Here is a 114,278-nt window from a genome sequence, read left to right on the forward strand (position 1 = left end):
ACACACAGACACACACACACAGACACACACACACACACACACAGACACAGACACACAGACACACACACACACACACACACACACACACAGAGACACACACACACACAGACACACAGACACACACACACAGACACACACACACACACACAGACACACACACAGACACACACACACACACACAGACACACACACACACACACACAGATTCAGAGTGTGGGCCTCCTCCCGGGTGTGATCACTCAGCCAGGCTGCGTGGGACTGCGGCGCCCCCTGGGGAAACCACGGCTGAAATAGAGGACAGAAATCTCCAAGTGATTCAAAGTAAAAGACTGTATAGGATCAACATTGCAGTGGTGAAGTGGAGGGACAGTAGGAGCCCAAACGTGTTCCTTACTGTAGCACTTGGAACAATGCCTCAATGATGTAGGCTGTATTTGGTTATTGATTTACTTTGACTAACACCTGTATATAATAGGAAACATTTATATAAGTTGTAAATGAGTTCAAACTTGAGTGGAAATGTAGTAGCCCAGAGGAAAGGTGGTCAATAATTGGCCATATTATCACAATAAAACCTTTTGAAGTGACAGAAAACTAAAGGATAATATTACATATGACATAACGGTTAGGGTTAAATAATAACACATAAATCAGAATTCCAGTAAACTCTTTTCAAAATGTATAATATTGTTTAAAAAGATAATCTGCAATAAATAGATAGCAGAATCAAGCACTTTAGTTCTTGATACTAACAATAAGTCGCTATAGTAATTATTAGTGGGAGTGGCACTGGTCATTGTAAAATGGAATTGAAACCACTCAGACAGATGAGTCTCTGTGTCGTGTCCTCCATGATTTGAAACGTAAACTGCCACGTGAGTTCCGATTGTAGATTATTCACGAGCGTCCTTTTCACTTCCTTGTTTCTAATGTGCTGGTAATGATCTTATTTACAGATTACTAATTGCGAGTCATTACAAGAGATGAATCTGTGTGGATGGATATCATATGTGGAAGTGCTTGTTGAACATTAGATTGTATTTTTTCAATCATCAATGAAAATCCATAATAATAAAATAGATAAGTTTCATGCCATATCGTTGAGGACAGGGTGCTAATTATGTTTTTTTTTCTTCTTTTTTTCAGGGGCTGATTTAACAGGAGCTGTGATGCACCACGTTGTCTGGATTGGAAGCTACAGCTACACTGATCATTTCTCGTATTTCTACAGCAAAAACTTCTGATTGACAACTCAACACAAATGACGGACACTGAAACGCCTTCTCCTCAATTTCCAGCACATTTAATTCCTCTTGAAACTATTGTCAACTGATCTCATTTTGAAATCCCAAAAGGGAAGTGAAAAAGAGGGCTTATTTAAGCACTTGAGAGCTCTGACCCACTTAATACGTCCGGACTCACACCAGACGGAAGGTTTGTGTGTCCAGCAGGAGGACTCAGCAAGGTGATGCCCTGCTTTGTATTCACAGCCATTGATCCAGTGACCCTGTGATCCAATTACACACAGACCCATGTTTGTACAGTCAGAGCGGACACACCTGCTGCTGTCACTTTCACACATTTATTTTTGACAAACGAATCAGGAAATTCAACGTACCTGAACCAACGCTGCTGATTGGAACCCATCTGTGATCCATTATCTTCCTGTAGAGAGCAGCAGCCTTGGACACACTCACACACCTGTTTGTCTCAGCAGGAACATTTGTCAGCTCCTGTCCGCCCTGTTCCAAAGTGAAGATGATGCCCGATGAGGCAGTGTGACCCGAATACCCCGAATAACAAGCGCCCCAGGGTCAACCGGCTTCATCAGGCGGTTTCTCGTCTATGTTTAACAACAGGCTGGGGTGAGACTGTCAAGTTGTCAGGGTAGATTAGGACGAGCCTGTCAATTATTGTCATCACAGACCTACATTTGGCGAAACTGAGCATCATCCAAAAGTCAGAGACACTTTAATACACCACATATTGTCCTTTCCTCTTACGAACAACTTCTCTAATTTGGGTTGATAAACTAATTGTATCTCATGAACACATTATCCTTGTTCCCCACACTTTCACCCAACACACCCACACTCCAGTCAGTGTGCAGACCGTGCCTGAGGGCCCCGTGGAGGATGAACCATGCCCCCACGTTGGACTACGAGTTGCTGCTGTCCCCAGCCAGCTCATCTCTGGGGGGCAGCTCTGGAGGGGGCAGCAGCAGCCCGCCTGTGGCCCTGGTCGGAGCGGACAATGAGCAGCGTACGGCCTTGGCCTTCGTGGGCCTTCTCATGCTGTTCCTCATCTTCCTGCTGGTCAGGTGCTTCAGGATCTTGCTGGACCCTTACAGCCGCATGCCCGCATCATCCTGGACTGACCACAAGGAAGGTCCGGAGAGGGGTCAGTTTGATTATGCACTAGTGTAACACCTAAATGTTGCATTGTACATGTACATAGACACATTTACCAGTACTTATATTATGACTCGGGGGGATGGGGGGTTATAGTTTAGGTGTTACTGCAGAGGAATTTATTTATTTACAAAGATACAGGAATCAAAAGAGCCACAGAGTTCTGCAATGGTCAAAGCTCATTGTTGAAGCTGCCTTAACTTGTAACTTTGCAAACATGTAATACACCTAAATGCCACATCAGGGTATCATTCATGGAAACTACAGTGTGTCCTTTTGGCCCTGTCACTACATCCATTTTATTAACATATTTTAATGTAAACTGTCATTATATCATTACCAGTTGCCCCTTTAAATCAATATGACACAAATGTGCTAAATGCTTATTAGAAGCATCAGATGCTCATGTTAATATTATAATTCTTCTTGAACTGATGTGTAGTTTGTTTTAATCAAATCTATGTGTCTAAAGTGAGAAGCCATATTGAACTAACTGTTATCTCTTGTAAAGTCTACATCACATGGTTGTAATCTTTGCTTTATTCAGCCTACCAAGTGTGCTTATGAAGCAAATGGCAACCTTTCGGTAAATCAAAGCTTTATTTTTCTACCCTGAACTCCAGTTTTGGAACCTCTCTTTTGCTATGTCTTGGTCCTTCCTCTTTAAAAGAGTAGGTTTTGGAGTTTGTAATGCAACAAGGCAGGGCCGAATTTACTCTTATTTGTGATTTGTAACTTTTTTTATAATTATTGCTTTTGATAGGCTGATTGGAGTCGGTGTGAATTAAAAAGATCTTTATCATCAGTTTGTTTGTTTGTATTATTGTTACCACTTGTCACCTGCATGGCTGTACCTAAAACTGAGTCAATAGATTTTGACAAAACAGACAGAAAATAACATATTTTTTTTTACCAACAATACTTTATTTTCATTTATGCCGTTGGACAAACATTATTGAATCCTATTTTACAGACGGCTGTCTTTTGGTTAGGTCTAAGCACAGATGAAGGCTGATTATTTTATTGCCTGGGAAGTTGTGCTTTGATGATTGTCACGGAAGCTTTTTGAGACCACATTGTCTTGTGATTAATACAAAATCTGGATATTTGAATGACAACAGAAGTGTTTCAAGTGGCATTGAAGCAGAGCAGAACTGCCTTTTTTAAAACAGTGGCAAATAAAATAAATCATAAAAGATACAAGGATACAAATGTTCTCAGGGCTAGAAGATGGATATAATAAACATGGTCTGTGAAAGGCAGTGAAACAGTGCAGCAAAAGAATTCTGAGAAACAAAGGTCCACGCTGTGGTCAGTCAAGTTTCCTTTTGTAAATGAGAAGTAAAAAAAAACAATAACAGGAATGTAAATAATATAACTGTTTTAAGAAGCAGTGGTTTTACATGAAATGGTGAAAACATAACTTTTTGGTCTGGTAAACGTGAAATCGCTGAGTCAATTTTGGCATCCTCAACATTAAAAACAATTTACATTTTACTTAAAAAATATACAATTTAATTTTCAAAAAGCATTTCTGATATTTGTTTTCAGCAATGAGACAAAACAGACACATAATAACAAAAAGTAACAAAAACACTTTCGCAGTCCAGATTCAAGACTGCACTTTTCTCTGTACAGCGTCAAAGATGGGTTTTATTTAGCACCTTTTTTCTCTTTGAGAGAAGAATCTCAAGAAACCTGACAGATGAGGTTAGGTGTCCACCTGTGCATTTCCTCTACTTGTGTAGTGTAATGCATTACCTGTGGTAGCTGAGGTAATGTTACACGTCATGTACCTTTATGATTGTAGTGTTTGCTGTAAACAAGGACTGTGCCAGTCAGAGCAGCTCAAAGACTTTGGACTTCGTCATAAAACTTCGCCTGGAATCAGTGCATCCTAAATCTTGATCCCCTAAGGGATAAATACAAAATGCGACCTGATGTCAGTCGGATATTTTTAGAACCTAAAAACTATAACCTGCTGATGGCTCTGCTGAGACACACTAGCATCCTCTTCGATTCTGAGTTCACACAGCGTCACGGAGCACACAACATGATTCACACTAATCCCTGCTCACGTCACAGAAGAAAACAGCTTCGAGTTATGAATGGTTGGGTAATGTCCATCTACAAACAGACAAAAATAAAAGTAGAAAACACCTGAATTGTCATGTAAATGTTGCAGTCCTTCGTGTTAACATTTCAACAACACATTCTGCCCAGTGTTAACGATGACATAGAGGCGGACAAGTCCTAGAACCACTGACAGCGAGCCTGGCCCTCAGTACACAACTTTGTACAGGTTTACTGTCATTTACTTTAGTTTAATTTAGTTTGATGTGATGTGTATCACAGCAAACATGGTGTACAACAATAGGTCTGGCCTTGAAGCACTTTGGTGATTTTTTTTGTCATATCTTGGCTTGTACTGGTGGAATGAAAAAACTTTGCAGTGGTGAGCTGGTCCTAGCATTTGGTCGCACTTGGTCATCTCTACAGCTCTTTCAGTGAAGAAGAGCGCTGGGTCAGTTTGTTGTGGAGAGGGTATATTAAAACAATAAACATTATAAATTGCATGAGTGGTGGATGGCTGATTGAATCAGTCTTAGCTAGCCCTCCTGTTGGTGGTAATGGTCCTGAAGACAGTCAGTCCTGGGCGGCACTGCACTCTCAGCCCTCAGTGCAGGTGAATATGGAGCTTGATACGCAGGGCATCTCCAATCTCCCCTTGTAGGTAGTCAGTGTCATGCTGCTCTTCCAGTTGGTGTAGCCTGCGTGGGCCAAAGAGTCGCAGACTGGTGATCTCTAGCCTGTAAGACCCAGCTGGAGGGAGCTTTTTGCCCAATCGGAGCACACTCTTCCCATCGCGGCGTTCCAGCAGACGGAAGTGTTCGTTGGCGTTGCCATGGGTAATAACATAGCGGACGTGATGCTCCAGGGGCTGCAGTGCCGGAAGAAGCTCCAACAGAGGCTCTTTATTCAACAGCGACGCCAAAGAGACATTCATGGGGAGGATATCCTGGGTGTCCACACTGGCCATGCTCACAGAATGCTCCTGAAAAACAAAACATGCTTTGAGAATTATCTAGAAAACAACTGGAACATTTTATTTAAAAACAATAAAAAGCATCATGTTGAACACATACCTGATTCAGCTTATTGCTGTCTGTGTTTCGCTTGTGTCGGCCATTCTTAGCGCCACCATTAATCTTACATTCGTAGCAGGCCTCTGGCGACAGACTGTCATCTTCTTCACCCTCAGCAAGCTGCCCAGGGAATCCTGTGCCTGAGATGCAATGACTGGACAGAACAATAGTAGCAGGTGAATATAACATTAGACAAATGCAGCTGAAATAGTCCAACAACCTAAACCCTCGGCATGCAAATGAATCTTAATGTTTTAGTCCTTACCCTTGCCCAGCTCTGTAGAAACCGCCCGGGCATCCACACAGGTATCCTCCATCAGTATTGGAGCAGCCATAGCTACAAGGGTTGTTACCCATGCTACATTCATTCACGTCCTGGCAGCCACTGCTTTGTTGCTCAAAGTCAAACCCAGAAGGACAGACACACTTGAAGCTGCCCAGTGTGTTATAACAGGAGGCTGAACCACACACGGTTCCTCCCTGGCACTCGTTTTCATCTACGGCCAGAGACAAATATACGTTTCAATTGTAACAGCTACATTAATAACCTTAATCACCTGAACATATTTACTGACCAACACATTGGTTCCACTGGTAGTGTTGTGCATATCCCTGAGGACAGCCACAGCGGAATCCTCCCATCATGTTCTGGCAGCCATGTTGACAGCGGTGGTTGTTGCCGCACTCATCCACATCTGAGCACAATTTCAACAAAGTTACGAAATGCACATGATCCCAAAACAGCTTTCAAGACTTGTTCCTTTGTTTACCTTCACACTCAATTCCTGCGGTATCCAGGGAGAAACCTTTGCCACATTCACAATTGAAACTGCCAGGAGTGTTGACACAAGAAGCACGAGAACCACACGCACTGTTCTGACCAGTGCATTCATTATTGTCTGCAGAGAGAGAATTACGTTAGACTCTGTCACTTTATCAGGCATGGAAATAGTCTTTCTTGTTGCTTCATTCTTTGTATGTGTATTTTATATTATTGTATAACCTTTAAATCTGGGGTACCTCATTTTGACTCCACAAAACACAAAGTAGGTATTCAAATGTCTCTAACTAGATCCTAGCTCTTACAACGTTGTACAATGCTTTAGAACAGCTTTTTCAAGCAGAGAAGTGATACCACCCCAAGCACAGCCAATCAGAGCGCTGTTTCAGCTCTTATTTCCGAGTTTAGGAGACATAAGAGCGGTCTAATTTTCACAAAGTGCCGCTTTTACGATATTATAGTCTTAGGGGCAAAACAAAGCAAAAAAAGACTCAATTACAAAAAAAAAGTCGGGTCCTCCAAAAGAAAAAAAAAGAAAAATAAAATAAAATGCTAATTTCAAATATTTTCAGCTGTCATCTGCTTAGCACCTCCGTTACAATTAGCTTGATACAGGGTAATTAGCACAATTCTCACTGAGTACTCACCGATACAGGCAGTCTGGTGCTGGGTGAAGCCAGGAGGACACTTACAAGTGAAGCCCCCGATAGTATTGACACAGAGAAACTGACAGTTGTGCTGCTTGGTGGAGCACTCATCCAGATCTGAGGCAGGGTCAATGAAAAGTAAATGTATTTAAAAGGAAGCATTTACAAGAGTTTAAGAAAATCAAACACGTTGAATATTAAATAAACCTTTGCATGTCTTTCCATCTGGCTGCAGGCTGTATCCTCTGGGGCAGGAGCACAAATAACTGCCCTCAGTGTTCTTACACAGGAAGTTACAAGGCTTTGGAGACAGAGAGCACTCATCCATATCTGAAAAGGGAAACAGATATTTCACTCAGGCAATACTGGCATTGAAGGTGTAAAACAATCTTCAGATGGGGATGTACCATACCAACACAGGAGGTGGTGGTGAAGTCTGCTTTGTAACCAATATTACAGTGACATCTGAAGGATCCAATGGTGTTTATGCACTGACCATTCTTACACAGGTCTGGGATCACGAGGCACTCATTAATATCTGAGAGTACAAAAGTAAGTTAGAGAATTGTTCTCATATCATTGTGATTAAGTACATAAACAATGTGTGAGTATACCCCGCCCGTCAGTGGTGTAGCCTGGTCCAAGAGGGCACATCTTCTTGTACTGGACAGTGCCTGGGAGTGGGCAGAGCTCACACTGTGTGCCCCATCCTCTGCCAGCGTTACAGCAGCACTCAGACTTGGTGACACTGTTTCTGTTAGTGGATGACTGCTGGCACATGGTATGCAGGGCCTCCATGTAACAGTAGCCTTTCCTGTTGTCTAAAGAACAGAATGATCATTTAGAGTCTTGTTTGTTTTAAGTAGCTGAAACTAATGGTGAAAAGACATGAAGGTTAGAGGCGTATTGCATACACATGTATTAATTCAGTGTTAATTTATACCTTGGGTATAATTGGGGTAATATCTTACCAGTACACTCGGTCCCTGTGGAGCTGGGCTCAAAACCATCGTTGCACTCGCATCGGTAACTTCCCACAGTGTTGACACATCTCCCATTCTTACAGATGCCAGGTTTGGCACGGCACTCGTTCAAATCTGGTGTTGGAACACAAAGTGAGTGTGCATGAGTGAGAAGTAGTAGGTGGCAGTATGTAGGATGTCAATCCACTCACCCATGCAGCCTTCTCCGTCTGGACGCCGCTGCATGCCAGGAGGGCAGATGCACATGAATGTCCCGATCAGGTTCTTACAGATCATTCCCTTTGAGTTACAGTCATCCAAGCCTTCTGCACACTCATCCTGGTCTGCTCAAGATACAACAGTTACAGTTACAGTTAAGTCTTTTCGGTCCAGACAGAATATCAATCTTATAATATGTTGTTGCAGTTAGCTGACCTCTGCACATGCGGTGGTCATCTCTCAGGACGTAGCCGGACGGACACATACATTCATAAGAACCAAATGTGTTGACACAGCGGAAAGCACACAACAGTGGATTCTGGGAGCATTCATTTACATCTGAAACAAGGAAGGAATAAGATTAGACAGATCTAAACTTGAATTAAATTAGTTTGATTTGGATACTTACCTTCACAGGTCATCATAGTGCCCGGTTCAAAGCCCTCATTACAAGCACACTCAAATCCACCAATAACATTAGTGCAGGTCCCGTTTCCACAGGGATTTCCAATAGAGCACTCATCAGTGTCTGTGGAGGGAAAACATGGACAGTTGTAGCAGCTACAATGAAACATTTGTGCTTTTAAGCAGCTATTAGCGGTTTCTGTTTGACCTAAATTACACCAAGATGCAATATATTAAATAAATCTAGGACTATTGATATTGTGTTGGGAAAATGTGCCATACTAATATGCTTTGCTTCACATGACCTGATTTATCATAAGAAGATGTTTTTTTTTAATCTATGGTACTCACCAACACATTTGACTCCAGTGTAATCCAGATTGTATCCAAAAGGACATTCACAGCGGAATGAACCATCAGTGTTGATGCAGATTCCATTCTGGCAGATGCCGGGATTATCTAAACACTCATTCATATCTGTAGATATAAAATATTAGAGAAATAAGTATGACAAGGAAATTGCATTTGTAATGATGTATATGCTTTGAGTGTTCATTTATCATTTTGATTTAGTGCTGACCTTCACGTGTGTTTCCTGGTCCAGGCAAAGCACCATGGCCAAAAGGACAAAGTGTGTTGAAAGCAGCTGGGGATGCAACAATAAAGGTCAGTATTGTTATTTAGTAAATGAGTTGATCTTAATTAACTTATGTTGTGTTTTTACCTTCATTCTCTTGTGGACACAGCTCACAGGGAAGCCCCCAGCCCTCACCAGGCATCTTACTGCAGCAGCATTTAGCCTTAGTTGTGTTGAAGGCTTTGGGCACTGAACATTTTCCAGCTTCAAACTTGGTGAAGCAGAAACTCTCTCTGGTGTCTGACATTTTGGAAACAAAAAATCAGCTCTAATTCTCAAGATCACATTACATCATCTTCCTTAGCCTTTTGTAAACCAAAAGGTCCTCTTACCGTAGCAGCTGCGTTTATTGTCAGAGAGAACAAAGCCCGGCTGGCATGTGCACTGGAAACTGCCCGGAGTGTTGGTGCAGGTGCCAAACTGGCAGATGTTGGGCTCAACATCACACTCGTTAATATCTGCAGACAGAAACCGTTCAAACAGCACTTTTAAGTGAATGCTTCGTTTTAAGGCCCAGAATGTGAGACTTTTTGTAGACTTGGTCTCCCACCTATGCACTGGTCATTCTGCACTTCATAGCCAGGTGGACAGATACATCTGAAAGATCCATCCAGGTTTTGACAGGTTCCTGGAGAGCACGTGCCTGGCAGACTAACACACTCGTTGATATCTGAAAAGAAAAGGCAACTTAATGTCTGTTAAATACATTTTTTTAAACAATTCTTTAAATATTGAATATTCTCTTACCAACACAGTTTTTCCCATCTGGTGTATTTTCATATCCTTCCAAACAGAGACACTGGAAGGAGCCCAGCCCATTGATACAGTGCCCATTCCTGCAAACTTGACCCTGCAGAGCGCTGCACTCATCAATGTCTGCAAAGTCACATGGAAACAATTAGGACTGTCCAGTCATCTCTCAGTCTGAGCTTGATATCAAACAGTCAAAACTATTCAACATTCTGCTAAAAGCATTTTTAGTGTTTAGAGAGGATTCTCTTCCATTTCTTTATGATCCAGCCATAGTTTTATGACGGTTAGATGGATGCTGCAAAATATATCAATCTACCTTGTCATTCTGTTTGATATTTATCCAATAGATTGCACACAGAAAGGGCAAAATGTATTTCCATAATATTTTAACAGTGTTATAACTCTTCAGCAGACGTTGACCTTTTCAAGACACACTAACTGCAGTGGACCTTTGTCAGAAGTGATTGATACATACCCATGCAGTCGTTGTTGTGTGTGAGCTCGAAGCCAAGGAAACACAAACAGTTATAGGATCCCACAGTGTTTTTACAGGTGCCATTGCCACACGGTTGTCTGTCACACTCATCAATGTCTGAAACAACAAGTCAATTCAACACATTTTGCAGATATGTACCGTATATTGTGCATAATTGAGAGTGTCTTACCCATGCACATAGTTTGGTCCAGAGTGGCCTTGAAGCCATTGTGACACAGACAGCGATAGCTTCCCTGAGTGTCAATGCACTCTCCGTGGCTGCAGACATTAGGGATTTCCTGACATTCATTACGATCTGAGTTTTAACAAAGAAATAGCAATGTCAGTTGTGTACTTTATTTGAATGAACATTGCATTGTTTTTTATGTCATATGAGAAATTTAGCAAAATACTGCACATCGTTTGTAACAGTGCTAATGATTGTTTCAGAGGAAACCCCCATTAGAGCTTGTCAGGCAAAGTGGACTCACCGACGCAGGCCCCGCTTGGAGACAGTTTGAATCCTGGAGAGCATTCACAGCGGTAGCTGCCTGGGATGTTGATACAGTTGGCGTTTCGCTGGCACAGGTTGTCCCCACTGTTACACTCATCAATATCTGCACAGGCGGAAGAGAGAGGAAGCAGAGCGAATCAATCATAGGCCCTAAAACTGTCGGCAGTGAGCGGGCCATCAGCTTGAGGCCAGTGGGAGGCAAAACATAACGTGGTCATTTTGGCTGTGCTACAGCTAGGACAGTAACTAGCACTTTCACAGTGATTGAAGATCCTGGCAGCAGCTCCAAATTGGAGCCACAACACTGATCTTTACAAGGACATAACTTGTGTAGGGAAAGGCAACATTGGCTCTACTGAGTGGACACTTTGTATAACTGCCTCTGAACACGTACAATGATTTTCAGTGACAGGTGTATAATATCACAAGTGTGAGTTTCTTTGTTGATGAAATGCACAATTTCTGACCTTCACAGATGAGCAGGATGTTGTTGTAGCTGAAGCCCATGGGACATTCACAACGGAAGCTGCCGATCTGGTTGATACAGACACCATTGGCACAGATCCCAGGGATCTCTCTGCACTCATCAATATCTGCACAAAACAATTAAGTTGTAAAAAGAAAACAGAAAGAAAATTGAAAAAATTGGACATTAGTCAAGTGTTTACCGATAGGTTTGCCAGTGTGGATGTCAATGATGAAGCCTGGAGCCTGGTTTCCACACAACAGTTGGTATTCATCTGAAAGGAACAGAAGCAGTGTCAATGCGACTGAATGACTTTTGTTTGGTGATAATGTGATGGACACATACTGGTGGCAGGAGTTGGACATGCTTCACAGGGTTTGTTCCAGGCTTTGCCCACATTGTACGCACAGCAGCACATCTTTTTGGTCATGTTAAAGGACAGTTCATTTTCACATGTGTCATTGAAGTTACGGTAACAGACACTCTTCCTCATGTCTGCAACAGAAAGGCAAAACATAGTAAGATAAATATGGAAAATAAACATGTCCTCAACCATAGCACACTTACCCATGCAGTTGTTTCCTCCGTTGACCTGCATGTATTCTGGAGGACACACACAGGTGTAGTTGCCCAAAGTGTTGTAGCAGGTACCAGGCCCACAGATGCCAATGTGAGTGGTACATTCATCAATATCTGTAAAGAAAATTCATTAATAACAAATGATTCAATATATTTCACATTTCTAATTCTGTTATTTCACATGAACGCCTCTTACCCTCGCAGATACGAGTCTCTTCATTGAGGTAGTAACCTGCAGGACATTCGCACTGGAAGCTGCCAAACGTGTTCACACAGTTCCCTCCCTGACACAGACCAGGCAGCTCCTGGCACTCATCAATATCTACACGGGTCAAAAGTTCGTCAAAAACACATTTTGAAGTTGAGGCTGATCAAGGTGGCTAAATAATAAAGATAAAATACCTTCAAGAATGACAGTAATAGGGTTTGGTCGGAAACCCTCTCCACCGGGACAGAGAGTTTTATATTCAGCTATAGAAAGACAAAAGGCATAAGTTTACAACAACAACAACCACAACGACGACGACAACGACAACAACAACAACAACAACGACGACAACAACAACAACCAGATTTTGGTATATTTAGAGAATTTACAGGAGTTGGAGGCAGGGCAAAGTTCACAGGGATTTCCCCAGGCTCCTCCCAAAGAGCAGCAGCAGGACGCTCTGGTCACTCCCACACCGATCTCTGCACTGCAGGAGATTCCTCCATCTCCTCGACCCAGGACGTCAAGGAAGCAGTTACCAACACGAGTATCTGTGAATATTTACCGGATTAGGGATTCAGCACTAACAGCAACAAATGGTGTAATTATACTAAGAATACACTTGGACAATGTCTCATGAATGTAATCTTTAGGCGAGTAAAAGTAAAGTGACTCACCCACACAGCCAACTCCAGTAGGGTTAAGCTCAAAGTCGGCAGGACAGTTACACAGGTAGTTGCCTGGAGTGTTCACGCACAGTCCATTGATGCAGTTCACAGGATCAGCACACTCATTGATGTCTGCAGACAGAAAATATTTCATCAGATATCATTTCTATTCAATGGTCAAAATACTAATGATAACAACAATGCACTAGAGACGCTGGACCAGAAAATCTGTTTAATATAAGAGCTGTGATTACACAGTCTGACACTCACCAGTGCAGTTTCCTCCACTCCGATCCAGCTCATAACCGTCATCACAGACGCACCGGAACATCCCTGGGAGATTCTGGCACGTCCCAAACACACAGATGTTCTGGAAATTACACTCGTCGATATCTGAGGAGGTGAACAGGAGGATACATGGCAGCACATGTACTACATATTGTAGGCGTATCAAACAAGTGAGTGTGTCCAGTACCTTGGCAGGCCTTGTTGTCCTCTGTCGGGGTGAAGCCCATCTCACACTCACAGCGGTATCCGCCCGGAGCGTTCAGGCACTGGCCGTTTTCACACAAGTTCACATTATCAGCACACTCGTCCATGTCTGAAACAGAATTTAATAATAATTTTAAGAAGAAACAAACAATCTGGTGGGATTCATAGAGAAATAAATCAAATTGTTTTTGAACATATGAAAAAAATACAAATGAATACAAATCTTTACCGGAGCATGAGAATCCGTCTCCATTGAAGCCCTCTTTGCATGTGCACCTGTAGGAGCCTGGGGTGTTGACACAGTCTGCGTTGATGTTACAGCTGTGGTCCTCTGCAAAGCACTCGTCCTGGTCTACATAGAGTAAGATATACATGAGCTCAAAAACTAAAAGGAGAAAACAGTGATTCTCACTTACCAATACACTTGATGCCATCTCCAATCCAGCCATCTCTGCAGCGACATTTGAAGCTTCCAGGGACATTGATACAGGCAGCGTGCATGTCACAATTATGGGCCCCAATCTCACACTCATCAACGTCTGTTGATTGAACATGGTGCAATGATTATTTTTTTGCACAATACCATAATAAGACATGTTGTTTTTTAACATTTGACTAAAGTTTCATGCACACACTGTATCTCACTCTCTCTGTGTAAGTTCCACTCTCTGATGAGAGAGTGGAACTTTCTTTGCACCAAAACAAGCTGACCTGGTCTTCGGATTCATCAATAAATGATAACTGTCTCTATAAATACTGTATGCATGAATTCACCTGCTCAACTCTCAACTTCAGACTCACCATGTAATACATGCAACACTGAAGACCTAAATGTACCTGTGCAGCCAGTGGATCCCTTCTTGACAAAGTATCCCAGCTGACAGTGGCAGATGAAAGAGCCTTTGGTGTTCTCACAGTCTCCGTGAAGACAGATGTTTGGGTTCAGGTCACACTCATTCACATCTATTGAAAGGTACAATCATTGTTTAAAAAAAATTGTGGAAACATATAAAAGTAAAACTTAACAGCTGTTCTTACCGATGCAAGTCTTCATGTCCGTTGAAGCCATGAAGCCATCATAACACAAACACCGATATTCACCGGGAATATTTGTACACTGGCCTCCATCACAAATGTCAGGTGACTCTTCGCATTCATCAATATCTAACACAAGAGAAAATGGATTATGTCAAGTCATGATACACAATATGATACACAAATGTAACCTGTGTTTAAAGAGCTCATTCATCACCTGCACAGGTCCTGAGGTCCGGCATCAAAGCGTAGCCCTCGCTGCAGCTGCACTCATAGCTTCCCTCTGAGTTTGTACAGTGAGTTTCACAGCCTCCGTTCATAATAGTGCACTCATCAATATCTGTAAGAAATATTCAAATTAAACCAAGGAAAAAGTCTTTGAGGTGTTAAAAACTAATCATAAAATGAACTCACCGACACAGCTTTGTCTGTCGGGTGTGGCCTGGTAACCAGTCTCACATGAACACTGGTATGTACCTGGTAAGTTCACACACTGCCCATTTCTGCACAAGTTCTCACTAAGTTCACATTCATTTAAATCTGCAAAAGTGAAATTTAAATGTTATTGAATGAGTAGAAAACCTGTTATGACCTATTGAAATGTTACAAACCTTCACAGGCAGAGCCATCGCTGCTCAGTGTGTATCCAGAGGGACATTCACACTCATAACTTCCATCTGTGTTGAGGCAGTTTCCTCCACGACACAGAAGAGGATTCCTCTCACACTCATCAATGTCTGCAGGCAAAGCAAAGGTAGTCAGAAAATCAATAGAAAATCCATCAAGAAAATAATCTCCTCAGACCTCTGACTCACCCATGCAGTTTTTCATCATCATGAATCCACTCTCGTAGCCCTCAAAACATTCACACTCAAAACTGCCAGGTGTGTTGACACATGTTCCATGGCCACACAGGTCAGGAGAGATGCGACACTCATCAATGTCTGACAAACAAAAGTGTCTGTTATATTTGTTTGACTTTAACCTGTGACGTTGTATGTTGTATGTTCTTTCAGATTTTACCTGTGCAGTTCCTTTCCTCTGCTGTCAGTGCAAAACCACTGTTGCAGCGACATTTAAAACTGCCAATGGTGTTACGGCAAGTCCCATGAGTACAGATGCCATTGAACACCTTACACTCATTCACATCTAAAGATAGGAGATAAACACACATATTATATTAGATGTGGTAACTATAAAACACTGTATTTTTCGTAGTACGAATTCAAAGTCAAATACCTTTGTAGAAGGATCTGCCGGTCAGAATGTCTCCTCTGTTGGCAAAGCCGCGACCTCTGGGGCAGATGGTTTTGAACTCGGGTGTGTCCTCTTTGGGACACTCCTCACAGTCGATTCCCCAGGCAGAACCCACCAAACAGCAGCACATGTCGATGCGGTACCTTCCCGGCAGCGGGGCCCCACATTCATCCTCATGCCACTTCATATAGCACTGCTCAGAACGCATGTCTGAAAGTGAACACAACAAAGTTTACTGAGTTCCTTAAACGTTTTAGTACATTTGTAATTTTGTAGGTGCCTTACCCACACAGGTGCGTCCTGTACCGTCAAGGGTGCGGCCCTCGGGACACTCACAGCGGAACGAGCCCTGGGTGTTCACACAGCGGCCATTTGTGCACACTCCAGGGAATACCTCACACTCATTAATGTCTAAAAGGAGTAAGACATTTCAATCACAAGGTGAAACATACACATTTTCAGAGTGGTTTAAATTGGCTATGTGCCTGTGTTGTATAGTGTTGTATAGTATATAAAGTATGAAGGGCAGAAAGTTCATCACTTACCTTCACAAATAACACCTTTCATACGAGCAAATCCACGAGAGCAGGCTGTGTCTGTAAGGTTAATAAAAGTAACTAGTAATTAATTAAAAAAAAACATTTTCTTAGTGACACATGCATTTAATGTCAGATATGAATTCATTGCAATATAAAATACAATAAATCATTGTGTCATGCAAACTGACCGATTTCACAGGGTTCACAGGGACTGCCCCAGGCGGCTCCCAGAGTAGAACAGCACTCAGACTTTAGCGTGGCTCCGTTGATGTTGACTTCGCAGCGATTGTCCTGAATGGTCAGCCAGCAGGTGCTCTTCATACTGTCTGTATGTGTCAGAAATAATGCACATTTAAATGATGAAACCAATGGCCTTTTCTTTGGCCTGAGTTACACTTGACAGAGAGAGTAAACTATTTTGAGTTTGGAGATTCCCTGAAAGAACTTCTTGTCCAAAAACAAATCACATCAAAAGCCAAATGAGCCAAACCAGAATTGTTTGTTGACCCCCACTTGGATTGAGTAACCTCAGGATCCAAGGAAACTGTGCCAAACACAAGTGGAATTTGTGACTCACTCTTTATCTGAATGAATTTGTACTAGATCACAATTTTTCCTCTTTGAATTTTTCCTCTATGTATTCAAATCAAATTACATGCTAATCCAGTGATACTGTAGACCAACTACTTCCAATTACAACACCCTTTACAAACTCAATCATCCCAAAGAAGTGTGTACGTGAGCCTTCTGCACACTAACATTTTAAAATCTGATATTGCCTCTCAATGAGATCGAGGAGGCGTGGCCCGAGCAGCGATTCTCGTAAGCAATTATTCAAGGTGGCACTCTGTTATGATCATTTGTCCAGTCGCAACTTTCAAACCTAAAATTGTGAAGTTCCAACAACTTTACAGCAGCCAATCAGAGCAGCCAGATAGTGCCAGGCTCCGTTGCCTCGTGATGTCTCTTAAAGTTTAGAAACACCACAAATAAAACCAATACGACATTCGTCCAGACCTTTTCCTTCTTCATCAGCGCCACAGTGACTGTAACAGGCTCCTGACCTCCAGTGACTACAGCGCTCTCCTTTGTCCTTTAGAAGCAGATTTAATCCACACACAGTTCTTTTTATTTTATTTTAGCTCTAAATAAGAACGCATGGAAAGGCAGCACATGCTCACCCCGTATTCATGTCTATCGTGTCTACCTCTGCTTGTGACAAATATGTCCTGAAATCTGCAAGTGTGTGGTGTGGTTGTGCTTCATGTGTATGTGGGACAAATAAGCATTGCAAAATTCACTCATGTCTGTGGTCTGCAAACTTTTAACACAATCTGCATCTTAAAATCACAGACAATGTTGAAATCCTCTTGTGTGCAGCCGGTTCAAAATTATTCTAAGATTGAATCCAAGTTATGACACTTACCCACGCAGATGGTATTAGTGGAGTCCAGTTTGCTGCCGTGAGAGCACTCGCAGTTGAAGGACCCGGCCACATTACGACACACGCCATTGATACATGGGCTGGACTCGCACTCATTGATGTCTGAAACACACGTAAGGTTCGGGTTGATAATTATCTTCAACCTCTGGCAGTGATGAGGACATGTCTTTTCTTTCTCTGTGGGGGAATTCTCTTTACTTTGAATTCAACCGAACACATCTGGCGCTAAGGACCCTGCAACGGCCTTGATTGAGGCTAAAATGACATAACGCAGAGATTGTTTTGTCCATGATCCACGGTGTCGAACTCACCCTCGCAGGTCTCAGAGTCGGGTTTGAAGACAAAGCCTTTGGGACAGGAGCAGGTGTACGAGCCAGGAGTGTTTCTGCACAGCCCGTTGTCACACAGGAGCCGGTTCACCAGACACTCATTAATATCTGAAGGAAACAACATTCTCAGGTCAAAACTGCTTTTTATTACAAATGACAGAGTAAAATTTATAAGAGTGAATTTGTCTTTTTTTACATGCTTTGAACCACCAGCACAAACATGTAATGTGATCTCACTGTAATTGCTGCACAGAGACGTTTAAACTTACCAACACAGTTTTTGCCACTAGTATCAGACTCATAACCAATGTTGCAGTTGCAGCGATAACTTCCTCTCAGATTCTCACACATCCCATTTTGACAAATATCTGGATCCAGTGCACACTCATTGATGTCTAATAAAAATACAGAATATTATTAAGTTAAAAACACAGAATTAACACATGAATTGTTGATTTTTACTCCCTATAATTTCAAAACAGCAGCTCACCTCTGCCATCAGCAGTTATACCAATGCCACTGCTACAAACAGCCTGGAATTCAGCTATGAAACAACAATGAGAGAAAGGTTATAATCATTATTACAAATCGGCATGTCTGTTACAACAGTCTGTACCTGAGTTTCTAGAGGGACAGGGATGGCATGGTTCACCAAATCCGTGTTCAGCGTTGGCGCAGCAGCATTCGGACTTGGTCACAGCTCCAGGAAAAGGCCGAGAACAGGTTCCCATTTTAATGGCGCCGTAGCAGGTGGTCCTCATGTGAGTGTCCACACAAACCCTGCCGTCCACATCGATGGCCAAACCGGGCGGGCACTCACAGCGGAACGAGCCATCAGAGTTAATACAGCGGCCATTCATACAGATGCCCGGAGTCTGACATTCATCAATATCTGTAAAGAATAAACATTGCTTTTATTGTCCCTTAAACCTAATGTTGGTGTTTGAACACAATCTGCTGTATACATTTGCCGCTTTTACAACTTAAAACTGTCTAACATACCAGTGCAGTAGCGTCCATTAGATGCCAGGGCAAAACCAGGTTTACAAATACATTTAAAGCTTCCATCTTCATTAATGCACATTCCATTGAGACACATGTTGGTGGTTGCACATTCATCATGATCTGAAAAAGAGGTCAAACCACATCATGAGTTAAGAGGCTTCATTAAAAGTTATCATTCATTTTGCATTAGTTATCAACTGTTATGGTTGTTTTTCTTTTCTTACCAATGCAGTTCTTTCCGTCAGGAGTCAGCTCGAAGCCGGCGTTGCAGATGCACTGAAAACTTCCCTCGGTGTTGACACAGCGACCATTGCGGCACATTACTCCGTTCACAATACATTCATCAATGTCTACAGGCAAAGGAAGAACCAAGGAGACAATTAAGATTGTTTATAGTCTTTAGGTCAAATAAACACTAGGAACAGACCAAATTAAATGTCAGTCATTAAGATGAATTCAATTAATTTATATCAAAAGAGCATGGGATTACATTACAGCAATAATGGCTTGTAAAAGTAAAGTCAGACATACCAATGCAGGCTTGTTTGGTGGGGGTCCCCTGGTAACCTTCATGACACTTGCAGTGATAAGACCCGGGGGTGTTGGCGCAGTCTCCGTTGATACAAGGATTGCTCACACATTCATCCACATCTGGTCAAGTTTCACAATATTAGTCTTATAATCTCTCATAACTGTGCAGATTTCCTCTGAACAGCCAAAAGGTGGCAGTGTAATGCATGAAATCAAAGGTGAATTTACCCAGCTCTCTTCTACACTGTGAACTAGAGAATCAATACTTGATAATAAGAGAGAGATAAAAACTAGACTCAAAATGAGACACTCTTTGAACTAGTATGAATACTGATCTAAGAAAGAACGGTAGACCTTTGCTAAATGGCTTTAGAGTGGACTTCATCAACATTAAAGAGACTACATACCAGTAATTGTGTAAAAATTGTAGGTCACACAAGGCCCAAATAAAGCTAAAGTGATGCCACTTCAGGAGATCTTAATAGAACACACTTTTCATCAAAACACTTTCTTTTACAATTACCGCTTTGTCTGAGTTATAAAGCCTTTTCTCTCTGCACATTTGTTGAGTCTGCGTATAGACTATGATTTAGCCCAAGTTTCATCAAACCTTTTCATTAGCATCAAAATCGAGTTAGTATTGTGTCCAAAACAATGAACATTAAAATAACTTCAGTCAATGATAACTCACTTCTTCAATTAGTCAACCAATATTAGTTGTTTGACTTTTCTAATTTATCCAAATATTGGGCAAATAAATATAGCTCATATTAGTTCTCTGTAGAAAGTGCGTCTTACCAATACACTCTCCGCGTATGTCCTGTTTGTATCCCATGTTACATTCACATCGATAGCTGTTCAGGGTGGGGATGCAGCGTCCGTTCAAACACAGATTTGTAAAGTGCTTGCATACGTCGACCGTGTCATTCACAGACACAGTGCCTGCAAATGGAGACTCAATTTAACCGCAAAATAAACTCTGAATTGTGGTTTAATTATTCACTCAGGCAGCGAAGACGAACCAATTTGCTGGTGGTTTAGACCTCCTCCGTTGCCTCCATTCCCATTGAAACCACCTCCGTTCCCTCCGAAGCCCCCTCCTCCGCCGTTGCCCCCATTGCCGTTACCGTTGGGGAGGCTGGGGAACTTGTAACCATAGTGAAAGCCATTGCCGTTTCCATTGCCGTTGCCATTGGGGAAGTGCCCATTGGGGTAGACGTGAGGGAGACCGTGGCCTTGAGGGACGCCCACAATGCACAGGCGCCTGAACTCATCTGCACAAGACCAACATAAAGAAACACATGTGACTGTAATTACTCTATGACTAAGCTACGTATAATGTTATAGTCGCATCATGCACATAAGACTGTACTTTTGTAGAGACCAAATTTACAACAGCAGTCGCAGTTGGTTAAATGCCAAGCCACTGACCAACATAGTCATATAATTTCATTGAAAGTTAGATAATTAAATAGATGGATAGATATTTTAAAAAGATCTGAAGGAAATTCAAATTTAGTTGAGGTCTCATATATAATCATAGTAAAAAGAGCAAAATAATACGGTACAATATTCATATTCTTCAGTGTGGACACAATGGCAGCATTTGGTTCTGTGTCTATGATTTAATTCATGCACTTCTGTCACTGTCAAACACATGGCGTAACCAAATGACATCACTCCTGAAGCTTTGCATTTGTGTTACATTTTCGTGGAACGTCCATTTATACTGGCTTTATTTACTGCCAAATCCCATGTCAACTGTTAACCAGCGTGTTTATTACAACAAAGAGGATTGTAGCTAAAAAATGCAATCCCTGTCATTTGGGGTGATTCTTCACAGATGCTGTTGGTCGTTAGACAGCGGGTTTTGGCTCCGTAGCACATTCTTCTGTATTCATTTCACTCACCAGAGCCCCGGACAGGACACATCTCTGGGATCACGCCCAAAGCCCAACAGCGTCCCGTGTCACAGCAGCACTGCATTTTGGTGTACTGTCCCGTCAACTCAGCAGCACAACGGCCATTTGCCAGCGCGGAGAAACAGGTGCCCACGCGCTGATCTGCGAAACAAATGTGAGAAAGCACAGTTGGTCATTTGTGTCTCTTCTTTTGTATTTGAAGTCTTTGGGTGTGAGCAAGTTTACACTGGACAAAGGTTATTAGAGATGCACCGATAGACACTGATATCACAATCAATATCGGTGCTGGTCTGACACCCCGATTACGACAAATGAATTTGTACTAATTTTGACTTGGTAAATATGGACGTGCAACACCTCATTTTGAAGCTCAAAATGTCCAGAATTTATTCACTTTTCTTTTTTATTACAACCCACATATTAAAAAAAAAAAGAATTGCTGTTGTAAACCGACTGTAAAGTGCATTAACAATATTATCAGCCTTTTTTCACAATAAGAACTCCTAGCATTATAGGAAGAGTTTTGATACCATGTTAGGATCATCTCCAATAATCGTTTGGTATTGGGTATCGGCATTTATTCAAAGCCCAGGTATCAATATCGGTACTGGAACCAAAAAAAACAATATCAGTTTCTTGTTATTACCAGAGCTGACATATATAGACATATATTTGAGTCTTGTAGTTACCCTTTGGAGAATAGTCAGTTAGTCACATTGTTAACCACTGCAGATTTTCATTGAACTTCCGTAACTATTTTACAGGGAGTCCTGGTCACTATTCGACTTGTTTTTAGCTTGCGTGACTGACTGCTACCATGCGCTTTATGGTGTCAAAAGTACTGTAACACCATACTTTGAGGAAACAACTGTTCTCATGTCAATGTGTGTAAAGGTGCAGGCCTCACGTGTGTGTTAAAAGGTCGCTAACACACAGGAAGTTGCTTTATGGGAGTGAGAAAGGTTACATGCGGTCTCGGCTCACTGTAAGTATCTGAGGGCTTCCAAAATGGGCTCTTGTTTGCTCCAGTTTTCTGGGCAGAGGTCAATGGGTCAGGAGCTGGGGGTGGCCTTCAAAGAGAGTGTGTAAGGAGTCAATGGAAGAAGGAGGAGGAGAGCTCATGTGTGCTGGTTGAAGCCACAATCCAAAAGTATATAATAAAAAAAAAAAAAAAAAAAGAAAATAGAAATGAAATAGGCTGCTGGGGGGTGTACAAGTCGATTATCTTACTAATGAGCAAGCAGTCTGGAATTAATCAGTTCCATCTGGAGCAATTCCTGCCAATTAGATACAACACGAGGGCTTTCACTACGTCTGGGAACAAATACCGTACAAAACACACATAGCTTTTCTACACACTTTCTACACGGGGAGTGCAGCCTACAGTAAATACATCCCATAGGAACAAGCTGGGCTGGAGGCACGGGGGGGCCGAGGAGGGCGGTGGGGAGGAGGGTGGCTGCTGATGAGAATGATGATGACTTAAATTAGATCCAGACGTGGGCTCGGGTGCTAGTGTTGCTTCAGTTTCGCAGCATATGCTTTCATTTGGGTAGGTGTTTTTACAGACTAACTCACTGGACAGGTCCGAGTTTCACAGTGTGACGAGGCATTATGCTCCTATTACCGTGACAACCCCCAACAACTGCTGTCTCTGTTCACACCGGCGGAGCTCCAAGATTCGATCATTCATGCTTTTTGCTAAATCTGGTTCTGCATGGCCTTCCTTTTGCAAAATGGAACTTGCGATAAGAAAGATAAAAAATGTGGATATTCTGACCAACTTGGAACCACATTTGACAAAGTGGAAAGGGAAGATCCAGATGGGAAAATGACAGAACTGATGATGCACAAAAATGCACAACTGAACCAGATGTGACAACAAACTGAGTGGAAAGAGTCGAGTTTTTAAGCAATGATACATTTTCGAAGAATAGCACTTAATATAAAAGATATTCCATTCGGGTTTGATGTAAAAAGACAGACACTATATCATCTAAAATGGACAAATGCCAAGCCAACATGTTTTTTACTTTGGACTTTGGAGTAAATCCATCATTTCTTTCACTCAACTCCACATGGGTCCATGAAGACAAAATAGGCCAAAACTTTCATCAGGCCAAATAATTGACTTTACATGAGATTTACAAGTGAGTGTTTAGGCACTAGTATGATCATCTTTTTTACATTTTATCACAGTCTCCAAGAAAATTATTCCGTTATAAGTTTCCAACAAATATGTAACAAAAGTTTGATGTATATATTTTACTGAGTATGTGTAAAATGTACAATAAAAAACATGATTTAAGAAACTACTATCTAGTGGACAGTGAAATGAAAACATTAGCTCAATGTAGGTAGCTAAAACTGAAAAGATGTTTATGATTGTTCTAACTTCACTGAGGGCTGCACTTTGAAGCATACAGAGCGGAGGGCCACAAATGGCATTAGATGTAGATTTGATGTGCTTCCACACCTTTAATAAGACTTGGAACATTAATACTAGGTCTGTACAACTTTTGGTTGTTTAGGCCAATTTAGCAGGATGGATTTTGGACACCCCTGTTCTAATATACCACTGTTCTAATATAAAGGTGTCCAAAAGACAACTGCACATGTAGGGCAGTTTAGTAATGATGTGGCCACGTTTCTTTGACTTGTATAGGTGTACGTGTAGTTTATTTCCACCAAATATCAGTACATTTGTGGCAACAGAAAAGCACACTTATTCCTTGCTAAGGGGGTGTTCCACATGGGATCACCTTGGCTTCATCTTTTGTTTTTGTCTTGCCTCCCCTTGCTCTGTGCTTCTTCTTAAGCAGCTCCATGTGTGTGACTTGAAGCTAAACAAGCGACCACATGACATGCTTGCACACAGACTACCTGAGGTCACACAACTGGCTGTTTGTGTACAACATGTGTAGCTGATACAATTAACTTTGACTTGTTGTGATGTGTTTTCACAATGAGTGTATTTGGGGTATTTTTTATTCCATTGCTCATTTTCCAAAACACAGAAACCCCATTGTGGCTCACAACTGAATGTATCATTTAAATAATATGGTAAGCAGACAGTCTCCCAGAGGTCCAGGGGAAAGTACTGGGGGTCTTAAATGGCCACATGGGCAACAACAGTGACACCTGGAGAGGAGTGATCGGGAGGAACGGCCTCCCCGATCTGAACCCGGGCGGTGTTCAGTTATTGGACTTCTGTCCTAGTCATGGATCGTCCATAACGAACACCATGTTCAAGCGTGTCCATCAGTGCACGTGGCACCAGGACTAAGCCGGAGATCAATGATCGACTTTGTCGTTGTGTCATCGGACCTCCGGTGAAGAGAGGGGAAGAGCTGTCAACCGATCACCACCTGTTGGTGAGTTGGATCCGCTGGTAGAGGAGGAAGCCGGACAGACTTGGCAGACCCAAGCGTATTGTGAGGGTCTGTTGGGAACCCCGGTGGCAACTAAGAGTCAGGAGGAGCAGAGTTGTTTTCATCCTGGTCATGCAACACTGGACCAGCTCTTTACTCTCCATCGGGTGCTCAAGGGTTCATGGGAGTTTGCCCAACCAGTCCACATGTGCTTTGTGGATCTGGAGAAGGCTTTCGACCGTGTCCCTTGGGGTGTCCTTTGGGGGTTGCTCCGGGAGTACGGGGTCCCTTTGCTCCCTGTATGACCGGAGCAGGAGCTGTGTAAGTCAGACCTGGGGAGGGGTTTTCGGGTATGTCCAACTAGGAAGAGGCCCTGGGGAAGACCCAGGACACGCTAGAGAGTATGTCTCTCGGCTGGCCTGGGAACGCCTCGGGATCCCCCCGGTGTAGTTGGAGGAAGTGTCTGGGGAGAGGGAAGTCTGGGAGTCCCTGCTCATACTGTCCCCATGACCTGGCCCCGGAGAAAAGGGAAGAAGATGGATGGATGGATGGATGGATAGTGAGCAGATATTGTAACTTTCCCATCAACAACCACCTTAGAAGAGCATTGGCTTTGGAAGTGAGGAAGGTCAATATGGCAAAAAGAACATAAAAACACATTATATGTCATGCTATGTTCGTTCATATTCAAGAGGTTGGTTATAGAAATTAATTATATTTGTTTTGACCTGTAACTCATTTAGCATCACACAGCTTGACCAAAAGAAGGCAGATGGTTACAGTATTCTACATTATTCAACATATTAAATGAGCAAGGACAAAACTTCGACACGTCTGGATTTAAAACTTCACAAAAGGAATTCTTGGTGGAGTAAAGATACGTTTTGTGCATCAATCAATAAAAAGGTGATCTGACCATGCATCAGTCGCGAACTGCATTTACAAGACGTGATAACATTATGCAAACAGTGTCACGATTCACTCCTAACACTCAAACTAACTACCTTCTAACCTTCTCATTTCTGCTGTTATTCCAATAAAAAGTATTAGCTGACTAGTCAAAATGGTCAAATCGACTAATAAACCTTTGACTGATTAATCGACTTACTGTCTTAACAGAACTACACAACTAGTCTAGAAGAGGTTTTGTGATGATCAATACAACTGGAAACATTCGAGACTTCCATTTTGAAACATATCATATCGACACCTGGAAGCATTTGAGTGCGGATTGGTCAGATGCACGTGGAAGTGTTTAATGTCATGCACTGGGGCAGCAGCGTTGGCGCAGCTTAATCTTGTCAAGGCCTACTCCAGTGCGTGAGCGTGTGTTTGCTGCACATGGCGACCACAGGCAGCTTGACTCATCCGAACATAACTCAGAGGAAGCCGTGATGAAGGAGAATGTGTAGCTCTCCAGATGTAGGCTGTTTAGTTGGCCGGCAGCAGAGGAAACGCACTAATGAAGGGCACGGTGAGGCGTCTGTGTGGCACTCACCGACACATCTGGAGCCGTCGGTGCTGGTGATGTAGCCTCGTGGACAGGTGCACACGTAGCTCCCAGCTGTGTTCGTGCACTCGCCTCCGTCGCACACTCCGGGGATGCTGCTGCACTCGTCAATATCTGAAATACAAGACATAAATACGCCATAACATACATACATCTGTTGCGCATTGTATAGTCTATCATATAAAGTCTTTAACATTAGCCGTATCAACAAATAGTTTGATTGATCTTGAGTCCAGACCTTTTGAATGCCCAGATATTGAATACCCGGCATGTTGAAACGTAAAAGATTTGCCTCCAAACTTGGGCTGGGCTTAACTGCATTTCTGTAGAGATATTTTTTATATACAAGGATGATATGAAATTTATTGCTACAGAAAATATCACGATAAACAATATTAAACTACATACCTCTGAAACGATAACCCCAAAGCAGGATAATCCCGAAAGACCCATTTTTAAATGTACAATATTGTTTAAAAACATTGCCAGTAGTTTAGGAATCTTATAAAAAAAATTACCGGTGCAACAATTTCCCACCTATTGCAACAAAAAATTATACACAATTGAACCCCCAAAAATATTCTTCCATCTATCATTTATTGAACAATAAGTCGTTTAATTAATTATCATAAAGGCCTATAGTATTGTTATATAATTGATTGTACACTGCAGCTGATTTAGCAACAAAAGCACTGACGGTGGAAGCTCTGCAGAGAATTAAATTAAGATAAGACGCCAATAACTATATATAGCCCGAAACAAGTAAGTTATTATGAAAAGCCACCATTAAGCAGCCGCGGATATATCTTCATTTATATCGTTATCGCAAGCGTTCTCTTTTCCATCATGATCGGCCAGTCCTACTCCAGGCACACAATGACCTGCATCATTTCTATTATTCAACACCGGCCTGAAGAGCAATGGTAAAATGTAAAAGGAGTTTTCCCAACATTTGTTAAGTAAAAGTCTAATGCTGCGTTGCCTCTCTCTCTCTGTTAGTAATAATGACTGAAATTCCCAATAAAATCAAACATTGCTGTAGCATACGCAGTCCTTGACAGTTTTCTGGGCGGTATCCAGGCTGGTGGGAGCCTCACGTTACCTAGACATGGGGTTTGGCTGTGTGGCAAACTTTATGGCGGCACTTAAACGCGTTATTGGGGCCCCTTTTCTCCATGACGAGGCTTACCCAAAGACCTGCTCCAAAAAGTAATGGGGTTTACGATGTGTCACCCTTTATTTTGGCATTACTGTTCCACTGTGGGGCGTAATTACGGTTCTTAGAGCTGACGTTGTTCATACATTATTGGCCCTTTAAAAGAAAATAAGGCATGTCCATTTCTCATGACAATTTGTTGATGAAGGGAAATTGGTCATCTAATTGAAATGTATACAGCAGACTCCTACAAACAGCAGCATTAAATTAAGAAGATTTCTGCTAATGTTTTTAGGTAAATATTTAGTGTGTTTGTGCAGACTCTGTGAGGTCCACGCTCTAATAGGAAAGTCTCCAACGTGCCATAAGCATTTTTCTGTGCAACACTAACAACTGCTATTCAGCCAAAACACTGTACTTAAAGAGGGCAAATAAGGAGAAGCAGAAAGAAGAAAGGCGGGGGCAGGGCAGGACTGTTAAGCTGATCCTGAAGCTAAGAGCAGGTCATAAAACTAGTCGCAACCCATGACCGTTCTTTATCTCCACTGGTTTCAATGTGAATTAACTAAAAGATACTATTTCTCTAAAACGAACCCAAAGGAACTACATTTGCAGATTTGTTTGTCAGATTTCGGTCTCCTGCCGGCGTTTTGGCTTTATAAACAGAGGACTATTCTGCTCTCACTCAGTGTTAGTCACGGATGGAGACTAGATGTCAACAAATGATAGCCATTGAGTTCCTACGAGTCAGAAAGACGAGCTTAAAAACGGCGCCGGCTGATTCAACATAGAGAATACTGCATTGTGTCATGACAAATTCTACATGTACTGTGTATTATTGTAATGTAATTCACCGTTTATACTGGTATAACATGTATTTGTTCTCTCTTTAACGTCTATTCATTAATGTTGAATCTTTTCCTGTCTGTTATTTATAATGTGAATATGCAAAGACAGATATCTCCATGTTTGTTTTCATTTTGATCCACATATGTTATTAAAAAACAGTATAGTTGAAGGGATTTGCTCAAGAATGTAAGGAATAATATTTTTATAGCACTAAAATAGATCTTCTGAAAACACGGCTAAAGATCAAATTGTAAGCCTTCCACATTCTTTTTTTTTAATACAAATGTCTCAAATGAACATTTATTGTGATTGAATCTGACAAATGCAATTGAGCAATGCATAAAGGCAATGATGTGAGTATAAACTTAAACACAGCGATCAGACCCGTGTGTGTTTTGAGTCGTAATATCCTGAGTATGAATCACAAGCTGCTCGTAGTTCACGGTTTCAAGGTCATTTGTCTTGGTGATGGTTAGATGACTCAAAGTGGCTACACATGCTTTCAGTAAATTCTGCTTTATTTCTACAGTTTTACCGAAAAAATGGCACATTCTTGAGACGTTCTCTTTACCGTAAGTCCTGGGGCATTTACCCAAACCACAACTGAAAGTGTTTCCAATGAATACAGTGAATTTGGTGAAGTCATTGTCTGAATTTCCTGTTTTAATGGCTCTAACATAAATCGCTGGTGTCACAGTCAACACTACTATTGAATCTGAGGTAGTTCTATGAGTTATGAGTTTTAATGAGTTATTGTTCCTGTAAAGTAAATATACAGAATTACAAGTGAAATCTGTTACTACATAAAACCTCCTATCAGGAGTACCGGTAACTAAAACCTGTCCCAAAATACCTATTTGGAAATGCTCTCTTTATTGAGCAATAAAGGTTCTCCTTAGTAGAATTTTGGATGTAAAAAACGAATTAATATCTCAGAATTTTAAAGAATCCAGTGAGTACAGTGAGCTGTACTGTACGTCTATTGGCAGTCTTCTCTTGCACAGTGCTGCTCCCTAAAGACCATGAAATCATCGGCTTTGGGCCAAAAGACACAACTTCTGCGTGTGTAACTTTCACACTGTTTGGCCGGGGCATTGTTAAAATTCCAGCACGTCACCACATTATGATGGAGGTCTTCTCTGCTGCACGCGTGGCCTCAGGAGGGTCTTTTTTCTTCTACACGCTTTAAGACATTGTCATATCTTATATGGCCCTCATATGCTTTCCCTTTATTATCCAATAATAAAATGTGGGATCTTAGCTTTTTCTCTGTTGGTTTAATGATCTCAATTTAACTGTGTCATTTTACAACAGTTCTCTGAGCTCTTGGCTGTAAATAGTCAAGATCAAAGATAGAATCAGTAATGATGGAGTTCCTCTGCAGTGTGACTGGTCACTCCCTCAGGGATAGTAAAGTCACCTTGAAGGAGCTCAAAGAAGGGCCACTGCTCCTCCATATCGGGAGGAGTCAGATGAGATCACTCAGTTATTGGTTCTGAATTCCCCTTGAACGCCTCCCAGATGCTCTGGACCTGTCCTGTCAGGAGCCCTGGGAAACACTGGGACACTAGAGGGACAACGTTTTACAGCTGAGCTTGTGTTTGTCTGGGCCTCTTTGCCCAGATGCTTCCTCTGGGCACAGATAAGTGATATAAGATGGATGAGTGAATCTAATCTAATTCAACAGTACAGTACAAAAGGCAAGGCAAGAGCTGACTAAATTAATTTAGTTATTTCATAGTTTCTGCTATGTAGTAAGCCTTGTCTTACAACGGTTTTGATACAATGCCCTGACTAAGACTAGTCCAAACCTCACACCTCACTTCTTGTGTAACTGTTAATAATGAAACTAACACTAAAACCAATCAGAAAAACAGAAAAAGGGCATCTGGACATTGTTCTGGACCCGCACACGTCATTTTGATCTTGTAAATACACAAACAGCATTCACTGCTGAAGTTCAAATTCAATTGACTGTGACTTACAGCAAATTGATGTCATTATCCCTAAACCGGACAAATTGCTGCCTCATATAATATTATGTGGCCAGACGTGACTCACCTTCACACTTATGGCTGGTTTCGCTCTGCCGGTGGCCAGCGGGACATTTGCACTCGTACGAGCCCACAGTGTTGATGCAGTTCCCTCCGGCACACAGCCCTGGTACGGCCTGGCACTCGTCCACATCTGTCAACGAGAAAGAGACAAAACATGCAACACAGGTCACAACATTCTTTGAATCTTCATTTTGCTCTGACTAGAAGAAAACTGACCAATGGCTTCTAATCTGTTGCCACATCTAGAAAAAGGTTCAGGAAATGACTATGTTAGTCACAATCTAAATGACCAAAACTGCTTCTGAGTCACAGTCTTCTGTATTCACCTTATTCCAGAAGCCCGCTTGGGCCATATAACGGAATCCGTCTTCTGGTTGTATTAGTTAACATAGGGCTGCCGTCCTCCAGAGAAAATAAATTCTACACAAACTAAAAAGTCCTTTTCTGTTTATTGTTGACTTGTTGCACAAGAACATTAAATATTTTACACAAGAAATCTACTTTATAGCACATTTTAGCGGCGAGACTTTCATTCTACACTTAAGTGAATAGAGTTCCATAAGTGCGATTAAAACTGAAGTGCTGATCTGTGGCAAAAAGAGGGAGAAGTGGGCGGGGCGGAATAAGGTCAATAGGAAGACAGTGAAAATCTGGAAATCCTGGTTACTGTAAATTTCAGATTGTAAATTTTATTACACTCCAATGTCTGTTTCAGGAATGACAGTTCAGTCCAAAGTGAAAGTCACATTAAACTCTCTATGTCAAAGGTTAGTGGTGAAAATAAGCAGAGAGCGAGGAGCGCGGTGCAGCCGGCTTCCTGATGTGAGGCCTGGACAGCAATCCTCTACATTTGGATTCATGGTCATGTGTGCTTTGTACTGCTGCCAATGAGACACTGCTTGAGGCTCTCCAGCTCTGAGATAGATTTAGTGTGAGAGAGAAAAAGACGAGCCCCGGAAAAACTATGTCTTAAAGTTAGGAAAGGAGTGAAAGAGCAATTCTACTTTTCTCAACAGTGAAATGTGACAGAAAAACTTCTAGAAAACATCTCAAATCAAAAAGTATAATGACAAATAATAAGATAATTCAATTAGACATCAACATATGTAACTGTTAATGGTCAAATATATAACCTAATAATTGTAAAGTAACTACTTGGACAACATAAAGCAAAAGGTATTGTATTTTTATAGATTTAGTTAATTTGGGGAAAAAATGTAGTTCAGTGGTAAATGATCTGTCACTTGAGCCATAAAATCTAACCAGAGCATGTAAATAATATACATTATTATGATTTTAAAAGGGTTATCAAATATCTGATTTTGATTAAATTACAACCTTGTATTAATAGTTTACCCTTATTTCCCACATAGCCCTAAATATGAATAATGTCATCTGCGTGTTATATCAACCATCTCAAACAGGGGGATATTAAAGATAGTAAAGTAGATTTCATTTACATTTTTAGTCTTGCCATTGTCATCTAACGCAGTGTTTCTCAACTGGGGGTAAGGAAAATGTGAACAGCATTTCAACACAATATCGATATCTCAATACCGATATTCAGATATACTATATTTTAATGCATCCGGAATGAGCTAAAATTTTTCTGTAAATGTCTCAAGTATCGCACAAAACATTAGTGAACCATAAAATGAAACACAAAAGCGCAAAAGGTTGAGGTCATTTTTAGTCATTTTACTCGCAACAATTGATAACAAACTATTAAATCACCATTACCAGAATCAAGATCACCATCATTTTCTTCAAAAAACAGCCAACACAACCACTTACTGAGACGAAGAGACCACATAGACTGCTGTTGTGCTTACGATTACTGCTAAGAGAACAAGCGACTGCACCCTGTGTCCTCATACAAGCGTGCCCAGTGCTGTCAGTACAAGTTGGAGGATGTTGTGGTCGTAGCTGCAGCTGACACGATGACGGCTAAAGTAATACTTGTGATCGTGTGTGGCTCTCTCAGAACGTGCTGCGGTGGTGTCGCGGTGGTGTTTGGAGGTGTAGTTGGTGTCGTGGCGCTGACCTTGACACGCTCCAGTGCGAATGTTGGGGATGAAGCCTCTCCTGCACGGGTGTGGCTGGGCGGGACACTGCTCGCACGGATGGCCCCAGGCACGGCCGATGGTGGCACAGCACAGCGTTTTGGTGCACACGATGCCACTGAGCTGCCCCTGACACATCTGATTGTTGACCTGAGTGAAGCAGGGGCCCGTCCTGTAGTCTGCAGCAACAAAATAAGCCAAAGGTTAGACATTGTTTATTTGCTGACATTGTTTTTATCGTCTTTTGTCTTTGTTTGCAATGAAGATAATCTGATTCGGTTTGGAAACTTGGTTGGTTAATCGATCATTTTCAGGTCTTAATATACGTAATACAATGAAATAAATACAAATTGTGACCAGTTTAATTCAATAAATAGTCTCAAAAATACATTAAAAGGTAAATAACTTTTTATCTGGCTGTTTTTGTCACATTAATTTTATTTTTATCATTCAGAAAGTTTGATGTTGCAAAGAAAGATGTATTTGTTGTTTGTTGTTTCGCAGTAATCGTGGTATTTTTCCACAATAATCGCAACTCTAAAATGTTATATAGTGACATCCCTATTTGTGACTGATAAACGTTCCACATCCCTTATGCTTTATTATTAATTTAAATTCCAATAATCCAATATGGCCAGTAGTTTTACTCGGATGAAACAAAGAACAGAACAATAAAACGCAAACGAGTACGGATGTGGAAGAAAACTGGCAGAGAAACGCAATGATTTAGTACAATGAGTAATGACTCATTGTACTTTTAAACACATCACTTTAATTATATCAACTGCAGGTCCAAAACCAGGAAATAAAGAACAGCGTTTACAAGCAGATACTTTTTTACAAGGAAAGCATCTGTGAGGAGACGAGGCGCTGGTAGCACGACTAAATTGGCACATTATGCTTTTCGGTTTGGTTTTGAAGTGCAGGTCCTTTATGAATACATCTGAGACAATTAAAGCAATTGAAGTCTTAGCGGTAGTTCTCGAGGCACGTTGAGTCGGCACTAACTCTTTAACTCCCCTCCAAAGCCATTGCAGAAACAAAAGAACGTAATTGCATGATGGCGCTGCCAGTGCGGCGCTTGTGTTTGATGGTAAATAATCATGTTACACACACTTGAGCAATCGCACACAATGATTTCACTCCGAAATCATTTGGATGTTCCTACTTTTAAACACATCGGGCTCAAAAGTGGTGGAAGTCTTATTTTACAACCCCAGTCCCAATATAGTCCTCAATAAAAAGTCTATAATATTTTGTTTCCTTGAGACAAATTCATAGTCGACGTGTTCCTATAATGGGGAGTAGGGAGTTGTTTCTAGTTGTTCATATGAGTTTCTTTCTTGAGCAGTGTAAAATTGTTTGGTAGGATTTAAAAGAAGGTCAACGTGAGCATGAAAAACATGGCTGGTTTTGCGCCTGCTCATCTGCCTTTGCTTCTTTCTGCCCACTAAATGACCCCCAGGTGTTGATCTCATATCCGTATGGAGTCTGGTTGGCAGAGACACAGAGCGCGGAGCTGGATCAGAAAGATGAGAAAAAGGATTGTGGTAAAACAGTCTGCCAGTCGTCCAAGCACCTGCACGTAAAAGTGAAAGGATACTGCGTGACAAAATATAGATTTAACACACCGAATTCTCAAGATAATAGCACATTATTGAGAAACAAAACCTTGATTTCCCACAGATCAAGCCTTTCACTGGCCCTTAGTGGCTGAGTTTATTATCTTTGGCTTTGTCCTACAACCACACACATTCTCAAGTTATTTGCATTTGCTCACAGAACCATATTGCAGTTACCATAGATTGAAGGAAATCTAAAATAACAAATAATGTGCCCTAATATCTGACCACTAGAGCCTGTGGAAAAGCAGCTCATACTCAATGTCTCAACAGCACATGTAGGGGTTATTATTACACAGAAGCCACGCGGTGCACATTAAAACATACATACAATAAACAGTGGATAGTACAGATTTAAAAACAAAAATCAAATAAAAAACGTTGCATCGGCCAAACTAAAGTCTGAATGATGTGTGTTTTTAGAGCCACACAAACGGAGGTCCTCTGCAGGCCTTGTGTGTGTAAGTCTGTAAATCTATGGGCCATGTGAGATCGGGGACACAGACCGACAGGGACAGGAGGACTGTTCAACATCCTGCTGACCGCATTCGGAAACAATTTGGACCAATTAGTGTCCAAATTGGCCAACAGATCAAAGGAATCCTCTTTCCGCTCTTCATCCAAAAAACTACTGAGACAAGAACCGAAACAAACTCATTTGAACAGGTAACAATACTGATGAAACGACGCACAAATATCTAAATTTGTCCTTTACTGAGTTTTGCAATGATCTTGTTTATCAGAACTAGTATAAGACCACACAGTGAAGTACTACAGGGATTTTATTTTGTTCTAAGTTTATCAAAATGATATGTAAACAGCTGAATCATCTCCTTTCTTTCTGATCATGATCCCTCTGATTACGCACATAATTTAAAGGCAGAATATGTAACATTCTGGAGGTGGAAAGTCACCTACATAAGTCCACGGAAATAGACGGTGAGAACCATAATTCAGAACATTCTTCAGGGAGATGGATCAGTTTAATGCCTCACAGTGGAACTAAAGAAACAGCATTTATTGCCATATAAGATAAGATAAGATAAGATGAGATAAGATAAGATATTCCTTTATTGTCCTCACATGGGGAAATTTCATTGATGCAACGCAGGTAGATACAGAGGTAGATACAGAAGAAAAGAACAGATCACTTAAAGGAAGTTTGAAAAACACTCTCAGTAGAAGATCTCCTATAAACAAAAACTCCCATAGACAAAACCTCCCATTACCCAACAAGGGATGGAGGGGAAAAATAATAAAGATAAAAATAAATAAATACTTTTCAAGGACAAAGGTTTTTCAAATGTAGATTTTAGTGCAATTAAAAAAAAACAAAGCAAATAATATATATTTTTTGGTTAAAAGTTACTCATTGTGCCATTAATTCATCTTTAAGTTCCTTAAAACAGATAATAATCAGATTTTGGTCTATTGGCATGTACACATTGTATTGTACAAACACCTTTATAAAAATAATCAATTATTAATATCAAAATCAAGTCTGAATTCTTAATATCATGACAACACTGGTTCATTCACAAACACTGACATGTCCATATTTTTCATGCTTTTTTACGCAGTGTGTTCCAGGAATAGTCTCATGACCTTTGCCCCAGACCAGTTTACATCACATTAAACACACAGACCCTTTTATTGGGAACAGCCCTTTTCACATATTATGTTTTTGCAGCTTGGCCAGTCCCATAAACTGCTTAAACATCATCAAAGCTGGTTAAGCCTTCTCCTGTCATGAAGTCACTTTGAAGAAGATGGAATGTGGTGGAGTTCATGATGAAAATGCCTAAATCTCGTTGGAATGGGAAGATTTTTAAGTGGAATTGTCAACATTCCATTAGTGTTTTATTGCTTCGGTCACACTTGCTCATACAGTATAAGTCGGGGTTTGTAAGATGAGTCCGAACCCACGAAAATCTCTCCAAAGAATACATAAATAACCACACCAGTATTTTACGACGTGCGAAAGGGAGAGCTGCAAGATATGGGCTGTGAAATATGAGTTGATTACATGAAGATGAAACCATTATCATTTATATGGCTTTTCACTGACAAAAAGTAACATAAACAGGGGAAATTATTGCCGTCTGTGGCTTTCTTCAGCTTTTACATTTCCCTGTTGGTCGCCAGTGAAGCAATAGCCAAATATAACTGGATTTGTGGCCTGGTCACGTCACATGGTTGGACTCGTGCTTTGCTTGTTTGTGCGTTCTTTGTTGGGTTTGCGCTGATCTAAATAAATAATTCAAACGTGTGGGCCCTCTCTGTTAGAAAGCATGTGTACGTGTGGGAAGTTTATCGCTGCCAAGCAAAGCAAACCCTGTCAGTCTTATCGAAACCATTATCAAGAGCCTTGAAATATCCTTTTTCCTCTTTCCTCGATGGGCTTGTGTCCTTTTGTTTACACCAAAGAGTAAAGTGGCTAAAAACACACAAAGACTATGGGAGAATGGCGAGATAAGGCCGTTGCAATATCACAAAATCTCCCATTAACAGTCGGGTTGAACGTGAGCATACAAACCTGGCATTTTTTAAATAACTTTCAGCACAATGTCTGCAAACTCTCTGTCACTACTTTTCCCATTTCATTGTTTTGGAAAGGTTATCTTGACTTGTGCAGCTCTTTGGTCCTGGGAAACGTCCACTTCTAAGCAACAGAACAATAATGTGCACTAAACCAGACACAGAGTACAAGTAAGTGGGCTCCAGGCTCCGTCAACAAGCCCTGCACTCAAGGGACGCGCTTTGTAGTGTTGTTTTAAACGTGCCACAAATCATGGCATTTCTAATCAGATCAAAGCCAACTTGTTCCACATTTTCACAAAAGTCACATTTCAAATCGCAGCAGCTACAGTTGTTGTTTAGTCAGGAAAATAGTGCCGGTTATTAATGCAGGCTCCTAATCCGGGACATGAATTGTGACGTTACTAATTACGCCTCATATGGAAGTTTCATTTGGCGCTTGTAGCAAAAGGGTGCATTGTGTTAGCAAAGCCTTTCCAGACGAGGATTAAAACGTGTGGCTTTGCGCAGTTCAATGTAGGTCTCGCAAACCAGTGGAACATATGGAAAACACACGTACAGCCTGAGAAAATCCCAGCATACATTAAGATTTAATTGATGGGTTTTCTGTGCGTCAAATATAGCTTTAGATGGATTACACGTCAAGCCAAAGTCACAGGGGCCAGATTTGTCATGTTGCGAGTTTTGTCTAGCCTACAAAAAACATACTGCTTGTTAAAATGAATAGAATCAGCCAGGTTTTTTCACATCGTTGCCCTTTCCAGACACAAACCAACCCTTTTTTACCCAGGCTTGGTAGATACAACTACAACTTTGACTGTGAACAGAACTCTTGACCTCCACACGCAGAATGTGTATTGTTTCTTCTGTAAACTCTTGACATTTTCTAGCATAATGATGAATATTCATAATTTTATATTCCCCTCAGCTCTACAATACATCTGTCCCGTCTTTCTCCGTTGCCGCTACAATCAATGGGCCACAAATAGCACCACTTCCTTCGCTTTCACAATATCAACATGCCCTTGACGTCAGCTGGCCGTGGGGCAAATCTGTTCCTCTGCTGGTTTTATTTGGTCTGGACTAAACCACAGCTTGCCTTTGGGACTGACCACAGTGGGATAGCAGAGCGCCACAGAACGGCCCAAGCAGCATTTGAACAGGGTAGAGCAAAGACAACACATGTTCAACTACACTGTGAAAGTGCAATGGAGTGAATACAGAGACATTTGCACTTGTAATAGGGCATAGAGATGGAAGAGGCTTGTTGTACACGAAAGGTTAGCTAACAGCAGTGGGACATTTTATAGAACAATAGTACAGAATACTCTTGTTTTCTGTGAACTGGTTTCATACTGCTCATACTGTATATTCTGGGGCCACATACACACCCAGTTTAACTGTAGATGGTGACAGCGTTATGGAAGTATTCCGTGATCCGCCTTCATCAGCACTTTTCTCACCAGATCACATTGTAAATCTATTAACTTAATGGCTTTTCTTACACTAACGCTCAAACCCCAAGTGTTTAGACAAAGTACAAATATTTATTTACTTTTGGTTAGTTTTTGTAGTAATTACAACATGAAATAGGAGTAAGAAGTAGTGCTAAATAGTTGTACTAAGACCATTAATACAACTATTACAAATAATACTTCAACTCAGTCACTTAACTCACTTAATCATAATCTTTGATGGGAGAGTCCTGGCCCAAAGAGGACCAAATTATGCAGATTTTTTAACTTACATTTCCCAATATTATGAGAAAGGATTGTTCACTTTTACTTGAGAAATAATGTATTTGTAGTTACAGTACTTTACTTAACATTCACTGTTAGTACCTCGCTGCCTCACAAATCCCTGCAAATGTAGCGTTTACAATGTTTTCCCATTGTATTTACACAGCTGCAAGTCCTTTTTTAGTTTCAGTCTCCTCAGACCCTCCTCATCAGGAAACGTCCTTCACACTGTCTCTTCTATCAGTGGAGTCCTGTGTGTTTTTTAGAATCGTGTCTTCTCTCCAACAACTCAAACCAAGAAAAACAGCACTACACTGTTCCTAGAGGATGAGTGATGGAGAAGGGGAAGGCGGACATACAGTTACAATAAATTGAGTGTTACAATAAGGGGTTTTCACACTGTGGGAAATAGGCTTGGGGAAAACTGATGATATGTACTTAGAAAGAGTGCAAGAGAGAAAAAGTAGGTGAAATTACAGGCTTGGAATGGCTGTTTCAGAGCAGTTTTTTTAAGACACAAAACAGGAAAAATGTGAGAGGTTTAGGTTAAGAAAAGGTGATGAACTATATTCCCACTTCTGGTACAGATTTAATTTCATCTCATCATATGCAAATCGTTTGGATTAAGGTTGATATAATTAACTGGGACTGACAGTAGTGAACGTAACAAAGATAAAGGCAAATGTGTTGAAAACATTGCATTTGAAGTGGAGACAGAATAGAAGAATGGCTCTCACCTCTCTCGCACTGCGGGCCAGTGAAACCATAGACACAGGCACATCTGCTGGGTCCGATGCAGCGCCCACCGTTCTGGCAGCCGTTCTCACAGACGGCTATAAGAGATGACAACTGAACTTTGAAGTCTTCCGGCACAAGTGAGTCTAGTGAAAAGAGTTCCCGAAAGATGTACTTACGTTGTCCACAGTGGTTCCCGGTGTAGCCCTTCGCACACGCGCAGGAGTCCTCCGCACAGCTGCCTCCGTTCATACAGCGGATGTTACACGACTGAACTGGACAAAACAAGAGAAACTAAATAGTTAATAAGGTTAAAGCAAACTGTTAAAGGCAAAAGGGGTTAAGTATGTTTGTAGCGGTATACACAGCTAACCACTATTCTAGTCAAATAACCCTGCACAACAGACATGTGCTTGTGTTACTCTGTTTTCTACTTTTGGTTTGCAGTTTTCAGAGTTCATTGCAGTTTGTTACGCCAACAAACAGAAGATGAGCCGAAGATGGTGTTTATTGTGATAGTCTTTCCAAAGTTTGACAGTGGGATCAGAGTTGGCAGGCGCCCTAAAGAGCAGCAGGACTGAGGTGGTGTGAATGTGGAACAGGAGCACCTGGACAACAGACTTTGGGGCCAAAGTACGGGGGCCAAACTGACGGCATGGAGCGCAGACTTTAAGAGGAAATGGACTGGGCTTTTTAGCTAAGACATTATTTCTGACCACAAAAGGAGAATGACACATCCATATGAGAAGAGGCACATGAGAGAGAATAAGAGAGAAATCCAGAGCAGTGTTTTTCAACCTTCTTTTGAGTCATGACACGCTTTTTGTGTTGATAAGATTCCGTGGCTCACCATCCACTAAAATATGAAAGAATAACACCAGTTCATATTTGATTGTTCATGCCACTGTGTCTGGTTCTCTGGATTTGGATTTCTCGTACAAAAGGTTCATTCGCTGTAGTTCACTTCAGGCATCTGGGCCTTTTTTTTAAGTAATTAACTAAGCTGCCAAATAAGATGCCAAGCAACTTTCAATCTATCTAATTCTGATATTGTCAGTCATTTAAAAACATTCCCTCATGCTATTGCTCAGCTGACCAGCAGGACTAACACTACAGTGAAGGACAGACAGGCTGTACAGTCACCTGTCAGTCAGCTGGATTATTCATTCTTTTTTCTTCTTTTTTCACCAAATGACTCCTTTCTGTTCAAATAATACCACAAGAATAATTGAGAGGAGATGTCTTGCTGCATTTGAGAGACACATGTTACAAATAAGCTGTGATTGGATCGTCTGATGTGTGTTCTTGTCCCAGACATTCAAAGAGAAAGTAGGAGAGACTGGCACGCAAGACAAGGTAAGGCTATTGAGCTACAGCAGCCTCATGTACTGTATGTATTATCCGAATTTAGTTAAGGCATAAAGTAATGTGATCCAGATTCCAGGTGAGTGAAGCATTAGAGCATTAAGGGTCTTTTCTCTGGTCTTTCAGAGTTATCTCCTTGCGACCTCGCTCCGCTTTGCAGGAGACGTTTTCTTTTTCTCCCCTGCCTTTCATGCTCTGTCATAATCTCAAGTTCAACATTCATTTCCTCTGATATTCTCCATTTTCCTCTGTTCGTGTGTGTGTTTGTGTGTCTTAGTCCCTATGACATTTGCGGCATGCAGGGTTCAGTTGCACAAGGGAAATGACTGAGCCTCTCGGACTTTGTCTAATGAGATTTAGTGTGTGAATATGTGAGTGCACAGTTGCCCAATGTCGTACAATAGTGTTTCATTCATTAAGTTTGTGAAATAATTGTCAAAAAAGAATGCATGGATGACACTTGCCACTGGCTCTGGCCTCCTATAAACAATCAAGAACTTCAACTCTAACATTTCAGCAATAAAACAATATATTCAATGAAAATAATTACAACTTTTTAGCTTTTCATTCTTAATCTCAAACAGAAAATAGAACAAGCCTAAACTGGATGTCAAAATTAATCTGTGACAGTAATAAAACAGAATTCCACAGCAGAAAATGTAATTGTGATCAAATTAACAGAAAAATCCACATAAATTGTAAATAGTTTTATAGAGTATACTGACACTTGCTCGACTAGACACATTTTGATTGTGGTATTGTTAGCTGTTAAAGTTAATAGCTTTTCCCTTTGCTCCATTTGTAACACAAAATACTACGATTCTGCAATGGCCTCTCACATGAGCGATTTGGCAGGAGCCGGAGTCGGTCTCGTAGCAACATGCAGTGATAAATTATATTCTCTAGCAGTCCTCGTTGGCTTTTACTGCACGCTGGCTCTTCTCTGTCTCCTCATTTGCTCCCATGAGACACTCCAGTCTTTCGTTCAGCGTTCAGCCCTTACAGAGCTGGAGAATCTCCTGCTAAACTGTATCCAGTCCTTCATGCCAACGACGCAGCCATGTGAAACATGAAGAACGATTGCATTGAATGATTACATTTATTTTTCTTCATCGTTATCGAGGAACAGGCCGTGCAGAAATGAGTGCAATGAGACAGAGGGCAGCTTGGGTAAACCTGCTTGCAAATTGCTAGATAGGCCAAGGAACATTTGTTGAAAAGCAGAGTTTTGCGAAGTGGTTTAGATAGTTCTTTTGATCACTTCAAGAAATGTTTACTTTGGTAGATTGTGTTTTCAACATTGTGGGTTTGTTGGCCTCTTTGTTTGTCTATTAAGAGCACTCAAATCCTTTCTGCATGCTAAAGGCTGAAAAACAATGCAGGAAAGAGCCAAGAACTTGGATTAGATCAGGAATCTGAGGAGAGTTGGACAATATATCAAAATTTAGATAATGATGTTTTGAAGATGTGCAACATTTGTCATTCATTTACAGACATTTCACACAGTCTGATCATTAAATCTCAACCAACACATTTAAAGACAACTTTGACACATTTCTATTGGACATAATATCGTCGTTATCGGGATACTCCAAATAAATATTGAGATGATTACTTTTGTCACACATAGCACTGTGCAGTATCTGAATATATATTAGTGTTTTCACAATACTAAAACTGGAATAGATTCATATCCTCAATTATTTCAATACTACAATGAATATTTTAGGCAATAACATTTTCAAAAAACACAATAGTGCTTCTTAGTTCTTAGTTCATAAATTTTGTTTTTAAAAAGCAGGTAAGATTTAACCATTGAGATCCAAACCCCTTTTTCAAGACTAAGACCATTGAAACTATGGCATCAAAACTAGATTCTCATTTGATTAAGCAACGATACGGAAAAAAAAACATTTAACCACATTTAACCTTTCCCGAATAGTTTTAAAAAAATTTAAACTATTTAGGAAAGGTTAAATGTGGTTAAATGATTTTTTTTCCGTATCGTTGCTTAATCAAATGAGAATCTAGTTTTGATACTATAGTTTCAGCATCGATTATCTTCTGGATATTGATTTTTTGACAACCTCGTCTTTGCTTCTGGGTCATTCTGTGTGTGTTTGTACCGTCTTGATCGCACGGGCATTTTGTTTACTGGTGATTGCTCAATTTCGGTGGTATGACTTGGAGCAATAAACCCCAAACTGTTATCCAGCAGTCTGTCTTTCTACGTGTTGATAATACTCATTATAGCTTGTTTGGTTTCTATGGTAAATTGTAAATAAACTGAACCAAGCTGAGAAGACAATGACAGCAGCACTAAAGATGCTTATTTAAAGCCTTGAGTCGGTGCCACATGTTTTCTCAGCGGGGAAATCATAGAGGAAGTAATTGTGCATATTTTGGAGATGGAGCAGGAGATGATCTCACTGAATAATACTTTGTTCTTCTCGTGCCATTTCGGTCGCACCAGGTGAGCGAGCGCTGTCCCGTCCTGTGACCCGTGCCTGGAAAGCACATGAGCGAAGAGCGCAGACACGCGGGGAGGGTGAACCTCTTGCTGCCCCACAATGCACCTCTGTTTTCTGTCTGTGTCGCTGGTGAGCCGCTAACATCTGGGTGTTTTTTACGAGAGACTGAGAAACAGGAAGTGGGTCTGATGGAAAATGGTCTTTATGGCACTTTTTTTGTCTGGGATTACACATACGAATAGAGATAAAGTAAGAAGTACTTGAGATGTTATCTGCGGTAGTATTCATATTTCTTTTGCATTGTCAGCAACACTTTAAACTGTTGGAGTGCCCTAGTTTATAATTACTAAAGTCTGTTCTCACCGGTCCCCAGCCACTGCCCAATAGAAGCCTGTCCATTTTACACAGCTGTTTCTGGGCATTAGAGCTCAAATGTTCACGGTAATGATTTTGTAATTATGGTTATGGCAAGACCAGGTTCATAAAGTTGAGCCTATATACTCATGTGCACAGCTGCTCTGCACTGAGTGCTGCGTAACTTTATTAGAAGGGCGACTTACAGCTTCAACCCCTGTCATTGTGTCTGGGAACGCCAGTGTCTCCGGGTCAAATGGGAGCCAAATCAGAAGTCACTTCATATTTTAGTTGAAACGTACAAAATAAAGTTTGAATTTGAGCAATAAAATTGCCAATAACAGATCTATTATTTAGGGCTTCAGGACACAGTGGTGTATAAAGCTAAATTTATTTTCCAAAATATCTCAAGAGAGCGGTTTCCTCCAACTGCACAAAATAGAGTCCAAAATGCAGATTTGAGGAGTTAGCACAAAAGGGATTACACTGAATTATTGATGTGACATGGCTTGGTAATAAATAGTATTTATGGGACAGTAGAAATTTGTATAAAAAGTTTGAAGGAAATAAATAGTGTTTCAGAGTTGTCATTATTGCTGATCACTTTTCAAACAAAGTAGTTTCTTTTAACCAAGCAGGGAGACCTATGAGCTCACGTGGAGGTCAGAATGGGTCAAGTCCTGTGTTTTACTTCTGTGATAGACGTGTATTCAAACAAGGTCAAAGAGCAGTTTGACCTATGACATTTAACAAAGCAGCTTAAAAGTTTATCTGTAAATGTTATCTCAGCGTAGATGCTTGAAAAAGCATGAGCTTAGCACTTTACTGATGCGGCTGGACAGTGAACATCCTGCTTCAGAAGCTCATGTCCAAGAACTTCCTCTCTGCGTTGTCATTGCCTGTTGCTGGAGCAGACTCAGGTTTGCTTTTCTAAAGTCAACGTTTTAACGAACTATTCTGTAAATATTCCAGTGGCATGAGGAAAAGCTCTGGCAGGAGCTCAGACAAACTCTGCACTACTAAATGCTTGAGATTAGGGATGGGACACGATGTCATGCCACAAGATCTCAAGATAAAATTGTCACAAGATATGAATGTGAAAAATTTGACATTTGGCTTGGACACAAAATGGCTTAAGGCTGGAAAGCTTCACCTAGAGAAGCTGAAGTTCCAAAAAGCAGAGCAATGAAAAAATACAAAATCAATAAACAATTGTGAATCAAAAACTTAAAAACGGAAATGCAAACTTCCCTCGAAGCTCAAGGCTTTCAATATTTCCTGCACAGACTGATCTTACCATGAACATACATAAATAACATACATTGCATTAACCCCTGCTTTGCACTAGTTTCACATAAACTCTGCGTCTGGCCTGCTTTAATCCAGACAAACTCTTTGACCTGAATTCTGCACTCTGTACTTGTTACACTGGCTCCACAACTGTTCTTGCTCCCGGGAGAGGAAATGCAGGATCGTTACATATGGACACGAGCCAGGAAATGGATGAGTGGTCTCAAACTGCTGCTGTGCAAAACATTTTTTTAAATGTTTGGTCTGGAGAGTTTAACCAGGTAATGCACCAAGTCAATTACAATGACTGTTATTAGTGATAAAGCCGATACAAGTTGTTGATTAATATTCTCTATGGCCAGGACTACATAGCCAGCATAATGTCCCTTCATCTCATTTTGCAAGGAGAATCAAAAATGGATGTTGATGTTGCTTATTGTCACACTTAAAACTCTTCAGATTTACATGAAGAAGAGCACTCTTAAACCCAAAGCCCTTAACTTTGTCCTTCCTTCCTCCACACTGTGTTTTTCATGGGATTGAACGGATTATCTACGTAAGAGCTACTCACTTCCAGCTCCGGCTCCACAGCTGGGGGAGAGCTGACCGTTGGAGCAGGTACACATGTTTGGTCTGGAGCAGAAGCCATCGCCACATGAATTCCTGCAGATTGCTGAAAGGGAGACAAGAACGCGCACATCAAATCTTGAGCCAAGCCTCCCATTCTCCAAGTCATTATTATCTTCAGTTGTTTGTTATTTGGTGGGATTGTACTTACGGACGATGCACTGGTTCCCTCCGGGCAGAGTCTTCCAGCCGGGACAGCAGTAGGAGTGGAAACGGGAGCCACACACATTGGGTCTATGAGGCAGAATCAGAAATTACAGTTATATATTGAAAATAGGGAGGTTAAGATTATTCACTTAATCAATAATTAATCATGTCACAATATAATTATATAGTTATAGGAACAACTCAATAGACACTGAAAATTAAAGAAAAGGATTGTATGTGTTTGGTCATATATTTTGAGTAATGGTTAAATTATAATGGTTATAGGGGTGGGAAATATTGATATCTCAATATTTTTGGGAGTACATATGATGACATCATTCAGACAATATGTCAATCCAACAGAAATGTGTTCAAACATGTTTATTAGTTGACGTTTAAGAATCAGACAAATATGAGATTAAATTAAAGAAAAATGATCAATTTAAAAGCAGAAACATCCCTTTATACCCTAATTTACAAGCTTACAACATATATTACCAGTATTGCTATTTTCATTTTCATTCAGCTCTTTTCGCAGCGATATACTGAATATATCTTCAAATCATTCATTTTGATAATCTACCCTCTAGGTTTACTGTCACAATAATTGTAAATTTGATCATCTTTGATTCCTTGACAGAGATTTTCATTGGGAACAGGCGAAACCCTCTGAATTTTTGTATAATGAATAATTTTAAGCTAAACATAAAAAATAAACAATTCTTCACATCTCTAAATGAAAGATAATGTAAGCGTAAGTGTTTTATAATCATTTGAGATCCTATTTTCTGTAAAGCATGACCTACAGGCCGTCCCTTGTTCTTTGACCTGGTGTGACAGATGTAAGAGTCATCAATGTTTAAGTTGAACCTGACTGGACCACAGACTGGACCACAGACAGGACCACAGACTGGACCACAGACTGGACCACAGACAGGACCACAGACTGGACCACAGACAGGACCACAGACTGGACCACAGACTGGACCACAGACAGGACCACAGACTGGACCACAGACAGGACCACAGACTGGACTACAGACGGGACCACAGACTGGACCACAGACTGGACCACAGACTGGACCACAGACTGGACCACAGACAGGACCACAGACAGGACCACAGACTGGACTACAGACAGGACCACAGACTGGACCACAGACTGGACCACAGACTGGACCACAGACTGGACCACAGACAGGACCACAGACAGGACCACAGACTGGACCACAGACTGGACCACAGACTGGACCACAGACAGGACCACAGACTGGACCACAGACAGGACCACAGACTGGACCACAGACTGGACCACAGACTGGACCACAGACAGGACCACAGACTGGACCACAGACAGGACCACAGACTGGACTACAGACAGGACCACAGACTGGACCACAGACTGGACCACAGACTGGACCACAGACTGGACCACAGACAGGACCACAGACAGGACCACAGACAGGACCACAGACAGGACCACAGACTGGACCACAGACTGGACCACAGACTGGACCACAGACAGGACCACAGACTGGACCACAGACAGGACCACAGACTGGACTACAGACAGGACCACAGACTGGACCACAGACTGGACCACAGACTGGACCACAGACTGGACCACAGACTGGACCACAGACAGGACCACAGACTGGACCACAGACAGGACCACAGACTGGACTACAGACAGGACCACAGACTGGACCACAGACTGGACCACAGACTGGACCACAGACTGGACCACAGACAGGACCACAGACAGGACCACAGACAGGACCACAGACTGGACCACAGACTGGACCACAGACTGGACCACAGACTGGACTGGACCACATACTGGACCACATACTGGACCACAGACTGGATCACAGACTGGACCACAGACTGGACCACAGACTGGACCACAGACTGGACCACATACTGGATCACATACTGGATCACAGACTGGACCACAGACTGGACCACAGACTGGACCACAGACTGGACCACAGACAGGACCACAGACAGGACCACAGACAGGACCACAGACAGGACCACAGACTGGACCACAGACTGGACCACAGACTGGACCACAGACTGGACCACAGAGCTCTCCTCAGAGGAAATGGCTAAATCACATCAGGAGAAAGATGTCTGCTCTGCCCGCTCATGGCACTGGCACAGCACACTTTATCCTCCATGGATACTTACACACTCAGTTCTAACTTTGTCATCTATAAAATACCCAGCACGCATCACTCTTGGTGTGTGTTATTCCTGAATACAAGCCCATTGCATCACAAGTATAAGGCACAGTGGTGTGTCTTTCAACTTATCAACAATAAAACACAAAACGGTGATTCAGTTTCCTTAATTCATGGCATTTACACTCGTGTTAAATAATCATACAGTTGTTTTCTTGTGCAAACCCTTTAGATGAGGAATCAGACATAAGAAAAAACATCTCTATTATCTCTATCACATCATTATTATTAATATGTGTCAATAAAAAGGGGGTTTTCAGGGAAGTATTGAGAAACTGGACGACCCATAATGATGTGGCAGGGAAATCCAAAACATTTATTTAGATATACTGTAATCCATTAATTACAACATGTGGGGAAACTATTCATTACTTGTCAAACCAAACCAATACTCTAGTCATCTAATAATCACAAATTGATGCCCTTTCTGCCACAAGGCTTTTTATCCGGGCCTGGGACATGCACAAAGAGGGGTCAGGCTGTTCTCCATTGTATATCACCACTACGTCACATCCAGTGTCAAATACAAAAACATGTTTAAAATACTGAAAACAAAGTAACCTCATTGTGAAATTGGTAAATGTTAGGTTTAGTGTTTAGTGCAGCCAGACTCAGATTACAGTTGCTGGAGTAAACAGTCTGCAGCATGATCACAGCACAGGAACATTTGTGAATGAACTTCCTGCTACGCAAATGCTCTGACCCCTCTGTCCTCCTCAGCGGGTCATCTCCATAGTGACCCGGGGTCGTCACCTAGGAGACCACATCTGGGCTTTGACTTTGAAAGACAGGGGAGCACAAAGTAAACCTTAACCACATTCACAGATGGCACAGGAGGGACGACAAGTGGAGAGCAGACGTTTACTCAGGTAGCAGAAGCACATCAAACTACAAGAGGACAGCGGGACAGTGTGAGGGGAGAGGGAGGGAGACAGCGCTGGGAGGGGGAGGAAAAACAGGTTTATGTTGGAGGAAACCGCAGCAGAGTGGAAAACACAGATAGTGCCTTACCACCTCCGAGTAGTGAATGACTTCAGTGTAACACTTTGAAAGGCTTGTGTATGGCATTATTATTATGATATATTATGTTGGAAGACAGCTTTGGCGGGGGTACACTTTAATTAAAGTTCTAAGATGAAAATGTCCAAAAGAAGTATAAATTGCAATACAGTGTATAGAATATATTTAATGTATACTTATATTTAAGTTAAGATCCATTAGTCTGTGCCAATGACATTTTTGCACTTAAAATAGAGGCTAAAGCAGCAACTTTTGCCTCCTAAAATATTTTAGTTTAGTTTTTTCCAAGTAGAAGTGCTTTCCAGCAACTATAAAATAACTAAGGACCTACTGTAGTTTCAATTGCTGGTTGTAAAAAATGACTTTACCAAAGGTTTGCATCAAAATCCTGTGACTGACTAATGAGAGATAAACTGTATGAAACTGACAAGACAAACCAGGCTGATTTAATGCATGAGCAGCACACTTAATGTGTATTGTATGAAGTCTTCATGGTTGGAGACTCAATATATAAAGGATTATGAGGTCGACCCAGAGCTACTTTGCTCTGTTATTCTTCCTCTCCCAGTTTCAGGCTCAAATCACAAAATGAGGCAGAAAAAAGTAATTTAAGCCCCAGGGGTTTTCCTCCACATTTTGTGCCCTACTGTTTCAGGCTAAGTCTAAAGCAGGTTAACTCTTCCACGGCCGAGGTGGCAGCTTTGAAGTCCATGGCTCATTAACTGCTATTAATGTAATACAAGTAACATGGCTGCCACGGCATCAGAGAGAGGGTAAAGAATGTACAGAATATCACCTTTATAAGGGCCAAAGGGACACAACGAAAGCCTCAAGACAATGAGGAGTTAGGGGCCACTTCTATGTGGAAAGACGTAGAATGTGAAATAAGTGAAAACTGTACATTTAGTTGATGAAGATATTTGTTTGTAATTACATTTAATTACTGTGTGGGCAAAAGTGCTTTGAAGCACTATGATCTAACAAGCCTCAGGGCCGAGGCTCAATGCTGGAATCCAGGGTCAGAGTTCAAACCAGGCTTTTACACTGACCAATGAGAAACCACAACAAACACAGTGTTTCCATGACAATGAAACCAGACTGTAAATCCAAGAACTTTAGAGGTAAAGCCACCTAACCTTTGAAATCTGGTCAACCAGCCAGAGACATGAGCATCTAACCCATGGATCTATTAAAATATCTTAATGTCTATGGTATTGCTGGATTAAAGCTGTGGTGAGTCGGCCCCAGTGGCCAGTCCTTTTTTCCAGTGCCTTTTTTCAGATCATTTGCCTTTTTCTGGTTCAAAATCCTTCAGTTTTATTCGGTCACGTGTCACGCTAGTTCCGGGCCAAACAACTACCCATGGGTGTATTACATTAACAACTTTAGCAACTACCAGATGTAGCTAGAAATACATCCATGGCCGCTAGGCGCTAGCGAGCACGCCCCATTGACTTGAATGGACCGCCATCTTACTCCCGGGGGGCTTGATATTACCTAAGTAAGACTGCAATGAGAGGCAAACACAAGTTCCTGTCTGAAAAACTGAAAATACGGGAATCCTTCTGTAAAATATGGATCACATTAGCTCTGTGCATGAGGTGGCAGTTAGCTGTTTATTTTTAAACAACAGTAGAATTAACGTTGGCATTGAGACACAAACACATTCTTTTATGAACACAAGTGTCCTTTGGTGAAGTATTCACCTCTTTGTAAACTCTTCTATATGTTGTCAAAGACATCCACATAAAACTGTTCACTGCCTGATCCAATAGTATTTATTAATTTTAGACCAACTTGGCAAAAACCCTTTAGAAATTAATTAGACAGGACGTACTGACGCTAACTTGACCTAGCAAGCTGAAAAATAAAAGGACCAACTGCCACAGTGTGCCCTGAGCTAATACAGTATATTAGGTATAATTGTATTCAGGTCACAATATAATTGCAAGAACCAAAATTTATAGTCCAAAAAATAGACCTAAATGTAAATTTCGTGAAGCCGGTCACAAACTTGAGGAATAGTAACATGTTAGATCACAGGAATGAAAGAAAATGAAAGATTTCAGTTTGATCATGGTCTCAGTAAAAGTAAAATGTGATATTGTGATATTCCTACTGTCTATACATTTCATCTCCACTATCATTTTGTGGAAATAACAGAAATATGTTTGATGCAAAGCTACAAACGAGGGGCTTACAATGTGGACTAGTTTGCCTTGGTAATAAGAACTAATGAAAAGCAGTGCATTTGTGGAGCACGTGCCAATCAGCTGTCATAGATAATCCTGTCGTAATGACCGAGGCAGAGCTGCACGTGAGTGAACTGTAGCGGACAAATAAACCCCTGAAATGGAATCACAGATGAAACTTGAATCTGGCATTACGTGTCACATTTGCCATATGCTAAAGTAAATGTCCAAAGTTGTGGTGGTATTCACATTAACCTGGACTTATTAGTACAATTTATTGCTCTTGACAACACATGCAGCTTAGTGACTTCCACTAAGCCCACCAGGCAAAAATGAAACAAGCAAGTGACGTAAGCAACAGTGAATGCAACTGACTACCTTTAATCTATAGATGTAATCGTGTTGTGTAAGAGTTGTGACATTTGACATAAACTGGAACTGAGGCAAAGTCTGAGCAAACTGAGCAAAAGTTTCATCCACAAAAGTAAGTAAATGGATGGCTTCCAGTAGATGCTAACAAACTGTTAGCTCTTCATTGTTTATGGTAATAAGTACTTAATCCAGCACATACAAAGTTAATGTTCAGTGTGAGTTCAAGTCAGTGTGGTGTAATGGTCAGATCGCCAGTAGCCAAGACGTCTGAGCTAACTTTTGCCAAGTTTGGCCCCATGAGGTATGAAGTAGCAGCTGAAGAGGGAAAAAAAAGAAAAAAATAGTTGGATTCACAAACAAATCGTCTTATTAAAGCACACATTTTCCAATAAAACATGTCAATTGGTCAGTCTCACACTTTGTTCCATTGCAGACTAATCAGTCAATCACAGAGCCAGGCAGCCTGCCTCAGTCTGATCAGCTACGCCCTAAAGTGGAGTCATGCCAGTGTTTTGTGAGAGCCAATAAATCAGAGTCAGTCGGCATCAGGGGCAGTGCAGCAGAGACAGAGCAGGGGATCTGGAGCGAGAGCCAGCAAATAAACAGAGCACCCCAGCCCAAGGCCAACGTAATGACCATCATTAAACTCACACTCCTACACAGACAATCCAGGCACGCCAAGTCACCGATAGCCCGATAGCAGTTAAACATTTAGATTGGATTTACATGTAAAACAAAGTGTCTGAGGTGGGGGGCCCTTCACTTCAACAACTGCTGATTCAAAGAGTTAGTTATTTGGTTTCCACAGTAGACGTCTAATAAAACCAAAAATATATGACTTAAGCCAAAACTGTTTTTTAAAAAGAGCGCAAGGAAAGACTAAAAGTAAATACAGCCCATTTCACGTTTGCCCACACACAAGTAAAAAGTACACCTCAAATAAAACAATCAAATGAAATCTGTGAAGCATTGCAGCTTGTCAAACAAGTCAAGCTTTGTTACTGATGCTGACTTGGATAATCTCATCACCCAGTTCATTTCTGGCTCACTAATGCTTCCAGGAGTTAACAATGTAATGGAAAAAGTCTGCAGGCCTTTGCAATGCTCATGAGAACAGTTTGATAGAAATAATATGGCATTCTGAAAGCATTAATGTTTCCACAATCTTCTCACTTAGTTTGTGGGACAAACAAAAGTTATTTCAGGGTTTATATTGCGTTAAATCAAAAAATAAAATACTTTTGATGTCCAGATGATGTTCTTTTGTCATTATCATCTTGCCTTACATTATTTCATCGCCTAAAGCACTGAAACAAATGCCCCTTTCTGTACAACCCTCGGGTCCAACGAATACCTCATTTCCTGTGGTTTGGTGCTCACAGAGCCATAAGCTGGGACAGATGGGTGCTTGATTGAAACAACTGATCCTGACTCAAAATTATTGGTTCCATAGAACATCCATTGTTTTTGGAAGAAGTGGAAAAATATACTCTGAAGTACACATGACATACGTCTCCACACCCATGCTGTTAACTTTGGGGTAACAGAAAGTGAAGGGAGGGTGGGCTGCAGCTGGTGAGAGGTGATCCCACTATAGTTCATACTGACTGCATATACCCCCCACTCAAGCAAACAGCACCTAAATACACATTACATACAGTACATGTATGTTCATGAACCACATCTGTCGCCCCAACACCAGTGAGGAGCCTACAACCCTCCAACACTCTCCCAGCTGAACTAATGCACACTGGGGAATTTGGGTCATGTTTTTCACTCATCATTCCCTCGTGAGGTGTTTGCACAGAGTACTGTTTTGCCCCTCTCCCTTTCCCATGTTAAAGCTGACTTACAGTAAAAAGCATTTTTGCAGTAAGCAGAACTTGTGCTGTTTGGAGAAATCAATGTGGTAGAATTTCACAGTTTAATTTGGTAAACGGCTCTGGCCTCGGCCCAGGAGGCACAGCCATGTGAAGAGCACTGCCAGGAAAGCAGAACAAGACACTTTCCCCAGATACAACTGTTTTGTGTTGCTTGTAAACCCAAACACAGTGTTGAATGTCCTTTTATTCAAACAGACTATTCTCTATAGTCTTCCATAAAACAATAGTGGGGATCTTACCCTCTAAGTGTCTCCTGGCCTCTGCGGCGAACCCGCTGCACTTCCCTCTGCTCGGCTGTTCCGGTGAAGCGGCTCGCTTGGTACGCTCCAGTCCCTGTTTCTGACCCCGTCACCTGGACCGCACTGACACACACCCATCCCAGCAGCGCCTGGGCCAGCAGCATGGATGCCATTGGTCAGTCTGCCTTCCCACCCTCTCAGACACCGGGTTTAACTAATAGACCCAGGCCACACAGGGATTCAGACTTGGATCCACACCAAGTCCCTTGGTGCACTCCACAGCCGGGCTAGACAGAACAAAAAGAAGGATTAAAACCACATCAAATACTGATTACAGTAAGCTTCAGATTTTATTCTAATACTGCCCAAATCAAGATCAATCAAGATCCATTGTATTTCAAACTTTGGACATTTCATGATCTGTAATATCCTCAAGATGGTAACTTTGATCAGACAAAATGCATTTGTGAGTAAAACCAACCAGAGCAGACTGGGTTTGGAGTACGGGAAATGTCCTCCAATATCATAAAATATAGGAATAGGAGGTCAAATAAATTAAGACTTTGTTTTAACTTGATCAATGCACTTCATAAATTATAAAACGGTAATATAGTGTTGTCATGATACTAAAATATAAAACTCAATTAAGGATTTTATTCAATTTTGACACTGCAATGATTTAGAAATGCTCTTTTTTAATTCAAGATAGACAAGGTAGACAATTGACATTTTCAACACAAAATAACTCCTTTCTTAATTAACCATTTGGTCTTATGTTGGTTCTGAAAAAGAGATACAAAACAAGATAACTGTTCAGGAAAGACCACACAAAAAATAAAATCTTAAAAAGCAAGAGGTCCAGTTATAATTTAATGATGTCAAAGGGTAAATGAACTTGTAACACGTGAGTCATTGGGCGCAAGAGGGTAATGAATAGTCAACAAAAATGAATTACATATCCAAATAAGAACAATGTAAGCCATGGGAAGGTGTATATGCATTATTATGATATCCACATTCTCAACAGAGCTGGCCCGGCTTAGTCTTACAAGACTGTTAAAGTCTATTATATTGAAAAACACCCAAGTGGGCTGGATACACATGAGGTTTATTTTCTTTGCTCCGTCTCATTATAAAGTCCAGGTTTAGGAGAGCTCTGAGCCTCAAGTGATATATAACCTCAGCAGAGACTTGCAAAAGGGAATGGCCCCTGAGCCGCCTGACTGGAATTTATTTTAAAAGACTTTACATATACATGTTACATCTAGAATTGGCAAAATACGTGTATACAGACTGATAAACTAAGAAATAGTGACTGAATTCATCTTGTATGGTATTGAACTTCACAAACGGGTGAATGAAACAAAGAAACGCTAATGGACCATTTCAAAATAAAAGTCGCATTGCACAGTTTTCTCTCAAACGCAATCAAAGAAATTAAACAAGGTTCGACTGCTTGTATGAGGCAAGAAGATACATTTCTATTTGCAAAAAAAGAAATAAAATAAAATCAAAGATGAAACGTGACCTGAAACCGTCATCAGTCATTTAGCACAAGCGCATATTTTTACACAATTAGCGCATCACTGCATGTCACCACAACTTTATGAATGGAGAAAAGCGCTGCATCAGCTATTGCCCCAAGTAACACTCACTGCTCAGCTTCATGTTTTATTCAGGGGGAAGTTTATACTGTATAAACGAGATCATCAAGTACAAGTTTGGCAAATAAAGTGTGCCAAAGAACGCTCCAATGTGGCTGAGCGATGGTTCTTTTTTCTGTATCCATCATATACACAACAAAACACACACAAACACACAAGCTGCACTTAAAACAGGGACAGTATGTGAAGCTAAAGTCAGTATAAACGCGTAAAGAGAGCGCGCACATTACCTCGCAGCAGTTGGAGTCCCTCAAAAGGAAGCGAAGACAGGATCCGTGCCCCACACTGCAATATTGAACTATAGCCGTGCGAGGAAAAGTGAAAAGTTGGAGAATTGTCCTGTTTGAGGGAGAGGGGAGGGGACACGCGGAGAGACAGGCTGCGAGTGGGAGAGAGGGGGTAGTAACGGACTGCAGGACAAACCCACATTCCTCAAGGCTCCTCGAGTTGTGCCGCGCAGGGGCCACGCACCGGGCTGGCGCACGCGGGGGGCTCGCGTCTCCTGCCCCGGGACCCGCTGGTCTGATAAGAGCCACAAAGACAAGACTTATTGAAGAAATTAGCACTAGATTGCGAGAAGATGTTTATAATAGACATTTGAATGCATTGCCCCCTGAGAAGGTGAAGAACTCATCACGATCCACACACTTTCACAGAAATGTGAAAAAAGCATTTGACAGAACTAGTGATGGCGTTTAATGAAGACAGTATTGCTCTGCTCTCCTTAAACTACAGCAGCATCAATGTTTACAGTCTGTGATTGACACATGCGTGTGTTTGGCCCCTGATAGGAAGTCACCTTGGCAGGGCCTGCTGCATGGGTGGTATATGGAAGAGGACAGCTGTGCACACCTCAGATGCTGCTGTCCTCTGTGAGTTCAGCACCCGCTGCAAAAACGCCTGCCCCAAAATACCCCATCTAGTCTCAAGAAAAGGGGTTTACTAGTCAAAAGGTTAACAGGTGAGCCAAGTGTGAGAGAGGTTAAAGGAGACATATGCTAACTCACCTTGAATGTTGCTGTTACCCTTATTACAGCGGCGTTTTCTTAATCAAAGTTGTATTTTGATTGATTCACACATGTTTGACTGATCCTGAACTGCCTTGAAACTGAGAGTCAAGAGCTCAGAAAATTCCTGTTTTCACCTGCCCCCTATCTACGCTCCCATCCCTGTACTTAATTGAAATTATTTGAAAAATCTAGACTCATTTCAAAATATCGCAAATGTAAATATCAATCCACTGCTTTTAATGGTGAAATGCCACTATTAAAGACGAGTCCTCTCAGCTCTGCAGTTTTGAACAGTCAATGGGCCTGTTTCTGTAGCTAAGCTGTTTCGGATCAACATTGCGGTTCACAAGTACCTGAAAAAAGCACAATACGTCTCCTTTAAAGTCTGATGAGTCAATGCCGTTGTGTTTTGAAGTACAACTATATCCAAACACTAACCAACGACACAGTAGAAAGTGAAAAGAGGCTCAGCTAACTGACCATAACCATCCACTCAGTCCTTAATAACCATTTGAGTGTTTGTGGGGAAAGACTTCTATCCTCAGGCTTTCACGGAGTCATAAATACTTAGGACACAATGGAAGAGGACTTCACTTTGCGGCCTCTCGCAGGAATCGGATTCTTCTTTCAGAATGGCGTGCTTGTGTCCACATTTACTGTCATTTTGAAAGTATTTTGTCAAATTAGCATGCTTCAATTGGCCGTGGTTGTAGAGCGCGGAGCCTCAACGGTCAAGACTCTGTCCTTACATGCCTATCTGTGGAGTCTTTCCTCCTTCCTCTGTGCTTTGCTATGGTTTCCTCCCATCAAATGAGTAAAGTGCAGTGCATTTCTGTGGGATCTGTTAGAATCATCCACGCAATCAAAGCGAGAACGAGAAAAAGAAAGTCCATGACAAAGCTGGATCCGCCCCTACGACTCTGACGCACGCATGTTTAAACAATAGTAAGCACAAGCATTCCCCTTCAATCGGATTTTAGCGTGTCTACATTTTTGTGCCGTCCCAGACACACACTCTCTCACACAGAAAACACATGGTGGCTTCATTGTGTTGAACGTGTTATTTGGTTCTAATGGGGAACGTGCAGTTTTCTGTTGGATCTGCCTCTCCCAGACAAGCAGATGATCTTTACTGCCGCGTTTGGGCCTCTCACTCTGGCATAGAAAACATAATTTACTATACACTTCGTTAACATTGCCTGAATAATTAGCGACTGCACAGTGAAATGCAAAGATTGACCAATACTATTAGTGTGCTTTCATCGGTTTTTTTACCCATTGCACACACTTATATTGACTTAGTTTGAGTGAAAAAGATCCATTGTGTCAGTGTCAATTCTGTTTTTCAGCACAAGAAAGAGGTGTTTGTTTTGAGGCTTTTGGGCAACTTAGTTGTGTCTGTCACAAAGAAAAGCCTTTTGTTTTACATTGTTCAGACAAGTTTAGTCTCCAGGCGCAATGCCACTGCTTCATTTGAAATAAAAGTTGAGAATCAAGACCAAATACAATTCTTTTAACGGTCCAGCTGCACCACATTGACCTAAAGCTCTCAAATCAAAGTCACCGTGAACATTGTTTTAATTCTGTTCCCTTGCATCATGGTTGAGCAAACCGAAGAGAAGATCAAATTTTGACCTATTGTTGGATGCATTCTTGACATGAAGCCGAGTTTATGCTGAAACATCAAACCAGGAGAGACCACCAGAGCTCGTGAGATCTCCGCATTTCTAAATCACTTCCATGACACTGTGAGCGAAAAAACATGAGGTGCCAGAATTAGTCATGACTCATACTGTAGTGCTGCCCACAGGGGTGATCAAGTGCACACACAGGTCACAAAGGCCCCAGACGACATCGGATACACCAGGAATGTTATTACAAACGAGTAACATGACAACAGTGTACAAATGCGTGCTCTTTTATGAGGATACAGTGCACTAAAATCCCTTGCCTCGGGTCTAAATAAATTGAAATATATATATACATAGTAGTATAATGCAACTAATGTACATGATTTATTGGCGACAGTAAAATACAAGCCTAGGGTGAGCCGTGAGTACATTTAACAACACAGAGAAAGTATGACATGTACATGAGAACATACAGCACATGTTTGAATTGGCAGCGTTGAAAGTTAATGACAGTCAGTCCTGAGCAAAAGCAATAGGCTCGTTACTGATTGCTTTCAAATCAAGGCAATCAAGGAGGAGACTAATATTCCAAGGTTTTGAAATATCAGCTTTTGTCATACATCAAGAGAGCAAGAGGCCAATACAAACAAACAAGCCCATGTCTGAACTAATGCGTTTGGGATAATAGTACTGCTAATGAGCATAATTCATGGACTTGTAGCTATTTTAGTAGCAGTGGTAGAAACGGTAAAAGTGGATGTTGAGGATTTCTAATGGGAGTTGTGGAAATAGCAGCAAGAACAATAGACAATGTTGTTGCGGTAGAAATCCAATAAAGACGACATATTTTGTGTCACTGATTATGGCGACATTTGCTAGTGGGAGTTTCAGACGTTTGTAGTAGATGAAATCTGGAACAGTCTTCCTGAAGATGTGAGACAGGCTTCTACTCTGACAATGTTCAAATCTAAGCTAAAAACAGTTTTGTTTAGCTGCGCATATGACTGAAAGGATTTTTTCTTTGCACTCTTCTCTTTTGTTTGTGATTTTATTAGTTTAGAAAATCAGTTGGATTGATAATTTTTAATTTAGTTAATTTTATTGTATTTCTGTTTCTGTAATTTCTTTGTGATTTGAATGCATTTTTCCTGCTGTGAAGCACTTTGAATTGCCTTGTGTATGAAATGTGCTCTACAAATAAACTTGCCTTGCCTTGCCATGATTGTCTCATCCATTTGTACTTTTGGACATTGGAAACTTTTGCTCTGGTTGAATCACCGTGTACAAGTGTGCCTTGCCCAATCCTACCCAGTCTGCCACTCAGCTGCACTCCTTATAACAACCTGCCTCTTCACAGCTGTGCAGTGATGCAGCACCAGAGGAATGCACTACTTCAAAGTACTTCACGAGCGGAGACAACGAATGACCGTGTTCAGAGAATCGAAATATGTGATCTCATAAAACAGTGCACGAACACATTGGTCTGTTTAGTGGCCACGACGAGGGAAGCCTTCTGCTGTTTTTGTGGGAAGCACTGGGAGAAGACGCGGCCGATTGCACATTATGTTGCTCCCAAGAGGTACGGCATACTTTACCCAGCCATGGCTAAACGACTGTTAAAACATACAGTGTGGACAGAATTGTGAGTCTGACACCGGAGTTCAAGCTTAGCCTTCTTTTGTTGACTTTCCGGACGGGAGAGACTTGAGATTCCTTGTAACTGGACTGGAGAATAGAAAGAAATGAAAAAAGTCAAACAAAAGGTTGCAGCATGATGCCAAGAGAGTGGAAAGAATCCTGCTTTCTAACAGTGCGAGGGGATAATGGCTTTCAGATGTGAACGTTCTTTGTATTCTAAAAGAAGCATAAAACATTCCCTCTTAAAGGAATCTAAAATACGTCAGGAATTCCCGCAGAAAATCAGGCTTAAAATCTGCGACAGAAATGGGGCAGCAAAGGTTTATCTTGTGTTTGCTTGTGTGCGGGACAATCGTGTTTTGAAGTGAAATATACAAATACATACAGTGCGTCTGGGAGTTTGGATGATGTGGACATAGAGGCGGCATACCTCTGCGCCACAGTGATGTTTTCTCTTCAAGGGAACGTAGCGGGTGGGGGTGCAGCGGCACTCTCTATTTCCTGTTCAAACCTTGGGGGAGCTGAGGTGAGGTCATTCCTCCCTAAAACTGTTAAGTCCACAGCTCACAACCAGGAGCAGCACAATGTGGTTCCCATAAAAGATGTCAACATGAATGCTTCAGGTTTTGCATTTGAGAGTTGGTGGTAACCAGGAGACAGGTATTAAATAAAGTTATGTGTCATGTTAATTTTAAGCACAGTGTGGTGGTATTGGTAGTAGTAGTGGACTGTTGAAAGACTGAAACGTTTATTAAACTTCATAGAAATGACACAATGTTATTTTAGGCTGGGTGCTGTATTATGTAGGTAACTAAGAGCTCTGGCTTTGTTTAAAAGTGAGGTGTGGTTTTACATTGGAAAGTCAAAGGTTAAGAAACGTAGCCCAAACCTCTCTGAAGGAGTCGCCGCAGAGGAAATAGGTTTAGCGTACTTCATTTAAGAACCTAAATGTATTACAACGTTGATGTTTCATTTCCTCTCTGTTAAAACGTTTGCACTTAAGTTTGCCATAAAATGTCATGACTATTTGACTTTGCTATAATTTCCACATGTTAAATAAACTGACATGACCTAAAGAGTTAACCAAACACGTGGCATATTTCCTGTCTTATTTTTCAGAAAACATCTTTTATGATTCATTTCTTTCTTTATTGTTCGCTTCATATTGTATGTAACCTTTGGTTATCCAGAGCGTTGCAAACATTACACAATGTTATGATCATACACCAGCATTTAACTTCTGAGCTTTGCCTTATACCCACCGTTTACAGACCAATGACTAATTTCCTGTCTTTACCCAAACCCCCAGAGAACATCTCCTCATAGTCCAGTAACACACTCAAAGAGCAGGTGAAAAGAACTGTTTTAACGGTCAGGAAACATGAGAAGTGTTTGAATATCTGTGTAAATCATCTCTGTGAGTTCATTAACAATGTGTCCAGCTGGAGAAAATCTAATGTACACTTTTAGTTCAGTTTTAGTTTGTGTTCTGCCTTGTTGTCATTACAGGAATGAAACACACTTTGAGTGACTTTACCTTGAAAGCAGCTGTTTTCACCTTGGATGAGTGGTCTTCCTGTAAAAGAAATGACGGCAAATAACTGTAATTACTGTACTGTAAAATAAAGATATCTGAATATAAAACAGAGCTATAGTGACACCAGCTGAAAGTTAAATTGTCAAATACAGAATAAAAGGCAGATAAATAAATAGACTCTAGGACCATATGGAAAAGCACTCGCTACATATACATAAGTAGTTCATTTGTTTTTCTGGAAAAGTCATTCACAGTATTGTACACAGTACAAATAGCAAAGAATCATATGGAATCACACTTTAGTTCATGGAATACATTCTGTAATTCTTTCCCATTATGACGTCCATTTTGTTGGATAACATTTAGCATCGATCACTGAGTGGAAGTTCGATGTCCAAACATCTGTGCTGTGTATGGACAGTGCAAACCAATCGCATGAGATGAAACAAGCCACGTGATGAGGTCCACGAGAACGGAATGAGACACGATTAAGTATTTTGAGTAAAGCTATGGAAGCACACACATTTAACACAACGATTACATCAGTCTATGTATGTTTTTCAACCAGGATGAGAAATGGTATAGCATTTAGCAGACACAAAATGATTTGGCAGAAAAGCCCTGAATAATTATTCCTCCATGCAACGCAAAAATATATCCTCTCCAAACACTGGGGGCCTTCTCTTCATAAACACAAACAGCGTGTGTGCCACATTTGTTTAGGCTATCAGCTCTTTTCTGGCGAGGAGTGCGTATGTTCTGAGCCCTATTAAAGCCATGTATCAATGGACCACCCAGACCTTTTACACAAACCAAAAGACAACACCAAACAGGGAGGGGTTTAGTCTAAAGAGCTCTCAAAAGTGACAAGAGGAAGATCTGAAGAACTCTCCAGTCTATTTTCACGCGAATCGCTAATGTTTACAACGGTTCTGACACATATGTTAGCTTAGGCCCTGGTGACCGCGGCCTCGGTGTCTCTCAAGGTCAGATCTGGTGGAGTGCAGTGAACCAGCTGTTTGTACCAGCGCATCGCCACATATCTGTCTCCATCACATCCTCCTCGCAGCATGGACAATACTTTTCCACTAATTTAATTGAAAACTAGGTCAGAGCTGCATCCACAGACACAGGACCTCATGCGATTTCACAAAAGAGTTCGCTGGTATATGGAAAGATTTTAATCGCATGTCCCCTGGCTTTGTGCACGAGGTAATCGCATGTCCCCTGGCTTTGTGCACGAGGTAATCGCATGTCCCCTGGCTTTGTGCACGAGGTAATCGCATGTCCCCTGGCTTTGTGCACGAGGTAATCGCATGTCCCCTGGCTTTGTGCACAAGGTAATTGCATGTCCCCTGGCTTTGTGCACGAGGTAATCGCATGTCCCCTGGCTTTGTGCACAAGGTAATCGCATGTCCCCTGGCTTTGTGCACGAGGTAATCGCATGTCCCCTGGCTTTGTGCACAAGGTAATCGCATGTCCCCTGGCTTTGTGCACGAGGTAATCGCATGTCCCCTGGCTTTGTGCACAAGGTAATCGCATGTCCCCTGGCTTTGTGCACGAGGTAATCGCATGTCCCCTGGCTTTGTGCACGAGGTAATCGCATGTCCCCTGGCTTTGTGCACGAGGTAATCGCATGTCCCCTGGCTTTGTGCACGAGGTAATCGCATGTCCCCTGGCTTTGTGCACAAGGTAATTGCATGTCCCCTGGCTTTGTGCACGAGGTAATCGCATGTCCCCTGGCTTTGTGCACAAGGTAATCGCATGTCCCCTGGCTTTGTGCACGAGGTAATCGCATGTCCCCTGGCTTTGTGCACAAGGTAATCGCATGTCCCCTGGCTTTGTGCACGAGGTAATCGCATGTCCCCTGGCTTTGTGCACAAGGTAATCGCATGTCCCCTGGCTTTGTGCACGAGGTAATTGCATGTCCCCTGGCTTTGTGCACGAGGTAATAAAATATTGTCTTGCATATATTTGAGGAAAAACTCTAACAATTTTACATTTTGACAGTCTGCGTTGTTGCTTACAAAATAGAGCTCCTCCATGTAGAAATAGATGACTAAGTAAGAATAAGTAGTGAGTATAATAGTATAGTTTGTACCTTCCATTGCTCAGGTCTTTGAAGTGCCAGCCCCCCACACACAGGGTTTGGTGGGGGGTGTTTCAGGATTAAAGGCCGTGCTGCAGCAGCCCAGCTGTTTGCACTGCCAGCCCAACTCCTGAGCGACACCTTAGACCTGCAAGAGTCAATATTTGTGTGTGTGTGTGTGTTCTAATAGACCCAGTGAACCCCAGAGGCTTGAGGTTGTGGAGCTGCCACTTCATCATTCTTGTGGTTCAGTAAATACTTGTATGCGTACACTATGGCACTTAAAGGAGCTGTTCTAAACTACAGTCTAATTAGGGTGAAGTGATTTCCTGTAACTTGGAAAAGGAAGAGTCGTCAGAGTGACACTGCACCCGTGTGTGTGGTCTGTTTGAGTTTAAGATAATAAAAAAAAACACCAAATACTGCGATATGGTTCTGGTATTTTTTTTATTTTTAAAGATCTGGCCATATTTGATGGACAGCTGTAGAGTGAAATGGGGGGAGAGAGGGAAGAGACATTTGGCATATTGTCAAGGCCAGAGGTGAACTAATCTTCACATATGTGCCACTCCTTAAATCACTAAATGGTAAATGTTCACGGAACCACTCACACACACTAAGGGCGAAGAGGGTGAAGTGTCCTGCCCAAAGACACGACAACAGCATTCATCTGGAATTGAAGCTGGAATTGAACTGCAAACCTTTGGGCCAGTGGATCTTCCCACACTACAAACAATGTTTTTATGCCAACTCTCCAATCAGAGGATGAGAGCTACTGAGACACACGACAGCGCTGGAAAAAATGGTAATCAAGTACTTTACTCTGAGTGAGAACAATCCCTGCTGCTTTTTGAATAATATCACAAATGCGACTGTAATTACGGCAAACTGCAATATCTCTATGACCCTATCAGTCCAAACAAGCTACCACACTCCTCTATTTGCTTGCTTTATTGTGCTGGAGTCAAACACACATGAGTTTGACTGTTGTGATTCCTGTAATGGTGGAAGTATAGTTTGAGGAATGCAGCTCTCACTGTTCAGCTCCAACAGCAGCGCGTCCATCTTCATTACGGCCATTCCCACAAACTGGTCATGTGATTTACAGCCCCGGGCCCCAGCACCAGTGATATAGGGCAAATTCCTGGCCAAGATCAGCCAAGTTCCACACAGACAGATGGAGTCTGGAATCCGGAACAACCAGCAAAGTTAGAAGAGAAGATGAGGGGCGCACAGTGCAATCTGATTTAGAGACATTAAGTGTATGTTCTGATGTCAGTAAAATACTGGGGAAGGGACAATACGATAAAGAATAGCGTAATGTCTTTAAATGCAATGCTGCGTGAGTCCAATACTATATGTTTTAAGTGTATTCATTTTTAGTTCATTGAGCAATTTTGTTTTATTTTTAGATTTTAATCACAGAATAGTTTCCATCTGTAGTGCCAGATAACGGTTACACATGGTACCATTAAAGGTTACATTTAATGGGTTAATATAAAACACGCCAACAGTACAATAAATATCGCACAATACATCAGGTCCACGGACAATGACTCCACAGAGAACACACATGACCAACAGAAGACACATTACAGGGAAGGGCAGGAGCACAAAGTCAGGAGACAGAGAGGAATGTTCACACAATAGTTTACAACATACATACCACATACTATATTCATTTCAGTATACAATAGTGTATTGCACATACCCTAAATTGCTGTATATATTACACATACCGTGAAGTGCTAAAATGTCCTCTTATGAATTGTGCACACAGGTTTATGTTGACCTGAGCCACTCCTTTAAGTGTCTTTGTAAAGTGTGAAGTTTATGAGTTTTCGGTTGAGTAAAACAACTTGATGGACACATTTCTTTACATAAAACAAAATCTATCGAAGCCACAGTTTATTGCACCAACCCTTGTTACGGTTTTTTTCTTTTTTTTTTAACAGATTACAGAAATGCATAATTACATTTCTTAAGTATGTCTATCAGGTGCTGCCCGGTGCTCGGCTCCGGGTGCGACTGGCCGCGGTGTCGTGGGTTCGAGTCCCGACTCGGACGGTGTGCTGCATGTTCTCCCTTCTCTTTCATCCCCCATGTCATGCTCACCTTTCCTGTCTATAGAGCTTTTGGGCTTTTCTTTTTTATTATAATTATTACATTATTGTTTTATTGTTTCATTGTTTTATTGTTTTGTGTTGCATTGAATCACCAAGACAAGTTCCTATGTTTGTGACTTTTGTTTATTGACAATGGCAATAAACCTTATTCTGATTCTGATTCTGATTCTGACTTTATTTCTAACCAATTGTTAGATCATATTTAGCGTCCTTGATTTCAAACAAACACAATATTTGTGCAGGAACAATTTGTTTTCTAACTTTAAACATGAACAATGCTGTATTAAAATTGACTAGATCAAATTTCCGTGCTGTAATTTTGAGAAATATCTGTTTTGTCGATGCATTATATGAAGGTGGAGCCTGTTTCACAAAGCACACAGCCCTTGAGGTAGAACATTTTGACCGAAAGCATTTTTTTCTCACACAAGCCTCACAGTCACTCGTGCTGCTAGTTTACTTATAGCCAATCCTTTTATTGTCACTTTCTAATTTATTGTGGCCAATTCCAAATTCACATTTTTCAAGAAATATTAAAACAACACATTTCAATGTCTGGATGTGTAGTTTATACTGTTTAAATCTGACTTGTAGACACAAAACCTCAACACAGACATTGCATTTTACCACAAGAGGCCTGAAGTCACAAGAAACCTTCAACATGTCATCCTTCAATAAACACCGTGCACAGGCCGACCTTAAGCATGTTTTGTGTCACACAGGAAACATATACATTAGCACAAAGTTTAAGATTCATCATTGCATTGAAATAAACCTGGGGGCCAACAGTAAAGTAAAAGATCAGGTATCTCAAGTATGGAAATGTGGGTCAGAACATGGACGTGTAAATGAAACTAACAAATACAAAATATGTGTGATGACTGTTAACACGAGGAACCAGTCCAGATGCTTCAATCAATCACTGGATGTTTTCTCAGAGGAAGTGAGCTAACAGCAATGCTAGTGTCCAAAAATATGTTTGCACCCCACCAGCGTATTCCAGTTTCCCTCACATCTTCTGTTGCCTCATGTCTGGAACCGGAGGAGGCCAGATATGATGCAGTCGCAGAAAGCTAATGGTGCAGGGCTAATGACAATGATTAGAGAGATGATGGTAGAAGATGTGGAGTGTTGAATAATTGGCTGATGTCACTGGAAGACAATGAGGAGCTGCACGTTCAAACCTGTAGAAGAGCAGGACCAGAAACACACGGATGAGACAGAGGTGAAAAAGTGCAGCTGGGTTATTATGAATTATGTCAAGCTGAAGGACGAAAATGGTCTCGTTATTGTAACTTTTGACCTGACATTCCTGACAGATTATGGATATCATTATACCATAATAAAGGTCATCTTATGGCTTCCTTTTTTAAATTAAAATGAATATGGACAAGACAGACTTTTAAATAAAACCCGAATGTTGTCATTTACCACTAAGAAAAACATAATTTAGTTCAAACTGCTGCTCCCAACAACCCGCTTTGAGACTTATCATTGACAGTTTAAACAATTCAATCAAGGTCTGATTAAAAAGGAATGAATTGGCTAAACTAAATTATACCTGTGTATTCTTGAGGATATAGTGTGATGTTTTTGTGTGTCACTAGTTTGGTTGTTGTGCTGGTTGTATGGAAATTCCATCCATTTGACCTTTAATTAACGTTTTAAATTGCACAGAACATATTTTGGTTTCCCTAAACTTTTATAGTTTAGTTAATAATGCCCTTTATGCTTGTTGAGTTTTATCCAGATTCCAGAATGATGGAGTCTGTTGATTTCATCCAAATTAAACAGCACATCCGCAAATAAAAAGTGAATACCGGTAGATGTTTTATACATAATAGAGTCTAATTGTGTGTTTTTACCTTTTGAAGTACAAATTGTTGTACTGACACGTAAATACTTTCAATATGTGGTTGCTGTGATTTGTTCTTTGTTTTGCTCATGTCATGGAATACATTTTTAATTCAGATTAACAATCTTTGTAACCAGACTTTGTAACTCATTGACATCTTGTACAAAATGAGCCTGTGCCCTCCTTTGCAAACACACTGACCTGTATAACAGTGATGCTGAGATATCTGCTGCCCTCTGTTGGTCAGAAGCACCTTTTTTCCCTCTTTTTTCCTAAAGCATGAAGAATTTGTCAGATTCTTTTTTGGACTCTTTCAGTGATTGTCCGATTAATCTAACTCAGATTTACTTTGAGTTTAGACTGGGTGGAATTCCTCAAGCATTTTTATTGCAACACGACTAAAAGTGCCAAATGCAAGTCAGAAAAAGGGGACATAAAACAGCAGAATGCAACAGCAGGTTTCCAAGAGCCGAGAACAGAGGCTTAGTTGTTTTGGAGGCTCTGGCCCTGGCACATGGTGAATGATACAGTCTGAGAGACAAAAGGACACAAGATCTGTGCACTCATGAGTAATACTACATTTATATAAATAAAGAAAACACATATATATGTTATTTCTGTTTGATAATAATAAAAATCATTAGTAACTAGTTTAGTCCTTGTTTTGATCTAGTGGTACTTGGATGGCTTAAAGCTAAAAATTAAAAAAACAAGGGGAATAAATGTAGAAAGTTACAGTCCACCTCTTAAGTACCTTGCCCAAGGACACAACAAGAGCATGCAGTGATGTTGCTTATTAAACACTAAGAGCTATAGAATACGGTTAGTACGGTTACAATCCACTATGTTATCATCACTGCTAAAATATAGGCCTTATCCATTGTTTTTATACATATTTGCATTTATATTTTTTGTGTAATTTTATTTTTTGCTCTCTCTTGCTGTTCTGTGTTTTATGTATTCCAAGACAAATTAAATACATTACTTATTTAAACAAGAAGAAAGTATTGGCAGCTTTAAGTAACTCTGCATTCAACCCATTATTCCAAACTGCTGATATACTCTGTCAGGAGCTTTGACATTGTTATTCTATTTTATTATTCTGAGCAAAGATCTCGGTCAAGATATGGAATGACGAGGCCTAACGCAATGCTGCTGTCACAGTTCATAATCTTCAACGCTTTTTGAAGATTCTTCTCAAAACTTATATACAGTGAATGTAGACAACAACATGTTCAGATCATACGCCCTACTTCAATTTATGTATTTATTATTATCATTTGTTCCATCTGGAGCACACCCGTTGCTTATCGTACAGTCTGGTGCTTATTTGTTGGCCCATGAATGTCTCAGGAACAGGATCAACTAAAATTAAATCTTATGGCGCTTGGCTGTGAATGAGGAACTAACCTCACACGTTCCACTCCACTACAAACTAATTCCACCCGGATGGACAATATCAGTATAATGACTACTTCAGCAGTAACTATAGCACTTACTTCACTGTTTTCCAAATTACACCTGAAAGTTAAATAAAGCACATCATATTAAATACACACTGTGTCGCTCTCTTCATGGACATATTTCATGCCTGTGTAAAGGCTTTCTGTTGCAATCAAAGAATGATTAATAATATGATGTAATTGTTCATTTTTTTATTTAAATTAAATCTCATATTTGATGCAATGGAACAAGTCCTTTTGTAATAAGTTACCAACTGGTTTTCTTGTATGATTTTACAATTATTCTATAAAGTCATTCAGGCTACACCGATTGGGACTTTCAAGTGTTTCTGAATATATAACTGTGATCGAAAGAAATAAAACTAATATATATATATATATATATATATATATATATATATATATATATATATATATATATATATATATATATATATATATATTTATATAATTTAGTTTGTGACAAGACCATTTGACCTGAACTTGACACTAGTGACTCCTCCCACATCACAAGACACTGTCAGTCTAAATATTCTGAGAACTGTGTTGCAATCAGTCTGTGTATCTGAGCCACTATGAATGTGGAGAGAACTGTACAATTCTATATTTAATAATATTTATATAAACAAGACAATTTTTGCAAATGGACAGGAAAAAGTGGATCTAATCTATGCAAACTGTTGTGGAACTGTATTTCCTGTAAGTGGATGTGGCTGATATGAAAAGCAGCAACATGTCAAGGCTCAAAATCTAATCTGATTTTGCTGATTGACACACTGTACGTCTGTCACAAAAGCAAGTATGAATTCTATGCACTAGTCTTACAGTGTTGTCACCTCAGGCTCAGTAGGTCTGGCCAAACGTCACAATAACTAAGCCATTCAAAAGACAATGGGCTGGCTAACTTTTTTGGTGTCCAAAAGTTGTTTTTAAAACTATTATTATGTTCCTTGTGCTTTTCAAGCCTTTCTGGAAGTTAAATCCTTTAAAGATTTGTTCAAGTCCTCTCAAATATAAAAATAAAAGTCACTTGAAAAGTTAAGAAGTTGATTCAAATGGCGACTGTTGACCAACGATAAATATAATTCATTACCAAAATCAGTTAATTTAATACAGCTATAATCTGTGTGAATACATTTTTAAACAGGTACTTCAAAACTTTTACTTCAGTAGATTTGTTTATATGTGCTTCTTGTTCATTATTCAGTATTTGCTTAGTTAAATGTTGCTCCTGTACGAGTACTTTTACTTAATTAACACAACTGAGTGCATTTTCCACAAGGCAGATCCATCAGATTTTGGCTCTGTGGGGGTCGACCTGGATCTATGGTGTTCCGTCCTCGCGCTTCCATTTGCCTTTGCTGTACGTAACCACGCCCACTAGCGCATCATCACGCGCCCCTGCCCCGCCCCTGCCCCGCCCCTGCCCCGCCCCGCCCCTGCCCCGCTCCTGCTCACCCTCTCTCCTCCTCATCACAGCAGCGCGGACAGGCACCTGCTTTTTCGGATTATATCGTTTGACTTTTCGGATCATATCGTTTTGGACTCACGAGGCTGCAACTTTTTCTGTGTAAGGACTCGTGCATGAGTTGTTTTTGACGCTGTCTCTGATTATGATGATTTATGACTTTCTTGTTTTAGCAGACCTAATCTCTTTATCAGCCTTCTTAAAGTGTGTTAACTTTAGTGTTTGCTGTGATCTGCTGCTCTGTCTGCGTCGATTTCAGAATAATAACCTGTCTCTTGGTGGAATAACGTAGTTCTCTCTCTAAAATGCAGCGCAGGCATGATGATCTTTTTAATTTGTTTTTGTGGGACTCCTCCTTCTTCTTTATTCCTAGTTTGGCTTTTCTTTACTTTATTGATACAGAAATCTCTTAATTAATTTAGGTCTATTCAAAATGTGCAATGCGTGAAACAAACTCTAAACTTCACGTTGCATTTCTTTAAAAGTTTAAACCATTCATAATCGTGACTCTTGAAATGTTTATCAGCTCATCAGGGCTGCACCTTTAAACTGTCGGTGCCATCAAGGCTTTTGTTGCACGTAATTCAGGAATGGAGTAAGAGATAACATCACTCACTTATAATTGAAGCTCTTCAGTTGTATAAGACGTCCAGACCTTTGCCACTTGACTGTTTGTTTCTACAGATTTGACCCTGTATAATTAAGAATGTATTAGTGTTATTTTAATATTATTTTCCTCCCTGTCCAGAAAACTGCAGATAGAGCTTTGCTGGCTGTCATCATTCAACTGATCTCCTTGGAGCAATTGAGGAAAGCACTGTATAAATTAAGAGGTGACACTTGTTTCTTTTTAATTTCAGAAGTAGCCTAAGGGATAGAGCACAAAACATGACATAATGAGGTTATGGATATTTCTCTTCATGGGTTTCAGAATGTTGAGGGATTAGGAGATGAAAAAGTCCCCAAAAAAGTAGCATTTAACAGCTGAAAACCCCTGAAATGATTTGATATTCCCAGGATGGCTGCTGTGTTCAATGAGTGGATTTGGCGGGACATGCTCTGGCTTCCTCCCGGGACCCGCTGGGAGGACGCCGAGATAGACCCGGCTCAAGGGCACATTCCTCGACCGTGGGACCTCACCTTCGCTGTTCCTCTGGCTCTTGTCTTCATTGCCTGCAGATATGTCTTTGAGAGGTGAGCACTGACAGCTTCACTGCGCAAAAGGAATGATGACAGATGTAATGAAGAATAACTTTAAGTGGTTTTGTTTTTTTTTACTTGACTGTGAATGTGACTGCAATAAGTCATGCACTCAAAATCATGTGCCCTCCTTGTAAATTCCTGTAAATTGTAAGAAAAAAACATTTCTGACACATTATGTATACTGAATGTTGCAGAGTTATGTTGTACATCTATATTTAAGGTTTAATAATAATATATTAATGTGAACCTGTAATGCAGTAAACAGTCACACACTCACATACTCACATACTCACATACTCACATACTCACATACTCACACACTCACATACTCACATACTCACACACTCACATACTCACATACTCACACACTCACATACTCACATACTCACACACTCACATACTCACATACTCACATACTCACATACTCACACACTCACATACTCACATACTCACACACTCACATACTCACATACTCACACACTCACATACTCACATACTCACACACTCACATACTCACATACTCACACACTCACATACTCACATACTCACACACTCACATACTCACATACTCACACACTCACATACTCACATACTCACATACTCACATACTCACACACTCACATACTCACATACTCACATACTCACACACTCACACACTCACATACTCACATACTCACACACTCATATACTCACATACTCACATACACATGAGGACACAGTGTCTCGTGGAGAGCTCTTTTGGGTTTGTGAGTGAGGACCTCAAAGTGAGGACCTCAGTCAGTTTTCTGAGTGAATGGCTTGACAACCAAACCCAAGAAACACAAACAACTTTTTGTCATTAAATCAACATTATAATTGCTTTCAGTCAAATATTTATTGCATAGAAACATTGCTATTGTACTTCATAAGTAGCCATAGCTGTGAACTCTATATTTAAGAAAAAAAACTCAAACTCAAAACAATATTTACATATTCATGAGCTGCCTGTTGTATAATCCGCAAAGATATTAACTGCTTAGTTTTACAGGGAACATGGGTCATGACAATAGAGAAACAAACTAGAGACAACAACATCTTATTATATATAGTACATGCCCTAAATATGTATAAAAGCCATTTCATAAAGTTTTATCTTAATAATTGTGATCTAAATTGGTCATGAAAAAAGCTTTAGCTTTGGTAAACCTCCTTTATGTTACATGTCTGCATGCTGAAATATTAATCTTGTTGTTGTTGTTGTAAATGAGGAACTGATGTCTAGGTAGTAGCTTTTGTTTTGCAATATAATACCTCTCCTTTAATGAATGTCACGTGTTGTCTCCGGAGACGTAGTAGCAGGAGACGTGTTTCTCTATCCGTCGTACTTGTTGTTGTTGTTGTTGTATGCAAATGAACTTGAAAGGATTGTTTACATGTATAGTCAGGCAGCAGGCGGGCGTGTCCCACAGCGCTTCTGCCCGGTTCATAGAGAGTCTAGTCTCATAACCTGACACTGTTGCCCTGGGCCATGGCGCTGTGTCGTCTCTTTGTCTGTGATGCCAGCCCACATCAGCTGGATCATCTGTGAGATCGAGTTACACACAGCGGCGTGCAGGTGTCATACTCCCGTTTATCATTATTCCATCTCTGCGATCTGTCTGCCTCCATATCACAACAGCGCACAGATAGATCAGGTTCCTCTTGGTCATCCAACACCAAAGCCGTCCGTCACCAAAGGCCCATGGGAGTGTTTTGGCAAATACCCATTGACCGCTGTTTTATGATGTTATTATTTATTCATATACATCCAAATAACCGCATATTGACTTTGTCTTTCAGGGTTGTTGCCATCCCATTAAGCAGGCTTTTCCGTGTAAAGGACCGGGTTCGAATTCAAGCATTCTCTGATCCAAAGCTGGAGGCGTACTACAAAGACCGCTCTCTTCAACCATCACAAGTCAGTGCTTTCTTCATCTTCACTGCTGAACTTATTTGTTTGTCCATCAAGTAGTTTATGGGGGGGTGTTGTGTTGTTTTGCTCTTACTCTTACTGGTTTAAATAAGTTGCAACGGTCATAACTTCAGCTCAGAACCTCCAGAATTCCCTCCCTGAGCAGATTCATGATTCAACATTTAGCATACTTTAGTCCAACGCTTTTGTAATTTAGGAATAAATGACAGTTGTTATCAGCAAAAGCAATATTTTATCTTGTGTCTGGGGACGCAGTTGGGTCATGTTTATGAATTCTGAAATAACAATTGTACATATTCCTTAAAGATAACAACTTAATGTCAAAAAGGCTACTTGTTACATTCACACATAGAACCTGATACTTTAGAGAGCCATAAACGTGTGGCTCAAGTGTTCGTTACAGGTGATTCCCTCAGTTACGCTCTCCTCTTCTCGCTGTATTTCACCGAGTTCACCACGTTCCTCTCACTCTCTTCAGTTTGTCTGTCTAGTGATGTCATTATTACAAGATGCCGTGTTTGAAGTACTCGGAAACCGCAAGAATCAGACAGAGAAGTGATACATTTCTGCCGTTGTTCATAAAATACTTCATGTACTTTTTCAGAATGAGGTATTGGACTTGTCAGAGCAGTGTGGACTATCGCCAAGAAAAATACAGACGTGGTTCAGAAACAGAAGGAATCAGGACCGACCCACAAACACAAAGAAGTTCTGTGAGGCCGCGTGAGTATTTTCACCTAAGAATGTCGGATTAAAGTAATTTTTTTGACTTGTGTAATCTTTTTTTTTGGGGTAGTTGGCGTTTTGTTTTCTACCTTGTCGCATTCATTGGCGGCCTCAGCACCTTAATTGAAGTGAGCAAAATCATTTTCTTTGCCATTATAAACAGCACATGTATGATATATGTACGATATATGTATGTATGATATATGTATGTATGATATATGTATGTATGATATATGTGTGATATATGTATGCATCTTATCCAGCTCACTTTTCTCTTCAGGCTCCGTGGTTCTGGGATCAGAGGGAATGTTGGAGAGGTTACCCGAAACAGGTGAGCACGTTGTGTATTTATATTGAAGTGGTGGGCGATGTATCAAATAATATGAATCATATATTCTGTGACTTTTGATTTGAAGATTTGCATTATCAGTCATTCATCAGACAGTAAATCTCAAAATGTTGTCAAAAATGAAAGAGCAGATTAGAAATAAAATATGGAAAACAATCATACAAGTTTATAAAGTTATATTTCTGGATGTTTGTGGGCAAATGTACTGTCCTCTCACGTTTGTCTCATAATCGAACCTCAACTAATTCATTTAAAAACACATTTCATCCCATTTCTTACCAAATTATCTTCTGATTATTGTGATCAAGACACTCCAAAAACATATCCAGCTATACATTTTTGTCACTATTGCTCTCCTACAAATACAAACGTCTGTCTATAACCGTACATGGTGTGCACCTAATACGCAGTGTGCTGTCAAACATTATTAATGACACAGACGCACAATACAGCAGCTCTGAATATCGCTTCTACAGTTTATGTCTAGACTGTGGCTGTATGAGAGGAAAGTTGGGTGTACAGCCCCTCGCACAGCACACTTCCTCTCCACTCACGCTGTTTCTGAGGTTTTTGTGCTAACTAAACTCAATCTGTGCCGATGACAGTTGGGTGCCTGCAAGTCGGCATTCCAACAGGGAAAGCAGCCATTCCTTTGTCGGTCATGACCTAAAAAGAACATTACAGACTTAGAAATCCATTAATAATACTTTGTACATGCACTATTAACACGTGATCTGATTTTTTTTTAAAGTGATGGTTAATATTCAGCGTTATTTCCCCCCTGACCCTAATCCTACACTGACACTAACCTGAGTGACTGGCAGAAATCTGTTGTGTGGTTGTTGTGTGACGTAACTGTGAGGGAAATGTATTATTGCCGCCTTTGAAAGCACAATATATATATGGTATAAAAATATTGTATACCTTTACATTTTTCTGTTTCATAATCAATATTTATCCACATTAAGGTTGTCAAGAGAAACAACTTACCAGTAATCAAAAACAGAATAATATGTAATAATAACTGAACTCTCGCTCTAAAATTGTCTTTGTGCAGTGATTTTTACAATATTCAAAATAAATAAATACCGGTACATGTTTTTTTTATTTTGATTACGGTTTCTCTGTTCATAAAATAATTCCCTTTTAGAAGTGAATAAAAGTCACATTAGCGTTCCCATTTCAGTTTGATTTCATGAAGTGAAGTAATTTTAAGTACATTTTACCTATGGAGTTTGCTGTGTATCACTATGAACATCCTGTTTTTCCTTTTGCAGCCCGTGTCTGACGCTCATTATTGGTATTACTTCTTAGAGCTGGGATTTTATTTATCGCTGCTTCTGTCCATCTCTGTGGACATCAAGAGGAAAGTGAGTCTGAGCTGTATTTAGTTTCCTAATGAATGTTCAACCCACACATCATTTGCCTTCTGGATTAACCTCTTTATACTGGATTGTTTTGTGACCTTTCACACATGTGTTTTGTTTTGTCAGGACTTCAAGGAGCAGGTTATCCATCACATCGCCACTATATTTCTTCTTGGGTTCTCTTACTGTTCCAACTACGTAAGAGTGGGCACACTGGTGATGTTAGTGCACGACTCCTCTGACTTCCTCCTGGAGGTGAGACTCTGCCCTCGGGAAACCAGTTTGACAGCTACGCACATTACACTTTACCCAGGGGAAATGAGAACATATCATTGACTGTAAAAGGCCAATGCCATTATGTGATTTTGCTGAATGCTTATCCCTCTCCACTCCGCTGGCACAAAGATCAAGGAGCTGTGAAGAGTATCACAATGTCCAGTGAAAATCATTATCCTGCTGCTGTAGTGGAGAGGGCACAGCAGCAGCACAGATGCCTGGCTCTGTGCCACTCTCAGATTGTGAGAGTCATTTCCAGCTCCAATTTGCTGAATGTACACCATCCTCTTCTCTCCCATTTGACCTTACACCATCAATCAAAAGACGTCGTTATCATTTTTCTGAAATCAAAAGTCAGACCTGCAACTGCTTAGTTACACAATAGCCTCATTGTTCTAGTTTATATGACACAGACACAATCAGACAATCAGACCATGTGACCAAAGTACACGTGTACTATGTACTACAACTATGAAAGCACCTAAGTGTGACACCAAAATCCTTGTTGCTTGACACTGTAAATACATAACCAAACTAGCACAAATATCTGTTACTGTTTGAGAATGTATTTTATCTAGTCTATTTAAACTCTATGTTCTCAGAAAATACTTGCAAATGCATTCAAGTCAAAGAAGCCTTAATGTTCACTTTTGTTTTTCCAGTCTGGCAAAATGCTCCACTACGCTGGGTTGATTTATATATGTGACCCTTTGTTTGTCGTCTTTGCTGTGGTATTCCTGTTCACAAGACTGGTTGTTTTCCCTTTCAGGTCAGCGCACATATTTTAATGTTTTTCCTAGTTTTGATTGATTCTTCTGGTGCCTCAAAGAGCCCACATTAAACATGCTCCTTTTCAGGGTGGTCCACACGACCCTTATCGTGTCTATGGATTTCTTTGAGCCATTCTTTGGTTACTACTTCTTCAATGCTTTACTGTTAGTTCTGCAAGCCCTGCATATCTTCTGGGCCTATATTATACTACGAATGGTCTTCAAGTTTGCGTTTTCGGGCAAGGTAAGAGTACAAGCCTTAAGAGGTTGTCACTTTAGCTTTACAAACGTGTACGTGTTCTTGTAATCATTTTTTCCTCTACTACAGGTGGGGAAAGATGAACGCAGTGATGAGGAGAGCGAAGGGGAGGATGAAGAAGAGCTCGAAGATGGAGGAAACTGGAAGCAAAGACAAGATTCAGTCAGGCCCAAAATTGCATCCCTGGCCAATAACTGTGTCCTAAATAACCTTACCACCCAGAGGAACATCAACAACAGACTTCCCAAAGCCAGATAATGAACCACGTAGAAAAACATTGTGTATAGGTCATGTTTTTATATTTCAAATAATCCAAATCACACAACCTGCCTTTGAATGCTTGTAATTAGTTTAAACGTTCTTACAATGCGCAAGAAGATTGTAGATTGTTATTTAAGCATGAAGATTGTGGGTGATTTTAATTGTTGCTTTGTCATTTATTACAATAATATAATTTGGAGAAATGCAGTTTAATTTTGTCAAGTTTTTTAAAAATCTATTTTGCACTGCTTGAGTAATGTATTGCGCCCTCTAGTGCACATAAACGGCCTGACATAAACCAAGACTTAAATAAACTATATAATACAGCTCTGCAATTAGAAACTTTTTATAGATGGTGTAAGAAACATGAACGTTAATTGTTCAGCTTTGTTTTTATTCAGTGCCTTGGCTAATATTTGCAAATATTGAAATGCTGTTGTGTGGTTGTTGCTTTAGTGACTACCACAGCTTGGACTGTATAATTTAGTATATATTTCAATAAACTTAATTATAGAGAAAATAGTACTTCTCATACTTAGTATTAAAATAGACCAAACAACACTGTTAAGAAATGTTTTAAAATCATATTAACAAGTCATTTTCATTGTGACACAGCCTCTGATTGGCACAGAGCAGGGTATGGTGTTATCAACCTCAATGCATGTGTCAATGTAGGGGTCCAGCAGCACCATGTTTGGAGATGCTCTGTTGACCCTCTTCTCGCTGACCAGATAAATCTGTCCCAGGACAGTGGTGCAGCCACTGAAGAACTTATTTTCTAGGCAATCCTCCTCCAGCAGAGTCCACTCATCTGTGTCCACATCAAAACGCAGTGAGTGGCCTCCAAACAAGTAAAGAGCACCATTGAGCTCCGTGGCGACCAGGTCATATCTGAAAAGGGGTTTAGTCAGTTAGGATCAAATTGCAAAAACATTGTCCTGTATCAAAGTAAAGATCTCTCACCGTGGATGGGGAGAATAAGACACTACATCCCATTGGTCGTGTTCCACCACATACCTCTGGACTCCCCCATAAGCCTCTCCATTCTCATCCAGGCCACAGACCACATAGAGGTTAGAGCCCAGAGCAGCAGCTGCAGCCCTCTCCACTGGCCGGATCAGAGGACTAACAGACACCCAGCCCTCTGAGCCAAGGACCAGCCTCTCCACATCATTCACCAGGCTCTCATCCATGGAACCTCCAATGACATAGAGCACGTCTCCGAGCCCCACAGAGCAGTGACTGTGTCTGGACTTCTGCAGAGCTGGGCCCTCTGTCCACCGCTGGTTTCCACAGTTATAAATTAACACCCAGTCCATAGTGTACCACAGCACATCTCTGAAGTGTCCGCCTGTGACAATCACGCTGTCTCCTGACAAGACAAAGACCATTGAAGCAAAAGAAGGGCAAACACACACAAACATTTAAGCACAGCTTTATTTGTCTCACCTACGGCTGCCACTGAATACTGAGTCAGGTTCTTCCTCTCCAAAGGGGCACAGCTCTGCCATCGTCCGCTCAGGGGGTGAAACTGGTACAGAGTCTGTGTGTCCTGATCATGTGGACCACCCAACACAAAGAGGGTCTCTCTCCCCCTGGTCCTCAGTAGAGATCTGCCTACTGACCAGGAGGCTGGATAGTGTTCATTTAGAGTACTAATCAACTTGGATCTGCGGTCAGAGCTCTGCGTCTGACTCAAAAGTTCAGTGATAAATTGAACAGAAAGACATTCTGGCCTCACAAGCTCAATGAGCTCCAATAAGTGTTCTTCCCTTTTTGGGTCAAATAAAACCCATTGTAAAGCGGCCTCCAGAACTAAGTCATCCTTTATAATGGTCAGATCATCACTGGCTAAAAGATCTGCAACAGAGTCCTTGGACAAAGACAGGAAGTCGTCGTCAGTGATGAGAGCAGAGAAGTGAGTGAGGGCTACCTGTCGAGCCGCCCTGTACAGCTGAGAGCAGCCCAGCTGCCAGGAGTAGGACATCATGCCCAAACAGTTACTAAGGTGCAGTTCTCGCTCCAAAAACTTACAGCACAGCAGCCTGGCCTGCTCTAGCTGGAGAAAGTCTGCTGTTTCAAGGATCCCAAGAACATTGTCTCTGTCCAGAGGTAAACTGGACTTGTCACTGTATTCCATCAAGGTCTTAAAATTGTCCAGATTTACTCCTTTAATTACCACACTCTTTCTGTTGCTCTCAAGTCCACCACCAAAAAACAGAGCCCTGAAGTAGGGACTCTGCAAAGCCAGCTGTTGGCGGTTTACATAAAAAATGTCTTGTTGTACTTGCAGCATAACATCAGGTGTGGAATGAGCTTCAGCCTCTGGAACATCTAATTCTTCTTCCTCCAGTTTGCTGGTCTGTACAGAAGAATCAGATAATGTACTCATAGTAGTAATATCACACGTCCTTTGCATAGTGCCTCTTGTATTTGAACTGCAGACCAACACACCAACTGGTGGTATAAATAGTCACTCCTGAGTGCTGAGGTCAGTTCAGAATGACGTTATAAACATTGGCCTTGTGAGAATGTGAAAGACACTTTTCCATTTAAAAACTTCAATATGAAATAACCTCAGACGTAACAATATTAAAGCAGGACCACTGGGACCACGCGTGACCCCAGTGCCAGTGACGTAATGGCACATTCCCGTCGCTAGAGGCGCTAGTGCGTTTGTTTGAGCGCGCACTCTTCACTTCCGGGTTAAGCAGTGAACATGGCGGTGAGTTCGTATGATTTTTGTTCATATAATGAAAATAACTCTCTTATTTGTGTAATTATACCCCTCAGTTCTGTTTCCCTTTAACATATATTATCTGATGGTGTGTTTAAAGAATATCAGATATAAGACTGTAGATGTATGCACGCGTTTTGTAACGCTCTCTGCATTAATTTACCTTCATGTTTTAGGATAAAGATAAAAAGAAGAAGGAAAGTATTTTTGATTTGTCAAAATACATCGACAAACCTATTCGTGTAAAGTTTCAAGGAGGGAGAGAAGGTAAGTCAATTACTGTGAGAATACACACGCAAAACCTGACGTTACCCTCGTGTGAACAATTAACCTAATAAAGCAAGATACACTTTACAAAATAAAGGCATGTTTTTCAGCCAGTGGAGTCCTGAAGGGGTTTGATCCGCTGTTGAACCTGGTGCTGGACGGAACCATCGAGTACATGCGTGGTAAGTGAACACAGTGTGTCCTGACGTGATCTGAACAATACAATACATTTGATAAACATGATGGGAAGTATAAGATAATCCTTTATTGTCCACACATGGGAAAGTATGGACAGATGAGCTGGATTAGTTTAACTTGATCACTCGTCAAAAGCCTGCATTTTTATTTAAAGTGTTAGAACTTTTGTAATTCTTTCCATTTCAAAATCCCAGTAATGTTGATGCAGGTCTTCTCTTACCTGCCTCGTCGGTTTGATGTTGAAGTTTGTGTTCCTACAGATCCAGATGACCAGATGAAGCTGACGGAGGACACACGGCAGCTGGGGCTGGTGGTCTGCAGAGGGACGTCTGTGGTCCTCATCTGCCCTCAGGATGGCATGGAGGCCATACCCAACCCTTTCATACAGCAGCAGGACGGATAATGTCCTAGTTGGCTCAGATTATCATTTTACATTTGTTTTTGTTAGATGTTGTAATAACAGTTCCATTTGAGGGTTTTTTTGTAAAAATGTTGACCATGAAAGCCTCTGCTTGAGTTTCTGTGTGGAATCATAACTATAATTTGACTTGTGAAACAAGCAATTAGTTCTGAACTGTAATGTACATTTCTTTTTAGCTGACTGTTGACGTTTTACTTTGCTTTTGATAAGAAAATAAACCATAGTGAAATTGAAGTGTCCACTCACTGTGTCATATTTATTTACGGCTCCATGTTCAGAACAGAGGATTTGATTGTGATTTTACAGAGATAAAGGGCTATGGTAGAGTGTGCAGATAAGCCGCTCAAGCTTGTCCACACCCTGACAAAGACACCATTGTTTTTGTACCACAGGTGCTTTAAGATGGGTGGATCTACTAATTCATCCTTTGTTTGAACATTGCTAATTACAACACATAATCATAGTCAGAATATTGTTCAATTATTGAGTGTAGTTGATATTTGCTCTCCGTAAATGCAATATATTAATGTAACCAACCAAATGTATCCAGTTTTGATTGCCACTGCAAAGAAGTATCATCTTAAATGTGTTGGGTGTTTTTACAAAGTAATAATGATGAGTTGTGTATTTGTATTTGAAGACCTGAGTGTGTACTTAAGGGTTGTAACCTGAAAGGCCCTTTGACAACATGGGATCAGGGCTAATGGGCGGAGGAGTGGGTGCTCCAGCAGAGGGTCGCTGTGCTGCCGCGGGGCACGGCACGCCCCTCGGCAGGTGGGACAAATAGGCGAGCGGACTTTCATTCCCAATCCGCATTTCTGCACAGCGCCGTGGTAAAGACTTGAATGTCACCGTGCAGAGGGAGACAAAGGGTGAGTGCAGTCTAAAGAGATCGTATTGTCTTTTTGCACCTTTGTCGTGTGTGCGCGCACTTTGAACACCGTTTACTCATGTTTTAATTTCTACTTTTAAAATAAAGGCCTGAATGTCTTTTCTACTACTGATGTGCCTTTTGCCAAGTAACATGGCTTCCCAGGTCTGTCTTACCCTCTTATCTCTGCCATCTCAAAGCTGAATGAGTCTGTGTGATCTACATTAAACGTGTCTACATCCAGTTTAGCTGAATGTGCCATTATAGTAATAGTAAATACAGTTTTTAAAAGATGATTTTCATTGTGGCTGAACTGCTTGTCTCTTTAGTCTTACACAAACAGATGTTTTCCTTTGGCAGGATGCTGTAGCCTGGGCATGTGACTTGTGAGATTGTGGGTGTGGCTCCATCATGGAGGTGAAGAAGGATGAGGGAGGACCACCTGAAGGTCCCTCTAAACAAGCCTGTCACAGGACTGCCATTGTGGCCAGCTTTGTATTTGTCCTTATTGTTGGAGTCTTTGTGGGACTGCTTACGAGTAAGTCTACAAACCCTGGCTTTCATGTTATGTTCAAATTGTAGTTTGATTTGAACTATTTCCCTTCTGTCTCTATCACACCAGCATATATTGTGCAGGAGCAGCATAACTTTATAGAAACTGTGGAGCTGAAGGGTCTCAACTATGGCCCAGATCTGCAAAAGGAAAACTCTGGGTTCTCCATAGTGCTGTCTACAGTTTTAAAGTCTAAAGTTAGTGTTGTCTTTTGTGAAAAAACATTTGTATCCATGAGTTATTTACCTTTTATATCTATGTTTTAGATAAAAAATATCTATACAGCCTCGGCGATATCTGATCATTACATTGATTGTGTTATCTTGGCATTTGGGTAGGTTGAATGGCACTTAGAAAAATCTAATCAAAACCAAATGATGCATTATAAGATATGAATTTTTCCACAGAAATATTAACGGAGGAGTCATGGTGACATTTCGACTCATATTTAAAACTTCAAAGCTCCAGCAGTACTCTGACAATTATGTTCAGGACTTGCTCAGAGTCGGACTCAACTCAGTCATGCATGGCCAGCCACTAGAGGTGCCACAGTTTGGACATATCAAAGCTATCATCTTACTAGGTCTGAAAATCAAAAACACAAAGATGCTTACACACTATATGTAAACAGAAGATATGATCATGTTTTCTATTGTCATCAGGAGCCAGTGGGAAGTCGTTTTATGCCATTGGGAATGAGATGAATGGTGAGTTTACATCATTGTGCTTTACTTGTGTTTGTTTGCGGCTCTAGTTAAAATCCCCTTGCTTTATAGCCAAGTGTCCTGCTAACACCTTCACCTGTGACAATGGTGAATGTGTGACCAAACTGAATCCAGAGTGTGATTTTGTACCAGACTGTGCAGATGGATCTGACGAAGCACGCTGTTGTGAGTAACAGGTTTGTTTAGCGTAACAAAGCTAGAGAGACCTTCCTTCCTCATGCTCACTGTGTCTCTGTAGCATGTGGCTTGCGTCCTGCCATGGGGAGCCGGGTTGTGGGTGGAGAAGACGCCCGACGGGGTGAGCTGCCGTGGCAGGTCAGTCTGAGGCTTCATGGTCGACATACTTGTGGTGCTTCTGTCGTCAATGAACGCTGGCTGGTCAGTGCAGCACATTGCTTTGAGAGGTTAGTATTTACAGCCTTAACATAAGACACTATCACAATATTGCACATGTTAAGTTGAAATGTACTTTTGTTTTTACAGAGACAAAGATCCCAAAGAGTGGACAGCTCTTATTGGGGCTCGACTGGTGAATGGTGAGGAGTCTGAGTCTAAATTGATCAACGTCAAGTCACTGATAATGTCTCCAGATTACCACCCCATGACCACAGACTTCGATGTTACTGTTCTGGAGTTGGAAACTCCCCTTACCTTCAGTCCTTACATCCAGCCTGTCTGTCTGCCCTCTACATCTCATGTGTTTTCCCCTGGACAGAGCTGCATAGTGTCTGGATGGGGTGCACTTGGCCAGTTTAATCGTAAGTCTACATGCAAATAGGGAACAAAGAAAACAATATTAGTCAGTGATTTTACACAAACAAGCTTCACTGATTGTTCAAGCATAGTATGTTGTGTGTGTGATACTTTTGTCCTTTTCTCTGTAACCTAGCCATGGCGCCCTCCAATCTGCAGAAGGCAGTGGTGAAGGTCATTGACTCTGCAGTGTGCAATAAGACATCAGTGTACAGAGGAGCTATCTCTCATAACATGATGTGTGCTGGCTTCCTGCAAGGCAAAGTGGACTCCTGTCAGGTTTGCTCTTCATGTTGAATCACTTTGTTTTTGCTCAGTACAATATAACATATGTCGGTAGTGACAACACTATTAGTATTTAGTAGATTACCATGCTTGTGTTGTGCCTGCAGGGTGATTCTGGAGGGCCTTTAGTGTGTCAAGGGGCCCCAGGTAGATTTTTCCTGGCTGGAGTGGTCAGCTGGGGCATAGGCTGTGCCCAGGTCAATCGACCAGGTGTATATACAAGGGTAACAAAGCTTCGAAACTGGATTTTAAGCTACACCGAGTCCAAGGTGGCCCATGAAAAGCCACATTATGAGACTAGTGTCCAAGCTGCTCTTTCTGATGAGACTTTTTACAATGCGCCTGATCCATGGACCATAGATTTGGATATGCTGTCTGATTCATCACTTTTTGGTATAGTCTTTAATATATGGACTTAGTTACAACATCCTTGACAAGGTAATTTTCTTTCACTTTGATCTGCTTTCCAGTTTCAAACTGCAGTGGGAATTTCCAGTGCAGCACCACTATGTGCATAAACAAGGTAAACCCAGAATGTGATGGATTTATTGACTGTCCTAACCAGGCAGATGAATATAACTGTGGTAAGTTTGTAATACTGGTTAGTTAATTTACAATGGAGTAACTTTCATTTTTATATTTTAAGTATATTTGCACTTATAGTTGTGTTACTTGTTTTAGATTGTGGTGCGCGCCCAGCATTAGGCTCTCAAAGGATTGTGGGTGGAGTAACGGCCCGAAGAGGAGAGTGGCCATGGATTGGCAGCCTCCAGTACCAAAGGCTTCACAGATGTGGCGCCACACTCATTTACAGCAAGTGGCTGGTGACAGCGGCGCACTGTTTCAAAAGGTATGGAATAGTATCAATAATTGTATTCCTGTTCAAAACACTTAAAACCCTCTTCACAGTGACCCAAACCCCATTAACTGGGCAGTGAGCCTGGGATCGGTGTTGCGCTCTGGGGTGGGAGCCCTGGTTATCCCCATTCAGAGGGTCCTCATTCATCCAGGCTTCAATAGCACCAACATGAATTATGATGTGGCTCTTTTGGAGCTGTCCGTGCCTGCACCTATGTCCTACACTATACAGTCAATATGCCTGCCCTCTGCAGTGCACCGTTTCATGAAGAGTGCAGAGTGCTACATCACTGGATGGGGGTCAATGAGGGAGGGTGGTGAGTTCTATGTTATAGCTATGGTATGTATGTATGTCCATATTCTATATAGTTTCATCATCACTTTGTCTCTCTGAACACAGGTTCCCTCACTAACCTGCTGCAGAAGGCTGTTGTGAGCATCATTGACCAGGCAGAATGCCAGCTCTCTTATGGAAATGTGCTCTCTCCAAACATGATGTGTGCTGGCTTCATGGAGGGAGGCAGAGACACTTGCTTGGTGAGATGTTTTACAAGGAATCTGTTGGATGGGATTTGCAATTGTGTAACTGTTAAAACTGGGCATTCCTTTGATTCTTATCACACATTAAATAGTTCAAGATGGAAAGTAAATGTTTTGTTCTCATTTACATAGGAAATGGGTTGTGTCAAAATAATAACTTTTAACAATACAACTAGTTTGGTTAAGTATTCCCTTTTAAACAACATTGCTGCACTTATGTTTCTTATCTGATTGGGTAGAGTGGACTTTCCTTCCTAAAAATACAGAGCTCCCCTTCTCACCTGCTCCCTCACTGTAATCTTCTTATGTAACGGAACCCAGAGGCATTCCTGTCTCGGTCAAAGCACCTGGCATCTCTGCAGCTATTCATTCTCTTGTACTCTATGAGGCCACCTTGCTCCTACTTAATGACATTGCATTCAATGTAAATGCGTTGTTCTCTTGTTCTTTGTAGGGGGACTCGGGAGGACCACTTGCATGCCGTGAACCTTCAGGACACTGGTTTATTGCTGGAGTGACCAGTTGGGGCCATGGGTGTGGAAGAATAGGTTTTCCTGGTGTATACACACGGGTGACTTCAATTAGGAACTGGATATCTACTTATGTGCATTTGTGATGAACAAGGAGCCTCAAAAGGACACATCTTTGAGGTCTCTGAATGAACCAAAGTTATAAATATTTACTATGTGACCTAAAGTCATGGGTGCTTTACAAACTGTTCTGTTCAATCATGCCACTGGGACAATCCCCAAAGTGCACTGGAAAACAAGACAACTTTTCTTTGTATATTTATTTCAATTATTTATTTACCAGACTTGTGTTTTCTACAGGGTTTGGATTATAATATATTTAATTACAAGAGTAAAGAGTCCACATGTTTACTCCCAGGTAAATATTTTAGATGTTATTTTCTTGTGAAGACAATAGTAGCACAGATTCCTTGGCCCACAGTTACTTATAAAAGGCCCATTCACATCTGCTCAATAACACACTTTTCAGGGAAGGACCTGCAGATACAAGCCAACCCTTGTGAGGGCAGGAGGCAAAACTCTATTGTTTCAAGGATGTTTTTATGAAGGACAGAGACTAGTTTGGAGGTTGAGGTAGAACTGATTTTCTTCCATTTTATTTCTGCAGTTTAAGTGGAAGCATGTGTTACAAATTGAGCAACACTCCTTTAAACTCTTCCACATTTCGGCATAATTGGCAAGACATCTTAAGTGAAGGGAATTCACTGGACAGAAATGATGGATTTTGCACAAACATCCCATAAACATTTGATGTACAGTGATGAATTATAACAGCAGAACAGAGAAAGTCACAAATTATCCTGAAATGAGCACCTTCATCCAGTTATCACAGAAGTTTGTCCCAAATGTTTGGTTCCATTTGTACCCACAGAATTCAACAGGGAATTAAATAAAACTCATCTGAATATGATGTATGCGTTTTGAGTTTGTCAACACTTGATATCCCTGTTGTGCAGTTACTGAGTGATTGAAACAAATATTGTATAAAACATATGAACTTTATCTCTAGTTTCTCTGAGCATCATGGAGCGATCCACCCAGACAACGCTTAAGTCCAGAGGCTGCATGTGTGGTTTAGTGTCCTGCAGCTGTGGTGGGACGCTCTGCATCCTTTACATCAGAGCAGGAGTCTCTTCACATGCGAGCTCTTTCCTTCTGTAGCCTAGAGTTGTATGTCCGGGAGACGGTGTTCCAGGCATCCATATATCGGTCCATACACATAGCAATACATTTCTGTGAACAAAACAGAAAGCATATTCATCATTAATAGCCATACAAAACAAAACAACATTTTTACAAGCAAGGATGGCTGTACAGTATAAGCCTACATCAATTGAATGAACTATTGGGTGAAGTTCATGTCGTACCTGTTCAGAATTGTCCAAGCTGCTTCCCGGTTTACCAATGCACTTCTTAAAACATTTGTCCGTCATTCTCTGTAACAGACAAAAAATACGCGTTAGTTGATAGTATGAGTAAATGTTTTATTATTACAGTTTAAAGTAATGTATGCACAATTTAAGCTCTTCAACTGGGATTTCTGCTTAATCCCCGATACAAAACAATCCGTATCCCAGTCTAAATAGTATCACACTGTCATGTCAAAGCTTTTATAATCCTCACAGTGTCATATGTCATATAATAGTCTTACCTGCAGCAGCTCTTGTGCATTAGCCACAGCGATCTGGACCTTCACCTGCTCCATTATCGTCCCCGTGTCCATTTTGCCCCCAGATCCTCCAGCCGAAAAATCAGATCCAAAGCTGTCCATCTTGTAAATGATAAAGTATTGTAACTTTAGACAGTACAAAAGCTTTGGAAATGCACGTGCAGATCTGAGCTAAGGCAAATGTCCTTGACTGCGGCGGAAGTGTGTGTTCGTCACTTCCGTCAGGACATCTGCGTGAGACGGTCGAGAAGGTGTTTTGCTTCTTCATGATTAAGGTTTAGATCAAGATGTATTATATTAGATGGATCAAAATTAAGTGCATCTGCTCTGTCCTTCTCTCTCTTTCTTTCTCTACTTGTTTTTACGGTATATCGTAAAACACATACTCTGAAGACGCACAACTACACTAGGTGGCGGTAAATGCACCTTTTCAGTTGGCTCCCAACCGCCATAAAAAACACAACAACAACAACAACAACAACAACAACAACAATTTAATTGTGCTTTGGCGAGGTTCCGAAAAACTGCTCGATTTAATGCTGAAGGACGTTCTTGCCCTTGTAAATAATCACCACACGGTGACGCCATGTGATAACTTCATGACGAACAACAGCAGACTTCCTATATTTGTGTTAAAGATATAGGTCTGCTTCTGCTGATGTTCAAGTGTGTGTGTGTGTGTGTGTGTGTGTATATATACTGTGTGTGTGTATAATATATATATATATTTATATATATATACACAGTATATATATATATATATATATATATATATATATATATATATATATATATATATATATATATATATATATATAGATAGATAGAGAGAGAGAGAGAGTACACTTTGCAGTGTGAATATTTCTACTGTTTAGGTCGATGGCTTCACCACTTAGACCCACTTGAGTTTAGGGTGACAGTTTCTTTCCCCCTGGAAAAGGTTGTTATAAGATGCTCTGCTTTGTTTTTAGAGCGTGGAGGCCCAGTCATGAGGCTGACCCTTCCAAAGACCCCCTCCTTATGTTTCAGACCGGATGACCTCACTGTGGACCACCTGCCTTGATAGAACAACTTACACCACAACAAGTCTGCAAGCTTCAGTTTCCATCCTCAGAAATAGTTGCTGAGGGTCTGATTAGTATCTTACCCATTTTGGGACAACCACACAATGCTTGTGTCGCACACATGGTTAAAAGAATTGTCACATAACACTTGAGTCTAGTTCTATGATGTATTATAGAAGGGTTAAGGTGCACTATTATGAATTAACCCCAGATAAAATCATGAGTTTATTAATGTAATAATCTTCTTAACGTCCTGATCTCCTTGAGCACACTTAAGCATTTTGGCCAGTGATGTAGAATAACATCATATTAGTCAATTTACTAATGCATTTTTTATTTTAATTTATGTATGAAGACAAAAATCTGTTGCATGATTGTGGTCACACATCGCTGAAGTATTAACCACAATGACTGTCCTCCCTGACCATAAGATGAGACCAAAATGATGTGTGTTCACTGTTCTGACTTGATTCTTGACGACAGTTAAGCCATGCAGCATTCCTGTAAATCCCACTGCCATTGAAATCCTTCGGAAAATGTAAAGAATTTTGAGCCAAAATGATCTCCTTGTGCTTCAGATCGTCTGAGTTGTTGCTTCTCTCATTCCATCCAGTTAAACAGAACAAGCCAAGTTGTGTTAAATTCACGTGGCCCTTTTAATACTTTCAGTGTGCTTTCTAATTCGCCTCGAAATGTAAAGAAAGTGATGAAGACGCTTGCCTATAGTAGTTTAAAGATGCACTATGTAACATTTCCTGTGGGGATTCCATTATATCTCCATGGAGACAAGCAGTTTTGAACATTGTAAACAGATAATATTAATGTAACATTGTGGAACATTCCAACAAAAGCAATAAACATCTGCATGGACTCAATGGTAACACTTTATAAGAACTACACGTGAACACACCTGAAGATAAAAATACTTTATTCATAATGAACAAATACTTTCTGATTTATTCAGGCTCAGTAATTATTAATTAAAACTCCCAACCATATTAGTTATTTATTTGTGTGTTTATTATTTGTTTATTTATTTATTTACAAATTATTTCCCATCTGTAATCCTCGGACTGGGTTGGACAGGAAAAAATGTAATTCCATAAGTAAATCGAACACCTCTATTTACACAATAACAACTCTTAAATAAAGCAACAGCAAGACCTCCAAAAATACCAGTTCATTATTATAATTTACTGAGCCTGGATCATTCTTCAGGCTCTGGACCAGGAGCTGGACCAGGCTCTGGACCAGGCTCTGGACCAGGCGCTGGACCAGACGCTGGACCAGACCAGACTCTGGACCAGGCGCTGGACCAGACGCTGGACCAGACCAGACTCTGGACCAGGCTCTGGACCAGGCGCTGGACCAGACTCGGCTCTGGACCAGGAGCTGGACCAGGAGCTGGACCAGACTCGGCTCTGGACCAGGAGCTGGACCATGCTCTGGACCAGGCTCTAGACCAGGCTCTGGACCAGGCTCTGGACCAGGCTCGGCTCTGGACCAGACACTGGACCGGCTCTGGACCAGGCACTGGACCGGCTCTGGACCAGGCACTGGACCAGGCTCGACTCTGGACCAGGCGCTGGACCAGGCGCTGGACCAGGCTCTGGACCATGAGCTGAACCAGGCGCTGGACCAGGCTCTGGACCAGGCTCGACCAGGCTCTGGATCAGGCTCTGGACCAGACCAGACTCTGGACCAGGCTCTGGACCATGAGCTGGACCAGACTCTAGACCAGGCTCTGGACCAGGCTCGACCAGGCTCTGGACCATGAGCTGGACCAGACTCGGCTCTGGACCAGGAGCTGGACCAGGAGCTGGACCAGACTCGGCTCTGGACCAGGAGCTGGACCAGGAGCTGGACCAGGAGCTGGACCAGGCTCGGCTCTGGACCAGGAGCTGGACCAGGAGCTGGACCAGGCGCTGGACCAGGCTCGACCAGGCTCTGGACCATGAGCTGGACCAGGCTCTGGACCAGGCTCGACCAGGCTCTGGACCATGAGCTGGACCAGGCTCTGGACCAGGCGCTGGACCATGCTCTGGACCAGGCTCTAGACCAGGCTCTGGACCAGGCTCTGGACCAGGCTCGGCTCTGGACCAGACACTGGACCGGCTCTGGACCAGGCACTGGACCAGGCTCGACTCTGGACCAGGCGCTGGACCAGGCGCTGGACCAGGCGCTGGACCAGGCTCTGGACCATGAGCTGAACCAGGCGCTGGACCAGGCTCTGGACCAGGCTCGACCAGGCTCTGGATCAGGCTCTGGACCAGACCAGACTCTGGACCAGGCTCTGGACCATGAGCTGGACCAGACTCTAGACCAGGCTCTGGACCATGAGCTGGACCAGACTCGGCTCTGGACCAGGAGCTGGACCAGGAGCTGGACCAGACTCGGCTCTGGACCAGGAGCTGGACCAGGAGCTGGACCAGGAGCTGGACCAGGCTCGGCTCTGGACCAGGAGCTGGACCAGGAGCTGGACCAGGCGCTGGACCAGGCTCGACCAGGCTCTGGACCATGAGCTGGACCAGGCTCTGGACCAGGCTCGACCAGGCTCTGGACCATGAGCTGGACCAGGAGCTGGACCAGGAGCTGGAACAGGCGCTGGACCAGGCTCGACCAGGCTCTGGACCATGAGCTGGACCAGACTCGGCTCTGGACCAGGAGCTGGACCAGGAGCTGGACCAGACTCGGCTCTGGACCAGGAGCTGGACCAGGCTCGGCTCTGGACCAGGAGCTGGACCAGACTCGGCTCTGGACCAGGAGCTGGACCAGGAGCTGGACCAGGCTCGGCTCTGGACCAGGAGCTGGACCAGGAGCTGGACCAGGCGCTGGGCTGAGAATAAAGACGCGCACCGCATTGGACAAAGCTCGCAGAAAAAGGAGGAGGAGCCACTCTGCTGCCGCTGCCTCCGCTCTTTCTCTGAGCGTGGCTTTCTTTTTTTTTCCATGACTACGACCGATCGTTACTTTTCCTGCAGTTGTAACTCTCAGATCTCAACTACGAGTCGCAGACAAATGGCTCCACGGCTGCGCGGACACTGCGGACGCGACGCTACTTTGAAATTGGAGGACACTTTTCTCTCTAATTGCGCAGAAAACCCCAAAGCGATCTTTGGTGGAATCAGCGACTGAAGTTGAGGTCGAGACAATAAAGGACGACTGACCACTTCACAGTCCGTTCAAGGTAAGTGTTTAGAAATCTATACATCCTGCTTTATGTGAATAGGAATAACCACTTTGTCCCGCACGTGCGATAAAGCGTTACAGTCGGTGTGGCCGGTGCTCTTTGATGTTGGGCTGCAGCCGCCGTTGTAAAGCTGGCCGGATGTTTGCAGACTAACTTGGGACGAAAGTTGAGCTGCGGACTATAGTTTCATTTTCATCCCGATTTAAATGTCATAGTTTGAGCCACTGCGGAAGTGCATTTCTATTTTAGTGATGCTGAATGGCTCTTGATGTTGGTTTGGGACAATGAAATCAAAGTGCTGCCATATACTGTCATTTCACTTTGTTTTTCAGTCATTTATAATGCCTATGTATAGTTTATGAATGTGTAGTTACATGTTATTCATGTTCTCTAGTGGGATACTTAAGATGAGTATTAATAACTGTCCATTAGTGCAACAAATATACAGAAATATGCTCTGAAGTTGGCTTGAAGGCTTGAACCATCTTGTGTGTGAGCCAGCAAGAGCAGGCAGACAGCATTTTCTCCAGTGTTTCAAGGTGACTAATCTCCCTGAAATGTTTATGAGGGAGCAAAGCTGGAGCTGCCAGGCCAGGTGCTGCACGCTTTCCATTTATTACCCAGACTTGTGTAAAGAGCCAGCTGGTCGTGGATCTTTCTTGATTTATGTTTTTATAGAGAAACTGTCACACCCAAAGTTAACTCACCTGCTGCTACTTTCCCCCTTATCTTCTCCGCCTTCCCTTTCATCTCTGAAGAGTCTGAAGTCCATTTCCGCTTATCCAGTGACTGATATCGAATCACGGTGTTAGTCATAAGACGGGGAGGGTATGCTCAGGTCAAAAGAGACGTCGCTATTCTTTAAAGTGCTCAGATTAGGGCTGCCATGGTCATAGATTAATTGTATTTTGATCATCGTAATTGTGGACTAACTGGATCATACAAACTCAGGCCCTCAAACCTTTTATGACAGTTAAGTTAAGGCATTATAAAAATCTAAATGACAGAATGTAATAAACAATGACCGTTATCATAAATATACTCCATCTAGAAGCCTTCAGTCTCCATATTTCAATCTTAATTTGGTTAAACATTTATTTTAAAAAGCTCAGTGTCGACTACTAAAGCACTCATTAGTTTCAGCCCTAGCTCAAATCTATCTTATCTGATATATACTGCTTTTCTTTTACAGGCCTATGTCAAGATGTCTGTCAGTAATCATGAAAACCGAAAGTCCCGCTCCAGCTCGGGATCGATGAACATACATTTGTTTCACAAGACGTCCCACGCTGACAGTCTGTTGACCCAACTCAACTTACTGCGCAAACGAAATGTTTTCACGGATGTCGTCCTGAAGGCGGGTAACCGTGCCTTCCCGGGTCACCGGGCTGTCCTGGCCTCCTGCAGCAGGTACTTTGAGGCCATGTTTGGCGGAGGACTTAGAGAGAGCCGCGACGCTGACGTCAACTTTCACGATTCGTTGCATCCTGAGGTTCTGGAGCTTCTACTGGACTATGCCTATTCAGCCCGGATCCTCATAAACGAGGAGAATGCAGAGTCACTCTTAGAAGCGGGGGATATGCTTCAGTTTCATGACATTAGGGACGCAGCCTCTGAGTTTTTAGAAAAGAATCTTCATCAAACAAACTGTCTGGGAATGATGCTGCTGTCTGACGCCCATCAGTGCCAGAGACTGTACGAGCTGTCGTGGAGGATGTGTTTGGCTAACTTTGCCACGCTCTTCAAAACAGAGGACTTCCTCAGGCTGCCTAAAGACAAAGTGAAGGAGCTCATTCTGAGTGAGGAGCTGGAGGTGGAGGATGAGAGCCTTGTGTATGAGGCCGTGATAGACTGGGTCAAAGCAGATATGGATCAGAGGCACAGTGAGCTGCCCGAGCTGCTGCGCTGTGTCCGACTGGCTCTGCTGCCAGAGACATACCTGCTGAAAAACGTCGCCTCGGAAGAACTGGTCATGTGTCATAAAGTGGGGCGCGAGATCGTGGAAGACGCTGTGAGCTGCAAAATGAGGATCCTCCAAAACGATGGTCTGGTCACGGGGTTTTGCGCTCGTCCCCGAAAGGTGAGCCAGGCCCTGCTGCTGCTGGGAGGACAGACCTTCATGTGTGATAAAGTCTACATGATCGATAACAAGACAAAGGAAATCACTCCCAAAACAGACATCCCCAGCCCCAGGAAGGAGTGCAGCGCTTGTGCTATCGGCTGCAAAGTAAGTATATAGCGATGTAGTTGATGCATATTCATTACAATCTGTGCCCTGTGTTTGTATTCTGATGAGCTTTCCTGTGTGTCGCAGGTTTATGTCACTGGCGGGCGAGGCTCAGAGAACGGTGCCTCCAAGGACGTGTGGGTCTATGACACGCTGCACGACGAGTGGTCCAAAGCAGCGCCCATGTTTGTGGCCCGGTTTGGGCACGGGTCAGCCGAGCTCGACCACATGCTTTATGTGGTCGGAGGACATACGTCTTTGGCTGGCTCGTTCCCTGCCTCTCCCTCTGTGTCCCTCAAACAGGTGGAGCAGTACGACCCTCAGACTAATAAGTGGACACTGGTGGCTCCCCTCAGAGAAGGAGTGAGTAATGCTGCAGTGGTCGGTGCCAAAAATAAACTGTTTGCTTTTGGGGGCACAAGTGTGAACAGAGACAAATACCCCAAAGTACAGTGTTTTGACCCTTGTCAAAACCGCTGGTCAGTCCCGGCCGCTTGTCCACAGCTGTGGCGCTACACGGCTGCAGCGGTGGTGGGAAATCACGTGGTTGTGATCGGAGGGGACACAGAGTTCTCCGCCAGCTCTGCGTACAGGTTCAACAGTGAAACCTACCAGTGGTCCAAGTTTGGAGATGTCACAGCCAAAAGAATCAGCTGCCACGCGGTAGCTTCAGGAAACAGACTGTACGTTGTGGGGGGCTACTTTGGAGCTCAGAGGTGTAAGACTCTGGACTGTTATGACCCATCGTCGGACTCCTGGGACAGTGTGACCAGTGTGCCCTACTCGCTCATTCCCACTGCCTTCGTCAGCACATGGAAGTATCTCTCAGCCTGACCTCCCACGGTGAGTCATTACTTCAACTATAATGCATTTTCAGATACAGATTCAGCCCAGAGAGTCACAGTCTGTGTGTAGAGAACCACAGACTCAACACCCTCATCTGGAAGTGAGGAAGTCCTCCTGTAAAGCCCCTGACTGTTTTTAGCGTTGCCGATGGTAACAGTTACACATGATCTTACTGTGAAGGCTGGCTGTTGGATAAACACAGAGCAGTCCTGGTTTAGAGAGCAAGAGGAATGTGAGCTGTGGGTAATTACAGAAGAGCAATGACACAGGCTGTGTCTGACAGCAGTGAGGATCAGGCCTGTACATGCAGCACACTGGAGATAAAGCTCCAGCGGCTCCTCCAGCCTGGCCCCCGGACATAACTAACTGCCACAATATGAGTCAGGAGTTTAAAACAGTTGTAAATTTTAATAGCTGATCTGACACATAGTCCTGATGAACCACAGGAGCCTAAAGGAGTCTTTTCTCGTATTTGGCCCATGAAGCTGAATCTGATCATGAAAACCTTAAGATGTTTCAGAAATATTTAAAAAAAAACACCTTACACAAAATGTACTATGTGACGAGCAAGCAGTCAATCAGTGTCAAGTGCCGGGTGTAAGTGGTGAAACGATCTTTGCAGGATTGAAATCTGATAAAGTGGAAAGACAAATTCGTCTGTGTTGATGTTCTGCCTTAAGCAACAACAGGTGGCTTCTTTCAGCTTCTTTCAGCTTCTTTCACAGCCAGACGAAGACGATACTTTTGAATATTGATCATGTTGAACCGTAAGACTAATGGCGTATGTAACTACGATATTATAAAATGGTCTGGTTCAGGCGCTGATGTAATCTGTGTAATACAGTTGCCTGACAGACTTTTTATTTGGGGTTTTGTGGGTTTAGCTCACGTTTGATCTTAAAATGCCCCTTAATTGGAAAAACCTCTCATTAAGTCATTTGTAGCCTTAAGCACTGCAGTTTAATATACATTTAATTTTATGTGTAGCCACCGCATAAACGCAGCTGTGACGAAGTAGAAAAGTGTCCATGTAAAGTCCCTGTTTCTACAGTAAACAGATGTATGTGATGAAGATGGGGGCTTACCATGACGTCGTATGGGCCGCTGTCTCTGGAACTGTTTTGAGGGGGCTGAGCCGGAGACAGACAGGCTGGCGAGGGAAGATCAGAGCTGCAGATCCTTATGAGCATTTACTCATAATGGCTCTCATCCCCACTGACTTCCTTTATGTTTTAATTACACCAGAGATGGAAAAGGCTCATGTTTCCACCGGCCACAGCCATAAAGCCTGATTTAGACCTGCATCGCTCCTCTCGTCCTGGACAACAGGCTTTTGAGTAACGGCGAAGGAAGGTTAGGAAACAAAGCCAATGTGAGGTCCAGTAGTGTAATATCAATATAATAATGCTCAATGTAAAGCCTTTAAAATGTGATGTCACTCTCTCAAATGTGAAGAGCCAGATCTTCTGATGATTGATTATGATATGATAAGGATTGTTGTTGATTGTAATTACTTCCCTTAGCAACCACTTGGCTTTTGCTTTGTTACAATGTAGTAACAATATGCATTTCCCCGGCCCCAATCTCTGCTAAATATTATAATCACAGAATGTTGTGTTGCCATCCAAGCACCACAAGTCTGTCTTTTTTTGTCTGTGTTTTAAAAGTCCAATTTAACGTCTGTCAGATGTTATATTACTGACCCTTCTTCAGCATTATAATGATGCATTCAGTAAAAACACTTAGTTTGCCATATCACATTTAACACCACACAGTGAGTTTTGGAAAGACAAGGTTCTATTTCGCACCATTTGACCACCATAACTAAAGCCTAAAAATTCTTCCCGAGGCTGTTAACTTTCAGCTGGGGTCAGAGAGAAAAATAATAACGTCTGCCCGTTCCTTTCATGTTCATGACGAGGTCAGAAACCTCTAGTCAGCTGTTGGCCTGTTCACTAGTTCTGTTGTGACTTTACGTGCTCGTGAAACCACTCTTTAACTCGTACTACCACTCTCGCCCTCCCCCATTGCCTGCTCTTTAAAAAGCCAACCATCCTTACGCTAATTTGGGAGGAATGAAGGTGTGGCTTGCATTCCCATTAGTATAGATTTGTAAAGGTGGTCATAGATAATGTGGTTGTCCCGGCAGTTCCAATGGCATGTATGGGATTACCAGTCCTCGTGCCCTTTTTATCACCACCTACTGAAGTTTGTGGCCACTGTGCATTTCCCCCAGATGTGACCGACCACAGGCTCCGAGGCCAAACCCAAAACCACAGTTGGTGGAAAAGTATTTGTAAACGCTAAGCATGAGGTGGTATTTGTTATGGTCGGGATTGTAGAGTAAAACAGCTCAAATGTGCAGGACAATTCTTTTTCATTTTGAATCATTTGGATTATCATTACCTTTCATTTGTAGTAAAGTAGTGGAATGACAAAGCTTATCTGCATTAAACATGACATCATACTCTTGCCATTTCTAAGCCTGGATAAATAAAAGAACAGAGCAGTAAATGAGTCAATGTGGTGTCTCCAAATCATTTAAACTAAACAGCAGGAGTTACCTAACTGTCGTCTCAGTCTGGTCTGCCTGAACATTTTACAGTCACAAAGCCAAGGCCATAGTATAAGCATAAGGTCATGCCACTTTTGAAGCTGGTCTCTTGCCCCAAACCAGAAACCACTGAAGTGTAACGGCCCTGAGCTGACTCCAGCCTACGCCTGAGCTTTTGTTTTCTCCGCGCCCTCCCTCCTCATCATCCCGGGACACTTTAAACACACACAGTTACTCACAAACACGCTCTTCTCTTTTTTACAAATCAGAGAATAGAATCCAGGGTGCGAGATGACTGGGTACACCTGGACGGGGTCAGGGGTCAAACATGCCTGTGAGCCAGCTCTCCTCATCTCGAGACAGCTGCTGTAAAATGGTTCGAGGTCACGAGGCGGTGTGCAGAGGCCCCCAACACTCAATACTAATGTTTTATTAATGTCTGACTGTGAGGGCCACCAGGAACACAGGCTGAATGCAGCTTTTATTGTGGCATCTGTGTACAATAGTTGGACACACGCGCTGTCGGGGGCAGCACGTGCGCACACACTTCCCCAGAGTAATCAGTCCACACATTGCAGCCCTCGGCACGGCTGCTGCAATTTGCATAAACTTAATGGACTTTTTATTGGGCTTTTCTCCACAAGCATAAAAAGGAAAAGTGAAAAGACGCTTAGAACAGCCGCATAATCACCCAGACTAATTTGATTACGCCCTTAAAAAGCGATGAGCTGTCATACACTTAACGGCACCTCTTCTGTAAGCCAGCTGAGGGCCTGGTAATTAATCAACATCACGCAATATTTGTCTGTGAAACAGTGGAGCAAGTGTAGCGTACCCACTGACTCGAACCTCTTTGTCCTGCTCCTAAACATCCTTCAAGGATTCATTGAGACATGGTCCATTAGCACAAAGCTGTCCTACTTTAAGACACTGGTACTCATCCTCCAGTCTCTTATTTGTGGCTAAAACAAAGCAGATGTTTGTGCTGGAGCTCTGGGTGGTCATTAGCTGCAGGGCTGTTGGACAGAGAAGAATCATACTGTAAACCAGGTCAGTGAAAGATGCTGAAGACCTTCAACACAAAGAGTTAATGTTTTTGTGTTCATTTGGTGTGATAGGTTACAGTGATGTCACAACACTCACACTGCAAACTATCAAAGTAATAGTATTTTCTTTATACCATGAGGTCTTATACTAGTTTTGATCAAGTGCGCAATCATTCTAGGAAAGGTCAAATGTTGTCCTTTTATTGTGAAAGTTTTTATACTTTTTATACATTTTAGTATCTTTTTTTGACACTTTTGACTACCGAAGTAAAGAGATGTGTCGCCTATAAAAACAAAAGAGTCATAGTGATAATTTAACTTCTGTACCACAACCACCTTTCATTATAAGTAACTATAAATCGAACAGAGGGTAAGTGACAGACCTTGTACTGCCGCGGTGTAAATTCCCATCTGTTTGTCAGTGTCGAGAGGAAACAGGTCAGTCACACCTATTAACCTCACCACCTGTTCCAGCTTACAAAGTGATATCACATCGAACACATTTCTTGTTTTTGTCCATAAACGCTGAATCTCGCTCTGCCCACACGGAGTCACATTTAGCAGGCTCAGTTTTATCGTTGGCATCAGATGGCCCTGGCAGTGACCCGTGGCGGCAGAACAAACACGAGCAGTGGAAACTTCCATGCATGCGGCGGTTGCATGGATAAGAGCTGCCACTGTAGCTCGACTGTGGCTTTGATCAGGAACTGTGAGCTGACCAGCTGCACCATAACTGTTTAGTAATGAGGCCGGAGCAGTTTTTTAATGTGTTTCAAAGGCACGGATCATAAACCGCACAGTCCCCGGTTGGGTCCTATACCGTCTTTCTCTCTATTCTCCTTTTGCTTGTCGAATATATATAGCTTGTAACCTTTTTTCTGGTTAATTATTGACAAAAAGTTACTATATTTTGATGTCGGTGTACAGAGTTATGAGCCATACTTGTACCGTTTTGTTTTGTTTGGAATTGACAAAACTCCAACAAAAATGTGTTAAAACTTGTCTTTAAATGTACAAGTTCAGGTTTAATTATCAGACAAATGTGAAATGAATCACACAAGTGCAGAAATGACACAATATACATTTATTTGAAACTGTACAACATACATTTATGTTCTTTAATCAGCTCTTTTTGCTGAATTTTTACTATAAACTATATACTCAATATTCAAATGTTGCATTTCATGATAGTATGACATTTTCAATATATTGCCCACCTTTAAGAGTTTGCACACTTGATGCCTTTTCCTGATAAGACTATTTAAATGTATATCTAGGCGTAGAACCAGCACAAACGTTGATTGAACTCTGTCCTTCGCTCACTAACAAGAGGCTGAAGGTTTTGTACTTCAGTTATACAGTTTTAATATTCATTTATACAGTACGTACAGCCACATGCTATTGCCTTTGTCCGCGTGGTTGTTTTGTGCGCCTCACTGTCGGCCTCAGGGGGTTTGTCCACAACAGTGGCAGATGTGAACGGATCAATGAACGCTTCTGTAGCCATAGCTCGTCTTTGTGTTTGGAAATGAGAACTTCTTATTGGGTTATCCAAACGGGCCCCCAGCGGAGACGGCCTCCAACTGTCAACAGAGTTTGTTTGTTCAAGAGTAACATCCGTCGTTCGCTTCTCAGAAATGTTCATCTTGCAAATAACCGGCGCGCTTGAGGCGGGCTCCAGATACAAATCCACTGGAAACATTCCGCCGTAACAGCCAGGGAGGGAAATGAGATGTTTGAACATCCGAGAAATGACAGAGACGAGGGAATCTGAAGTATTTAGATCATGTCACTGTTGCTGGACCTCAAAACAAGACAAAAACAAACAAAGTACAGTTGGAATTCCGGAAAATGGATCAGAATGACAGCGATTTGTCAGATTGAGATGGATGTTAGCAGCGTAATTACTGTTAAATGATGGTACTTGAGAGGGTTAAATAATGTCTTGATAATTTTTGTACTATCCTAATAAATGAATTCAGACAATATTATGATACTTCAACAAAAATGTGCTAAAACATGCTTTTTGGATGGGTGTTCCAGGACTGTAAAACTGAACCACAAAAGTGTAGGAATAGATAAGACATTTTTACTCATTTCATTTTTATTATTCAGTTCTTTGAAGGCTTTTTTCATACATTTTTAATTCAGACAACATATTTGTATATTTCCAAAACAACAATCGTGTTGTCAATTGTTCGATGTTTCTTCCACCTCATGTGAGAACTTCTGCACTCATTTACTTGGTGCTGTCAGAAATATTTATTACCCAGACGTCAATCAAAACTAAAACTTGTATCGGAACTAGATACTCATTTGTATTCAGAATTGATACTGGAAAGAAAAAAGACATTGGGCCTTTCCCTGTTCGTTTTAGAATGGTCTTGATCCATCAGAACTAGTATAAGACCACATGATTATTAGAGTACTATTAATTTGTGTCAAAAATGACATTAAATTGGAGCGTTTTTCATTATAATCACTGTCATATCGAAATCTGTATTGACTATTGAACCTTTTCGTGGTTGAATGTTAATATCATTAGTATTTAGGGTGGGCAATATTGACAAATGTATACATCTGTGTTTTTTCGGAGTATCCCAATAATGATATTCAGATGATATTATGTGAGTCCAACAGAAAGGGGGTAAAACATGGTGTTACATGTATTATCTGAGGTGTAATTATTATCAGACAAATGTGAAATGTCTGTCAAATGAATCACAAAAGTGCAGAAATATCACGTTATTCTCTTATTTGAAAAACATACGTGGTTGTTTTGTAGCAACTCTTTCTGTAGAAATGTCATATCTTCATAACAACCGTCACGATATTATCTTCATTTAGATATTTTGGTACAGTAAACAGTAAATTCACTAGCAAAACACGTCTTCCCTTAAAAAACACTTATCGTTTGTTCCAGCATCACACTCTGAAGTAACATTGTAGAAAAAGCTTCAGTTGTAGTCATCTGGACTCAGTTAGAAAAAAATAGACGTTTCTAACCTACTAAACGGAGTCCAGATGATACAACTGAAGCTTTTTCTACAATGGAACACTCCTGGACCAATGAGGGATTACACCGACACTCTGAAGTAACAATACTTTTACTTAAATACTTCTTCCACCTCTGTGGTCACGTGACTCCCTCATGCTAGGATCCAGTAACGCCGCAGCCGTTCTTACCAGCGTCACTGCCACAGACATAAGCTCATTTGAACATTCCTGTTGGTCTCATGTCCTCCGCATCAGGTGGGCTGGTCGCTCACACAATCTCTCTGTCTCTTGTCTCCTCCAGGTCTACTGCCCCCGACTGGTATGCAGCCTGTACCCACCGCACCGCGCCCGCTCCACCACGCCACATGCAACGTGATGGACATTAATATCACAGAGGCCGGGAGAGGTGGTGGTCTGTTTACTCATCTGTCCTGTGTGGTTTTCCCATGAACTGCGGTGCCTGGCTACACGGCTGAGGACTACACAGAGTTTGCTTTGGACATATTTGCCAGCGTAAGGCCAGACACTACAGGCAGTTTGAGTTTTCCTGGTCAGTTTGCTCTCTCAGCGTATAAGCTTTCATTTGGAAACAACAACATGGCCCAATCTGCTCCTGAATATGTTTTATCAATGCATTTAATAAACTTGAATGGGACATTTTAACTTCAAAAAAACGTTCTCTAAACATGCATTCTTCTCCAATACAGACATAAAGATGAGTATATTTGTGTACCTAACAAGATTTTGATGATCGTACAGAAGGGTTTGCAGATATATTATTCTAAGCCAGTTTTTTGTTAGTGTCTAGAGTTTAAACCTGGTTCAATACATTTTTTCAGTTCCACATGTCTCAAATATATGCTTATTTTTATACGAAAATAAACTTGTAAATTTTTTTTTTTCTTACATTTATGTTCGAAACCTACAGAAAAAAAGTTTGTTCCAAATGTAAGATTGTTTTCCTTTTCCCCTGCAGTGTCTCGCCTTTGTTACCAGCAGCTGTAGAGTTCTTTTACAGTTCTCACTTTTGGTTTTAAAGACGACTGAAGGGCTAAGCAGTTTCTGGCTTGACATGAAAATTGTGTATGATTTTTATCTCATCTTCCTGTCTATATTTTAGGCCCTTGGAGTCGGGCTTCCCTCAATTTTGGTGAACTAAATTTGTATCTTTCTCGGCATAAAATAACATGCTCACATCATTCAGACATCTCTTTGTGGTCAGAAAAGTCACTTTGTGTTTCTGGATGTTATTCTAAATTCTGCCAGTAATGCTCAGTTTGTCTCAGGGCTCTGTGTAGTTTTTGTCATGTCAATGTTATCTTTACTATGTTATGAATGTACTTAAAACCTTTTTAAAGTGATATTTAAAACTTTTATTGCCAAACTTCAGAAGCTAACATGTTTTTAGTGACTACGGAATAGAAAGCTAAGTTGTTGAAGGTTGTTAACACATGTATATTATAGTTTTAATATTTGAATAGAAGTCTTCTGTTAATAGATTATATTTTTTGCCTTATAATGTCTTTGTAGATGCCTTTGATTTGCACAGTTTGTACAAAGCCTTTATTTGTCTTAATTTAGTTTTTTGTCTTAACCCAATCTCGGGTATTGTGAATAATCCAAGCCTTTTTGTAGCAAATACTGGAGTCTTTCCTCCTCATTTTCTCTGTGCAAGTCTTAGTATGTCCTGTATCAGATGTGCTGATAGTAGCTGTTTGTTACTTCATGCTCTGCTCTTGTTCTGTCAATAAACGCCGTCATCTGAACATGTATTTCCTGGCGCTTGTGGCTTCTGTGTCCTCTCCTCGGAATGACTGGAATCCCACTTGTGTGTCGTCAAAAGCAGCTCGGGCGGCTCTGATCACACATGCTCTTAACATGCTTCACATAGTTAACACCAGCCACACCTGTCTCCTTCCTTTCACCACATGAGCGTAAGTGCGAGCACAATATTAAGTGTTGTGAGCAGTTTAATTCATCACACCACACAGTAGTTACATTAGAGTCGACAATTCATATGCTCGTTTGTGCTGCTGTACGTTTATTTGGTTATGCAAAAGTCAGAGCGCTGCACTTTTATCTAGACACATGCCACGTGTCACTCATGTTCAAACTGAAAATAATACTTTATTAATACATTCTTACTGATTATATTGAGCCAATCCATTATAAATGTGTAATCTTTGTTATAACAATAATTTTATATCAACTTGGTTGTTCCTATTCAGTTATATTTGAGGTTTTCCTTTAGCCTCCATTTAGTCAGAAATACACCAAAGACTGGCAGCTTTCCACAGCAGATTAGCCGGGGTTAAAGTCAGATCTTATGAGATCAAGTGATATCAGGTTTTGTTTGACAATTCTGTTGAGAGGAGTGGAAGCTGCTGCACAGTAAGATTTACACAAACAGTAACTTCAAAACTGCTGCAAATATGAACAAACCTGATGTTTTTCAAGTGATAATGATGTTGATTCACATGTATCTGCGTAGCGACAGTATTTGATTTCTTGTGCCTCTGCTCTCACCAGAACACGCTTTGCAAGCTCTTTGCAAGTTAAATGATTTCCTCACATGGTTCTGGAGTTCCTTGTGTCACATGACATAAAACGTTGGATGTGACATAATGTCAGTGTTGTCGGATCTTTTGAAGGCCAGAGACAGAACTTCAAATGGCCGCTGTTAATTGGACCAACACACTGATCATGACATGCTCTCATGGTCAGTTATACACACTGTATGTACACAGAGAGACAACACACTCAGATGAAACAGCTCAGTCTGAAAAGAGGACAGCAGGGCCACTATTGTGACAAAATGTTCAAACACATTTTACCGACTGTGCAATTAAGGCGCAGGGAATAAATAGTTATTTCAAAGTCGGTCAAAACAAAAGAAGCTCTGACGCTGATGACACAAAAGATGGGACTGCACTGGACAATAACAAAGCGTCACAACAATATGTCTCTGTGTCAGTTAATCCGGTAACCACGTCCTGCAAAAGAGCACTTATTATTGTTAAGTCTGGATAAAGGAGGCACTGAGGTGGAACGGACTGAGCGCCTCAGTCTGCTCCTCTGCCCAAACATCGGCGTGTGTCTGCTGCCCTAGGACGCCCAGCTGGGACCCTCTCAGACCACTGCACACTGGGACAAAGACGCCTCCATGAGGCCTCAATCAACCTCCACCAACCTCCACCATCACCCCAGGGAGCACATGGAGCACATGGAGGTCCCCCTGAAGCACGATGCAGGAAAACCCATGGTGAGGATCAATACAAGCCCCACAGCAGAATAAGAGTCTCAGGCCAGTGCTCTGTGTCAGCACAACACCTGCATAGGTGAGTGGAGCTAGGAAGGGCATCTGGTGCAAAAACTAATTTGTTATTCAACAACACTCTCAACCAAACGGAGGCTCCTTTATCATTGCTCCTCATGTCCAAAGAGCTCTCCTGGAGCAGGAACATCTCTGTGCCAGACTCCATCACGGTGAATGATTGTGGAACATAAAGTAGCTTTACGCTTGTAAAGCTACTTTTGTTAAATAATTATGTTTCCAAAGCTGAGACGAATTAGTAGTTCTGATTAGATTGTACATCAAGCATGGGAGTTAAGAAGGAGAAGACGCTCTGAGCAGTGCATTTTGGCGGTAACTGCAGACTGTTCGAGGATTGAAATAGTGTCAGGAGCTGTACTTCTCAAAATAGTGCTCATTCCGAGTGGCGACTGCTTCACTTACATAAGTCTGTCAACATGAAAACATCAGTCCCTCTCTCACTCCCCCATGGCCCTTGGGTGTTTAGACCTTTTTAAACAAACTCTTTCTGATTTGACTGAAAGTTTTCACAAGAGTCCTCAGCTGCGGCGTCGGGGCTCCGTGCCTCTGCAGCCTTGTGTTGTGTTTCCTCTGGCATCTCCTCTGGCAGACGCAGAGCGCTTTGAGAACAGACTGAGTAAAAACAAATGTAGAGTAAACAGAGGCAGACAGACACCAAAACCACTGCGGACAACTCATGTTTATGTCATCAAATACTGGCTCACAAACACTGTTACAGTCAGTTGACTTGAAATGTATCTGTCTTGCAGACCACAGATATGTAGCCCATCACTTAAGTCTATTTAACATAATTGTCCAAACATATCAGACGAAATCCCACGTGGAATGATATTGGAATGATGGAAATATCTAAAAAAGTATTTAAAGCACATAATAATACCACAAGAAAATTATAACTTTTCAGTTGTATATGAACAAATGTTTCAAGGTAATGTACTGGACACATTGTTTTACTTTAATTTACTTGATAAATAATGTGCTTTCAGTCAAGCTTATTTCTGCTTGGTGGTATAATAGTGGTTTCTTATGAAAGTGGTAGTCTCAAAACAAACCTGCTGAAGAAGAGGAAATAAAACACAACCCAAACCACTAAAACTATGTGAATAACCCACACGAAAACGAAACACTGTAAATCATGCTTTAAAATGTACTCCGACTCAAAGATTTTTCAAGATGAAGCGTCAGGTGCAGAAGATGTGAGCTCGGAGGTGAAACGTTTGTACAGACAGGGCCAGATTAATTTCACAGCTTCTATTTTTGCCTGTCTGTGCAGTGAGGACTTGTGGTTTTGGAGCATTGTGAGGGGGGAGCGCTCGGAGCCCAACCGGCCTGCACCGGGGCCGCAGTAATAGCTGTTTATACAATGGAATAATGACCCGGTAAATTGGAGAGCAGAGATAAAGAGAGGGACATGAAGTCTGCAGCTCTGGGCTCTGACAGCTCCAGTGAGTCGTTTGGTTCTTCTGTGGACTCCAGCCCAGACATGAACACGTGAAGACTCTGAAGTGACATTTAGGATGCTTTCTCACTCAGATGCCAAGCCAGTGATGTTAGCTACAGTCACTTCCATGGGTTTTGGGGCTCGTGGAGTGAAATAATAAGTGCTCAAAGTGTAGACTCTATTTACAGTCCGTCCCTGATTTGTTTTTCCCATGCTAAGAATAAAGATCTATGGACTTTTTACCAATTTATTTTAATTCTTAATATCTATTTGTTTGATGTACTAATGATGATTATATTAAAGATTTTACAACAACAAAAAGCCTATTTTTCACCAGTTAAAGTAAAGTTAATTCTTGGTTGGACATAAGCAGCAGATGTGACAGAGGCAGAGGTCATTCTGTAACTGTTACCTAGCAACCATACTGTAAACGAGAGCCAAACTCCATATGAATTACACAGTAGTTATGATGTGACACATAATAATACCTGAAAACACTTTTATTTTGTTAAATGATTGTTTAAACTGGCAGAACACTGCGTCCGTGGTGTGTAAATCGTCTCTGTATTTTTGATGGAATGTCACATTTTGATGACAGAGACACAACTCAGCTCTACTTCTCTACAGCTCCACATCTTTATTATTTATCCTCAAACATTTCCTCTTGATTGAAGTAAAACTATGATATATATTTACCACAGGAACTCTCCCACCAAGTAATAACTAAAAAAAAACATTTGAACCTGTCACATTATGGGAGAACGTTCAATGTTCACTATGTAAATGTAAAGAGTCTGCTTCCTGTTTGTTTGTAAGATCTGTAACTCTGTCGTGTGGCGTAACCTGCTTGTCTCCATTGGAAACAAGCAGGTTGCGTAAAAGTCACATAGTGCATCTTTAAGAATTTCAAACCGAGTATATTTTAAATATTTACATGACTTTTATTTCATTCAACTTAACATAAATTGTACTTATGTATGTATGTATATTTGTACCTTATTTGACCCATCTGTTGCCTTCTTATGCTGTTTACAGTATTTTACATTTTGTTGCCACTATTTGGTTATTATATTGCAATGTGTGAGTTACTGGGCTATTAAAAATATACAAAAGTGGTCATCAATTTCGATATTTTCCCGTCATGGTCCGTCAGTTGTATTTTAATGTATTTATTTGAGCTCATAGGTTTTATCTGCTTGTGATGGGGGTAGAGAGTATGAAGAGACAATCAGAAAATTGATGACGCCAGGAATCCATCTCTCAACACGACCGCCGCTGCAGCTTCCATCCAACACATTGCTCTTACATTACAATTGTCACCCAGTTTTAACATTTTCGCTTTCAAATGAACGTTTACCTGAAATTAAACAACACAAACGTCCTGATGAAACTCAAACACAAATCCAAACCTGGAACATAATGACTACATCTGACACACACGCATGCATTTGTGATCCGGTGATTTTATGAACGTGCACAACTCTCCATAAATGACATTTTCAGCATTCCTCCGCCTTCAGCTTCTATTCAGCGCTCTGCAAACTGAGGTGGGAGAACCATCTCAAGTATGTGTCCATTGTTTGCGCTGTCACATCCCAAAGTCAGTGTGAGGACGGATTCATTCACACAAAAGAGCAGCGCTGTGGGCCACATTCTTCCCATCACAAACATATTCTTGTATCTTCTGCACTATAGTTTGATCAACGTGTCATTTCCGCCAGACCATCGTTAATAAAACAGGGCTGTATTCCCGGGTGGGTTGGAGCGTGGCGCGTGTGCAAAGGGTGAGGGCGCCCGGGTACTGCTGAGGGACACAGGGGCCTCAGGGGGACACCACCAAACTCATCAGTCATCTCTGTGTTCGGGGGACAGCACTTAGTCGCCTTTGTGAACAACTTTGTCACTTTGGAGGGACACCAATACCTTTAGAAGTGTGAAAAGTCTCAGAAAATTGTACTTAGGTAAGAGTATCTGGGTGACCTGTATCCAAGTACATAACATTCAATAAATCATTTATAATTAGAAAGACAAAATGTTTAACAATGCACAGAAACTGGTATAAAACTGTAAAAAACTAAGTCAAACCATAAATACAAATGTTATTTTCTTATTTTGTCAATGGTGGACTAACCAAGTTTAAGTTTATACAAAATTGGCTGTATATTCTATAACCAACAATTTCTGGATTTTGTGGAAATCAGCCCAAGTAACACAGACATGCTTCCCACAAAAACACTCCTGTTAAAGATGTTATATTTAGTTTTATGGTCAATATCAGATTATGAAAAGACACTAAAGCTGTCTGAAGCCTAATTAAAAATGAGTAATTCCATGTCTGAAGGCTGATTTTGATTGATCTTTTAACCCAGCCTGCAATGTGACTGCAGCCTTATAAACGCACACAAGAGAGGTAATAAATATGTATGTGCACGTTAAATTATCTTCTTATACTTTTATTTCCTGACTATTAAGTCATAGCTAGTCTCCAAACAGGTTCAGGTTGTTCCACGGATCTGTTTTCTTCTGCATTTGTTTCATGCTGTTGAGCAACAGCAATAATTCTGCCTCTTAGGACGGCTTTAGCTGCATCACAGAGGATCAGTGAAGACGTTCCACATTTTTGTTGCCATCTACATATGTCACAATATCATGATAGAGAGGGTCCTTAAGCAGACTAGCACTTAACTTCCAGATGTATTTATTTATTTTCTCTTTAAAATGTCAGTAACATAAAAAGGAACATAATTGCTTAAAAAAATCTATTGGGCCTATGTCCACATCTTCTAAAATGGCATATTTAGTTTAATGGCCAATGTCAGACTTTACAAAGACACTTAAGCTGTCTGGAGCCTAATTAAAAATGATTGCACAGAGTAATTCCATGTCTGAAGGCTGATTATGATTGATCATTTAACCAGCCTACAATGTGACTGCAGCCTTATAAACGCACACGAGAGCGGTAAATGTGTATGTGGCGCTGCTTTCTGTTGCGGGGGATGTCCGGGTGACCACTTCAGATGAGACGTGACACTTGGATCCGGGGGACAAAGGACAGATAGTGTCAACAGCATCTGTGTGTCTGGGCCTGGCGTGTGTCCCCCTCCTCCTCATTCACACACTGCAGCTTATGGCAAAACTAATGAAGCACACGCCCAGGATTAACACACACGCTCCAACGTCAGGTTCAGACAGACGAGTCCCAACTAGGGTCCTAGGGTCAACTATTGTACTGAGACATGTATTTGCATCCATACTATTTGAATTCATTTGATAGGATCGGGTACAGTTCACAAAAAACATTGACTTTACAAAAAGGCAAGGAAAGTTTATTTGTCCAGCACAATTCATACACAAAGCAGTTCAAAGTGCTACACATAACAGGAAAAACTGCATTAAAATCACACAGATGAAGACCATAGAGATAAGAATTAAGAAGACGTGATGTGCCAAGTTTGAGGAAAAGTGCCTGGACGGCCCAAACCCTGAGTTATTTAAACCTCATGATATAATATTTATCCCGATACTGGGTCCACAATGAGATGTATCCCTGGCATAGCTCTTAAGAAAGGTTTTAAAGAGTAACTTGAATAGTTTTGAATTGAATTGAAGAGCATATCAGAACACTGTTGATTTATGAACAACTTACTCACAATAATAATAATACCTTTTATTTATATAGCGCTTTTCAGGGACCCAAAGACGCTTTGACATGTACAAAAAGGGGGGGTATAGGGTATATAGGGTATGCACAACAGCAAGTATTAATGTGTATAACTCATCTATTTATAATACATTCACTCATCCATTTATAATACATTCAAATCATTTATTTAGTCAACTACCGGTGATCATTTTGTTGACAACTTTTATTTCATTCAACTTAACATAAATTGTACTTACCTGTATCTGTATATTTGTACCTTAGTTGACCCATCTGTTGCCTTCTTATGCTGTTTACAGTATTTTACATTTTGTTGCCGCTATTTGGTTATTATATTGCAATGTGTGAGTTACTGTGCTCGGGGCTATTCAAATATACAAAAGAGGTCATTAATTTTGATATTTTCCTCCCATGGGCATTGAATGTGATTTCAGAGCTAACTTTGTTGATATATTTGTAAAAAAAAAAAGCTTTGGGTGGACAGAGCTGTGGAGATCATGTCACATTCTGATCTAAGCGAACGTAACACACTCTGCCAACATTACCTGACATGTTGTTAATAGTCTGAAACGAGAGCCCTGGGAGAACAGGCTGGTGTGGGCGGTTTTGCAGCGCAGACGCCCGGCTGTGATCACTGGAGTCGCTTCTTTGTTCCACTGAGAACTGCAGCAGCATCCGTCCATTATAAGTGTTGAAAATGTGCTTTACCGACACCACGATCAATCAGTGGTTGGGTTTAGAGATGGTGCTGCGGATACAACACCTCATCAAGTATTTACAGGTGGCATTTAATTAGTGTAAACAGATTCTGAATCTTTAACGAGTGTTGACCTTTTGACCTTTGGTATCAGGTATTAATAACCAAAGAGCAACTTCAGGAATCTACAGTCGACCCTAAACATTTCTTCGTTGAGAAACGCACTGCAAGGCTGGATCGTTCTTAATAGAAGATGTGCAGATGAAATCACATTCTGAAGAGTTATCAAATGTTAGAGCTGGAAAACAGATCTTGAAATGTCAAATAGATATAAAAGTCTGAGTCAAAATGATTTAGTTTGTACCTGACATGTAAAAAGAAGGAAAGAAAACTCAGATAACTAGAAAACCAGATAAACAAGAGGAGCTGATTGCCTTCTGGTGCTTCTGTAAACTGTTTGTTTTGAGGAAACGTGAGATGACTAAGCTCTGCACAGTCAGAGAAACTGAGGAGAAACTATTTACCGTTTTCATTTTGTGGTATAAAGTTAATTTGAGCAAAACAAAAGACAAAAAGCTCCACAGACAAAACAATTATGATAAAAACAGAGTCAAGAAACACATTTTATTTGTTGTGTTTTTTGGTTCTTGGAATGTGGAGGGTTATTTTTTGACTGAAAATGATGTAAATTCATAATAATCTCAATAGTAAATGTAAAATGGTCATATTTATAGCGCTTTTCTATACTCAAGGCACTCAAACTCATTCACACATTCATTCACACATTCATTCTCACAAGTGTACGCAGAGACTGGGGGCAAGGTGTCTTGCCCAAGGACACAACAGCAGATTATACTTTTTGGTAAACTGCAAGAAGATTAAGTGGCCGTCTGTCTAATGTTTGATTTTATTTAAGATATAGGCCTTGATAAATCAATTTAATACACCAAAAGTACAAATTTACATTCACGACTGCATTTGAAGGGTGTCAAGTTTTATTTTTCCCTCACCATCTAACCCTGAAATCATTCTGAGACCACAATGAGAACCACTGGATTATGCTATCAACTGGTGATGAGAAACATTACAAGTGAGTAATATTAGGCTGCTGTGAGTGTACAAACCACACTTTGGACACAAACTAATGTTGTGTTTAGAATTAAAGACACACGGAAAGTTATTCCCTAAATTAAAGCCCCATCATGTTACACTTCAGCCAGAAAAACTAAAATAAACACGCTTTTTTAATGAAAAAAACCCTTTAATGGTTTATATTTGACTAATGTGCTTCTTAATATTCTTGCACTGTAGCTTGATCACACTGTCCAACACAATAAAACCCGTCGTCTTTCAGTGCAGGATAAACTGATGGACTGAGGAGCACAGAAGGCTTTTCTACGCTCTCTTCCAGGCCTCTGTTTCCTTTGGCGCGGCTCAGGCTGACTCAAGGTTTAACAGAAAGAGTGTGAAGGAAGTTCTTTATGGCCCGTTGTGAGCACCACAGAGACCTCACACACTGCTGCAGCCTTGAACAATGCGGCACCATGAAGTAGAGATGGGACAAGCTCCAGGCCTGGCCCGGACACACAGCCACCTACAAAGAGCAGAGAATATATGGACTGCGCTTTACAAGATGTCTGCCCTTGAGAAACAGAGCTGTTTGTTTTGACTGGTTCTTCTGTAAAACCAAAAATAAAGAGAAATAAGGAAATGTTCAAAGGTCATATAAACCATCATTTAAGACGTATATTTGAAAACATACAATTTAGCAAAAAACAAGCCCCATGCAAAAGGAAAACTGTGTCCCGTGTTCTGAATCATTTCATTCTTAAAGGAGCACTTGGGGACTTTTCTGGTGAGGGATCGATACCTGATTGTGTATTTATGAAATGCCACATGTCTTTATTGCTCCAAAATACTGCGAAAAACAAATGTTCTTACAGTGGGCTGTGGCGCCTCTCCACAGATTTGACCTGTAACTTGGCCTGACCTGCATGTCTCTATGGGTAGGTAGGTTTAAAGCCATACTGTGGAACATTCCATGTAAAGCAGTAACATCTCCACAGAGACTAGTGGGTAATTTATATTAGATCAAACCTACAAAGATTGTTTTGTGTTGGCTATTTTTCAAGCTGTTTTATAATATTTACATTCTCTTTTGAATATTTTATCATAACCTTTTCGGTGTAGTGGCTGTGGAAAAGCCTGTTATTGGTGAGAAATGCTGCTGCTTCCTGTACGGAGCATGACTCAGACTAAACATCACAGTAATCAAGTAAATATGGCCGCTGAGAATGTGACTTGTTTACTCTCCTGTGGAACAGCCTGATCCGTCACAAAGGCTCCATTCATCACTTCCTGATTCAGAGAGGAACAGGACGGGTGACTCTGAGCCAGTCCTGGGGACAAAGTCAGGGGACAAAGGGCCAGAGGGAGAGAGAGCACACTTCTGACATTGTGCTGAACCTGGTCAAGTCACCCGACGCACCTTTCACCAGGGCAACCACAGCGTCCACCTGATCCGACCCCCTGGACGTTATAAGCTCTGCTTTGTGTGCACTTTTCCACTGCTGGTCCAACACTACACTGGCCTTTGTTGATACAAGATGGAAGATCAGATGAGGGCCTCGGAGGAACAGAGATTCTCATTCATCCTGAACAAAACCAAGACGCATAAAATAACCACAGTTCTCATTTATTTGGACTGTGCTTGTCTGAGAGATGTGTATCAGACCTTCACTGTTTGGCTTTTCACAAGAGCCGATAAGAGAAAAGAGCTCATTTGTATTGTTACGAAAGAGATGGTCTTAACACAAGGATGTTTTACAATGTGTTATCTCAGTGGTTGCACTCAGTACTGAGGACACACACAGTCCATATCATCTACATATGAGTGTATGTATGTACTATGTAGGTATATTCATTATAATAACAACTAGTCCCTTTTCTGGCGGTGGGTGAGTCAGTTGCCACCACAGACATTGTCTGACTTCATCGCCACCACAGACATTGTTGATTCATTTCTCCCTGTGGCCCTCAGAGGCAACTGTTGTTGTGATTTTGGGCCTTACAAAAATAAATTGATTTGATGATTTGATTTGATTCTCATTTGTTATTGCTTTGCCAGGAATGCTCCACAGTGACACTGCATTTATTATATACTGCGTTTATTCAATTAACAGATGTTTTTATTGCCCAAAAAACACACATCCTTACAGAGAGCAGCGTCGCCTCTCCACAGATTTAACCTGTAACTTGGCCTGGTGGGACCAACTACTTGTGGACATAAAGATAGAAACGTTTTATAACTTCTCCATCAGAAAAGTAACACCTTTAATGTATTTATGTCACGTCCTCTGGTAAAACACCTCGAGTTGCTTGGTTCATGAGCTATAGAACTAAAGAAGAGCCAACAACTGCACTGAAGTACTGTTGCTTCAAATTATATCCAAGTCAAGTTTGTTATAGAAATGTTAAGAGTTATAGAAAATAAACCTGTAATAAAGTACTTGAGTTTAAAGTATGCGTCTGAGCACTGCATGTGGCTCTTACACAAAAATGAACTGTGTCACCTTGGCTCTTTTATTACTTGTTTTCCCTGGTTTGCTCTAGAGTGGATTGATACAGTCTCATTAATCTCTGAGATCAGCATTAAGAGAGTAATTCAGGTACTATTTAGATTAGATTACTTGCCCCAACTGTGCCAAAGGGCTCTAAACTAAACTGGTCGGAGTGGAAACGTCTTCTCACTGTGCAGGTGGAAGATGCAGAGGAACAACAGCCCGGACCCAGCTTCCTTTCAGCAGGATTACATAAAACAACCGGTCTGGGATCTAAGATGATTTTGGGAGACGGAGAAGAAAAAACAAAGCCGGTGTTAAGATTTGTGTGTGGGGAAGA

At 41.4% G+C, this 114,278-nt stretch overlaps 7 protein-coding genes across 7 annotated transcripts; 4 read left to right on the forward strand and 3 right to left on the reverse strand.

The window, feature by feature from the left end:
* Positions 1-3,903: 3,903 nt before the first annotated feature.
* fbn2b (fibrillin 2b) lies at positions 3,904-55,264 on the reverse strand. Its single transcript, XM_072439533.1, has 65 exons — positions 55,166-55,264; positions 53,272-53,558; positions 45,324-45,406; positions 45,117-45,218; positions 39,245-39,340; positions 39,068-39,163; positions 32,413-32,610; positions 30,373-30,498; positions 26,295-26,420; positions 21,414-21,566; positions 20,526-20,777; positions 20,302-20,445; positions 19,504-19,623; positions 19,197-19,322; positions 18,970-19,092; positions 18,584-18,859; positions 18,458-18,511; positions 18,237-18,362; positions 17,950-18,075; positions 17,621-17,740; positions 16,383-16,520; positions 16,201-16,251; positions 15,941-16,066; positions 15,638-15,865; positions 15,422-15,547; positions 15,214-15,342; positions 15,010-15,135; positions 14,813-14,938; positions 14,616-14,738; positions 14,402-14,527; positions 14,201-14,326; positions 13,780-13,902; positions 13,593-13,715; positions 13,347-13,472; positions 13,142-13,264; positions 12,881-13,003; positions 12,593-12,754; positions 12,398-12,466; positions 12,192-12,317; positions 11,984-12,109; positions 11,762-11,911; positions 11,619-11,690; positions 11,418-11,543; positions 10,928-11,053; positions 10,627-10,752; positions 10,437-10,553; positions 9,956-10,084; positions 9,759-9,878; positions 9,541-9,666; positions 9,296-9,448; positions 9,152-9,217; positions 8,923-9,048; positions 8,576-8,695; positions 8,383-8,505; positions 8,160-8,291; positions 7,957-8,082; positions 7,600-7,806; positions 7,398-7,523; positions 7,193-7,315; positions 6,986-7,102; positions 6,328-6,456; positions 6,133-6,252; positions 5,823-6,054; positions 5,558-5,711; positions 3,904-5,466 (listed from the first exon to the last, which is right to left on the reverse strand). The coding sequence occupies exons 2-65, from the start codon at positions 53,442-53,444 to the stop codon at positions 5,089-5,091; spliced, it is 8,670 nt and encodes a 2,889-aa protein (XP_072295634.1). The 5' UTR covers positions 53,445-53,558; positions 55,166-55,264; the 3' UTR covers positions 3,904-5,088.
* Positions 55,265-70,733: 15,469 nt separating this feature from the next.
* On the forward strand, positions 70,734-77,215 carry LOC140354077 (ceramide synthase 2-like). Its single transcript, XM_072438906.1, has 10 exons — positions 70,734-70,946; positions 72,774-72,891; positions 73,511-73,629; positions 73,703-73,760; positions 73,913-73,963; positions 75,259-75,351; positions 75,475-75,603; positions 76,287-76,393; positions 76,482-76,638; positions 76,723-77,215. The coding sequence occupies exons 1-10, from the start codon at positions 70,771-70,773 to the stop codon at positions 76,909-76,911; spliced, it is 1,197 nt and encodes a 398-aa protein (XP_072295007.1). The 5' UTR covers positions 70,734-70,770; the 3' UTR covers positions 76,912-77,215.
* Positions 77,216-77,477: 262 nt separating this feature from the next.
* LOC140353823 (kelch-like protein 23) lies at positions 77,478-79,364 on the reverse strand. Its single transcript, XM_072438569.1, has 3 exons — positions 78,364-79,364; positions 77,878-78,286; positions 77,478-77,805 (listed from the first exon to the last, which is right to left on the reverse strand). The coding sequence occupies exons 1-3, from the start codon at positions 79,331-79,333 to the stop codon at positions 77,502-77,504; spliced, it is 1,683 nt and encodes a 560-aa protein (XP_072294670.1). The 5' UTR covers positions 79,334-79,364; the 3' UTR covers positions 77,478-77,501.
* A 213-nt stretch (positions 79,365-79,577) lies between these two features.
* On the forward strand, positions 79,578-81,065 carry lsm7 (LSM7 homolog, U6 small nuclear RNA and mRNA degradation associated). The gene is made up of 4 exons (XM_072438416.1): positions 79,578-79,639; positions 79,828-79,918; positions 80,029-80,100; positions 80,377-81,065. Exons 1-4 carry the CDS (start codon positions 79,634-79,636, stop codon positions 80,517-80,519), a joined length of 312 nt encoding a protein of 103 aa, XP_072294517.1. The 5' UTR covers positions 79,578-79,633; the 3' UTR covers positions 80,520-81,065.
* Positions 81,066-81,721: 656 nt separating this feature from the next.
* On the forward strand, positions 81,722-85,951 carry tmprss9 (transmembrane serine protease 9). The gene is made up of 15 exons (XM_072438820.1): positions 81,722-81,946; positions 82,031-82,158; positions 82,228-82,295; positions 82,369-82,544; positions 82,624-82,668; positions 82,738-82,851; positions 82,925-83,090; positions 83,170-83,444; positions 83,576-83,718; positions 83,832-84,117; positions 84,195-84,308; positions 84,406-84,574; positions 84,634-84,899; positions 84,983-85,119; positions 85,577-85,951. The coding sequence occupies exons 1-15, from the start codon at positions 81,820-81,822 to the stop codon at positions 85,736-85,738; spliced, it is 2,376 nt and encodes a 791-aa protein (XP_072294921.1). The 5' UTR covers positions 81,722-81,819; the 3' UTR covers positions 85,739-85,951.
* A 269-nt stretch (positions 85,952-86,220) lies between these two features.
* Positions 86,221-87,531, reverse strand: timm13 (translocase of inner mitochondrial membrane 13 homolog (yeast)). Its single transcript, XM_072438821.1, has 3 exons — positions 87,304-87,531; positions 87,020-87,088; positions 86,221-86,885 (listed from the first exon to the last, which is right to left on the reverse strand). Exons 1-3 carry the CDS (start codon positions 87,421-87,423, stop codon positions 86,787-86,789), a joined length of 288 nt encoding a protein of 95 aa, XP_072294922.1. The 5' UTR covers positions 87,424-87,531; the 3' UTR covers positions 86,221-86,786.
* Positions 87,532-91,309: 3,778 nt separating this feature from the next.
* Positions 91,310-101,907, forward strand: enc3 (ectodermal-neural cortex 3). The gene is made up of 4 exons (XM_072438359.1): positions 91,310-91,572; positions 92,768-93,802; positions 93,890-94,645; positions 101,547-101,907. The coding sequence occupies exons 2-3, from the start codon at positions 92,780-92,782 to the stop codon at positions 94,634-94,636; spliced, it is 1,770 nt and encodes a 589-aa protein (XP_072294460.1). The 5' UTR covers positions 91,310-91,572; positions 92,768-92,779; the 3' UTR covers positions 94,637-94,645; positions 101,547-101,907.
* Positions 101,908-114,278: the final 12,371 nt, after the last annotated feature.

Source organism: Eucyclogobius newberryi, unplaced genomic scaffold (assembly GCF_026437365.1).
Source record: "Eucyclogobius newberryi isolate DKJ021-1_F unplaced genomic scaffold, fEucNew1.0.hap1 SCAF_9, whole genome shotgun sequence".
Lineage (NCBI taxonomy): Eukaryota > Metazoa > Chordata > Actinopteri > Gobiiformes > Gobiidae > Eucyclogobius > Eucyclogobius newberryi.

What these genes read in the sequence shown, in the direction of transcription:
- tmprss9 (XM_072438820.1), top strand. Translation starts at nt 81,820, where the DNA reads ATGGAGGTGAAGAAGGATGAGGGAGGACCACCTGAAGGTCCCTCTAAA. An exon ending in GGCAGATGAATATAACTGTG is followed by an intron (nt 84,309 to 84,405) that starts GTAAGTTTGTAA and finishes TACTTGTTTTAG; the next exon opens with ATTGTGGTGCGCGCCCAGCA. An exon ending in GGGGTCAATGAGGGAGGGTG is followed by an intron (nt 84,900 to 84,982) that starts GTGAGTTCTATG and finishes CTCTGAACACAG; the next exon opens with GTTCCCTCACTAACCTGCTG.
- LOC140353823 (XM_072438569.1), bottom strand. Translation starts at nt 79,333, where the DNA reads ATGCAAAGGACGTGTGATATTACTACTATGAGTACATTATCTGATTCT. An exon ending in GTATTCAGTGGCAGCCGTAG is followed by an intron (nt 78,287 to 78,363) that starts GTGAGACAAATA and finishes TTGTCTTGTCAG; the next exon opens with GAGACAGCGTGATTGTCACA. An exon ending in TCTTATTCTCCCCATCCACG is followed by an intron (nt 77,806 to 77,877) that starts GTGAGAGATCTT and finishes ACCCCTTTTCAG; the next exon opens with ATATGACCTGGTCGCCACGG.
- fbn2b (XM_072439533.1), bottom strand. Translation starts at nt 53,444, where the DNA reads ATGGCATCCATGCTGCTGGCCCAGGCGCTGCTGGGATGGGTGTGTGTC. An exon ending in GGCCAGGAGACACTTAGAGG is followed by an intron (nt 45,407 to 53,271) that starts GTAAGATCCCCA and finishes TCTGCCTCATAG; the next exon opens with ACCCAATGTGTGTGGCTCCC. An exon ending in TAGTGGCAAAAACTGTGTTG is followed by an intron (nt 18,076 to 18,236) that starts GTAAGTTTAAAC and finishes TGTTTCCTTCAG; the next exon opens with ATATTAATGAGTGTCTGGTG.
- timm13 (XM_072438821.1), bottom strand. Translation starts at nt 87,423, where the DNA reads ATGGACAGCTTTGGATCTGATTTTTCGGCTGGAGGATCTGGGGGCAAA. An exon ending in ATGCACAAGAGCTGCTGCAG is followed by an intron (nt 87,089 to 87,303) that starts GTAAGACTATTA and finishes TGTCTGTTACAG; the next exon opens with AGAATGACGGACAAATGTTT. An exon ending in GCTTGGACAATTCTGAACAG is followed by an intron (nt 86,886 to 87,019) that starts GTACGACATGAA and finishes TTTTGTTCACAG; the next exon opens with AAATGTATTGCTATGTGTAT.
- LOC140354077 (XM_072438906.1), top strand. Translation starts at nt 70,771, where the DNA reads ATGGCTGCTGTGTTCAATGAGTGGATTTGGCGGGACATGCTCTGGCTT. An exon ending in TGCAGATATGTCTTTGAGAG is followed by an intron (nt 70,947 to 72,773) that starts GTGAGCACTGAC and finishes TTTGTCTTTCAG; the next exon opens with GGTTGTTGCCATCCCATTAA. An exon ending in GCCTCAGCACCTTAATTGAA is followed by an intron (nt 73,761 to 73,912) that starts GTGAGCAAAATC and finishes TTTTCTCTTCAG; the next exon opens with GCTCCGTGGTTCTGGGATCA.
- enc3 (XM_072438359.1), top strand. Translation starts at nt 92,780, where the DNA reads ATGTCTGTCAGTAATCATGAAAACCGAAAGTCCCGCTCCAGCTCGGGA. An exon ending in CTTGTGCTATCGGCTGCAAA is followed by an intron (nt 93,803 to 93,889) that starts GTAAGTATATAG and finishes TGTGTGTCGCAG; the next exon opens with GTTTATGTCACTGGCGGGCG.
- lsm7 (XM_072438416.1), top strand. An exon ending in GTTTCAAGGAGGGAGAGAAG is followed by an intron (nt 79,919 to 80,028) that starts GTAAGTCAATTA and finishes CATGTTTTTCAG; the next exon opens with CCAGTGGAGTCCTGAAGGGG. An exon ending in AACCATCGAGTACATGCGTG is followed by an intron (nt 80,101 to 80,376) that starts GTAAGTGAACAC and finishes GTGTTCCTACAG; the next exon opens with ATCCAGATGACCAGATGAAG.